The sequence below is a fragment of the Dipodomys spectabilis genome, unplaced genomic scaffold, assembly GCF_019054845.1.
Source record: "Dipodomys spectabilis isolate Male_0828 unplaced genomic scaffold, ASM1905484v1 ptg000081l, whole genome shotgun sequence".
Classification (NCBI taxonomy): domain Eukaryota; kingdom Metazoa; phylum Chordata; class Mammalia; order Rodentia; family Heteromyidae; genus Dipodomys; species Dipodomys spectabilis.
The window spans coordinates 13,926,163-14,047,205 of record NW_024870758.1 but is presented as its reverse complement, the minus strand read 5'-3'; the positions used below and the strand labels follow the sequence as shown (position 1 = coordinate 14,047,205).

The 121,043-nt window shown below is 35.3% G+C and overlaps 1 protein-coding gene across 1 annotated transcript; it reads right to left on the bottom strand.

The window, feature by feature from the left end:
- Positions 1-1,276: 1,276 nt before the first annotated feature.
- Positions 1,277-93,367, bottom strand: Acvr2a (activin A receptor type 2A). Its single transcript, XM_042683488.1, has 11 exons — positions 92,612-93,367; positions 38,414-38,621; positions 33,601-33,710; positions 33,258-33,412; positions 17,237-17,380; positions 16,023-16,166; positions 14,105-14,250; positions 12,155-12,269; positions 9,073-9,211; positions 6,016-6,146; positions 1,277-4,938 (listed from the first exon to the last, which is right to left on the bottom strand). Exons 1-11 carry the CDS (start codon positions 92,664-92,666, stop codon positions 4,744-4,746), a joined length of 1,542 nt encoding a protein of 513 aa, XP_042539422.1. The 5' UTR covers positions 92,667-93,367; the 3' UTR covers positions 1,277-4,743.
- Between the last annotated feature and the right edge of the window lie 27,676 nt (positions 93,368-121,043).

Here is a 121,043-nt window from a genome sequence, read left to right as displayed (position 1 = left end):
GAGGAACTGACAGATCCAGGAACTCAACTCAGGTTTGACTGACAGAAAAGCCCCTGCTATTAAAAACTTACCAAAGTTCTTAAAAAAATTACTTAATGAGAAAAGCATATGTTTATTTAAGTAAAAATAAAGTAAAAGTGAAGCTCTACAGCATGGGAGCAGGCCTAAGTTCAAGGCCCCAAGTATTGCTCCAAGGAACAATTTTGACTTTTAAAAATTTTTGGATATGGACTAGTATATAAAATTTATGGACATGTAGCATTTCTGTAACTATTCTTTGCGTAGTCTTTCCCACAAAAATGTTCAGCCCTCAAAGTCTGAGATCATTTATTGTTCAGCAATGTGTTTTAAGGGGAGAGCTTTTATTCTGGTTCTATGCCATAGTCCACACATTCATTTTAGCAGTTATTAAGCCACTTAATATGGTGATATTGCTATCATGTCTGAAATCAATTTTATACTCAAGGTGTAACTTTCCTTTAAGAACTAATGTTAAGGAAGTACCATCTGTCTTCAGTGGAAGGGCCTAATAAAATGATATAAATATTACAAATTATTACTAGGTTAAGATACTTACGAGCTGAGAAGAACATCACCAAACAAGTATGAAAAACTAAGAGGCAAGGTGAGTTTTCATTTTCAATGATGGAGGTAGACAGCAAGATAAAGCAAATCTGAAAAAAAAAAAAGTTAGCAAAGGTCATACAGGTGAAAATGTTATGCTTATATTTCAATGCAGTGTTAACTGATGTTTCCTCATGTAGCGCACCCACACAAATTTGCTTAAAGGCCTCTTGTTCACATGCATGCACATGGCTCTAAGAAATTAAAATGTGTTGACCAAACTTACTGTATCATAGTTATTCCTATTTTTGAAACAGGGAATCTATTAGCTTCTTTAAGAAGCTTTGAAGAACATGCTTCGGAAAATGATTTTCTGTAGAATTCATGTACATTCTGCTCAGTTTTGCTTTTTCACTTGTTTATAAGGCAGTGCATGTTCTTTAAAAAAAACTTTTGTTCACCTTTATCCTGAAAAAGAATCCATTGGCATGCACTATATGCCAATAATCTTCCCAATTTCTAATAGTAGCCAAGACCAACATAGGTGGGAATAAAATCTGCTAGACAACAAAGGATTGAAATAATGAACAGCCCAGGTTTTCACCAATATCCCCAATTTTTGTAAATCTCAAAGCAGAAGCTTCACTATAAATTATAACTCATATTCCTCTCTTAAAGAACATAGCTAAAGAAAAACTGCATATGCAAATCATATCTTTCATTGTTTTTTATTTAACTTGGGGATAGAATGGGGATAGCATACATTTTATTTGTACAATATTTAACAATCACTTTTCCAAGGTGGGGTTTGGGGAAAAAAATTTTTTTTTTTAATTTTTTAAGCTTTCTGTTAAATACTTGCAGGAAAAAAATAGCAAGTACAATTTGACAGTAGTACAACAATCTGTGCCCAAACACTGACAAGAAATACAGAGTAAAGCTAAAATAATTGCTTGCCTAAATTTTGAGAGGTAACAAATAGGATATGGGTTGAGACTGCATAAAAAACGCACTGCTGGTTGAATATCTGAGGTAAATAATGGTCAATCAAGATGCTACTTGTATCATTTTGCCCATAAATTTTAAATGATTTTGTGCACATTATACCAAATGCTCCAAAAATGTACTTCTTTTAAAGTAAAGAAGACCTATGATAAAAAGCTTTAAAAGAAAAATCACCTTTTCCACTAAATTACCATTTGGCCAGTGGTTTTTTTTCCCCAACATTTTACTTAATGGGGATGTTACTTAGGGGTGAGAGAGATTTTTTTTTCTTTTTCTTTTTTTTTGCATGGCATATGAGTCCATCTTTAAATTCCCAAGGTGATGGATTTTTTTTTTCCTGATTATATTTTCAAAACCACCATGAAAGAGTGGAAATTCATGGGACCAATCATTGTGAGGCACAGTCTCTGTTCTGGAATTCACAAGGTACCTGTAATAAACATTCAAACAAGAATCACAGATCACATGCTAAAAACTTCCTAGCATATAATACATACAAGATCTGTTCAGGGCATAGACTTCAAATAAAGCCAAACACTGGTTAACCATCAATCCTATGGCAGCTGACCTTAAAATATTTCTTACACGGGAGATTGGGCAAAGTAAAAACTATGAGTTAGAGCAGCAGTATCAGAAAGGCAAAGTATAAGACAAGTCATGAGGAGCACCATACACGAGGAAAAGTTATTGGGGTGTTTCATTTTGTCCCCAAAGAAATAACCGGGGTTTTTTTTTTCTCATTTTCTTTTTTCCAGTATCCTTAGCATAAATTTTTTGTTATCTTGCCCACTCTGCACTGACTGTAAACCAAACACTAAAATGCCCTGCAAAATAAAGTTTTAACAAGACTAAGTATAAGGACAAGTAGTCACTGGAACATTCTTATTTTACTGATTATAAAAGTTTTTCCACTAATGCAGTTCTCAAAAAGATACAAGTTTTAAAATTAGAATTAAGTACAATACCCAAGATTTCTAAAAACTTCCTCTATCACGAAGACAAAACATTGTATATTGTAAATAACTGATTTAATAAAATTTATCTGTAGTACTCTAAGCCAAACATTCATTATGATATTCCTTATCTTTTTAAAAAAGGGTTTTACAATGGACAGAAATTTATCTTTATACTGTTACTAATTTCTTTATATGCACATTATATTTTTTTCCCTCGATTAGTTTCTAAATGGAAGCAAACCCTTATCAAGAAATTGAGAGGCCAAGTACTTTCTGAACTAAAAGTAGTAAACATTGTAATGGAAAATCTTAATATAATGAGACCTTGGGTACATACACGAAGAACAAATGCTTTTGAATAGTGTGTGGCACACAGATAAATATATTCTCCTTTCCCTCCCTGCTTAGAGTCTGCTGACTTACATGTTGTTTATAAATAATGTCATTTTTCTTCCCAGAGATTTAAGTGCATGTAATATGTAAAATGGTAGTGTACTGGTTTTTAACCATTTGAAGACAACACATTCACAGTGAGCTCATAATAGTGACATGTAAAAAATTTATGAAAATTAATGTATGAATTTTATATTGATATGACAAAAAAGTACATAGCATAATACTGACTTGTTGATTATTCCAGATATTGAGGAAATTAATGTTTTTTTCTAGGACCTGTGTAAATTTGAGGAAGAACCCAATCATAATAGTTTTAAAAATCTGTTTTGGCACCTGCCTACCATCAATTCCATTTCTTAGCAAGGATAAGGCATGAACTATCCTAACTTAATGTCAGAATTAGTTGTGAAAGTAATTTTGGGGAGAATGCTAGGCTATGTTACCTATATCAACACCGATTACCTCTAAATGTCATTGCATATTTTAAGTCATAAGTTCAACTTGTTATCCCTGATTTATTTTAAAGCAGTAACATCTGAAATCTGTGCTTAAAGGTTAATATCTTTATCATAATTCCTTACGTATCACAGACATCAAATATTACTCCGACAAGATGGCACCAAGCAGAAGTATAATGATAAAGTTACAAATCTCAAAGCAGAATGAGAGATTCTGGGTAATGACACTTCCTGAGGTGTTCCTAAAACAGTGATAATGTCCCACACACTGTTTAATGAAAATAAAAACAGTACAATTTCACATATATAAATAGGGGGAAAAAAGTATCTTAAAAGGTAAAATGAAGAGCTTTCCAGTGTCACAGCTCACTTTAAAAAAACTTTTAAACATGCTTTAAATTTTCAAATATTCCCCAAACACAGCACACCTTTAAAAAAAAATTTTTTTTAAACCACTTAGGTAAGTATGCAATATTTTGGGACCTTGAACTGAATATAAGATGAAGCTTTAACATATGGGAAGAAAGAGGAAATTTCACCTTTTTGTTTTTCCATTTCAAAATACAGCACTTTTTTTCTCCTAAAGCCAGCACAAGAAAAGCTAAAACACTGCTTTACAAATGGCCACTTACTATTGGCACAAAGCATAGCTTACCTTTTTTTTTCTTAAATAACACAGTGAATTTGTAATAGCTTGTTATAAAACATGGATCAATTTATTCAAATTTTGTTAGTGTTTTCAATTTTATAATTTAGCAACCGTGGAACTGAGGTATACCTTGTTGAAAGGGAGGTTAAAAGTAATGCTTGGAAGCCTCTTTATGTACCCCACTTTGATGACTTTGTTTATGTACACAGAACAGCAGCACACTAAACATTCACAAGCTGTGTCATATTGGCATTACAATAGTCATTTATAGAAACAACAACAGCAAATGCAATAAAAACAAGTTACCCTTTTTTAAAATCTGAAATGAAAAGTTCTTGATTTAAAAAAAATAGCAGTAGTTCATTTAAGGAATTAGTGTCTTCTTCTGACAGACAAGAAATCTGATGTCAGTTTTCAAACACTTGATTAGCCAGGTCCAAAAGATCCTTGATTTGGAGAGGGCACATTCTTCATGTACATTTTTTTCAAAAGTTTCTTTATAGAGTTTACAACTTTTAATCTCATGTCCTTCACATCTGTGCTGCAAGCAATGCAGTGAGTCTCCCAGAGCCTTTTTCAACAAAGGGCTGCTTGGCTTAAGTTTCCAGGAGGCATCCTACTTGTTTCACACAGAAAATAAACTGTAAGCAGTTTTGTTAGCTTAGCAGCTCCAGTTCACAGTCCCACTTGTCAGTGTGTATGGATGGTGCAACCATCATAGACTAGATTCTTTGGGAGGAAAGTCAACGTTTGTCACCATTGTGACTACTGTTACAATGTCCTCTGTGGTAATGATATTTGTTAGTCTTTGCATCTGGGTAATTCTTTCACCTACACATCCAGCTGATAACCTGGCTTCTGCATCGTGATCCCAACATTCTTCTATTGTTTCACAAAGCATTGCCATTCCCTAAGAAGAGAAAAACATAGTCAAATGACAGTAATTTTGGTTTCCTATGATGAAAGAGTAAAAAAAATTCATTAAAAAAATTGCTACTTTTGTGGGCCAAAGAAGTTTCCAGATTATCAAAATTTGACATCATTTTACCACATTGACTTTTATTGATTATCAATATCATGAAGCACAGAAACTATTTAGTTGTACTATGTAAGATTTAATTGTGACATTTCCATACATACATACAAATGTATCCTGATCAAACTCTTCCCCTTCTATCATGTTCCCTTTAACCTTTATAAAGGAATTCAGGTTTCATTGTTACTTTTTCACATATATAAATAAATAAATTATTTTGACCATATTCATCCTCACTCACCCTCCTCTACAACAGAACCTATTTTAACTTTCTTCATAATAGTAATTTATTTCCAAAAATGCCTATCCACATTATTTATAAAGACTATTCCAGTATTATTTTTATGGATTCAAAACCAAAGCTAGTGGGGGTGATATCAAAATATTTATTATTTTCTTAGTTAATATTAGGATTTTTATCTTACAGTAATATACAAGATTTGGAAGGGCCATCCTTGAAAATTCTCTACCTAGCTTTACTCATTTTCTTGTTATATTTAGACCAAAACAGTAATAGTATACTACACAATTTTCTGCCTAAAGTATTCTAAAGAACTCCATAGTCTTCTAAGCTAAAACAAAATATTAAAAGCAAGCTCCCATGAAGAGGGGAAAATGTGGTGTTTAATAAAATAGTATCATGCTAGAAGCCTACCTAGCTGTCTACAGATTCGGGAGCCAGGCAGTCATTTTTCTAGGAAGATATCCAAATAGACTCATTTGCACTAAACCATTGAGGTAGATTTAAGAGCTGTATAAGGCCCCATAACTTCACAATCTCCCTAGTGAGTATATAGACAAAGCCCTAAGGCTGCTCTCTTTAAAACTTTAGCACAGAATATATGGTGTGAAGAGTACCTTCCTCTTAGAATAAAAATGTGCATAGAATAAATCATTCTCTGAAAGATATTTTATTGGAATTTCAAATGAAAAGTTAACTACATGACTTACAGCATGTTTCTGCCAATAATCTCTTAAAACAGGCCTCTTTTTTTTATGCACAACAACTTCCTGCATGTCTTCAAGTGATGGATGCTGGCCAATTTCCTCCTCAAATGGCAACATGTACTCATCTACAGGTCCTGAAATGTAAAACACAAAAACATTCATTTTTAATTAAAATCTTCCAACTGGTACAAGCTTTCTAAAATATATCTTCTATCACCTTTTTCCAACTCTACATGCTATAAGGATAGGAGAGAAATAAGACTCAATTGTACTTATACCACTGTATCCAAACTCATAAAATTTATAATAAAAAGTCCATGATTTGGCAGGTAGCTCTATTAAACATTATTTAGGTTTACTTGTTTTGGACGGGGTCTCGCTCTATAACCCCAGCTGGCCCTTTAACTCTCCATCCTCTTGCCTAGCCTTCCTTTTGAAATTACAGGTTTATAACACCAAACCTCGGTAAAAAATACTTTTTTACCTATTTCAAGAAAGTCTATATTCATCAAAGTATTCATCGGTGTACAAGACAGAGAACATACTTGCAAATCATATCCTTCTTTAAGGAACCTAGTCCTTGCAATCCAAAGCAGAATGTTAACAGCTGTGTTTCCATCTTGAAGACTTGGGTTTCAACCTGTTAAAACCATCTTTATTCTATAACACACTGAAACTCCAAACCTGCTCCCTTCAAAGAATTAGTCATACCTCTTCTCCATCCTCCCTAATAAGTGCTGAAAGATTTCCCATCAAGTAAGAATGTGTCCTCACAACATTTATTCAAAAACATAAATAATTCTATTTTACTCACACCTCAGGAAATATGGGGAAATACCTTTAAGAAATTAGCATTTAGTAAGTACTTAAGTCTCAGGAACTTTACATATTATCATTTATCTTCATAAAGGTGGTACTGCCTCCATTTTGAAAATAAGCTCATGAAATTACAAAATTGTGCACAAGGGCACACAGCCGTTACATAGTAGACATAAAATTTGAGCCCTTATCTCTCACTCTAAAGTCCATGTTTTTATTTACTATATTTTCTCCCTTTGAAAGAAAGTCCTGAGAAATTTTATTGAGCTCTGTGTATAGTCTTGTGTAAGATCTTGAACTTTCTGCACCAAACACTTCTGGGTAGAATATAATGAATCCGGAAGACTCATTAACTCACTCTATACAAATGTGGAAATCCTTGATAGCTGGGCAGTTTGCTCAGAGTACTAACATTCTAAAATATCTACTCAAACTATTTCACAAGTCAATGGCATTGATGCCAACTGGTAGTCTGTAAAAAGACAGTCTCTTGGGCCTCAACCCAGATCACTAAGTCAGAATTGGAGTTGTAACTAGGATTCCCAAGAGTATGATGAAACATTCAACTTCAAGAATCACTGAATTTAACCATCAGCAATTAGACATAAACAAATTCAAGAGTTCTCACTTTAACAGTATTGTCTACATTGACCCGTTGGCCCCAATTTCTACATAGCATATACCAGGCATTTAAGAAAAGTCTGCATCTGGGAAGGTGGCTCAGTGGTAGAGCGCTTGCCTTGCATGCTCAAGGCCCTGGGTTCGATTCCTCAGCACCACATAAGCAAAAAAAAAAGCCGGAAGCGGTGCTGTGGCTCAAGTGGTAGAGCGCTAGCCTTGAGCTGAAGAGCTGAGGGACAGTGCCCAGGCCCAGAGTTCAGGGTCCACGACTGGACCCAAAAAAGAAAAAAAAAAAGTCTGCATCTATTCCTTTTTCCAATTTCCCAAGTAATTCCTTTCCCAACGAAGCAATCTCTAGACTTCTCTAACACTCCTTTCCATTTATTTATCCAGAAACAGTTACTAATACCAGAAACAGTTACTAAGTACCAGGCATTGAGCCAGATAATTCACGTTCACCATCTGACCTACTGTTTCAATAAATGCACAAAATAAATTTAAAACTTCTTTACTTTTAAAGTTAATATGCATTGAACAGGTTACTCATCTTCCTCAAGACTTAAAAAATTCCCAGGCTGTTTCAACAATTCTTAGGCTTCCAACCTGGAAGAATGAATGGCTGCCTATTTCTGAACATTTACTAAATTCCATTTCAATTAAATTGAGCTTAAAATTAAATTGCATATTACAGAGGTAATCTGTCCTATAGGGAATCTTTTACAGTACTCAAAAAAAAGTAAGATTCTTAGCAGCATAGTTTAAATCCATATACTTTTTAAAATATTAAATATATTCTCTTACAGTCTATAATTGGAGGAAGCTTTTAGGCTATTATGAATTATAATAGAAAAACATGTAAAGATCATTTATATTTGTGTGAGAATTTAGTAGTCAGGATTTATTTGAATAAAACAAACATTTTAAAGAAGTTCTAAAGACAGAGTACCTAGACAACTATAGTTTTGTCGCACTGGGAATTTGGCATATAGTTACACAGTCATTCAATTATTTACATGATTTGGACAAGAACTTCAATAATAACATACTTTAACAACTTAATCATAATACAGTCAGACTTTAAAGAGCAGAATTTAACCTGTGATATATCCAAAAACACGTTCACAGTTCTGTGTCTTAGGGGACAAGATGAAGTTTAACCTGGTTATAAAGTACTTATGCTGGCAAGTGCCAGAATGTTCTGAGAATCAAAATCCCTCCTTCTCTACAGACATCTCTCACCAAAAGAGATGACTTGGGAATCTAGGTTGCAGGAAAATCCTAGTGAAGCAGTAGTCCTTTCCCTCCACACGGATCATAGGGACAAAATGTTGAGATAAGCTACTTAATTTCTCTTGAGTTTCAGTTTGTTCATCTATAAAACAAATACCTCCAAAATATCTCCAGAAAATAAGCTGAAGGAATATATAGTGTCCAATAAACCATCTAATGGTAAATTATCAACATATTTCTAGTTCCTTTCCTTTATGCTCCTCTATCTTGTGAATTTTCTAAAATCTCTTAATAGTCCATTAAAAAGAAATTGTACTTTATTACCATCTAAGTAATCATCCCTTTTCATAAATGTGGCATATGTATTCTAAAAAATACTTTTTCCCTTACCATCTGCAGCAGTACAGCGAGAAGCCAGTTCCCACAGAACTAATCCCATGGCGTACATATCTATCCTCAAAAATGCATCCCTTTGGAAGTTTATAGCACCCTCTAATACCTCTGGAGCCATATATCTCCGGGTACCAACCTGAAAAAAAGATTTTGAAAAAGCAAACAGTACTCATTTATTAATTTGATGAACTAAAACTTTATAATTTCATAAAAACAAAACTGTGGTCTAATCAAATCATGATGAACTGTGAGCCCGAGTTTATAGGGTGTGTATATACATATTTCTGGATATACTTAAAAATTTACATATCGCTGGGCGCTAGTGGTTAATGCTTGCAATCCTAACTTCTGAGGAGGCTGAGATCTGAGGATCACAGTTCAAAGCCAATTAGGGCAGGAAGGTCCATGAAATGTGTTCATCTCCAAAAACCACTCAAAAAAAAAAAAAAAAAAAGCCAGAACAGGAGCTGTGGCTCAAGTGGAGAGTGCTAGCCTTGAGCAAAAGAAGCTCAGGGACAGTGCCCAGATCTTGTGTTGAGCTACCTCTTTTGTATTCAAGTACAGCACACTACCACTTGAGCCACAGCTCCATTTCCAATATTTATCCCCCTTGGGTGATTAATTGTAGATAAGAGTCTGTAAACCCTGCCTGGGCTGGCTACAAACTGTGATCCTTAGATCTCAGCCTCCTGACCTCTAGGATCCTGAGCTAGGATTTCAGGTGTGGGCTACTAGCAACTGGACAGTTTTTCTCCTCTTTCTGGATATACTGCAAGAAACTTAAAAATGATTGCTTGCAAGGAAGAAACAACAGAGAAAACAACATACTATTTCGTTAGTTAGTTAGTTAGTTGGTGTCAGCACTGGGGCTTGAATTGAAGGTTAAGGCTAGCCCTTAGCATTTTTGCTCAAGGCCACTGCTCTACCACTTGACCCATGGTGATTAAATGGAGAAAATATTTTCACAGACTTTTCTGCCCAGGCTGGCTTTGACTCACAATCTTCTAATCTCAGCCTCCTAAGTAGCTAGAATTACAGGCATGAGCCATCACCACTTGCTGAAATGTGTATTTCTATAAAAAAAAATCTTCCGATGGTATTGTAAAAGAATTAGCAAAGAATAGATAAACAAAAAGTCTATTTGTGTAAAAATTTATGAATTTATGTATTCATGAATTCTTCTGTTTTGGATTCCTTTATATCTATCTTCATAATTTAGTATTTCTTAGTACTGTAACTATGGTTACTGAGCTAGTACAAACTAGTTTTGTTTGGAGCTTGACATTCTTATATGAATACTTAAAAGACAGTCAGGGACTGGGAATGTGGCTTAGTGGTAGAGTGCTTGCCTAGTATGTATGAAGCTCTGAGTTCATTTCCTCAGTACCACATAAACACAAAAAGCCAGAAGTGGCGCTGTGGCTCAAGTGGTAGAGTGCTAGCCTTGAGCAAAAGAAGCTCAGGGGCAGTGCCCAGGCCTGAGTTCAAGCCCCAGGACTGGCAAAAAAAAAAAAGATACTTTGGTAGGTAGACCACAATGTATTTGAGCAATAGTAGACCTACAGAGTAACATAGACACTGGTATTTTCAAAAACTCCATCCTTGGATGATTATAAGCTCTAGAAGTTAGGCAGTTACATACAAACATAACATGTTAAAAAATATTAGGACTTCAGAAATCAGTAAATCTCTGAAGTTCAAGTTTTAACTCATTTAATAAGAATACTTTACAGAAGAAAAAAATACCTTTTATTTTTCCTCCTATTTAACTGTATTATAAGTGATTCTCAAAAAAAAAAAACCCTCTCCCCACCTCCCCATCCCCGGAGGGTGCTAGTACTAGGGCTTGAATTCAGGACCTGGGTGTATCCCTAAGCTTTTTTGTTCAAGGCTGGCATCCTCCCACTTGAGCCACAGCTTTTTTTTTTTCCCTCATACTTGCCTGCCTGGGCTGCCTTTGAACCATGATCCTCATAGCTCAGCCTCCTGGGTAGCTGAGATTATAGGCATGAGCCACCAGGGCCCACCAGCAGCCTACTTTTCTCTTAAAAACAAATTTATATAATCCAAAGTATGTCTTTCATTATATTATGGTTTATTACTTTCCATCTAAAATGTTCTCCATGCAATTTTTACTTAATAATGTGACCCAACTGAAAAAAGAAGGGAGTTAAAATGTGGCATGAATGAATGAATATTCAGATGTTTTTATTTAAAAAAAAAAGTAATCAACTGGGTATCAATGGCTCACGTCTGCAATTCCTGTAATTCCAGCTACTCAGAGAGGCTGAAATCTGAAGATCACGGTTTGAAGCCAGCTTAGGTAATAAAGTCATGAGATTCTTATCTCTAATTAATCATCAAATAAAAACAAAATAAATACTGGAAGTGGAGCTGTGCCTCAGGTGGTAGAGCACTAGACTTTGATCAAAAAAGCTCAGGGACAGCTCAGGCTCCGAATTCAAGCCCCAAGACTAGCACCAAAAGGGGGAGGAGAAACTTGGTTTTGTTTTTTTTTTTAAATGACTTTTCCTAGCCTCACAGGTTTTAAGAATGAAATGTAAAGATAACCTTTGCCTTTTTAGCTTTATTAGAGGTTATCATTGCTAAGATCTACTTGTTCATACTATAGTTAACTATAGTTAAGACACCTCACACAGGCATTTGTAAGGCCTCTGAATTCTAGAGACAATCCAGAATAAAGCCATCAAGTTTATTGCAGAGTAAATAAAGCAATAAGAGAAAATGTGTGGAATAAAAGTAAGGAGATCTTAATATGTTGTACAGATAATGACTATTCTTCCACTCCTGTTCAGATGGTAAAAGTTAAAACTGGCCAGTTTCTGGTGTTGTTGTTTAAAAGAAGCCTATAGCATCCAAGAGTTCTTTTATGAAGTTTTTGCCTAAACCATCTAGTCCTCTACAGTATTGCTTTCCCCTGAAAGGTAGCATAGAACTCTTAATTAGATGCTGACTACATCACTATCACAAATTTTGGAACAATCAGTCCTTGCCATTTTACAAGAAAATATGCAACAAGTTTATTTTTTCTTCTATTTTGATCACAGTTCTCCCTTACCTGTCCGTGGGTATCACCTGCAGATTTTCCAGCCTCAAACTTTAATGCCAACCCAAAGTCAGCAATGCAAGCTGTCAGATTGTTTTTCAACAGCACATTTTTACTTTTAATGTCCCTTCAAATAGAAAGATAGACAGTATTGAAATTCAATTTCAACAAGTTACATTTTTAAAATTTTTTCTTGGAAGTGGGAAGGAGAATATACTATGAGAGAAGTTCTTTAAAAATATAAAATTCAAAGAAAGGGAAACAGAGTGCTTAAAAAGAGTGCCTATTTGCCCCAGCACAAGAATACAGTGAAGAATTTCTATTCATAGCACAAACTATAAAAAAGAATGTATAAAACAGTTCAGAACTACCATTTCACCTTCCATACATCTCTAAAACTGCTGTTTTAAGATAATATTTCAGTGTTTGTAGTTACCAATTTCCATAAAACAAATTTTAAAAACCAAAATGAGCAGCTTACAACTGTAATTCTAGTTACTCAAGAGGCTGAGATCTGAGGATCCTAGCTTGAAGCTATCTGGCACAGGAAATTCCATGAGACTTATCTCCAATGAACTATTCAGAAAAAGCCAGAAGTGGTGTTGTTGCTCAAGTGGTAGAGCACTAGCCTTGAGCACAGAGAGGCTTAGGAACAGAGCCCAGGCCCTTAGTTCAAGCCATAGGACCAGCAAAACAAAAAACAAAAACAAAACAAAACAAAACAAAAAAAAACAACAACAACAAAAACAATGAAATGAGGTTTTGGGGTTTTTTTGTTTTGTTTTGTTTAATTAGCTGAATTGAAGCCTATTGATAATGACTTACTTTATAGAATGGTCCTTACTATTGTGGTTCTTATATTCTTTCACCTGCTTTTAGAAAAGCAAAACAGAAACTTCCATCTACTTTTTTTGTGTTCTAAAAAGTATAACAATACTGAAGCCTAAGATATTCTCTACACACTTACTCAACTGGTTCATTCTAGCTTACTATACTCTAGCTAAGTATATCTCTACCATAATCAATGGTTACACTATATATACATCCAAGACTAGGATAGAGGATGAAGAATAGAAAAAAATACTCCAAAAAAAAAAAACAAACCAGTTTCAAGTTTCATAAGGTTTTTAGAGGCCCCCAATTCCTAATAACTAGAGGGCAGTGCAATGTGTGGATGGGTGGGGTCCCGGGAGCTCCAAAGGAATAATTCCCTATATGGAAGGCAGACTGCATACAGAAAGGTGAAAAGAAAGGGAGCAATTCCAAGTAGATGCCATTTAGTTTGTAATACCAGAATTTAACCATTTGAGGTGAATTTAAGTAATATTTGCCAGAAACCTAAGTAACTATCTGGTGCCACTCAACTAAATAAATATTTGCTGTGCTCAGTCAATGCCTCCTTTATATGGAATTCAAGGTGATAGATTAAATCCCAAATTCAAAGAAGGTAACTACAAGGCAAACTGAATCCCTGTTGAAGGAACAAACATTTTTCCTTCCCAGAATATGACAATTGTTAGGGCTAGGAACTATTTCTTTGCTAGACAATTGTCTGAATGATGTATGGTCATTTAGAAATAAGATTTTCAGCCTTAATATAATTAAGAAATTGAATAACTTGTAAAAATAGATATGCTGTACCTTTCATAATCACCTTTAAATTAAATCATGATTTGAGTTAAAACAAATACATTTTTCCTTTTAGAAAGAGACAATTTACTTTCATCCTCAAGCATGTTTCCCAAAATAAGACATATTATGCACAAGGAAATAATTAACTTTACTAATTATGTTCATTCTTGGCCAATTTCAAAGCTAACTTAAAAAAATTAAAATAATCTGCCTTCTAGAATACAATTTGGTAATTAGGGGAAAAATAAATTTTAGCCAGGGGGATAAAAACTCCAATTATGAACATATACTGAACTATCTGGGGGAAAAAAAATGGAAGTTTTTCTCTACCTGTGAGAGATTGCAGGTTTGTGACCATCTTTCAAGCCTGGAATATCCTCGTGTAAATATGCCAATCCTCTAGCCATAGTTTCTGCAATATGACATAGTTCATTCCAAGAAACCACATTAGCCTTAAGAAAGTCTGACAGTGAACCCTAAAGAGAAAAAGGGACAAAGCAAAAGCCTTAAGCTCTTGAACAACACATGTATATGGAGACTTTTTACTATAAGTTACAAAAGCAGTATATCTTTACTTGGTTTCTCTCTCTCCTCTCCTCTCTCTTGCTCTCTCCCTCTCTGTTTCCCCACACCGTGTGTGTGTGTGTGTGTGTGTGTGTGTGTGTGTGTGTGTGTTGCTGGCACGTGTGTGTGTGTGTGTGTGTGTGTGTGTGTGTGTGTGTGTGTGTGTGTGTGTGTGTGTGTGTGTGTGTGTGTGTGTGTGTGTGTGTGTGTGTGTGTGTGTGTGTGTGTGTGTGTGTGTGTGTGTGTGTGTGTGTGTGTGTTGCTGGCACTTGAATTCAGGGCCTAGGCACTGTCCCTAAGCATTTTGGTCAAGGCTAGCATTCTTCACATGAGCCATGGTTCCAAGGCTAGCATTCTTCACATGAGCCATGGTTCCATTCCCAGATATTTTTTTTTTTCTTTTAGTAGTTCAATGGACTTGTGGACTTTCCTGCCTGTGTTGGGTCTGAACTGTGATGCTCAGATCTCAGCTACCTGAGTAGCTAGGATTATATGTGTGAGCCATTGGCATCTGGCTTTTACTTTCAATGAATAATAATATTCTAAAAGCAATCTCTGGATAGGTCGAAAAATTTCTCCAAGTCACATTAATAAAGGAAGGAATACACTGACCTTTGAATGACTATTAAAAATCACCAAATTTCCCCCATTTGGAAAGCAAAGGTCTTAAAAAAAATAGTTGATAAATCTAGAATTCTGTTTTAAAAAGGGAAATATACTGACTATAAAGACTAGGATACCACAAAATTTCAACATATAAATAACCACTAATGTAAAGAATCTTCTCTAAAAACTTATGGTCAAAAATTAAGGGAAACAATAGCCACTTACATTTAACAATTATAAAATGTATTAAAAATATAATTTCTGTGGTTTAGAGATGTGACTCAAACAGATTATCTGCCTATCAAGTATGAAGCACTGAGTTCAAACCCCCACGAAAAAAAAGAACAATCCTACTTCATTGAAAATACTACTTTTAAAAACTAAAAGTTGAAAAAATACTATGTTTTACTGACAATTATTAATTAATTTTAGAACTCATAAAATTTCTAGCTCTGGCATTGTCACTAACCTAGACTTATTAAAGCATTTCAAAGCCAGGCACTGATGGCTCACACTTGTAATCTTAGCTACTCAGGAGGTTGAGATCTGAAGATCACAGTTCAAAGCCAGATGAGGGAGGAAAGTCCCTGAGATTCTTATCTCTAATTAACTACCAAAAAAGCAGGAAGTCGAGCTGTGGCTCAAATGGTAAAACACTAGTCCTAAACAAAAAAAGCTTAGGGACAGCACCAGGCCCTGAGCTCAAGCCCCATAACTGGCACCAAAAAAAAGTAAAAAAAAAAAACAAAACAAAAAAAAAACAGGCATTTCAAGGTACAAAGTTCAATCTGAAACAACTAATCATGAAGTTAAAATGGATTAAAATAATACTGAACACTGTATAAAAAATATTCATAAGAGAGGTAAATTATATCAGTGACAAAAACCTGAATGATTAGAAGGAAAAAAGCACTTTTATTAAAGTGAATTAAAACATTTTTATTTAAGCAATTTATATTTTATGTTAACTATTAATTATAATAGCCTCTTGAAAAAATAATACATGAGAGATTTATAGTCAACATTAGGTAAGTAAATCACTTCTAATTTACTAAATGTAAGTGTTAAGAAATTTCACCTTCTCATGAAATGCTGTGATTAGCCAAAGGTCCACATCAACACTGGTACCTCGTTTTTCTGCACCAATGAACTGTAATATGTTCTCATGCTTCATTCCAGGCAAACTGTAGACTTCATATTCATTTTGCCATGACTGTTTGTCCTAGATTTTAAAAGAAAGAATATTAAGAATATAGGTAAATCAATTACTCAAATAAGTTCTAGGTAAAATAAAACAAATACCTAAGTATAGAAGATTTTGTTAGGTCTTGTTGACAGTTCTACACTTTTCTTTGTTTCTAGTTTATGATCATAGAAAATTATAAAAAAAATGTTGCCCTTTTGTATAGTGGCAACATATTTTGCATACAAGTTACTGCAGGTGTATTACACTGTATTTTATCATAGGAGTGAAATGACTTGGGTTATTATTCACAATAATTATTCCTGAAAAATGAATTCAGATAAAAAGACTGTCAAAAACGAAAAAAATCTTTTTCAAAGATGAACATAGTATCTAAAATTTTTTTTTAAAACCACCATATATTCACTTGTGTTTGCCTACTATATGTGAACTTGTCAATTAGTTTCTTTTCACTGATAGAACAGTGAAAATGGGATGCAGTACAGCATAATGATTAGCAAGTCTCTGAACACAAAGTTCAAATTCTGGCTTTCCTTCTAATCTTTGGCAAGTTATATAATCATTCAGTTTCCTAGTTATGTAAACCAGTATTTGTACAGTTTAATTTGTAACATTACTGTTATTTCTGTACCTTGTCAATAGAAGCATTAACCAAAATGTTTGTGACTGTTAACTATGCTTAATATGCAAATGCCTTTTTCTAAGTTTTAAGATTCTTCACACAATTTAACTTTTTTAAATTGCTATTATAAAAGTAATGTACACAGGAGTTACCATGTCATAAATTATGTCTTACATTTCTTTTTGGACAATGTTCCCCCTTTTCCTTTGTTCTCTCCAAGTTTTTCCCTCCTGTCCTCACCCACAAGTTGAGGAGTTCATTTTCAACATAGTTTGTACTGAGTTCCACTACTATATTTGTTCACCCTATGTCCCTCCATTTTTATGCCACCTCTTACCACCACAAAGACAGAAAAATGAACAAACGAGACAAAAAAGCAAAGGAAAAGAACAACAACACTTTTGTCTCCATTTCCTGGAGTTCACGTTAACACACTGAAACTTTTAGAAAACTCCAATAAATGTACCTGTATTGGAAAGATTTTGACAGCCACGTATTCATTGAGTAACTGTGCTTTCCAGACACAACCAAACCTTCCCCTTGCTTTCACTTCTAATAACTGCAGTGGCTTCAAACCTAATAATGGAGAAGGCGGAGGTGGTCCTGGGTCCTATAGATAAATAATAATACTACAGGTAAGGAGAACATGAAACATATATCAATTGTAAAAATGAGGGGGGGAAAGTAAGTATACTGAAGAATCAACTGACAGAATTGGTAAACACATACTGATGACGTTACTTTCAGTCTTGGCAGAACTACATTTCTCAAGCATTACTAAATATCTGCAGTAATTACAAGGCAGGCAACTTAATTTAAAACAGTTTTCATACTAACATTCTTCACTACTGCCATTTATGCTCAGCAAGTAAAAAGCTCTAGTATCCTTTTAATTCATTCTCACTCATCTTCCTAAGATTTTCATGAACTGTAGAATATTCCTAACAGTATTTCACTTATCAGTTTATACATTCCTAGAAGACGAGAATTCACATGCCAGAAAGATCAAATAATGGCACTGCCTCAAAGAAAATTTCAAAATATACTTCTTTCTCTAATAATAATTTAGTTTTAAGAGTTTTTCCTACATTAATCTCAGAAATAACCTAGGCCACGAAATACAAAAATATATAAAGGAATTGTTATTTTTCTATAGCCAAGTTTTTGTTCACTTTTATTTGTCAAAGTATTAACAGATCATTTCTTTATTTTAAGTATTTTCCAAAACTGAGTGGTGTATAAAAGCTGTTTGTGTTCTGAGAATGACTACCAAAGGAAATACAAATGAAAATCCAGAAAAGTGATCATCATAGTAGATAAAAAGATAAGGTAATGAAAGAAGTATACAGCTATAATTCATTTTAAAAATAGAACATATGTAAAATATAAATAGAAAAACAGTAAAGGAATTTTCCTTGTACAAATAGGATAGCAACCTTTCATTGAAAGCACCCTGTATGTTCACTACAACTAAAGCAAGGTATAAGATGCTTTCTGGAAAGTTCACAGAAAAAAGCAACAGAAATCTTTCAAGTCTATACAACAAATATCATGAAGAGGAATTAAAATTTCTGTGGCAAAAGAAACCAACATGATAACACAACAGATAGTTGGTACCTCAAACACTTTCTATCATTTAGCCCACAGATACCATTCAAGAGTTTATAAAGTTTACATTAAACATCTGCTAGGTATCAGATCTAAAAGGCATGAAATTTCTTCTAAACTATACAATCTTTATAAAATGTCTAGAGAGTTCATGTGTCAAACTGTAAGACAAAACAGAAGACTTGTGACTCATTTCAAACTCCTATTTATTTAAAAATATCTATAAAAGTTGTTTTCCTTCCCATATTTAAAACATAAAATGTTAGTAAAGCTGGAGAGTTTTTCCAAATAGCACAGAGACAGATTAAGGAGGTAGTGTAACTCTTATTAGAAGACCACTCTCTCAACTATGATTCTGAGGGAAGGAACAAAAGGATCTCTGTTGAGGAGGTAGAGAGATGCGGCTCAAGTGCTAGAGTGACAGCCTTGAAGAAAAACGCCAAGCAAGCATTTGAGGCCCTGAGTGGAAGCCAAAATAACAGTTACCACCCCCCCCCAAAAAAAAAAAACAGGAAAAAAATCATCTTTGGTAAATTCCTATGAAAATTACACCCTTTGTATAAATAATTCTTCAATTAAATACTTCCACCTGTAATAAGAGTTCTACTCGGAAGAGTAAGCTGCTTATATTAACATGGAAATGGGGGAAGGGAGAGTGACTGAATACTGTTCTTCCTAAGGCAAGAAAATCACCCAGTCCTCAAGGTACAAGAATTACTTGCAAATGCATGAAAGAACAATTAACCTAAATAGAGAAAAGTTAGAAAGGTAGTTTTCAGTGCAAGAATGCCAAAAAGAAAATTAGGCATATAAGGGCTGAAAGCTGAAGAGGTAGAAAGTACTAAGGTTCTAAGTTGAAAGATTGTGTTTTAATAACTTTTAGATAAACTGACTATTGTTTCTGTAGATAAGCATTAAACTATACATTATCTATTGGTTCATAAAGGATGCCTACACATAGATAAGACTTATCTATTGAAATAAAATTTAATGATTCAATCCATATCACCTCTTCAAAATATGAATTATTTTGAAGTATATTATACTTTCCTATAACTTTAAATTTAGCAAGTATATAATTTTTTAATGTCTCTTTAAAAAACAAAATGACAAGCTGGGAAGTTGGCTCAGTGCTTGCCTTGCATGCATGAGGCCCTGGGTTCGATTCTTTAGCACCACATAAGCAAAAACAAAAAAGCCGGAAGTGGCACTGTGGCTCAAGTGGTAGAGCGCTAGCTTTGAGCTGAAGAGCTGAAGGACAGCGCCCAGGCCCAGAGTTCAGCCCCTACACCAACAAAAAAAAAAAAATTAGATGTTTTCCGAATGCACACATAAACTTCAAACTTCCTGTAAGTTAGTAAGATTCTGTTTAAAAATTTCTTAAGATGCTATTACTTCATAAGGAAATCTTAAGACCACTTTTCTAATATTATAATTATATTCAGTATTTTATCATAATGACCAGAAAAAAAGACTATAACAAAAATTACTTAAAATATAAAAATCTTAAAAAAGAACACTGCCAAATTTTCAAAGGTCTACAAAGGCACATTCTTGTTCAATTTCAAATGTGTTTTTAAGTATACTATAATATTAACACTTAAAAATTAGCTTAAAATGAATAACTCTATAGCAAAATTATAACTATATAAAATTTATAGTACTGATAAGTAACTATTTTAATTACTGGAAGTTTTAAATATATCTTTAACATCTACTTTTTTACTTGACCTATAAATTCAAGAATATTAGAAATTATTTTCAACCTATTAGTATCAACAAAAACTCAGTATTTTATTCTAGGAATACAGATTTATATCTTTAGAATGAACCCCTACAGAGATAAATGGAAACTTAAACTTCATAAATATCAGTAATATTCTGTTATCACCTATAAGACATGGCTTTGTTCTACTCCACAGTAAACATACATCTAGGGAAGCAAACAGAAGGCTTTCAGAATCTCTGAAAACCTCCCTCAGTCTCCAGCTTGCAATATTGTGCTATTTCTTCAAACCAAATGATAAGCATTAAAATATGTTTCTGGTTACATTTCTTCTAATGACATTAGAAGATAACATGAGAAGATATACTGAGATTACCAGAACTGGAAAAATATCCAATAGTGATCATTTTACTTATTTCTGAATCTTCCATGTGAAGAATGAATTCTAGTCTTTAATAGCATTAAACCTCTAGAAAGCACACGAAGAAGAAACCACACTCACGCAGCTAGTTCATTTGCTAGATAATCCAAAGATGAAATTATACTTGAAAATATATATTTCTCATTAAAAGATAATGGGCTATACTACAAAATTAGTTAAAACGAGTAGGTTAACAATTAAGTATAAGACACACAATAAAACTTGCAATACTAGGTCATTAAGGCAAATTGAATCATTATGTATTACATTGTAATCAGCGAAAGTATGTCTCTACCTTAGATAAATGTAAAGATTAATAATTCTTTAAAAACAAAAGCTAGTATTAGGTTAAATAAATCTTATTTTTATACTGAAAGTAGGGGAGGAATCTTTATAATATAAATGTATATAAACTATAAAGGATGCACAATAAAACAATAACAACAAAAATTTAAGGACAAAATGTTTAGTATGCATCCACAAAAAGTTCCACAACCATAAAACAAACATCAATGCGTCTTACCTCTATCATTATATGAAAGGCGTGCTTGTGAAGAAAAAACATAGGCAAAAGAAATTACGATTCATATTCAGAATGAAATGAAAAATGAACACATCAGTTACAAAAGTGAAGGGAAGAGAATAATGATTTATCTCTTAAAAAGTTGGCACTGATCCAATGTTCTGTGTTTTCTTTTTTTTAATTAACGATTAGGAACACTTTCCTTGTAAACAGAGGAAAGTGTTATATCACACACACACACACACACACACACACACACACACACACACAAACAGACAGCCCTTAGATACTATTACCTATCAAAAGACAGATAAGCAAACAAATTTCTGACTCTAATGCAACTCCATATTACTCGATCCAATGGGCTTCAAGCCAGAAAGTAAACTAAAGTAAATCAACTAATCACTTTCAAAAAGGGATCTAAAATCTAAAGTGATTCAACTGGGAAGTTAACTGGGAAAAATATGAGCTGAATTGGTTACTGAACACCAGAGGGCAGTATTGCCATTAATGAACACTAGCTAGTAGCTGAAGACATTTATATAAAGCTAGAATAAGTCTTTCCAGACAATAGTTTGACAGTTGTCTTAACATTTTCTAAAAACTCCTAGTGCTAGTAAGTGAAGTACCTCACTACCCTTTTATGGAAAAATAATAGTAGTGAAACAACAAAACAACAACAAAAATACTTGTTAATGGCTATGTGACTGTATGTGGCATGAATAATAAACTGGGTAGAAAATAAGAAAGATGATCATTATGATTAAGTAATACACAGTGACATAACAGGTCTATTGTTAACCTACTTGCCCAACCACACTGAAGTGAATAAAGTAAAACAAATTCTAATTAATAAAATAGGACTTAGATCATTTAATCTAAATCCCAAAGAATGTTAGCAGTTCAAAATATGATTTTAGTATAACCCAACTACAAATTAAGGAATTACACAATTGCTGGATAAGCACTGGTGCCCTGGGAATGAGTACCCATTCATATTTATCATAGTCTGAGGAAAATAAAATACTAACATGGAAGAAGAGTTTCATTTCCCAATCATCTCAAAGTAAGTAAGGACTTTAGAGAAATACTGTCACAAGAGTTAAGGAAACGAGAATTCCTCCAAATACATCATATACCCTAGTTTCCACTGTTTCTAAAATACTTCTACTGAAAACAATACTATGACCAAAAAGAAAAACTCATCTATACCAATTGTTGAACTAGTTTTTCTTCCTTCCTCATTTTCTCCTTATGATAATGATTTAAGATTATAACCCGTCCAAAAGATTGACAATTCTGTTAAATGTCAGTATTCCAGAGTACAATTCATCACTGGAAAGAAATGCATACCAACTCATAAACTAGACTATGGCATCCCTAGGTTCAGTGACCTTTGATCTTTTTCCCACACAGGTGCTTTGAAAGATAAAGATACCACTGTACCAACACATGCAAGTGTTAGTACCTTTAATCTTAAAAAAAAAAAAGAAGCATATCTCTGTTCCATATACTTCCATATAACAAACTGTAGAATAAGCTCTAAAATGACCCAAGCAAAACAGAGACAAAACTAAGACTAAATGTGACAAACAAGAAGGTCAAGATATACATAAATTAATTTGCTGAAAAGAACAAATATTTTGGAAAGTGTATCTTGGTGAATACACCTCTTAATTAATGAACATCAAAATAAGCAAAATGATGCAAGCTAAACAAGAGACACCTATAACAGGCCTCAATGTATAATTATTCAAGAAAAATGAATTACAATCGCCCCAAAAATAATTTCACTGAAATATACAAATTTAAACCAGTCTGGATTCACAAAATGAAAAGTAATTCTGAATATCATGTACCACAACTGTAACTAACAGTAGAAATCAAGTAAGTACATTAATGGCAAGTAATTAGTTTCTGGATAAGAGACTTGCTACATATCCCTTAAGTGAAAAAAAAATTACTGCTGAATATCAGTAAAGAATAAAAAGTATTTCTTCATTAATTCATTTATTCATTCAAAAAATGTTTACTGAATGTATTGTGTCAGGCACTTACTAACAAGGCTTTTGTGAAGCTCAAAGTTGAAAAATTTTGACTTGCTAATGAATGCATTAATTATAAACCAAGAGCAATAAAAAGAAATTCAGCACCTTCAACATTTATAGATACCTGTTAGATAAGAGAAATATTCCCTGAGAAGGATCCCATGTAAAAATAAGGTACATGAGGGAGACTAGTGAGATGAAAAACAGTATTGGAGTACATTTTAGATTTTCAATTTATTCAACCAAATGGATGGTTGTTTCATGTACTAAAAACTAGATTTGGGAGACACAATCATTACCTTTTACGTACTAAGTGCTTTTAGGTATCTATGTGGAGCTTGGTGGGCAGATGTGCAAATCTGAAATACACAGGAATCTATCTAGATTTTTGTTTATATATTATACATAAATGTTTACATAATATTACTATACATTTTCTTTACTAATATACTTGTATCTCAAAGATAGATAGATAGATAGACAGACAGACAGACAGACAGACAGACAGACAGACAGTCTCCCTACCCAGCAACTTCTCAGGAATACCAGGAAGGATTAAAACCCATTATCCGAAGTATATGCAAACTGAAAATTCAGACTCTATCTCCTCTTATTCATCTAATTACCTTACATTCTAAAAAAATATTATGTATTCGTTTTTAAATAATTGTCAAGAAAAACACAAATAAAATCTAGGAAGAAATAATATAGTGTGTCAAGACAGACATTTCAGAACTACATTAATATATTAACAATATTGAATACTGATATTGTCAAATGTATAGCTATGATTCTAATTAGATCTCCAAGATTCCTTTTGATGTGTCCTGATTCCTACTGTTTCTCTAATCTTACTCCTCCTAAAGATCACTATAGAAAAGCAAGATCACCATAGAAAAAATGAAAATTCTGGATAGATTCCCTAAGAAACAGCACCTCTGCATTAGTGGGGATTAAAGTCTGAAAGAGATGTAAACATGTCCATTATCCTTTTGGTTGCTATTGAAAAACATCAAATTTATGGCTAGCTACAGAAGAAATTTTTTTTGGCATTTGTATGTTATAAAAAAATTATCATGTTATATATAAATAAACTGATGTGATAAACTATATGATTTCTATCAGGCCACATATACTCAACTAAAAACTATTTAAAATATAAAATACATACTGAATCCTTTGTCCTACTTTAGCTTTTTATGGATTCAATCTAATTGTTTATTGAACTAAGCCTTTCAATCTTCGAAGAATAATGTAATCAAATGCCCTGACTTTGCCACTCAGTAGGGGGACTCTTGTCAAGTCCCTTCGTGGAGAAGTGTACCTCAATGTCATTGTCTATAAAATAGACCTGATAAACATAGCCTATTTCACGGGATATTAAGTGAACATGTGTAAAGTGCTCTGAAGAGTGTTTTATACAGACCTGAAAATGAAATACTATGCTATACTAATTTTAAAGCATAGCAACAAGTTCTAATAAAAAAAAATACTCCTTCTGAGTTCAATTTTGAATGTTATTCTGTTGACAATCACAGCTAACATTTCACTGTGCATTTACCATTAGCCAAACACCCAGAAAAAGTTCTCTCAAACAGTATAGAACAGCAATTAGGCATTTCTTCCTTTCTTTCACTCTTACTTAAATTATTGAAGCAACTCCAAAATACTCTTTATTATTCATTCTGAGCTGAAAAATAAAGCCAACTTATTTTGTTTACCTACATATTAACTGTGGGCTCCAAAAGGGCAAGCAGGGATTGTTCAAGTGCCACTTTTGCTATATATTCAACTAGAGTGCCTAGCACAAAATACACATTCAGCATTACATGAGGTTAAACAAAAACAGAAAAATAATCCATAGCATTCCCAAAGCACTATTTTTAACCTAATAAATAGACTTTTCCCATTTCTATTATTTCAAATTAATAGAAAAAAAGACAATGGTAAAATAACTAGGAGTGATGGGAAAGGCCTAGGACAAGACCCAGGAAATGCAGAAAATAGAGCAAAAGCAATTTACCTCCTCCTGACTACCACTTCTTTACCAGGTAAGAAAAGATGAAGTACTTTGGTTTATATACATCAATTCCATCTACAAAGTGGCAGATGAGGCCTGGCACAGGCCAAACAAAAACTAAACTCAGTATTCAAAATTTAAATTTACATCACTTTTAGAAATAAGGGGTTCTCATAGCTAAGATATGGAACTAACCCAGATGCCCCTCAGTAGATGAATGGATCAAGAAAATGTGGTATATATACACAATAGAATTCTATGCCTCCATCAGAAAGAATGACATTGCCCCATTTGTTAGGAAATGGAAAAACTTGGAAAAAATTATATTAAGTGAAGTAAGCCAGGCCCAAAGAAACATAGGTCCCATGGTTTCCCTTATTTGCAATATCTAGTATATGTATGAGTCAAGCGGAAAAGGTCAGATAATGTGATGTCAGGAAAATGAACCCTTAGATATGTATTTTAATGTTTTTTTCTTTCATGCATGTGTTTCTAATGCATTTATAAGATTATCTCTTTGTTGCTTTGTATGTCCCTCCCCCACAGTATAACCCCTGCTTTCACTATATTTGATGTCAGTATAACTTGTGGAGGAGATGGGGAAAAACCAGTTGTTTAAGGATACAGGTGGACCTGTTGCAACAATGAGAAGTACAAGTTGACATGTCCAAAACGAGCTTTACAACGTTGGTGGGGGGAGGGGGGAAGGAGAAGGATTGGGATTGGGGGGGAGGGGGGAGGCTGGGAAGGGATGTGAAAGGTAAACCAAAGGAGGAGGCTGCAATGCTTGGTAAGAAATGTACACATTATCCTGCCCATGTAATTGTAACCCCTCTGTACAGTATGTTCACAAATAAAATAAAATATAAAAAAAAAAAAAAAAGAAATAAGGGGTTCTGCTTAACTGTAATATAAAGCTTTAATATGTTTTAAACTGTTGATAAAACTACATTTTTTTTCACTTTCTCCCTTTTTGCTTTTGGACATGAAATTTTAGGTCATCTCCAACTAGCCCTGTCTGAGCATTTACAAGTAGAATAATTATATGGCTGACAAAAGTAACTTTTTTGTCAAGCTGCATGCATATAAATTTATCAAACTTCTTTCCACCATTACAAATATATTCTAAAGGATGTTATAATTTGGGGTATCAATACAAAACAATCATATACCATAGTGGAACACAAAGGAATAATATCTATAGCAGCTCTGCACTATTTCTTGGACACACACCCACTCAGTAAAAAAAAAAAGTAAACACACATGATTTCTTAAACAAAGAATTTTTTTTTTTTTTAAAGCAAAGGAGACCATAGGTCTTAGCCACTCAGGAGGTTGACATTTGAGGACCATAGTTCAAAGCCAGCCCGAGCAGGAAAGTCTATGAGATTCCAATCTTTAATTAACCAGCAAAATACTAAAAGTGGAAGTGTGGCTCAAATGGTGGAGTGCTAGTCCTGAGCAAAATATTCAAGAACATCACCCAGGCTATAAGTTCAAGCCCCAGGACCAGCCCGAGCAGGAAAGTCTATGAGATTCCAATCTTTAATTAACCAGCAAAATACTAAAAGTGGAAGTGTGGCTCAAATGGTGGAGTGCTAGTCCTGAGCAAAATATTCAAGAACATCACCCAGGCTATAAGTTCAAGCCCCAGGACCAGCCCGAGCAGGAAAGTCTATGAGATTCCAATCTTTAATTAACCAGCAAAATACTAAAAGTGGAAGTGTGGCTCAAATGGTGGAGTGCTAGTCCTGAGCAAAATATTCAAGAACATCACCCAGGCTATAAGTTCAAGCCCCAGGACCAGCAAAAAAGATTTTTACACCTAAGAAATAGATCATATTTTAAGCCTGCTAAAATAATATGGTTGAATATCTGTAAATGGGTTCTATTCCTAGCAGAAACCTGTACAAACTTGAAGTTGACAAAATAGCACTTTGTATTCCTTAAAAGAACATAATTTCTACCAAAACAATTTTAGTACTTCCCGAGTAAAACAATATTCATTCAACTGAATTTCACTTTCAAATATATTACTTAATGAAAGGAGATAAATTAAACATGTCAACATAGAAAGCTATCCTCTGTATACTGTTAACTTCAATTGTGGAACACTTCATAGTATATAAATGTGACAAAAGTAACTATTTGAACAAATGAGATAAAAGTATCTAAGGGTATACAACAAGCTATTAAAGCTTACTATTTCAGAAAAGTGAGAAAGAGAATGGAAATGTTTTTTCTATTATTTTTAACATAGTTTTTAAAATAGACATTTATAACTAGTGTTTTCTACTAGGTAGAGGAGTTTCAAAAAGAAAGAAGGGGGAGGGGGAGGGAGAGTAGCTGAGTACTGTGGATCATATCTGTAATCTTAGCTACGAGTCAAGGATCCTGAAGATCACAATTAATTCAGCCCAGACAGAAAAAGTCTGTGAGATTATCCCAAAAAGCACATAGGAGACATGGCTCAAATAGTAGAGCACTGGCCATGAGCAAGAAAGCTGCCAGAGAGTACCAAGGTTCTGACTTTGAGTGCTAGTACCAGCAAAAAAGAGAGGGAGGGGAGAGTAGCAAAAGAAGAGCTAGATGTATGTTAATAAACTCCAACCACTTTCTATCAACCTATTTCAAGATGTGCTTCTAAATTCATTTTGTAAATGTAATTTAGCATTCACATATTAAATACATCAATAAAATTTAGTGTATTTCCCATGTATTCTCCCCAAATAAGAAGCATACTTTCTTAAACTGAGTTGAATAGTGTTATATTAATCTTTCAGTGCCTTATTAACTTTAAATGGATGTGCAGATTCATGTTCAAATGGAAAATCCTGTAAAATATTTGCAAAGATGACTTGGTTTCTCAGTGAGTAGTAATTTGACATATCATGGAATGACAACATACTATTTTTTAATATTAATGCCTGCCATATTGTTTTATACATCCAACTCTGCCCAAACATTTGGAAGCCCTTAGTCCCTATCAAACCAATACCTACACAAAATTCAAGAACTAAAGAAGCTGGTGCCATTCTAGAAAACATTAATGCTGTAACACTAAAGTGCCATTTATACAACCTTTAAAACTGAAAAGAAACTACTTCATACCTTGTTGAAGGTAGGTCATTGGTAGCATCTAAAATTCACTTTTTTATAAGATGGTATTTTTATCAGCACAAATATAGATCTTACAAGCAGGAAATGTAAGCTCAAATACAGTTATGAAAGCAATGCAAACACTTATGGAAACCACATTAACTCTAACCACAGTTAAGACTTTCAATAATAGAATCCATCACTTCCCTCATATTCATGACTCACTGTCACTAGAAAAACCAGTTTGCATCTAGTTTACTTACTGTATATTATATGAGCATCTGCCTAGATTTTGGTAGTTTCAGCATTGGCAAAAGAAAAGTTACCTAGGTAATGTAAAGAGACAGAATGTGTCTTCAGTCTGTGATTACAAAAGGAATTTAACAATATCATTCTCTTATAAAAACCTGAAATATTCAACTGTGTATATGCTCAAAAAAATCAGCCTCAAGATTTATCTCAAAGTAAGGGCCTAAAGTACCTGAATGTTTATTAAAGGAATCCCTGGGAATAATGTTATTTCTAAGTCCACACGCAACCAACTCAGCTTGGCAATTCAGCACTTACAGGATAGTTACTATAGACAAACATTATATAAAATACAACACTGATTATATAGCATATACTTTCTCTTTCAGGGGCTTCTAATCAAGTGAGTGAATGGAATATATATACAAATTACTATGAACCTTTTCAGGTTATTCATTCAAATCACAAAATACAGAGAATACACACATCATGCTCTAAACTTAGTATCCCTTGCTATGGATGATTGGTATCCATGTATTTTTAAGCAGAAGCAACAAAATCATAGAAATAAAATGTTTTTCTAGCAATAATGCAGATGAAAAGGGACACATAAAAGCAGGAAAACCCACTCTGAAATTACAGGAATCACCTCAGCCTCATATATATAATAATGTTCTTAACTACAACAGGATCAGTAAAGATAAAAAGATGAGTCAACATGATAAATACCAGGGCTAAGAACAGAATGAGTGTCTTTTTTCTGTGTGTATCACTAAGGTTTGAACTCGGGTCCTGGTATTTGCTCAGCTTCCTTGGCTGGCAACTAGCATTCTATCACTTGAGCCATACCTCCAGCCTTGTCTCTAATGCTTTTCCCCTGAATGATTGGAAAAGAAGTGATATCATGAAACAATGATAGAAAGAGTAGTTAAAATGAGTTAGAAAGAAATACAAATGGCTTCAATTAAAAAAAACAAACAGCCAACTGCCTTTTTCGACACATTTGTGCTAGATTTTACAATAAACATTTGTATATTACTAAAAAAAAAAGCCATAATTAGAAGGCCAGATTTTAAAGTATTTATATCCCAAGATTAACTTTTAAAGTCAGAAATGCCCCTGAAATAAAAAAATACCCTAATTAACTGTTTAGTGATTAAAAATAACATCCCTCCCCCCCCCCCAAAAAAAAACCCACCATTTAATTTCCAGGATACGCTTATTGATCATGACATTTTAAAATAGACCAGATTTTTACAAATCAGCCTTTAACAAATGTCCTTAGGAGGGGACAAATATGTTTACATCCTAAAGCATTTAAGGGATGTGAAGAAAGAATGTTTCAAAAATCCATTGTAAGAATGCATGATCTTTATCTAGCTAGTCATGAAATTAAACTCAGAATATGGGGACATGAATATGAGATGCATATTATATCACCCATATCCAATATTCCTGGCTTTTCAAGGAAGTCTAAACCAACTAACAGGCACTGACAGAAAAAAAGCAGAAACCCAGGAATTTCAGTTTATAACACAATCACATATTTATAAACCTATTTGTAAAATGTGCTAAATCAAGTTTTTAAAGTAAAACACACCAATAAAATTTTCAATATGACCTAGATTACTTTTATTTTGTCCTTTGTAAGATGCTAATGTGAGACGATGTTACTGATCATTTTAGTAGTTACACAAACTATTCAATATCTAAAAGTAGAAAAATAAATTAGACTATACAATGTTCTTGAGGTGACAGTAAGTCTAAGTGAATTATCTGAAATACCAGAGGCATCTGTTTTCTGAGAAGACAGGGGAAGGACAGAATACGCACTTCAGGTAAACCTTCAGTGTCAGAGGGTTCTTGGTGACATTTGTGAGCTTTGCTACATCTTAATTTACAAATATCTGGACTATATACACAGTCCTGTAAGGTAAAATTAAACCAGTTCTTTCCACACCAGAATCAACTGAGACGCTTATTAAGAACACGTCATATGCACCATTCTGTAATTTATTGTAAACAAATCTCAAGGAATACCTTATATAACAGTCTCACAATTTAGAAGCTATTAATTTTTTTCTATATATTTATGTTTTTTATATTTTATATAATTTAGTTATTTATACATAACACCTTAGAACAGCATTTAAAGTCCATTACATGTTTATGTAATTATCATTATTTCTGAACAAAGGATAAAACTAAGCATTTGTAATATGATGGCTATTAAGCAGTCTTGAAGAACTCAGTTATAAGCTTCTGACCAAGAATAAGACTTACAGTATAAAAACTATAAAAACACATTGTTTCATAAACAGAAGTGAAAGTGAAGTTCCACATTGATGGCAATGTCTTTTGCCACATAGTTGTTTACCACAGAAGGAAAGCATAAAGTCAGCTTTGCTCTGTATTTTGCATAGCAAAGCTTGACTGTGGAAACTTACTCCATCAAAAAATTTAAATCTATTTTTAATTTTCAATTGTTCATATATTTCATGTAAATTCATGACAGAAATGCAAGTGCTAAATTATCATGTGCAATAGTATTAGCAATAGCAACGAACATCTAAAACTCAGATGAACACTCATCAAAGATCCCAGCTTATTGACAAATAGTAATGGCTTCTTTCCTTTTCAAAATTTGTTAAGGCCTTGAATTTGATATCATTTCTAAATAAAGTGGTCTGAAATATAAGCTATTAAGCTCTTTAAAAAATGTCTTACCTACACTTTTGTAACAATATGCACACAAATTAATGTTATAGCAATAAGCTTGATACTACTGTTTAAAGTTCCTTTTATGAAAATCTTAACAAATTTACTGAAATGTGTATTCCTGCTTGTTTCTATGAGATCACAAACCTAAGGGAAATTGAGGAAACTATCATAGCATTAAATATTTTTGCTTTATATCCTAAAACAAAATTTTAAAGTTAGTACTAAACAGAAGGTAAAGTGTATCATAGCCATTTGTAGGAAGCCACAAACAATTAGGCACTAAAACTTTTATTTGAAAATACTTTTTAAGCCGGGCGCTGGTGGCTCACGCCTGTAATCCTAGCTACTCAGGAGGCTGAGATCTGAGGATCGCGGTTCAAAGCCAGCCCGGGCAGGAAAGACCGTGAGACTCCTATCTCCAATAAAAAAACCACCAGAAAACCGGAAGTGGCGCTGTAGCTCAAGTGGTAGAGCGCTCGGCTTGAGCTGAAGAGCTGAGGGACAGTGCCCAGGCCCAGAGTTCAAGCCCCACAACCGACAAAAAAGAAAAAAAAGAAAATACTTTTTAAAATTATGTTTAATAAATCCAAATACAGAATAATGTTTAAGTTAAAATATTTAAGCTATATAAAATGCATTTATCTTATTCATTAAGCCAAGTATTTTAACATTGACTTCATTTCTCCATATATACAATCTTCCAAGGATTATGGAATTACATAATCTAATTCTTAACAGATTGCTGCAAATACTGAGAAAGAAATATGTTATGTAAATAAAGCTTAAAGGGAAAGAGCGGTCTTAATCATTAGGCCTTAATCATAGGACTTTTCCATTTTCTTTATCAAGTGTTAATCATTAATCCTATTATTAGAAAAATGAAGTTAATCTAAGAGATTCAGAGAGCAAGGTAACCTGATTTTAAGAGTTAAAAGAAACACAGCAAGGGGCTGGGAAGTTGGCTCAGTGGTAGAGTGCTTGACTTGCATGCATGAGGCCCTGGGTTCGATTCCTCAGCACCACATAAGCAGAAAAAAAAAAGCTGGAAGTGGCGCTGTGGCTCAAGTGGTAGAGTGCTAGCCTTGAGCTGAAGAGCTGAGGGACAGCACCCAGGCCCAGAGTTCAGGCCCCACGACCGGACCAAAAAAAAAAAGAAAAAAAGAAAAAAAAGAAACACAGCAAAAACTTAAGATTTAGAAATGTCTCATGTAAGTATTAGCAAAAGTTACCCGCTTTCCTTGACCTGTAGAATATTAACTACTTCCATGAAAGTCCCTGCAAAGAACTGGCCCAGTGCCAAGTATCCACATGACAGAGAATAAGGAAAATGTAGCAAGTTTAATTACCTATCACACCTCTGTTTTCAGAAATATTTAGGGCTGAGTAGATGAGAAGCTCAAGAACATTTTAAAAAAAAACATGTTTATATGTTGCAAACAAAAAAGCACCTCATTCTATGAACAACACATGATAAAACATGTTGCTCTATTCCTTTTCCCAAAAACATTTTTATGTATATATAAATATATGTATGTGTATATGTGTGTGTGTGTGTGTGTGTGTGTGTGTGTGTGTGTGTGTGTGTGTGTGTATTTATATTCTTGAAACCTAAACTTCTATTTTTCCTACTGTCCTAGTTACCTTCCTAGGCCCACCCTTATGACTAAAAAGACATGTTAGATATTTTGGCAATGAATCTTGAGAAAAGCACAGAAACTGAATAAAAAAGTAGGGAAAAGAAAATATTACTTTTTCCTTATAACTAATTGCTCCTCAAAAACCAAAGCAGGTACATCTCATACTTAAGATGTATTAGAAGGGAAATAAAACTCTCCAGAGAAGAATAGGAATGGTAATACTCTTCATTCTACTCTACCTCAACTTCGAAAAAAGTTCAATACATAGAAAATTAATATTTGGAAAGTATCTATAGTTCTCAATGCAATAATCACTCCAAAAGTAACTCCAAAGGAAAATAAGTTGTTACCAACCTACAGAGCTCCACTTAGAGAGTTCCACCTCTTTTAAAATGTAAAATGTAAAATGGTACAAACTATGAGACAATAACTTACTTGAGTTGGAACAAGCACAGGAGGGTAGGCCATCTTGTGATGCCTATACACCCAAAACGCACAAATGACAATTCCCGCAATTAACATAAGTGGCACCAGAGAATAGAGTAGGATGTTGTAATAGGGTGGCTTAGGAGTAACGGGATTTGAAGTGGCTGTGGAAAAGGAAAAACAACTCAGATTTGGTATATAAAAATTCTATTATTAACACTTACTACAGTGTCAAAGTTTTGAAAAAACAAACCCAGAATAAAGAAATATTAGTAAATTATTCCAACAACAGAATTATAATTTCCTTTCAATATACTACTTTAACCAACAACTATCTTCCTTGGGAACTTACGCTGTGTGATCTCCATCTCCGGAAAATAAGAAAACTTTTCATTACACATATTGCCTTCACAGCAACAAAAATATACTTCAGGGCTGTCTTTTTTCTCTATACAATCAGTCCTATAAACAAACAAGCAGAAAAAAAGTCAACATTATTATACTAACACTACAATAGGTCATTTTCTTCTCAGAGACAATAAGTTATTTGCATTTATTAGTTTATAATAATCACTCCTTAAAAGCCAAAATGATCCTACATTCTTATTACTAAGCTCTTCAGAAAACCAAAATAAACAGCTGAATTTATAGTAATCATTCCTTGGGATTATTACTCTAAGGCAACCATTTATTTATTTGTTTTTATTAGAAAAGCATGAAGAGTAACATAAAGTCAACGAGGTAATTTGGTTTAGGGGTGCTTTTGCTCACAGGAAGTATAGCTCTTTCATTTCATGAGAACTGAAAACTAAGGACTTGAGATATGGTTTAGTACCAGAGTGATCGCCTAGCATGTTTGAGGCCCTGGGTTCAATCTCTAGTACTGCAAAAACAAACAAATGAACGAACTGAAAACTATATAAACAAGCACACACACTCATACACATACACAGAGTAAGTGATCCAATATCATAAACATGTTTCAACATTGGAGACCCAAACTAGCCTGGAAAATTGATAGCAAATTTAAGTTTCCTGAACATAATGAACAAGGATGACATTTTTAAAAAATGGAACAAGAAACATACAGAACCTAGCAATTCAAATTGATTAGAGTAAGAGTGAACTTTAAAAATCCTTAAAAAAAAAAAAAAAAGCATTCCTCTATAAATGACCAAAGATAAGAATTTAACATTATAGTTCAACCTATAATCCTAGTTAATCAGAAAGCCGAGATCAGGAATACTGAGATTCAAAAGGCCAGTATGGGCAAGGACCCATTTCAACCAATGCACAAAAAACAAACAAACAAACAAAAACAACAGTCTGCAAGATCTCAATCATGAAAAGCTGATGTGGCTGTGTACAACTGTCAACCAGCTAGGCAGGTAGCATAAACAGTAAGACTGTAGTCTGCAGTCCAGACATAGCCAAGGCATAAACACAAGACCCTCTTTGAAAAAATAAAGTAAAAAGGGATGCAGATAATAAGCCATGAGTAGTTAAGTGTCTGCCTAGCAAGCTCAAGGCCCTGAATACAAATCCTAGTACTCCCACTCCCCACAATGAAACACTGATTTAACTTCTAGAAGAAAGCTTTATCAGCCACTAAGAAAGTTATACTTATATTTTAAGATCAATATTCTAAATACTGCTTATAAACATTAAGTAGATTTCAAAAGACTTACATTACTAAACTTTAGTGAAAATGTTGAACAATAATACAGCTCATTATAGTTACTGAGGAGGCTGAGATTGGAGAATCAAGATTTGAAGCCAGCACTGGTAGGAAAGTTCGTAGCTGAAAATAGTCGAAGAGCTCTGAGTTCAAGTCCCAGAACTGACACAAAAAGTAATAATAATAATAATAATAATAATAATATGGATCAGATTAACTCTGAAGTAAAAAGATGAAAAAATGTTAAAGAAATGAGTTTTAATCAAACTTTCAAACAGGATCTATACTAATATCTACTTAGGAAAATATAAACAGACAAATTCAAGTTTTCTTCCACATCTTATCATTTATTAATCTTCTTTTTCTTTCTTTCTCCTACTAACTTTACTATTTGTTTTTCAATCAAACTTAGAGCATTAAAATAAAATTCACATACTTTTTTATCAGCTGGTATACTAAAATATCACCCCAAAATTGAGCATTTACACTAAATAGTACACTCTATAGACCTCCAATGAAAGATTCACTACCTGTTTCAAGGAATACTTTGAGTCTCACAGAACTAAAATCCTAGCTAGGTAAGATCTTTTATAACCAAAAGTGAGGGAAAAAAGTGCCAGTAGGAATCACAAGTGTGATTCCTACTCAAGAGGTTAAGATCCAGAGAATTTCAGTTCAAACACAGCCCAGGCAAAAAATTCCAAGAGAATTCATCTCCAATAAAATAATATAAAATAAAATGCTGGGCATCTGTAATCCTAGCTACTCAAGAGGCTGTGATCCAAGAAAGCCAACGTGGGTAGGAAATTATATGAGACTCTTAACTCCAATTAACCACCAAAAAGGCTGGAAGTGGATCCATATCTCAAGTGGTAGGCACTAGCCTTGAACAAACAAAGCTCAGAGTCAGTTCCCAGGCCAGGATCAGCACCATATATATATATACACATATATATGTATATACATATATACATACATATATACACATATACGTATATATATTATATATATTTCAACTGATTAATAAAAGGTAGTTTTCAACAAAGATGATCCCCAAATCTATACACACACACACACACATACACATTTATTTATATATGAGTGGCTATGTTTAATATCTTATATGAAGTATATTAGCTAGCACTATTCACAACAGCCAAGTTAGAACAACAGCCCAGATGCTCTACAACAGGTGATTGGATCCAAAAAATGTGGTACCTATATACAATGGAATTTTACACAGACATTACAAAAAAATAATGTCAGTTGCAGGGATACGGATGGACCTAGAACAAATCATGTTAAGTGGGATAATTCAAGCTCAGAGAGACAAATGGCGCATGTTTTCTTTCATGCAGCAGCTAGATCTAAAATACTGGACATAATAAATTACACAAGTCTCGAGGCATTCATACACAGTGAGTCTCAAGGAAAATACCCTTAGGAGAGAACAGAAAGGTACAACGCCTATGTGCATCTGAATATTTATTGAAATGAACTCCAGGAAATGAAACCAAGGGTTTTTGGGGATTTTTTTTTTTTTTTGCTCTGTTATCTTCCCTTTTTGTTCCATATGTTCATTTATATGTCTTTGGGAATGTAAGGGGAGGTACAGAAATGGAGGGACAAAAGGTGAACAAATGCAGTAATGATACTCACTGGACACTATTTTGAAAATAAACTATACAACCTACAGGTGGGAATGGGAGGGAATAAGTAGGAGAGAGCAAGGGAAGGTGTGACACTGTCCAAAAAGAAATGTACTCTTTACGTGACTAATGTAACTATAACCCCTCTGTACATCACTTTTATAATAACAATATAAAATGTTTTAAAAAGAAGTAGCACCTAAAAAAAAGTGTTCATAATGCTATTTGCAGCACTTATTGAATTTATGTTTATATCAATCACCTATGTCTAAGAAATCAGATTCCAGGTAATCAACTGAGGCTCTAATCTAGTATTTGGTTGATATAGCACCACTTTTTGGCTATAAAATGCCTTGTTATCTGGGCCTTTGCAGGACTTTGCCAGTCTTCAGCTCCAACCCCTAGTGGAAATTCTATGGCCCAAGAAAATAATCGATCAGTTTCCATTTATGGAAATTCTTACTAAAAGATCTCAAGTAGTCAAAATAATATTACCACTTCATTTTACTCTGTGAAATAACTTAAACAAGACCCTTTAAATAAACTGTAGCTTCATAATGGCTGCTGCTTCTGATGTAATTCTTTCTTTGGTCAGTCATGGGGCATGAACTCTGGGCCCGGATGCTATTGCTCAGCTCTTCAGCTCAAGGTGAGGGCTCTACCACTTGAGCCATAGCACCACTTCTGGTTTTCTGGTGGCTGGCTTTGAACCACCATCCTCAGATCTCAGCCTCCTGAGTAGCTAAGATTACAGGTGTGAGTCACTGATTCCCAGCACCTGATGTAATTCTTAATGCCCAATTAAAATGTCTTGAGCTAGGTGCTAGTAGTTTGTACCTGTAATCCTAGCTACTCAGGATGCTGAGATCTGAGGATTGTGGTACAAAAAGCCAGCCTGGCAGGAAAGTCCATGAGACTTTTACCTCCAATAAACTAAATCTCCCTACTCCAAAAAAAAAAAAAGCCTGAAGTAGAGCGTGGCCCAAGTGGTTGAGTGTCAGCCTTGAGGAAAAGAAGCTCAAGGACAGCACTGAGGCCTTGGTTCAAGCCCCAGTACCGGCACATAAAAACACAAAAGTCTGTTCATGTAAAAAACAAAGGACTACTTCAAGGGAAAAAAGGGGAAGAAGGGCAAAATGTAATAAAATCAATTTCTCCTAGATATATAATGAAGGAACCTGAAAATAAATTATAACTACAATTAAGTTTTACTCTCTTTGAGGATAATTTTTTTTATCCAACAGGTATACTTTCTTGGAAAGCATTTTTTTAATCATTTTTTGAGATTAAATGACTACATAAATTTCACAGTATTGTAGATAGTGATACTTAGTTAAAATAACAAACACATTTTAACCTTCACAAGGCAAACTGTCATTATCTTGGTCTATAAAGTTTGTGAATTATACAAGCTTTAAAGGTACAACTAGCTGTTCCTTCTTTCCCCCTTCTTCCTTCCCTCCCATAGCTGCCTTTGAGTTGCTTAGTTCATTTTCATCAATGTCCAGTGCAGAAGAATCAGAGGGAAACGGGAAAAAAATACAACAGAAAGTATATTTTTAATTAGATAAAAGTTTATGATCCCAATAACATGGGAAAATAAGTCATTTTTATCCATGGTTCCACTACTTAGTAGATTATAACTATATCAAGAATAATACATAAACATACTATGTTTATTTTAAAATATATATCTATCACTTACATATGTTATAACTCATAATTCCATCTCTAAAAAAACATGAAATATTTGCATGAAAATCCATGTTTTGATCTTTCCCATTTCAAAAGGAGGGAAAAATAAAATTTAATGTCATCATATAAAATAATGTCCTTACCTGTCGTAACAGTTGATATCATCTAGCCAACAGCCTTGTTTCACTATTTCAATGGAACCAGAAATATTCTTCCACGTAGCAAAACAATGTCTCCTTTTATCTTTGTCACCATAACAAGGTTCAACACCAGTTTGATTGGTTCTGTCTCTTTCCCAATTAGCATTAAAAAAAAGACACTCCTGAGTTTCCGATCTACCAAGTATAGCACCTATAAAAGATAATAAAACAGCAACTTAATATAACTCAATTCTTAAAGAGATTATCTCCCAAGATAGCAATTTCAGGTAGTCCTAAAATATTAACAATTTACTGTTTCTGGGTGTTACAACTCTGGGTTTATGTTTCAGGTTAATAACTGTACTTTAAGTATAAAAGCAATCATAATAATCTGGCAACCACATCTTTATCACAATTTCTCTGGACAGTGTCAGCTTCATTTCACTTAAGAAAATCCTTGATGAAAGACAGCAGAAATTGTCAATTCTTAAAAACACAATTCTTTAATAAAACACCAAAATTTTATGTGACAAAATACAAACCAAGAAAACACATTTCTTCACTATCTACACAGTAAAGTAGAACAGTTGCCTCAAGAGAAAGCCCTTGTATGATTGAATTGTAGACTAAACAAACCATTGCTATTCAGACTTGGAAATCTGGCAGACATGGTGTCAAAAGTTTACTGCAAGAAAAACTATTGACAGTATACAGTGCCAATAATAAAATTTATGTTCTCAAAGCCAAGCCTCAGTGGCTCACATCTGTAATCTTAGCTATTCAAGAGGCTGAGATGTGAAGATCAAGACTCCAGGCAAACCCAAGCAAGATAGGTCTCTAAAACTTATCTCCAATAAACCACTATAAGCCAAAGTGGAGCTGTAGTTCAAGTAGGAGGGCTCCAGTCTTGAGCAAAAAAAACCTAAGGGAAATAGTACTAAGGCCCTGAATTCAAGCCCCAATATCTGAACCAAAAAAAAAAGAAAAACAAAAAAAGTTATCAGGTAAAATTTTAAAAATAATTTGGAAAAACAGTAAAAGGAAAGAATAATTTAGAGTTATGATAAAAGTGCTTTATATGTGTGTATGAAAACAGAATAATGAAACCCCTTTAAAATTATAAATGAAAGGGGAAATTAGAAATGATGGGGGGATAAAACTCAATCAAACCCTACTCTATTAACATAACATAAAGAAACTTTTGCACAATACATGTTAATGAAAATCCAAAAATGTAAGAATTTTGGAAAACCTTAATGGCAAGATTCCCCATATATAAAGAATTTTCTGATGAGATCAGTGATAATATTAGCAAATATGAGCTTTAAGTATTGAAATGAGTCAATATTTAGAAATAAAATTCAACAAATCAATACTATATGAATGAATTATGTGTGATGCTACAAAAGCATTTATGGACCAAAAAATGCATTCAATGTGCAAGAAAGTTCAATAGATTTTAATGTTACAAAAGACAAAAAGTTCATTAATAGTAGCAGATTCTATAATGCAACCAAATTTAAAGATATTATGCTTTTTTTGTTTGTTTGTTTTTTTGGTTCTGGTTGTGGTTCCTGAACTCTGGGCCTGGGCGCTATCCCTCAGCTCTTCAGCTCAAGGCTAGCGCTCTACCACTTGAGCCACAGCGCCACTTCTGGCTTTTTTCTTTTTGCTTATGTGGTACTGAGGAAACGAACCCAGGGCCTCATGCATGCAAGGCAAGCACTCTACCACTGAGCCACCTTCCCAGCCCCTGAAGATATTATGTTAAAGGAACTGAAGTACCCAAAATAATTCTGAAAAGAAGTGCAAATAAGAATTCATACCTCCTGGTTTTAAGGCTTCCTATAAAATTTCTGGCAACAAATAGAGTGGTTTCAGTGAAAAGGCAGAAATGTGCATCAAGAGGACAGAACAAGAACATCTAGAAATAGACTTACACATACATGATCAATTGATGCACAGTAAAGTTGCCAGGCAATTCAATACCATTAACAATTAATGTTGATATAAGTAAAAATTCATATGCCAAAAAAGTGATTTCAACTACTATCTCAGGCAGCATAAAGAAAATAAGTCTAAAAATAAAACCTAAAACTATTGAACTTCCAACAGGAAACATGAAAATCATTTTGACCTGGATTATGAAAATTTTCTTATAATACAAAATACATAAACTATAAAAGCACTGAAAAATTCAGCCTCATTAAAATAAAAACTTCTATTCTTCTCTGGGGCAAAGTTTTTTTTAAGCCACTGAGAGAGAATACTTGGAAAACAAATTTCTAAAAAGGGATTGAAGCCAGGCATGATGGAACATATTTTTAACAATAACAAAATTTGAATTTTCAAAGCTAGGCACTGGTGGCTCATGCCTGTAATTCTAGCTACTCAAAAGGTTGTGATCTGAAGGTTACAGTTCAAAGCCAGCCTAGGCAGAAGTCTCTGAAATTCTTATCTCCAATTAACCACCAAAATTCAGATGTACTGCTGAGGCAAAAGTGATAAGAGTGCCATCAAAAAAGCTAAAGAACAGTGCCCTGGCCATAAATTCAAGCCCCAGTATCAGCATGTGAGCAGGTATATACACGTGCATGCACACCAAACACACACACACACACACACAAAACCCTCCAGGAGAGTGGTCTGGATTATAATGTTCCCTAAAAAGCTTATGAGGGGACATGTTGAAGATTCATTCCCCATGGGATGACACTAATGAGAGGTGACTGGATCCTGAGGACTCTGATCAAATCAATTGATAAGTAGCTTACCAAGTGTATACCATGAGGAGATATATCTTGTCACTGGCCTTTCTACTTCCTGGCAACAATGAGGTGACTAATTTTGCTCCATCATATTCTCCCCATATTCTCCCCACGTGGTGCTCAGTCTTGCCTCAGGCCCACAGCACAGGAACCAGCCAACTAATTCAACTGAAACCTCCAGAATCTTGAGCAAACAAAACCAACAACAAAAATCCTTTGTAATTTGTTTGTGCTATGTATTCTGTCACAGCAAGAAGAACTGATGAACTAGGGATCTTATTATTTAAGAGCCAAAGTTAATCCTGAGACCAATATGTTGACAATGTACTTATCATAGAATATAATTATAAGCTGATAGTATCAGTTAACAATAGTGGTGTCATAAAGTTACCCTTAACTAGAGAAGAAATAAGCATGAACTGATGTAACACAAACTATGTTGATAACTATGTCAACTGTGCTCTATTAAAAAAACAGGATTTCTACTACTACTTATCTGTACAAAAACAGTAGCAATTTTTGAAATTATCCCTTTTCAGAAACTTCTTCAAAACATGAGCAAACTAACTTTCCTCCTTTACCAAAAAAAAAAAAAATCTAAAAGCATTTACGGCCCACACTGTTATCTTAAAACAGAGATGGCAAACTTTTTCTGTAAAGGTCCAGACAGTAAGTATTTTAGGCTTTGCAGGCCATATGGTCTGTCGCAACTACTCAACTCTGTTCAAGCACAAAAGCATCCATAGACAGTAAATGAATGAACATGGTTATGTTCCAATAAAACTTTATTTATGGACACTAAAAATTAAATTTCATGTATTTTTTAATCTCACAATTTTTTTTTAATTTCAAACCTTAAATGCAAAAACCATTAATAGTTCTATGTCACATTTGGCCCACAGGTGTTTGTTCTGCTATTCAATCTTTAAAAAAAATGTCATTACTAATTCCAACAGTCTAGCTAACTGTGTTTTATTTGTTTGGAGGCAAAAAGGTTCTTATATTATCAGCTATTTAATTCATGTTAAAAAAAAAAAGAATATATATATATTATATAATTTGCAATTTCCAAAAAAAAGAGCCATTGAAGCATAAAACAGCCCCTTAAACTAAAACTGACAAAAAGAAGGAAGGAAGGAAGGAAGGAAGGACGGACGGATGGATGGATGGATGGATACTGACTACTGCAGAAATATCAAACAAATTACACCTTTGTTTTCAATTCCAATTAATGAATAGCAATATACTGAGAAGGATTCTGAGAATTTTTCTTTTTTTATATCTTGAATATTTTTTTAATTGTGAAAATACTGTACAGAGGGATTACAATTACATGGGCAAGATAATGAGTACATTTCTTATCAAGCATTGTAGCCTCCTCTGAGAATTTTTCTTAAGAGGATTTTATAGTACTATATTTATAGTACTATTTATACTATTATTATGCTATAATAATACTATTTATAATATTATTGACTGTATTTGCACACCTTTCCTCACTTCATTCATTTGCCCCCTCCCCTTAAGTCTCATCTTCTCTCAGAAAAGACGTTTCAGCTTTCTTGTATTCATTTGTTAAACTATCTATTAAGGGAAAACAACATGGGAATATACTCCTGAGAATATCACATATTAGAAAATCTTACTATGGGGCTGGGAAGGTGGCTCAGTGGTAGAGCACTTGCCTTGCATGCCTCAGCACCACATAAGCAAAAAAAAAAGAAAAAAACCAGAAGTGGAGCTGTGGCTCCAGTGGTAGAACACTAGCCTTGAGCTGAAGAGCTGAAGGACAGTGTCCAGGCCCAGAGTTCAGGCCCCAGGACTGGACCAAAAAAAAAAAAAAAAGAAAGAAAAAAAATCTTACTATGTATACAGTCAATAATAAAATAACAATATGGGTAGGAAAAGTCGGAGACACTTTTATCTCCAATAAAACTGAGAAAACGCTGGACGTGGTGCTGTGGCTCAAGTGGTAGAACATTAACCTTGAGCAAAAAAGAAGCTCATGGGCACAGCCTAGGCCCAGAGTTGAAGCCCCAAGACCGGCTAAAATAAAACAAACAAAATTAAATGCATATTACATATACACATTTATTGTATATATATGCACATGTACATGTGTATTATGTGTTATCTGTATATGTATTTTTTTCTTTCGATCAAATGTTCTTCCCTAATAAGAATCATGAGCTTAATAGGCTAAGTCTGAAACAGGAAAGTAGTTTACAAACTATGACCTTGACCAAGCCAACAACTATCCTGTTTCTACATTTCTAAAATTAAGTGGACTAATTTCCAAATTCTTTTCCAGTTTCTTAATTCACATTTACTCAAAGAAAATCAGAAAGCTGTCATATAATTCATTAACTAAGTTAATTTAGATAATGACTTTATATTTGAAGTAATAGTTATATATTAATGACTTCATACTAACATCTTCATTTTTCCCAACAGTGTTAAGTCTCCCAGAGCAGTGTTTCACGCCTGTGACTCTTAACTACTCAAGAGACTGAGACCAGAGGATCATAGTTCAAAGGAAAGTCCTGAAAAGACAAGTCCAGGCACTGGTGGCTCATGCCTGTAATCTGTAATATAGCTATTCAGGAGGCTGAGATCTGAGGACTGCCTGGGCAGGAAAGTCCATGGGACCCTCACCTCCAATTAACCACCAAAAAACCCAGAAGCGGTGCTGTGGCTCAAGGTGGTAGAGTGCTAGCCTTGAGTTGAAGACCTTGAGGATAGCACCTAGGCCCAGAGTTCAAGCCCCACAACCAACAACAAAAACAGCCAACAGGGCAAGCCTCAAACAAACATAAGGCCAAGTTCAAATCCCAGTATGGACCTAGATAGATAGATAGATAGATAGATAGATAGATAGATAGATAGATAGATAGATAGACAGACAGACAGACAGACAGACAGACGGAGACAGACAGACAGACAGACAGACAGACAGACAGACAGACAGATAGATAGATAGATAGATAGATAGATAGATGATAAGCAAGGAAGCAAGAAGATCGGGTACTTGGTAGAATATTGGCCATAAAATAATCTTGCATAAGTCATTTTCAAATCGAAACTACTTTTTCATGTAAAAAAGGACATTTTGCTGAAAACAATTCCATGTAAGGACAATACAGTTTTTGTTTTGTAAAACAGGAAATATTTAAAGCTACTCCTCATCAATGGCTCATATCTATAATCCTAGCTACTACGGAATTTGGGACTCAAGGTTCCAGGACAGAACAGGAAGAAAAGTTGGAAACACCTTTGCAATAAAGAGCTGGATATAGTGGCATATGCCTGCTATCTTAGCTACCAGGAAGCCAACATAGTTGAGTTGTACCTGGATGTGCCTGAGGGTAGCAGCTCATTCAGCAGAAAACAAGGCTAGAGGCCTGGTTCAACAGCTAGAGCCCTTCCAGATACAGAAGATTGCTACCTAATTCATTTTATGGGGTCAGTATTACACTAATACACACAAAAACAAAAGGAAATAAAACACAAAAAGAAAAGTGAACACAATCATTTTCATTAGCTTAGATGCAAAAATTCACAATAAAATTTTAGCAAGCACAATCCAAGGACGTATTTTCAAGAAGTTTATCTATTTTGGGGAGGGTAAGAGGGAGCACAGAAAGTATGGGACAAAAGGTGAACAAATGCAGCAGTGATACACACTAGACACTATGTTGAAAATTATCTATACAACTTGTAGGGGAGGGGATTGTAAGGGAAAAAACTAGGAGAAATTTAGGAAGAGATGACACTGTTCAAAAAGAAATATATTCATTACCTGACTTATGTGACTGTAACCCCTCTGTACATCACCGTTACAATAACAATAAAGGAAAAAAGAAAAAACTACAAAACCATACAAGTTTTGCTTCAGCTATGTGAGAATACATCAACATTAAAAATTAATCATCCGGGTGCCAGTGGCTCATGCCTGTAATCCTAGCTGAGGAGGCTGAGATCTGAGGATCGTGGTTCAAAGCCAGCCTGGGCAGGAAAGTCCGTGAAACTCTTAACTCCAATAAACCACCAGAAAACCTGAAGTGGCGCTGTAGCTCAAGTGGTAGAGCGCTAGCCTTGAGCTGTAGAGCTGAGGGACAGCACTCAGGCCCAGAGTTCAAGCCCCACGACCGACCAAAAAAAAAAAAAATTACTCAATGCAGTCTATCAAATCTAGAAGCCAAAAACGAAAACTCATACAGTCATTATCAACAGATATAAAAAACAACTAAATTTAACACTCACATACAAAAAATTATCAATGAATTATGTGGGAGGCTTCCTTAATATCATTAAGAAGATCTGCCTATCATTGACATCATACCTAATGGCTTAATATCAGAAATAAGGCACTGGTATCTATCCTTACCAGTCTTATTTAAACAAAGTACTAAAAGTCCTAGCTACTGCAATTAGGCAAGAAAAAGGAAATAAGGGTATAGAAGCCAGGAAAGAAATAATGTATATGTAATGAAGCCGTATCTGCAGCTGACATTATTATCTAGAAAAATCCCAAGGATCTACCAAAATAATAAAAATTTCCCGAACTAGTAAATGAATTTGGCACGATCACAGGATGCATTACAAACAAAAATCAACTGCACTTCTACATAATGACAACAATCAGGTCTAAAGTATAAAAATGTAATACCAGTGTAAAATATTTAGACATAGCCTAAAAAGTATATGATTCTTAGATTAGAATTAGAAAATGCTAACAGAACAAATTGTATAGGACCTAAACACTTGTAGATACATACTAAGTTCATGTATTAGAAGGCTTGGAACAAAGATGTCAGCTCTCCCTAAAGATATGTAGCTTTAATGAAATTCACATGCAAATCTCAGCAAATTTCTCTGTACACACAAACAAGCTTAATCTAAACATTCTTGAAAAAGTATAATGGAGACATCATTCCCCGTTTTCCCAATGCTAAGGTTCACAATGTACCTACAATAAATCAAGCTTTCTTGACAATGTAGGAGGATTACAGTAATCTGTGGAGCAAACAGAGGACTGGAAATATATCCATACAATATGGCAAAGCAATTCACTAAAAGAGTAACTTTTTCAATAAATAGATCTAGAAGAAACAAATACATCTTGAATCTCCTCCAACTCACTATTATTATTCTAGTACTTCCTAAAAGGCCAGCTCTATGAGAAAAATGTCCCAGGCTAAGCCTCACATATGTGACAATCTTCAAGTTTTCTCCAAGTACAAATTCCTAAACCCTGAAAGTCTTATAATCAGCACTCCTACTTCATCCCAAGTCTTCATTAATGTACACTGCTCATTTTATATTGATTTTTTGTTTGTTTCTTAAATGTTAGATCAAATTTAGAATATGCTAAACAACTAGTCAATACCCTCCAGCCCGTATAGTCTTTAATCCCTTTTTGTTTTTTACTGTCAGAGTGAGAATGAAGGTCAGATTTCAAATCTACTGAGCAGAAAATAATAAGAATGCCAAGCCAATCTTGCCCATGTAATTGTAATTCCTTTGTACAGTATTCTCACAATAAAAAAAAAAAAAGAATGCCAAGCCAGGCTTTGGTGGTTCAAACCTGTAATCCCAGTTACTGGAGAAGCTGAGATCTTGAACAAGGTTCAAGGCAATCCTGGGCAAGGAAGTCTATGAGATGCTTATCTCCAACTAACCACACACAAAAAAAAAGCCCTAAGTGGAACTGTGGTTCACGTGGTAGAGCACTAGCCTTGAGCAAAAGCAGCTCAGGGACAGCACCTCTGCCCTGAGGTTCACATACAAGAACACACAAAAACTGTCAAGTAGTGCACGTGTTAAATGTACATAGTTTTTGTTAATGAAAAGTAAATTAATTTTTTAAAAAGAATATTTAGTTTAATGATAAAAGGTAGCACGGGCCAAACTGACATGTCTTCATTTAGACAGAAGATGAAAAGTGGTGACAGACTGACATGTCCTCTTACTAGACTACCAGTTGTTTAATCAGCAATTAATGTTGTATAAGAATGATCACACAAATCTAGCCTAACACAGGAAAAGGCACTCAATTAATATTTGGTGAATTAATAAATTAAGAAGTAAGCCGGACCAAGTGCCAGTGGCTCACACCTGTAATCCTAGCTACTAAGGAGACTGAGATCTGAGGATCAAAGTTCAAAGCCAGTCCAGGCAGAAAAGTCCATGAGACTCTTTAATAAACCACCAGAAAACCGGAAGTGGTGCTATAGCTCAAGTGGTACAGTAGACTAGTTCAAGCCCAATGACCAACCAAAAAAAAAAGAAGCCAGATACTGGTGGCTCATGCAAGTAATCCTAATTAACTCAGGAGGTGAAGATCTGAAGGATCACAGTTAAAAGCAATCCCATGAGGAAAAGTTTGCTTAACCCCATTCCCAACAACCACCAAAAGCAAGGCTAGAAGCATGGAACAGGAGTAGAATGCAAGTGTAAAGAAGCCCTGAGTTCAAATCTCAATTCTAGGGGGAAAAAATTATGAAACAATTAGAAATATTCCATCACAGCATATCCAGATGTAGCTTAAAATGAAATTCTTTCATTTTTTTTAACTCTTCTGTTACATTCTTTTTATTTATTACTTTTGGGCAGTAATGGAGTTTGAATTCTACTATTGTGTCTGTTTAGCAAGTACTTTACTACTGAGTCTCAAGCCCTTTTTGTACTGGTTATTTTTTAGTTCAGTTTTGCGTGGACCTATACCTAGACTGAGCGTCTCCAATCTGTTTCCTGCCTAAGAGCCTCCTATTTATGTTTCCTGCAGTAGCTGGGATCACAGGCATGTGCCATCATGCATGTGTTTGTTTCATTGCAATGGAGTCACACAAACGTTTTGCCTGGACTGTCCTGGAAAGGAAATCCTCCCAATTTCAACCTCCCAAATAGCTAGTATTATAATTGTGAGCCAGCCACAAGACCTGATTTGTTACACCCTTTACATTTTCAACAGTCTCCTTTGTTTAAGCTTTTGTCCTTTTGTGCAGTTATAAAGTCAGTTATTATGTGACATCTCAATGAAGAAATATCTAGCCATTGGCATTACAGTTTATGTGATCTGTAGTTTCCAAATCAAATAAATAAAATACATTTTTTAAAGTTTGGTCTAAGACTATCAATGTGATTTGACCTCCAAACAGTATTTAAGGAATAATAAAACACAAAACTACAACATAACGAAATAAAAATCCCCAAGCACTAAGCAGATGACAATGCCATTCATAGTCCTGTGACTAAGCCCAATTTGACTACATATGCAATCAACATGAAATAGGGAAGGAAAAAAGGTGTGGGTAAGGGGGTTGGGGGGTGTTAGAGAAGGAATAAGAAAGGACTTAAAGAACCACAGATCCTTTTGGCAATTTACACATCTGAGGCTTTCTTAAGGAAAAATCATATCGCCACCTGAAACTACATCATCACTGAGAATACAGAATAGGTATGTAACTGAATACCTCTGTAAACCTCTCCTCCCACAGAAAACTCAGCTCTCTAGGAAAGATTTAATAAAGTTTCAAAAATACAAAGATTTTTCCCTTTCACATGTTGTTGTTCCTGCCATTCCAGGGAAAGACAAGTCCAGAGAATTCACTGTGGAAAACTTGGCAAAATGAGTTATGTTTTTCATATAAAACACCTTTTAGTATAAATTAAAAATAAGCAATTACCAAAAAATACTATGCATGATTTTAGTCATAGGCAAATTCTAGTATTTTCCTTTACTACATTAAGAAGATCTATCAAATAAGTAAATGTACACAGAATTTTATTACTTCAAGCAGTATTTAGTAGTCCTTCATTATGTTAGTTTTAGTGTCAAATAACCCAGAAGCTTGCAAGCTATAATACATAAATGAGTATTAGGCAACTCTCAATATAAAGTAAATCATTTCTCGTGAGATTTGCCAATTTTGACCATCTTGAAACATATCTTTCATATTTAGTTTTAAAAATCACAAGCACACAAATTATATAATTTTATTCAAATTTTATATATCTCTCTAGCAAGTGCTATCATATGACCTCCTTTTGGAGTCATACAAAAGTATCCTAAAGGGAATAATCTTTCCTTCCATTAAAATAATTTAAGAAAAAATACATTTTAAAATTCATATATAAAACTAGAAATGTTTTCCAATTAAAAGGATCCATTCACATGAGACTAAAAGTTGTCTTTATAATTATTCTACAGGTATATATTATGATCTATAAAATAATTACAGTTTGAACATGTCTAATATGGAAAACTAAAATAAAAAATGCTCTAAAACTTTCTGGGTGCAAATATAATACCACAAGTGGGAATTCAACATTTGATACCTCATTTGACAGGTAACAGTGAAAACACAGGTATAGGACCAGATGTCCTAGATGCTATAATTTCAGAAATCCAAAGGCTAAGAAAGAAGATTACAAGTTCAAAGCCAATCAGTGATTCATAGTTAGAGTGTACACTGAAAATATTGTATAAGATTACTTTTTGGCTATTTATATAGGGTGTGTAGGAAACAAATGAATTGTTTTTAGACTAGGGTTGCTTCTCTAAGATATCTCTTTACATACATGCAAATACTATAGAAATTAACAATCCAGGGTCCTACAAAACATTTGGATAAGGAACATTCAACCTGTACAAAACATTTGGGATAAGGAACATTCAACCTGTACTTATGGTAAATAAAATAATTGGGAGAGAGCTTCAAAATATGACAGGCTCTAAAAAGACTAAAGTCTAAGATGGCTATTTTTGAGGAATAATATTTAGAGAAAGCTTTGATTTACATACACAGGTTAAAAATCTGATCATATGTTTATACTGTAAATTGAAACACCAAGATAGAGGGTGTAAATACAGTAGGAATGTGGAGATAGTAACTAGGACCTCTCTTAAACTATGAGATTTTGTAGAAGCTCAATCACCATCACTATATCATCAATAACTGCCACAATGTAGAAGCTCAATAAATGTGCACTAAACCAATCGATCACAAGCCTGGAAAAGTTAAAAAAGAGAAGATTTGTGAACTGCTAAGGTGGTTCAGAGAGAGCTAAGAAAAGAAAGGTGAGAAAATAAAGAACAAACAAAGAGGGCTATGAGAAATCAAGAGTGTTTCATAAGACTGCCCTAATGGACCGACAGTGCAGTCCACATACTTCCAGACTGGCTATATTAAAGATTAAGCAGATTTGGAAGACATTATAAGCATGAAAGTGTTATTTTAAATATTAATCTAAAATCTATAAGTACACTATATTGGAATGAGATGGAAAAACAAAACTCATGAAACCACACTAACCAACTAACAAACCAACTGCTTTCTTACAATGCCTCAACACAAAGTTTTAACGCTCCAAAGAAAATAGCAACTTTAAATGATAGAATTTTATTTTGTAAAACAGGCAAGCACCCATCTTTTCTTTACCATTTGCTTGTTTTTTAATTTATTTAAAAATGTAGATCTAGCTCAACACAAAAAGACACCTTTATTAACAAAAATTTTAGAGAAACCTAATTTTTTATACTCTTCCCCAAATATAGAAAATACTTTACACAGGATTGCTAAATAAGAGAGGCCAATGAGGGGGAATGGAGTACTTGTATATTCATGTATGAAGTTGGCATAATGAAACTATTTTGTATAATTAATATACGTTAATTTAAAAAACAAGAAAAAGTAATGCTAACATGCATTCAATTACTAAGCTACTAAATAACAAGACATCCATTATTTTCTCCATTTTTTTTCTCAAACAAGACCTAAAAGAAAAAATCAGAGACACGCTGATACATAGAGAAAATACAAGCATTAGTACTGATGTCTTTTATCTTTAAAGGTAACTATTCTCAAAGCTTAAGGAATGACTTGACATTTAATTGTAATAAAATATACTTCAAGTTGGTATTATTTGTTAGTACAAAACACAAATTTTATCATGAGCTACCAAAGAACTTCACTTTCCTGAATACAGGAGAAAGAAATGGAAAAGAGAAGGTAAGGGAAGAGGGAAAGGAAGGGAAAGACCACCAGAGGAAAAGGGGTGGAAAGGAAGTGGAAGGGAAAAGGAAAAGAGTGAAGGGGAAAGGAGAAAGAGGAAAAAGGGAAAGGATACGTAGAGGAAAGAGGATGAAGTGGGAAGGGAGATGGGAAGGTGAGAGAAGTAGGAAAGGAGGGAGGGGGAGGAGGAAGGGAATGAAGGCAAAGAGCAAGGGGGCAGAGGAAAGGGAAGGGGAAAGGGAAAGGGAAAAGAAAAGACAAGGAGAAAGGGAAATCACAAAACTCCATATTTATCATCAAACAAAACAGTACCTGGGTTTACACTTAAGTGTGTCCTTTTCTAAAACAAACCAAGAAAAGTCTAGCAAATTCCCATACCCCAACTTTTCCATTCCTTTTTAATATTTAAAAAGGGGAATGGCTAAAACTCTTATACACTGTTGGTGGGAATGAAAATTAATGCTTCCATTATGGAAATCAGTATGGAGGGTTTCAGTATAAAACTAAAAATAGGCCAGAATCCTAGCTAGTCATCTGAAGATCGCAGATCCTCAGCGGGGGCTGATAAACCACCAGAAAACCAGAAGTGGCACTGTGGCTCAAGTGATAGAGCTCTAGCCTTAAGCTGAAGAACACAAGGACAATGCCCAGGCCCAGAGTTCAAGCCCCATGACCAACCAAAAATAAATAAATAAACTAAAAATAGATTTACCATATATCTGAAGAAATGTAAGTCAGCATATAAACCAAATGACTGTAAATCTCTATATTTACAGTAGCCCTAGTCACAAATGCTTATCTATGGAATCAGCCTACATGTCCATCAACCAATAAATGGATAAAGAAAATATGACATCTATACACAACAGAGCATTTTTGTAGCCATTAGGAAGGATAAAATCCTGTTATTTGCAAGAAGACAAATGGAACTAGAGATCAGCATGTTAAGTGAAATAAGCCTGACTGAGAAACACAAAAGAAGGGGAATGAATTCCATCAAAGTACTTTATATGCTTATATGGAAATACCATTATGAAACTCCTCTGTACAATTAGTGTATCCATTAAACTGTAAAGGGGGACAGAATATAGTTAAGATCTGTTTGGCTTTTTAACCATGTTAGGAAAAAGAGGTTTCTATTAAACACAGAACAAGAATATATAAGAGCCTTCCCTCCAGTACAAAAAGAGTCTACTCTTACAGATCCTCCACTAGTAGCAAGAAGCTTTCAAGTCCATTTTGTGACTTGCCACATGAAATCTTAAGAGAACATTCCATCTTTCATAAGCTTAGAGCTATCTTCTACCATTGAAATATATTGAGTTGGCTTATTATTTTGCTAATTTCTTTGATACTTGGGTATCAAACAGACATATAGAAAAAGAAAGTAATTTCAAATTTTAGAACCTACTAACCTCATTCTGAAGGACACATAAAATGGGGATGCTTCATTTTCAAAACAAGACACAGAAACTAGAAAGTAAAAAACAGTCATAGCCGGGCGCTGGTGGCTCACGCCTGTAATCCTAGCTACTCAGGAGGCTGAGATCTGAGGATTGCGGTTCAAAGCCAACCCGGGCAGGAGAGACCGTGAGACTCCTATCTCCAATAAACCACCAGAAAACCGGAAGTGGCGCTGTAGCTCAAGTGGTAGAGCGCTCGCCTTGAGCTGGAGAGCTGAGAGACAGCGCCCAGGCCCAGAGTTCAAGCCCCACGACCGACAAAAAAAAAAAAGTCATAAATCTTTAGAAACTTATGAAGCTCCACTGAAGACTACTCTAATTTTTCCAGTAAGGTAAGAAAAGAAACCTGTTGGGGAAGCTTTTTCTTAGAGGGAATGTGATTTTTTTAGGGGGGGGGGGTGCAGTGGTGGGGAAGAGTATGTGAAATTGTTTGAAATACACTGTAAATGTGTGGAGATGTAACAATGAAACCCTCTATGTGTAAGTGATATTGATATAAGCCAATAAAAATTATTAAAACAGGCACGCACGCACACGCACACACACACACACACACACACACACACACACACAGAAAGGTTAGTAAAAAGGAAGGAATAAATTTTTTTAAAGAAAATACAGAATCAAAGGGACCAGTACATTTCCAAATTTCCATACTTCTAATGTAATCTAAAAGAAGAAATATTTAAAAACTATTTAATGACTCTCTAAAAGAAGATTTTATTTTTCCTTGGAATACAACTAAGGAAATCAAAAGTAACAGAATACTGCCAGGTACCAGCAGCTCACATCTGTAACCCAATTACTAAGGTGGCTGAGATATGATGATCACAGTTCAAAGCTTATACAAGCAGACAAATCCGTGACTCTTATCTCCAATTAAATAGCAAAAAAAAACCCTATAACTAGGGATGTGATTCAATTGGTAAAGTAACAGCCTTAAGTAAGAAAACTAAGCAAGTGCAAGGCCCTGAATTCAAGCCCCAGTACCAGCACATACATACAGACAGACACAGGTACAAACAAACATACAAAATAAAACTGAATGATATATTAATGAGAAATGTTTCTTTCTCATTATTGCTATATCAATTTCTTATTGACAGGTAATAAGATATTCTAGAAAGTAAGCAAACCTTTTATGAAAAGCATTCACACTAGCTATCCATTTATGTTTGCATTGTTACTAAAACAATAAAATTATGAATATTATCTAACTTGTCAAGAATTTATAATTAAAGCCAAAACAGCACACTCAAGTCGAAGATTTAATTTATATGTAATAAAAACAGAACAATCTAAGCCTTTTTTATTTTTCCTTTTAAAGATGGTTATTGGAGTAATGAGTAACGTTACTGCAAGTCATCAGTTTCCCTCCTTGGACTATCTATATGCAATACATAACATTTTAAATTGATTTCCATTTTATCCCATTCACCCAATTTATCATCCAGAAGTGAGACAAATACTTTAATAAACCAAACAAAATTAAACCACTCCCACAACTCAAAGGCACTCAATGGCTTCCCACTGCCCTTGTCCTTAAAATCAAAATCATCCTGCCTCAGCAGTAATTGAATTACAGGTTTTTCCAACTATGGCAAGAAAAACAAAATCTTTAACAAATCTCATAAAATCTTTCACAATTTGGCTCTTCAGGATAAATTTATACCAGATAAATCAACTTCTTTAGTTATTAGACTCTTCAGACTAGGACATATTCTTCTACTCTTTATCCTTAATGATTTTTAACATATACAAAAAGGAAATGGAGTAAAATGCTAGGAAAATGCTTGAAAAAGTTTGCTATGTTTAGAATGTTTGCCCTTCCAAAGCTTCTGTTGGAATTTAATTGCCAATGTAAAGTGTTAGGAAGTGAAGCTTAATGGATGATGTGTAGGCCATAATTGATGCTATTTTTTTTAAAAAAAGGGGCTTTCATGAGTGGGCTCTTTCTCTTGACTTTGTGCTTTGTGAGAATATAATAAGAAAGTACACAGTAGATTCTGAAAGGTTGATTTTGGACTTTCCAGGTTCCAAAACTATGAAAGAATGAAGTTATTTCCTTTTATCAATGACTTAATCCCAGATATTATTATAGCAGCACAAAGTGGGCCAAGACAATATTGAAGAAAAGCTACTAATTCATAAAATTAAACAACAAAAATATCACCTAGCCGAGGGCCAGTGGCTCACGCCTGTAATCCTAGCTACTCAGGAGGCTGAGATCTGAGGATCACGGTTCAAAGCCAGCTCAGGCAGGAAAGTCTGTGAGACTCTATCTCCAATAAAAACCACTAGAAAACCAGAGATGGCTCTGTGGCTCAAGCGGTAGAGCGCTCGCCTTGAGATGAAGAGCACAGGGACAGCGCCCAAGCCCAGAGTTCAAGCCCCACGACCAACAAAAAAAAAAACTAATCAACTCAAATCTGCAGAGTTCTTAAACCACTGAGACCTGACTTCACTAGTAAGTTCAAATATATTTACTATCTACTCCACTACCACAAAAGCAACTGTATTCATCCTCTCACACAAATCCTCTCCCTTAATCATCTCCCATTCTTTCTAGTACAAACATGGGAAAGAGAAAGTGTTTTATATTTCCATCCTTCACTTTTGAGGTCTAGATTCCACATGTGAGAAAACATACAATAGTTCTCTTCTTTTTCCGTCTACTTCATTTGCTTAACATGCTGATCTCCAGTGTCATCTGTTTTCCTGAAATGACACAATTTCTTTCTCGCTTTTCTTATTTTGCCAGATTTAGGGCTTGAACTCAGGGCTTGGGTGCTGTCACTGAGACTCTTTGTGTTGAAGGCTCTACCACTTGAACCACAGCACTACTTCCTTTTACTGAGTAGTATACTGTAAATAAGAGTCTCACAGACTTTTCTGCCTGGGGTGGCTTCATACAGTGATCCTCAGCCACCTAAGTAACTAGGATTATAGGCATGAACCACCAGTACGTGGCTATAATTGCTTTTCTTAATGGATATAATAATACTCCTTTGTGTATATATGCCACTTTTCTTTATCCAGTCAGCAACTGATAAGCACCTACTTGATCCTATGTTTTAGTTATCATGAATAGTGCTGCTATAAACAGCAGCATGGATGTGCAGCAATCTTAATTGTATGTTAACTTACATTTCCTCAGATGTATATTCAGGAGTAGTACAACAGGATCATATGGATCCTTTGCTCTTAAAAGGAACCTCCATACTGATCTCCCTAAATCACAGCAAAAATCCAAAAGCAAAACAACAAAACAAAACAAAACAAACACATATCCTTTGCCCAAATCACAGATTAAGTTAGCCAAAAATTTCTGAGTATTTGAATCTAGTATATGGTTTCTGGCCTCTTTATTGCTTGTTAAAAAAGTTACATGTAACACCTGACTTTTGTAAATGTTATCTGACACCTTTCAAAAATTACCAAAATTGCCTTAGATACTGTCTTATTGAAATACTATAAAAAAAAAAAAAACAAGAAAAAAAAATCAGATGAATATATGATTCTTACTTGTTATTTATTCAAGGTATGTTTATTAGAAATCTTTCCTGTTTGTAACTTTAAGACATTTCCTCCGAATCTAGCTTTTATTTTTTGCCTTTTAAATCAAAAGAAAATTCTGCCCAATACTTTGTGTTGCTGCATTAATACTGTCCAAAATAGGCAATTTTTTCTGTGCTAATTACTGCAAAATCATTATTTTAATAATATCTCAAGACTTTTCTTTCCACAATTTGAGCAAAATGTGTTATTTTTCTGTATAATCAGTAAATAATTATTTTTAATTCAGACCATAAAAAAGCAGCATGATAAATAGTTTGGTTTTAATCTCTTATTCTGCCAAGAACATCATTCACGGGCCATACAAAATTTTCAATATACTCAGATGGGCAACAGGTAGCTGATTAGAAGCACATGAGAAACACATGGCCTATGGCTGGACAATCCCTACTCCTGCTTCAATTATAATCAATGACTGATCAGTTTTACTATCTAGGTGAACAAATAAGTTATTTTCTAACATGTTACCAACTATAAAATATTAAAGCCATTAAAACACCTATTTACTGAGAGTAACAGAAATATTTATGTTCAGGAATAACAGAAAACAAGGAAATGTAGAACTAAAGAACAATGAATAAGTTACTCATTCTTAAATAGGAAATATAAATCTTTGCTTCTGTTTCTCATAAATTTGCATACCATTCTTCACCAGGAGGCATGCTAAATCTTTCCTGTACCATTTCATATTAATACATGTGCTCCCTAAACAAATACCTTGTTTACATAACTGTCTATAAAGAATCTTGCAACTTTTGTTTGCCACCTTAACTGTACCTTCCACCATTTCTTCTATATCCTCTGACACAGAAATGGTTTTGGGTTTTTTTGTTTTGTTTTGTTTATTGGTCGTGGGAGCTGCACTCTGGGCCTGGTCGCTGTCCCTCAACTCTTCATCTCAAGACTGGTGGCTTACCACTTGAGCCACAGCGCCAATTCCGGCTTTTTTCTGCTTATGTGGTACTGAGGAATGGAACCCAGAGCCTCATGCACGCAAGGCAAGCACTCTACCACTGAGCCAACTTCCCAGCCCACAGAAATGTTTTATCTAACACTTTCTTAAAAAAACAGATTCCCAAGACTACAATAATTATTTGAGCTCTTGTCAATTTCCTATTTGTGAAACACTTTAATATGGACCAAAATATTTGGACTGGACCACTGAAAGACCAGGAGAAGTACAAATGATAAGATGAACTTGTCATTTAACATTAAATGCTACTTTTGTGATACCACAGCTGGCCAATTTCTTGGTTCAGATCTAACCTCAGCACGGAAGCCTGAGATCAAGATGTGAGTAGGAAAAAAACTAAAAGAAATCAGAGATAGTAGCTTTGATAATTATATTCCTTAATAGTGATATATTCATGTGCTAGAAAAATGGGGAAGGAACAGGAGCAAAAAAAAGAAAAAGGACTAAAGACCAAAGGGAAGCGGAAAGGACTAGAAACAACTGCATCGGGAGTCATTCTCAGTTAAACAACTGACTGGTGGGCGAGTTAGGGGTTAACAATTCCAATCCCTGGCCCTGTACCAAATCTGAAAATCAATTCCTAATGGAATTCACACACACTCTTCCCAATTTATCACTTACACCCACCTGCCCTAATTTCCACTGAAGAAGAGTTTTGCTTTTTTAAAAAAATTAAGCAGAGGAAACAACTGCAATAAAAGTTGGAACCCAACAGAAACGTATATATCTACAGGTATTAAAAGCACAAAAGAGGGCTGGGACAGTGGCTCAGTGGTAGAGTGCTTGTCTTGCATGCATGAGGCCCTGGGTTCGATTCCTCAGCACCACATAAGCAGAAAAAGCCAGAAGTGGAGCTGTGGCTCAAGTGGTAGAGTGAGCCTTGGGCTGAAGAGCTGAGGGGCAGCACCCAGGCCCAGAGTTCAAGCCCCACGACTAGCAAAAAAAAAAAAAAAAAAAACCACAAAAGCTGAGGGACAAGATCCAGGCACTGCATTCAAGACCCAGGGCAAGGAAAAAGAAAAAAAAAAAAAGCTTCATAAATATAAAGAAAAGGATAATAATAGGCTGATGAGAATTGTACTTACATGTCACACTGTCAGAGTTAAACATTTAGTATTACCATTTTTAAATTATATTTTCATTATCTTTAAGTAGTTGAACAAAAAAGTTACCATTCAACAAATCAGTTTAGAAGTACAATGCATCTGAATCAATATTACCCCTTTCATTAGTCTCCTCTCCCCCTCCCATCTAATACCCTCCTCTCAATTTTCATAGGCTAAGCATTGACTATTATGATTGGATATTATACATACAAATAAGCAACTACAGTATGTACCTGATATCATAGTAGGTAAGTAATAGGTTAAGTGCCTAAGAGAAAAGGCAAAGGCACTTGGCATAAAATGCGTTTTACCTAATCAATTTCTTTTCTTACTTTAGTACTTTTTTTTTGGGGGGGGGGGCTGGGTTACTGTGGGGCTTGAACTCAGGGCCTGGACGCTGTCCCTGAGCCTGGTTGTGCTCAAGACTAGGGATCTATCACTCAAGCTCATGCCACTTCTGGGTTTTTCTTAGTGGTTTATTGGAGATAAGAATCTCATGGACTTTTCTGCCTGGGCTGGCTTTGAACCTTGATCCTCAGATCTCAGCCACCTTAGTAGCTAGGATTACAAGCATGAGCCACTGGTACCTGGCTCAGCTTACTTCTTAATTTATTAATTTACCCAATATTAATTGAGTGCCTTTTCCTGTGTTAGGCTAGATTTGTGTGATCATTCTTATACAAACATTAATTGCTGATTAAACAACTGGTAGTCTAGTAAGAGGACATGTCAGTCTGTCACCACTTTTCATCTTCTGTCTAAATGAAGACGTCAGTTTGGCCCGTGCTACCTTTTATCATTAAACTAAATATTCTTTTTAAAAAATTAATTTACTTTTCATTAACAAAAACTATGTACATTTAACATGTGCACTACTTGACAGTTTTTGTGTGTTCTTGTATGTGAACCTCAGGGCTGAGGTGTTGTCCCTGAGCTGCTTTTGCTCAAGGCTAGTGCTCTACCACTTGAACTACAGATCCTCAGATCTCTTAGGTATGAGCCATTAGTGCCTGGCTTTAATTTTCTTTTATAAGCTTACAAAAGTAAAGATAAGATAAGGTAAACAATTAGGAGAAGAGTAAGAAATAAGAGTGAATGAATGAAATATTCAAATGAAAAACAGAAGAAAGTACTAAAACCTGAAAATTGTGTAAGGAATGAAGTTCAACCAAGGGTCATGTAATCCTTTTAAGAGGTGAACACTGGTGCTATAGAAGATGCTTGCAAGGGCTGGGAAGGTGGCTCAGTGGTAGAGAGCTTGCCTTGCATGCCTGAGGCCCTGGGTTCAATTCCTCAGCATCACATAAGCAAAAAGAAAAAAGCCAGAAGTGACGCTGTGGCTCAAGGGGTAGAGCGCTAGCCTTGAACTGAAGAGCTGAGGGATAGCACGCCCAGGCCCAGAGTTCAGGCCCCACAACCGACACCCCCCCCCCCAAAAAGAAAAAGAAGATGCTTGCAGGAGTACAGAACTAAGTACACAATAAATCACAATAGTTTTCCTCAACAGAAGTCCTAGATACTGCCAGTCCATTCTATTTCTGCTTCTCTATTTTGCAACAGAATCTTAGCAGTTTTCTTAATGAGTGTCACATTCCTTGATCCTTGAAGCTAACCTAAAAGGAGAGGCTGAGAAGAAAAGACTCCTTCAAGAGTCAGCTGTCTTGTGATTCTCCCTTTTATAAAAATATTTTCTGTCAGCTGTGATCTTCAGGTGGTGAATCCATGCCTTCATCTGTGTTAAGCCAGGTACCAATGGCTTTTGCCTATAATGCTAGCTACTCAGTAGACTAAGGTCTAAGGATGCAAGTTAAAAGCCAGCCCAGGGAGTAAAGTCTTTAACACTATTATCTCCAATTAATCACCAAAAATCTGGAAGTGGAGTGTGGCTCAAGTGGTAGAATGCTAGCCTTGAGCAAGATGCTCACAGACAGCATCCAGGCCCTGAATTCAAGTCCTAGGATGTGAACAAAAAAGAAAAAAGAAAAAAAAAAGTTAAGCTTGGGACAAGGCTCAGGTACCATAAACATACAAAAGAGCAAAATCTGTGTAATATCATCTTGAGTTCTCATGGAAAATATACAAATAGACATAAAAAGTTGGGCCACTCAACATTTAAATGTCCAATGTCAAGTTGAAAGTACGTAATTTCTAATTATGATACAGCCAGTACCCACAATCTGTCTCTGAAGGAAACAAGAAACAGAGTGATGTTCTTCAGAGTTTGGACCTTCTACAACCTCCACCAAAAATAACCAAAATGTTGATTTCTGAGCCCATTCCAGACCCACTAAACCAAATTTCCTAAATGTGTTGTTCATTTAGAACATTGCAGTGTTAATAACCTGTTATCTTTTTTCATATCCAGAGAGAAATAAAAATGGATTCTATTAATTTACATAAGAAGCAAATAAAATTTAAGCATGAAACAGTAATCAATACAAAGATGTTCAATAATATTCATTTTTGGGGGAATGGAGAATATGAGGATGTTTTATCCCCAGAAAGAATACTCTTTGTAGGGTAGCTTTTTGTTCTAAATTGGTACTTCCACTTATTGAGGGCAGAAGGAATTAGTTGATAGAAAAAAAGAAGTTATTAAAGGTACACGGTTATAACTTGTCAAAAAATACAAAGTTAAGTGATCAGGCCAGCCCTAAAGTTAAGAGCTGAGCTCTTAACCAGCTTTACACTATGGCCAATGGTCCAATCACTGCCTCTTATGTCACCAACTTAAACTATAAATTTTGATAAAATATTGCTCTTAAGACACCAAGAGCTTTGTCCAATTTTTATTTCACAAAAATCAAGCATTTACCTCATTCTTCCTCTCTACTATATTAGAGCAAATCATACTCCCTGCCTCCCTCCTACCTACATTATGGTATCAATGATGTCTCTCAGGTTTCATTTAAACAACTAACTTTTGCCTACATATATAACTAGATAGCCTTGGCTAAATAGCCCCCAGTTGTAAATGAAGCTTTCTAAAAATGATAACCAATTATTTCTTTTTCTAGAATATTAGCAACTGTCAAATTTGGTCATTTCCTATTCTTATGACATGTTTTTAATTTCTCTTGGTCTTAACTTTTGGGTAATTTTGGCATCATCTATCAAAGCTCTACTCTATTCATACAGATGTTTAATTCTCTTCATATAGAATTCCCTTCACAAAGTATATCTATAGACTAGTATTTGCTCTACTGCTATCTTTAATAATTTTCTGAGTCATTACAGTTTCACTAAATGCTATCTATCTATCTACTTGAGCTAAACACAGTGGCTACTAGCCACATGTTTACCGATCCTTAGAAATGTGGTGAGTCTAAATCAAAATGTGCTTAGAACAAAAAGTTCTCAACAATAATTTTTATATTGATTACAAGTTGAAATTATATTCTATATGTTAAATAAAACACATTATTAATTTGACCATGGTGGTACATGCCTGTAATCCTACTTACTCTGAAGGCAGAGACAAGTTAAGATTCTCAGTTGAGTCTAGCCTAAGCAAACAGAAAAAAAAAAACCAACAACAACAAAACTCATCTCAACCAACAAGCTGAGGATAGTGGCTCACATCTGCAATCCTAGCTATGCAAGATACAGATAGGAGATCTGAGGTCAGCCTTGGCAAAACAACAGACACTATCCCAAAAATAATTTAAGCAAAAAAGAAAAAAGCTGAGGAATTCATGTACCTACAACTATCTAATTTTAGATAAGAGAGCCCCTCCAACAAACAGTCTTGAAAAACTGGATATTCCCATGCAGATGCTGAAGCCAGACCCCTAACTCTCACCCCATAATAATGTCAAATCAAAGAAGATCGGGATTTAAGTGTAAAACCTGAAACTTTGAAACTACTACAGGAAATAAAATGAGAACACTAGAAGTTAGAACAGGGAGTTTGAATAGAATCTAGTAGCTCAACAAATAAGAGCATCAAGAGCATTAGACTGCACCAAGAGCATAAGATTACATCAAGCTTTTTAGGCTAAAGAAAAGTTTTCAGGAAGCTCAAAAAAATCTCCCAAAGTATTAACAACCCAGTTAAGAAATGGGCAAATAAACTGAAGAGATGCTTCAGTCCTGTAAAGAAGTCATGTAGACAGGTATCAGTGGTTTATGCCTATAATTCTAGCTATTCAGAAGGCTGAGATCTGAGGATCGTGGTTCAAAGCTAGTCTCGGCAGGAAGTCCATGAGACTCTTATCTCCATAGATCTCCAAGAAGCCAGAAGTAGAGATGTGTCTCAAGTGGTAGAACTAGCCTAGAGCACAAAAGCTCAAGTACAGCTCTAAGATCCTGAGTTCAAACTCCAGGCCAGAAAAAAAAAAGCACAAACAACTAATAAATACAAGAAGAAATGCTCAACATTCCTGGTCAAACAAGAAGAGCAAATTAAAAGAACACTGAGATTCTATCATACTCCAGACAGAATGGCCAAAACCATGAACACAAACAACAACTAATGCTAGCAGGAACACGAGAAAAAAGGAATTCTCATAAACCACTGGTTGGAATATGAACTAGTACAACTACTATGGCAATCAGTATGGAGGTTCCTCAAAACACTAAAAGTCAAACAAGAAACAGTGATACCACTCTTGGTATCACTGGTATTTAGCTTAAGGAATTTAACTCAAGATATATTGGAGGAACCTGCACACCCATATTCACCCAACACTATTTACAATAGCCAATCTATGGAACAGCCTTATAATTGGTGAAGAAAATATATTAATGTAATATATAAATAATATAAGTGTATATTTCTAAGCCATAAAGAAATTATATTGCTTGCACAGAAATTGATGGATCTGTAAACATATGAAGTAAAATAAATCAGGTTCAGAAAGACAAGGTCACATGTTTTTTCTCATATGTGGATGTTATATCTAAAAGACAAGCATAAATAGAAGCACATACAAAATCATAAACACATATACATATATATATGATATGCATATAAGAGATATCATGCTGAAGTTCCTTTGAACAATTAATGAGCATGAAGTATTGGTTTTAGTAGGAGGAGGCAGGTAAACAGAGCTGGTGAAAGAGAACAAATACAGTAAAACTATGTATGTACATGCATGAACATGGAATAAAGCTTGTTGAAACATGTTTGGGAAAGGGGTAGGCAGGAGGAAGAATGATGAGGGTTACTCACAATCCATGTATACACAAATGAACATGTTAAAAGTGAACAACTTTTTTTGTACAACTAATTGATGCTAATTTAAAATATTAATTTTTCTAAAGGGCTGGAGGCACGGCTCAAGTGATAGAGTGACTGTCTAGAATGACCAGATCCAAGTCTAAACTGTTAAGATTGCCAAAAATATCACCTAAATTAATGTCACCTTTTAAAAAATTAATATGAAAGAGTTAAATATTCATTTTGTGGCTCACATTTGTACAGAACATTGTGGCTGCATTGTACAGTACTGCTCTAAACACTCCATCATTCTAAGCATTACTGGCCTAATTTCCTCATTACCACACACATTCTTAGAATGTACCCATTTCTATGCTTTCCAACTCCTCACAGCTATATTATTTAGTTCATCCAACTAAAAATATTCCCAAAAAATATCTCATTGCAAATAACATATGTATGCATTTGAAAGAATATACCTAGTAATTAAGTTAATATGAGTGCTTCCTAAGTAGGAACTACAGATTAGGTATCAAAGATACATAAACTACTCTGCCTACTCTACTCTTGTATTTGCAAACTATTCTCTGATACTTACTGCTTTCTGTCCCATGTACTGAGAAGCTTCCTCTAACAAGGCATGGTTATAGTTATTTCTAACAAAGGATAAATAGAAATAGACAGTTTTCCCCCATATTGGGGTTTGAAATCAAGAGCTCACACTTTCTCAACTTATTTGCTTGGCTGGTATTCCAACACCTGAGCTACACCTCCAACAAGAAGGACTTCTGTTACTAAAATATTTATATGCAAAGCTAACATACAAGTTAATTGACTCATTATTGAGGAAAAAAGCATTCATAATTATTAGGAAGGATACATTTAGTCTGCCACAAACCCTGCTCAACCAGGTGACCCAGGGACAATAGTGGGTGACTCAGACTCCTTTCATGATCACCAGATAGCATTTCTATCAAAGTAAGAGGTCAAACCAATACAACTAATTTTATTGCCAAGAAATACAATAGGAAAGTCCATGAGACTCTTATCTCCATTAAACCACTAGAAAACCAGAAGTGGCACTGTGGCTCAAGCGGTAGAGCGCTTGCCTTGAGCTGAAGAGCAGCGCAGGGACAGCCCTCAGGCCCAGAGTTCAAACACCACGACCAACAACAACAACAAAAAAAGTGTTTGAGGAAGTAACAGTGATAAACCAAAAAACGTCAGATGAAAAAGCATGGCAGTATGTTTCTGTCAGGTTTGAATAATACTCTGAAAATGTAAATAACAGTAAAGTGTATGTTACTAGAGATTTAAATCGGCTACACAATCTGTTAAATATCTATGCAATCAGCTTTCCATTAATACATAAGATGTGTTCATCAAGACTTTTTTCCACTTTAATTGGGCTTTACAACATATGTTTCATATGGAAAAAGTACTTTATAGCAGTTCTGGGGGACAGGATCCCACCAAAGGGCCCAGGATGGAGTCAACACTGAGATCTTCCTGTGACTTAGTGGTGAGGTTACTGATGTCCACCTTTGTTTTTTACTTCTTTTGTAGATACAAAATGAGTAAGTGGATGTTTTTAAAATTAACTACTTAGTAATTGTTAAGTTTTACTACAGTAGAATATATGACTACAGTAGAATATATGCATACCAAACTATGCCATGCATGTTTTTAAGCTAATTCAGAGATGCCATTGATAAGTAGAATGTGATCAAGTTCATCACTATGTTGGGTGAAATAACCTAGACAGCAAGCAATCTTCACAAATAAGAATCCCTAATGCAGTAGACACAATAAATTGTTCTTCTCCTACTCATACCAAAAACAGTAGAAAAAATGGAATACAAATAGGAAACAGAAATAAGAGGAGCTAAAATAAATGTCACTTCAGAAAAACAAAAAAAGCAAGATAACAATTTAAACAGTTCTATAGGAGACCCCAAAAGGAAGAGGTAAGTTTGTCTTTAAAATGAAATCTTATTTAAAATAAGACTATATGCCCTACCAGGCCCTGTATTCAGATTACACTTTGTGTCTTTGCCTCCATAATGTCTGGGCCCTAAGCCCCCAACTAGAATCTGGTAAAAACTATCACCAAATCATATTGCTCTTTCTGTTTCTCATGAATCTCTTAATAAACTCAGGTCTTAATATACAGGTCTTTAGTATATATAGAAGGAGGATTTGCTACAGAAAATAGTTATGGTCAGAAACTCATGTTGTCTTGTTTTTTTTTCTTTTATTTTTTGTCAGTCATGGGGCTTGAACTCTGGGCCTAAGTAAGCACTGTCCCTGAGCTCTTCAGCTAAAGGCAAGCACCCCTTGAGTCACAGTGTCATTTCCAGTTTTCCAGTGGTTAATTAGAGATAAGAGTGTCACAAACTTTCCTGTCCCAGCTGCTTTTGAACCAATCCTCAGATCTCAGTCTCCTGAGTGCTAGGATTACAGGCATAAGCCACTGGTCAAAGGCTTTTGTTTTGTTTGTTTGTTTTTCTTTTTTCCAAGGCTGAGGACCGAACCCAGGGGCTAAACCCCCAGCCCAAGACTTTTGTTTTTTGTTGTTGTTGTTTTGTTTTGCCAGTCCTAGGGCTTGAACTCAGAGCCCGAATAATGTCTCTGAGCTTCTTTTGCTCAAGGCTAGCACTCTACCACATGAGCCACATTGCTTTTTCTTTTTATGTGGTACTGAGGAATCAAACTCAGGGCTTCATGCAAAGGCAGGCACTCTACCACTAAGCTACATTCCCAGGCTTGTTTTGTTTTTGTTTTTTAATAGGTGATGTTGAAAGAAAAGAAAGAGAAAGAAAGAAAGAAAGAAAGAAAGAAAGAAAGAAAGAAAGAAAGAAAGAAAGAAAGAAAGAAAGAAAGAAAGAAAGAAAGAAAGAAAGAAGGAAAGAAGGAAAGAAGGAAAGAAGGAAAGAAAGGAAAGAAGGAAAGAAGGAAAGAAGGAAAGAAAGAAAGAAAGAAAGAAAGAAAGAAAGAAAGAAAGAAAGAAAGAAAGAAAGAAAGAAAGAAGGAAAGAAAGAAAGAAGGAAAGAAAGAAATCTTACCAGATGGCTAAGAAGACTTAGGCCTCAGAATATTTATAAAATGAGTTTTTTAATATACATCTGCTCAAGTCCACTAAAACTGAAAAGTCAGTAGAAGGCCTAAGAGCATCTGTTCTACACTTTTGCTTGCTAAGATTTACTCACAGCAGAGAACATGAGCTTCCTTCCCTTCCTTCATAAAACATCTTACATTAAAAAAAAACTATTTACAATTACATATACATACATACATATAAAAGACAAAGGTACTTAGATATTTTCTTATTTAAATAAAACCCTGAAGGATAAAACATGCCAAAATAAGCTTTTTAAAATATTCTTTGAAGTCTTTAAAATTTAGGCATTAAAGTACAAAGAAAATGATAAGCTGAAGGTAAGTGTAAATACTGTTTAACAATTACTTAATTAATGTTTATGCCCTAAGTTGCCTGGATTTATTCAACACTGAAGATAAAGAGAGAAAAGGGTAGGAATGTAACAGGAGAGAAGAGGAGGAAGATGAAGGGAGAAATTATGTCTTCACAGCAACTAATAACATAAAAATCAGCAAATATTCAACACAGCAAGGCAAGCACTTTTCTACACATGAGCTCTAGGCCCAGGTGAGAAAACTGAGCTTTACACTCTAACCACACATCTAAATGCTTAGAGTGTGCCAAACATGGAAATACACCAATAGAAATAGAAGAGTTGTTTTCTGCCTTAGGAAATCTACAATCCATTATGAATATCCAAAGGTATCAAAATTTTAAAATTATTTTTAAAAAGTTGTATGCTTACTGGCAAAAAAATGAGGAATGTGAATACTAAAATGGATTTTTTATAAAAAGATTAATTAGAAAAGCCTTCATAGAGGCAGAATATGAAAAAGATTTTAGCTATATTTAGAAAGTATAAAAAGAAATATATAAAGAAGGAAAAGGGTAGTCAGGGAAAAGAATGGCACATATGCAGAAAGCAGTCTGTACTGAGAAGTAATGAAAAAAGAAACTAATTAGAAGGGAAGAAGAAAAAATGGGGTCTTCATGATATAGTCAGTGGATAACATGATAATTACCTACTCATGATAATTATCTATGGTATTTATATTCACTATAATAACTTTATAGGTTATCATATCCAAAGTTGTAAGAGTTGAAGTATAAATCTCCAATTTTAATGCCAACTTCATCTGGGCAGTCTAACAAGATACTAAATAGTCCAAAGACTATTGTATAAAATGTGACATCTGCTCTCTCAACAAAAAAAGAAGAAATAACATGTTAAATTTGCCATTCTGTTAAAGGTATACTTTACACAAAGACTAATTCAAGAAAGAGAAAGATATGTACACTGAGATTAAAAATAACCCTTCATTCTTATTCAATAACGAACGCAGAGTGATGACCAAGTAAAATGTTAAAGGGAGAAAGAAATAAACAACACTTAATGTGATGCTATTTAAAATGAAAGTATCACAATGACCAATACGTTTTTCTGAATACTTACTGTTTTTAATGCTACTAAAAAAAGTTTTACTTCGACAAAATACACTTAGTCTCTCCCTCACACTGTACTCCAATACTCTACTTTAAAACACCCTACATACCTTCACATTTCCCCACATCCTTGTGTGTACCTCCTCAAGGTCTTACCATTACTTTAACATTCAAAGCACTACATAAACAACATGAAATAAATACTATTTCAAACTTATCTCCCACATGAGTTCTAATCCTACATCATAAATATACTATTCTCAATAAAATAAATATACCATTCTCATTTCCCCCATCATAGTTCATGTCCCATTTTCACAATCACCTGATCTTCATTCTTGACCTACAAACATGTTCCCACTCATGTAAATTTTAACTCAGCTTTCAAGGTTTACTAATATCTCATATTCTCCTTGAAGCTTTGTAAAGATTATTTTGCCTCTTGATTTTTCATTGTTCTGGATTTCCCAGAACTCAGCTAGTATTCAGATGGTTTTTCTTACAATATAGTTTAAGTATAAACTATATTGTAACATTTACTGTTGGTTATATAGAACTCTCTCTTCAACTAGCATAAGCAGAGGCCACCACTTTTTGGTTTCCTTACAACTCAACTTTTGAATGTTTAACTTTATACATCATTTCCCTCTTTCACATAGTCTTTTCTAATAGTTTCTCAAACCCATTCATCCCTGGATTTCCTTCTGTATTTCTTCTAAATATCACATTTAAACACACCCACATATAGCTGAGTCATAAACTGAATACTAGCTTAAGAAAGTAAAAGGCAAGCTGGGTACTAATGGCTCATGCCGATAATCCTATCTACTAAGGAAGGTATCTGAGGATCAAGGTTCAAAGTCAGCCCAGGCATAAAAATCCCTAAACCTCTTAATTAATTAACCAGCGAAGTGTGCTCAACTGTTAGAGCATCAGCCTTAAGCAAAAAAGCCAATCACCAACTCTCGTTCTTGAGAGTTTGAGGACAAACACTCAGTGTGTGCCAAGGTACTAGCACACATACACACAAAAAGCAAAAGCCAAGGATGCACAGCCACTCTCCTCCTTGAATGATGCAAAATCCATTTTAACATTTTTTTATTAAGAATCTAGCCAAACACAAGATAGCAAAACATTCAGGTTTCAAGATTTTCACAAGCAATTCTAAGCAATTCACCAACACAAAAGGAATCAACTTTAGAAAGTTCTCTACAAGCCCGAAAAGAAATTATTATAGTATCTTCGAATGCTGAAGAAAAATAATGCTAAATGCCATATTATACGATTGTATCTGGAAAAACAAGTCATCGGGACTATAAGGATATAAAATACAATGGACAGCACTTATATACTCAAAAAGGGCAGTTATCTTTAGGAAAAAAGAAAGATTGCCATGCAAGCCTCCATTTCATTTGTAACCAACTTGTTTTTCTAACCTTATCTCCCACTATTTTTTCCCTCTCTCTCCAATCTAAAAGAATCACCATACTGTAAGTATTACCACATTAACACCTCACTGTTCATACATATGCCAGCTCCTCTACCTGCAATTTTTCTTCCTATAAAAGGATTGATAAAATTCTATAATCCACACTCCTCCACCCCCCATCCAGCTGTCTTGGGTCCAATCAAATGCCACAACTTTCATTTATTATTTTTCTTCACATTTCAGTGGACATGATGTGAGCACTAACTCTACTGGCACTCAGCTAAGATACCAAAAATAGAAATTTTTAGCAATAATTCCTATAGATCTAATGTGATAAGGAAGAGAAAACTAGAAAATCACATGTGCAACAGTAAGTGGTTAAGATGCTACAGGAATACAGACAGGAGCACCTAGCAACTTGCACAAATAAGAGCTGAATGTGGTTGGGTTCCACAGAAATTGTAACAAACACAAAATAATGGAGTACAAATGAAAAAAATAAAAAAGAGATTAGAAGATTATGTAGTATTAAACTAGGATTATAGTGAAAGGCAGTGAGTGGCAGGAAATCAGGTAGGAAAAAAAACAGTATCTGAGGTACTATGTATCATATGAACAAACTTGACCATTATTTGTAGGTGCATGAGAGTTCAAGATGGGTCTTGAACTCAGGGCCTTAGGACTCTCACTTGGCTTTGTCACTTAAGGTAGACACTTTTCCTCTGAAGCCACAGCTCCACTTCCAGCCTTTCTGCTGGTTAATTGGAGTCTCATGAACTTTTCTACATGTGCTGGCTCTAAACAGCAATTCTCAAGATCTCAGCCTCCTGAATTGCTAAGATTATAGTTGTGAGCTAGCAAAAAAAGAATGTTAAGAAAATGGGTGTCAGTTGGACATGCCTGTGTATTTTAGCTACTCAAGAATCAAGAGACAAGAAGCCAGACCAGTCAATTTTTTTAACCGTCGACGTCTGTCTGTCTGTCTGTGTCTGTCTGTCTGTCTGTCTGTCTCTCTCTCTCTCTCTCTCTTTTTAAAGAAAGCATGGTAGTGAGTGCCTATAATTCCAGCTAATCTGAAGGTTGATATAAGAACCATGGCCCCAGGCCATCCTGAGGAAGTTATAAAACATATCTGAAAAACAAACTTAAAGAACTGTAATTAATTAACTAAAAAAGTGCTGAAGGCATAGCTAAATGGTAGACACAGAAAAAGAAGAATGTCAAAGAATAATTTCTACATGCATGATGGCTCTCTTAAGTTTTCCATGGTTTCTAACAAAGAATATCAAAAGACAGGGTTTCTTTTCCCAATTTTCTTTGTGTTTGCTTTGCTTTATGTGTGGAATAGGAAGAAAAGGGTCTATTTATGACTTGAGACAAGAGATATAAAAGTAGGAATGGAGAAGCAGGAATAGACTGCAGAAACAAAAGGTCAAACTCTCAGTATACAGCTATGCTTTATTCGAAAGAACAACGAAAATAAAATTCTGAAGATGGCAGTCAAGTTCTGGCTCTAATTTTAATTGCCCCTATCTGTAAGCTCTCACCTGAGCTCACCTCTCAAGTAAATATTTCTACCTCAGTTTTCTTCTTTATTTCTTTACATCCTTTCTCAGCCAACATTTCTTGAAAAATGATATTCCTCAGGTGAATCCATTTCCACATTTACATCTCATTCTTCATCTTCTATGATGTGGTTTTTGTCTCCATCATTCAACTGAAACATCCTTGCTAAAATTATCTCCAAAGTTATAAATAACCCAAAGTTATAGATCAATTGATTAATCTAGTGATGACTTTTCAGGCTCTATCTTATTTGATTTGACATTGTTGAATACTCCCTCTATGTAGATTTCCTTCTTTTCTTTTCTTTTTTTTTGGGGGGGGGAGGGGTCCAGTCGTGGGGCCTGAACTCTGGGCCTGGGCACTGTCCCTCAGCTCTTCAGCTCAAGGCTAGCACTCTACCACTTGAGCCACAGTGCCACTTTCGGCATTTTTTTTCTTTTTGCTTATGTGGTGCTGAGGAATCGAACCCAGGGCCTCAGGCATGCAAGGCAAGCGCTCTACCACTGAGCCACCTTCCCAGCCCCCCTCTATGTAGATTTCTTACACTGGAATTCTACGTTTCTTTCCATATGACTAGCCCATTTTAGTCTTTTCTACAAGCTCTTCTTTTTATTCCTCCCTGTCCTCCTAATGTTTATATTACCTGAGTTTGGTCTCTGGCTCTCTTTTCCTTCAGCACTATGCTTGTACATCTATTTATTGCTGGATACTCATCTACTAATCCTTATCAGGAAGGTTACAAATACTCAACTTAATGTAAACATAATTCATCTCTTCATTCTCAAACATTAATCTGATGACAGCATTCAACTACCTAACTGGTTCCAAAGCCTTTAGCATAAATAAAGTTAATCTATTAGTAAATCAAGGGCTTCATGATCTGATCCCCCAAACCACTAATGTCAAACAGCCTGCTACAATACTATTTCATGCCTTATACATTTTTTTTATATAGGTTCTTGAACTAATTCCAGTTTTACAAACATGTAGTGATTACTCATATGGCTCTTATAATCTCTTTCTACCCAACTATATTCCCTAAACAGACCTCATTAACATCATTGGGAGCTTGTTAGAAATGGAGACTGAGGGACCCTATTCCAACCATATCAAATCAAAATCTGTATTTTAACAGTATTTCCAGATAATTCTTGTTCATGATAAAATGTGAGAAACAATCTATCATGACTACCACTACAATATACAACCATTATCAGAGAAAGGGACAAACTTAAAACCCATCACCTCTAGAAACTTAGTCTGGATTAATTTCACTACATACATTTGTAATAGTATATGAAAATGTTAATTTTCCTGTTTTCACAGTCACCTTACTCCCTCAAAATTTAGTATCTGCTACATTGGCATGACACTGACATACAATTCTCACTCTCTGCCTGAGGTATATGTCTTATAACATGGAAAACTTGTCCACACTGACTTGTTTCACTATCTAGAAGTATGATCAACAGGCTTGTCATGGATAGCAAAAGATATATAATGTATATTATATAATTGTATGATTATATATGTACACATTTATATTCTTCCCAGTTTATTCACCTTCATGGTCACTTCTAGTATTATGAAAAAAAATTAACCTGATCTCTTCCAAATTGGCCATCTCTTCTGTTATCCAAAGGTACGCCAATATAGATATGATACATTACACAACTGCCAATTTACTATTCTGCCTCCTCCAAATGAAAATGTGAATCCTCAAGGGAAAAGACTGTGTCTTCTTCATTTTCATAGTCCCAGATCTGACACATACACAGTGTTTACTAAACAACTAATACATAAGTGGAAGATTAAAAGTTAGCATTTAATTCTGACAACTACATTTAGTTAAAACTAAAGATGAGAGATGGGATTTCTTCAGCAGGTATAGAGTAAAAAAGAAACCACACAAAGACTTAATTCTGAAAAGAAAAACATCAAAAAGATGGTCAGAATGAACATTAAGGTGATAAGGGATTGTAGTCAGAAAAGGAAGAGTTAAAGACAAAGAAATGTCAAGAGGAAACAGGAAGAGCCAGATGCTAATGGCTTATGAATATAGTCCTAGCTACTCAAAAGGCTGAGATCTGGAGATGGCAGTTTGAAGCCAGTCCAGGCTTAAGAACCCACAAAACTGTTATCTATAACGAAAGAGCAAAAAGTTGGAACTGAGTCTTGGTTTCCTCATCTGTAAAATGAGAATGTTTTGCACTCAGGAGGTTGATCTGAGGATCGCAGTTCAAAGCCAGCCTTGTCAAGAAAGACTGTGACGCGCAGGGCCAGCCGGCTGAGCAGGGGCCGCACGCGCAGCTCCATCAGCTACTGGCCAGCGCGGCCTGGGCTCAGGCCCTGGCTCTGGCGCAGGCTCACCTCGCACTCGCCTCGCACTCGCCTCGCACTCGCCTCGCACTCGCCTCGCACTCGCCTCGCACTCGCAGCTGCGGCAGATCTCTCGCACGATGGGCATCCATGGGCGGCGCCGCGGAGCCCGGGGCGCAGGCCGGGGGCACCTAGCCAAGCCTCGGCCCGGCCCCACCGCGTCCTGCCCAGAGCCTCTGCTCTTCTGCCTCGGGGTTCATTGGAGATCAATGTCTCATGGATTTCCAGCCATGGAACACACTTCCATCTTCAGATCTCAGCCTCCTGAGTAACTAAATGACAGGTGAAGCTCCAGGCATCAGCTTTGCAGTGGAATTACACGAGATGTGAGACACAGAGTCTTTGCACTCCCCAAACTCAGCTCACCGCATATCCCCATGCTTGAAGATGGAAGCCCCCTTGGTGACCAAAGTCCACTCACTTCTTTATTTGCTCATCCTCTTCACAACTAGGGCAGAGGTATCCATGTCTAGAGAAGTCCGGGATGGTTTCACCTCTAATGTTCTCTGCCCTGGGCAGATATAGAGATACTCTGACGGACTCCTAGATTGGAATATTCACCCAGCAGAAGAGGAAGTCTGTCTCTGCTGCTCCCTGAATCCTATGCTGCATGGAATAGCCCCTCACAGTCTACAATTCCTGAACACACCTACACTGTCAATGTGACCAGCTGCTTCCCAGACCTGTCAGGAAGCACAGGGCCTCTCACATTTACACACAGTGTCTGCTTCTGGCTACCAGGTGAGTTCTAGAACATCTGCTTTCTTTTTTTTTTTTTTAATTATTGTGAGAATACCATACAGAGGAGTTACAATTAAATGGGCAAGATAAGGAGTACATTTCTTATCAAGCATTGTTGCCTCCTCTTTGTTTCCCCTTCCCATCCCTTCCCATACTCCCCCCATTTCCCCCCACCATATTCCTCCCCCCCACCCACCAAAGTTGTAAAGTTCGTTTTTCAACATAACGACTTGTACATCTCATTGTTGCAATGGGTCCACCTCTATCCCTAGTTAAACGATTTGTTTTTGCCCTTCCCCTCCACAAATTATACCAACATCAAATACAGTGAAAGCAGGGGTTATACCGTGGAGGAGGGACATACAAAGCACATAGAAATCATCTTATATACTAGTTGTTGCAAATAAGGGAAACTATAGGACCTATGTTTCTTTGGGCCTGGCTTACTTCACTTAATATAATTTTTTCCAAGTCTTTCCATTTCCTAACAAATGGGGCAATGCCATTCTTTCTGATGGGGACATAGAATTCCATTGTGTATATATACCACAATTTCTTGATCCATTCATCTACTGGGTGGCATCTGGGTTGGTTCCATATCTTAGCTATGGTAAATAATGCTGCAATAAACATAGTTGTGCTGGTAAAAAATAAATTAAAAAAAAAAAGAAAGTCTGTGAGACACTCATCTCTAATGAACCACCAAAAAAGCTCAAGTGGTAGAGCACCAATCTTGAGGAAAGAAGTTCAGGAACAGCACCCAGATCCTGAGTTTAAGACCCAGGATTGGCACAAAAAATAAAAATATAAATACATAAATACATAAATAAAACAAAGGGAATATTATCCTGTAGGGTAACACATGCATGTTATCATTAAAACTTAAAAGCACTTAGCCCAGAACATATTATTATAAGTAACGGTTGTTAATACTGAGTTTTAACAAATTATAATCACTAGTAAATATTCTTGTTATATATAACAATATGGCTGGGCTGTGGTGTTAACTTGCCAGTTCCAATTTCAACCAAAGAAAAGGAATATAAAATTCTGGCCCATGAGGAAAACAACTTTAAATATTCCTAATCCAAAAGCAAAAGTGATTGAGAAATGCACTGGTGCAGCAATCATTTCCTTCAGGCAACAATTAGCACACATACGTCTATGGTTGTCATCAAGCTAGCTAAGCAACAGCAAAACAGTATATGCCCTAAAATTAAAGTCACTTTTGTATTTCCTATTACTGTATTGCTATTTCCAACTCCCTAGGTAATAGAGTTTTGTCAAAATTTGGTACAAAGATTATCTGCAATCACTTTAGGAATTACTTAAGAAAATTCTTCCACCAAGGATGCAAGATAGCAGAAGAGGACTGTCACAAAGCTGGTAAGGCACTCTTTATGCATAACTCAAATTTAAAAGTCAGGGGTTTTATCTCTAACTCCACCAATTAGACAAATTATCTCAGGATCTGAATTAAACAACATAGAAACTATTTAAAATAAAAATTGCAATGAAATCACTTAGAAAGCATAAATAAATAGAAGAAATATTCCCAGTATGTTGATGCTCACATACTGAGAAAACAGAACAAGATAGGCTTTGGTACATTTCAGTTATTTCCTTAATAGCACTCCTATATCTTTACCTCCTTTGAAAAAGGTTTTAAGCAGCTCTCATTTGAGAACATACTACTGAATGACACAATACTCCATTCTATTATTATCTGAAAAGATTCCCCAATCTTTATATAAACAATAGCACTAAATTACATGATTTAAAAATGTTAATATTTTTCCCTAAAAATCAGTAAGGTATTCTAATCAGATGGATGCACTACAATTAATCAGTCAAATAAATAAATTAATGGTTTTAATTTAAAAATACACAATACTTGCATCCTAAACCAACAACATGGCCAAGTTTCTCACTAAATACACTGGAATGCTTTCAGTTTTAAATTCAGTACATTTTAACTTATTTATATTTAATAAATTGTTTAGAGCTAGGACTTGCTAAGCAATGACAAGAACAGTACCAGCAATTAGCTTATTCAGTTATTTAGAATGCTGTATATAAGAAATCATTCAAAGCACTTTAAAGTAATTTAACACGTTATAACAACTATATAAAGTAGGTGCCATTATTATCTTCATTTCCAAATGGCACCAGGCAATCTGCTTCCAATGCTCTAAACAACGCTCTGAAAGTGAAACTTTACACTGAATGAATTTTAAGGAACTTAGGGTCAGCTGATAGACAAAAACATTAACAGCAATTATAACACAGAAAGGTAAGCAATAAATTTCATATAAAGTAGTAATTTCTACTGCAAAATCAAGAATCTCAAATTAACCTAGGAAAAATATAGTTTTTAATGGTCTGTCATTTTCTCATTCAATTAACCAGATCTCTAGTATGTTTTTGTTACTTTTGTAGTAAAGAATGATGCCTTCTCATCTGATCTTTTACTTCCCCAAACAATTCCAAATCAAGTTAAAGAAGCAGCATAAATTAGTTTTCACCATATTAGCTAACTCAACCAATAATGGAGACAGAAATATCCCAAAAATATATGATTTGTAAGTACTAAAAAATGGGTAATTGACTCTAACCAAGTGTTGATTCAAAGAGTTTTTTCCTTAATATAACTTACAAAACCTCTTCAATTAGCATATCAAAGCTACCAATCTCCAAAGCTTACTTCTATTCTAACACAATTTAATAACAAGCAATGGTTTACCTTCACCCACTTGTAAATTGCCACCAAGGAACAGCCTCCCCATCTGGGTGGCCAGGTGGTCCTGTTACTTGAATTTCCTTCTTTATTCCCTTTTAACTAAAGACATGCTTATATTACTCTTCCTCACTAAAGCCCCATCCTCAATTCCCAGGTATTTTGGTAATAAAATGTAATAGGGAAGAGAAAGAAGCACAGAACAAAGAAGAAAAATAAACATGAAATTTCTCCTCTTACATTGTGCCATTCATATAGAGTTCACAACTATTTTTCTTGCACCTTTTCAGTGACTCTGCCTATCACTGAAGCCAATGCCTTCTCTCAAGAAATCTGGCCAGAACTGGCATGTATTTTGCCCTCAAAAACACAATTAAGGGTCATAGATACATTTTATTTCATCTATACTATAATGGATGAAGCACATATTTTAATCAAGTAAGCCTCTGTTTGAATATAAGTTGTAAAGATTCTTAGCTCTATGATCTCGTCTTTATTATCACTAAAACAGGCGACTACCTCATAACAAAGTTTAGTACCAGAAACTAACTATAATAAGCAATCAAAAGGCTTCCTTTATATATTTTTCTTTATATAGTTTGACTCTCAGATACAAAAAAAGAAAAACCAACCTCACAATCAGGAATTCCAAACACAGACAAACTTTGTGACCACAAACTATAATAAGAAATACATTTTTCATTGTCAGTATATACACACATAAAATCATACAACACATAACTGAAATTTCACAAAACAATACTATCTTTTACTATATATGCTTCATTCTGATATTTTCTATTCCCTTTTTCTATTAACACTGATGCACTACATTGATTTCATGACCCTTTCATGGCCTAGGACCTGCAATTTGAAACTAAGTCATATTCTGCTCTCCCTGACTTTCTCCTGTTCTCTTCTCCCTAACTCATATATATTAAGTTGTTTTTAGTCTTACCATATACCCTATAGGTGCCCTAGAAGTAGGATACTCCTAAGATGCAAAGCCCAAGAGACAGAAGAGAGATATGAAAGAAGGAAATTCATTCTGACAATATCGGAGAGATACTCTATATCTGGCTCAAGAAGGAATACTAAAATCACTTTCTCTAAAAGACAACACTACTTATGGGGATAAAGTTGTGTAGAGTATTGCTGGAATATAACACAGAAAGTAAAACAGTCTTATGGACTGGACTGGACTGAGACCTTAACTAAGACATACAACAATGATTTTAAAAGAAAAATGTTTCCAAGGTTTCAAGGTCTATTAAATTAATAGTTTTTCTAAATTAAGGTAAGATACCACCTATATAGTACCAAAGAGATTGGCAATTTATGGCTCACAAGTAAAATCTTTATGGCTCACAAGTAAAATCTTGTCTATGATGTTCCTGAAAATGTTTTTTACATTTTTTTTTCTAAACAGAGCAATTATATTTTTTGCTTACATAATGTCTACTAAAGATCCTGGCAATTCTAGATCTTTAGTGGTACTATTTCTTAATCAGTGCTTGGCATTTCTTGGTCAATGAAGCAAAGGAAGATGATAGGAAACCCAGCCCTACCTCTTCTCATATAGGAAATGACACCCATCGCCGCTATTCAAATTCTGTTGATCACTATTAGTTGCACAGCCACAAATATTATTATTATTATTACTATTGTTGTTATTATTACTTTGTCAGTAGTGGGGCTTGAAATCATGGCCTAGGGGCCCGTCCTTAGCTTTTTCACTTAAGGCTATCACTCTACCACTTTGAATCACAGCTCCACTTTCAGTTTTCTGGTAGTTAATTAGAAGTAAGAGTCTCATGGACTTTCCTGATCAGGATGACTTTGAACCACGATCCTTAGATCTCAGCATCCTGAGTAGCTACAAATATAATTTTATTATTAGTAAAGTGTTGTGTGGAGGGGTTGCCATTTCATAAGTCGGAAAATGAGAACATTTCTTAATGGAAAATGTCACCCTTTCCTTCAATTGGTTTTGACATTTTTAAATATTTTTTAAAAGTATATGACAGGTGATTGCTGAGTGGCTCACACTTGTAATTCTAGCTGGTCAGGAAGTTTAGATAATAGATTAAACTTCTAAGCCAGTCCTAGCCGTAAAGTCCATGAGATTTTTTACTCTAACTACCAAAAAGTCAGAAGCAGAGCTGTGGCTTGAGGGGTAAAGTGCTAGCCTTAAGTACAAAAGCTCAGGGACAGAGCCCATGTCCTGAATCAAGCCCCACAATAAATATCTGTGAAAAAAAAAAAAACATATGAAATTCAAGTTCACAGTACATAAATAAAATTTTACTAGAATATAGTAACATTGATTCATTCATGTATTGTCTAGGATTACATTTCTGTGTTAAAACTGGCAGAGTTAAGTAAATACAAGAGACTACTTGGGCTGGGAAGGTGGCTCAGTGGTAGAGTGCTTGCCTTGCATGTATGAGGCCCTGGGTTCGATTCCTCAGCACCACATAAGCAAAAAGAAAAAAGCCAGAAGTGGCACTGTGGTTCAAGTGGTAGAGCGCTAGCCTTGAGGTGAAGAGCTGAAGGACAGCGCCCAGGCCCAGAGTTCAGGCCCCATGACTGGACTCAAAAAAAAAAAAAAAAAGAGAGACTAATTAAAATATTTACTAGGTAGTCCTTTACAAAGCTGTTCATACTCTTGAAAGCATTCATACATAAGTGTTTTTGAAACATCTATTAACTGCCAAACATTGGAAAAACCAGTTATGTCCACTCTCATAAACATCGACGGAAGACACCACAGAGCCAAATGGCAAAAGATATGGTTGGACAATGGTCACGCTTGCCAATGTCTTGAAGGTCACCATAGGAATAAGCATTCCTCTAATAGTTTATATTAAGGTGTTTATGGAATTAACACCTTTATTCATTGACAGCTTAAGAATAAATGTCTACCCATTAAGAATTACAAATTCTGGGGGCTGGGAAAAGGTGGCTCAGTGGTAGAGCGCTTGCCTTGCATGCCTGAGGCCCTGGGTTCAATTCCTCAGCACCACATACGCAAAAAGAAAAAAGCCGGAAGTGGCGCTATGGCTCAAGTGGTAGAGCTAGCCTTGAGCTGAAGAGCTGAGGGACAGCGCTCAGGCCCAGAGTTCAGGCCCCACAACCGGACCCAAAAAAAAAAAAAAAAGAAAAGAATTACAAATTCTGAATTAAATGTCTTGTCATAATTCACAAAACTTTCCCATTGCTCACATTACCTGAAAATCATCACATTGATTACAAATTTGATATAAGAGTTAAAAGGTTTAAAAGTTTCAGGTACAAATGAGTATTTTTGGGCTTGGATGTAGCCTTGAACCTTGTAAGCTGAGCATTATAAACTCTACAGATGAAAAAAAATTCTACAATTATGGAAATTCCCCCATGTTCACATAGTATATATCACACCAGAATAGAGAAAGACCCTCCTCAAAGCTCAAACTTTCTCCCTACAGAATGTTTACTCTTTCTAATATAAGAGCCTATAAACTGATCACTTGTTACTTTCATTGCATTTGAAGATACAGGAAAATCTTGTGGCTGTTGTTGAAAACTATTTGTACCAGCAAACAGTTATATTTATGCTAACATTGGTTCTTATATCTATTAACTATCACTTATTAGTATACTTTATGTTCCAATGTAGAAAATTCAATAATCTATAACAGATTAGGGTCATATACTCTTCTGTATTTGGATTAATTGATTTCCTTTCATACCATGAATACAAGGCTATTAATTATTTTAAAATGTCGCTTAAATCAGGGCTGTTAAATAAACATATTATTAAACTACAATTCTTAATATGAGGATGTTTGGGGCTATAGTAGTAAAAGATCAAAACTATGTTTCACTGGTCTCCAAAAGAGAAACAAAGCCTTCTACAGTCCTCAGATCCTAACCTGTACTTTTATTCCATCCTTCCTAAGTGAGGATCAAAGTATTATTTCTAAGATTATTCTTAACACTCATTCTGATAAAAGTTACTTGAAAAAATAGTACCTGACCCTCTCAACATTCAAAACCTCCTAATTTAATTGGTCCTATTATTTCAAGCCCTTTCAACTAATAAGCAATCTATTTATAGTTGATTAAAAAAAAGTTTACATAGAAGAAAATAAGAAAAAGTTGAAAGATAATGTGTTGTATTTGTATGTTTGTGTATATGTTGTATATGTTTATATGTTTGTGTATATGTTGTATATATTTATATATAATATGTGATAATATTTGTATATAATAAAAGAGGCTTTTTAACTCTTTTGTTCAGTCTCTTAGAAAGATGTTTCATTCTACTTCTGACTATTTGCTAGACAAAGTGCTTTTCTATTACCTTGCCCATCATGAAATATATTTCTTCTCTCTCTTGACTTTTCATTTCTCCTCATATCACTTTAAAACGCTAGTTTGTTTCAAGTTTTAGCCTTGAAAAAATTAGAAAAATTTTATTGATTATTCCTACAATATAAAACTCTACTACCAGTTCTAGAACTGCTTTAATGAAATAACAAAATATCCTCTAATATTTACAGGGTAAAATTATACTTCTTTACAGAAGGTGGCTTACCAAAGATAGCTTAACTTGCTTTCAAAATAAAAGGAATCAAGAGGCAGCCACCATTATATTCTCTTAATTCCACAAAATTTAGAACCTTCTTTATTTTCACTTTTGTGAGTAGTGCAGTAATGCAGCAAATATACTGCTGCTAAACTTGTGCTAAAATAAAGAGCTGATTTCCCTGTTTCAAGTAAGACCTCTAGCAGTAGAACTTAGCAGAACCACCCTCTATCAGTAGAAATTTAAAATCGTCCTAAATAAAAATATTCATGTGAAGTACCTACAGGTAGAGGTTATATGTAGCCTTAAAGTTATCCTTTCAACCTTTAAGATTTTGGTAATCCTAAAAATCCTAAATTCCTAAAAATTAAGATATAAAATATCCAGGCAGTGGTGACTCATGCCAGTAATCCTACCTACTTAAGAGGCTGAGATCTGAGGATCACAGTTCAAAGTCAGTGCAGGAGAAAAGCCAAAAGTGGAGCTATGGCTCAAGAGCATTAGCCTTGAGCACAAAAGCTCAGGGACAGCTCTCAGGCGCCCAAGGTACACCCAGAATGAGTACACACACACAAAAAGGTATACAATATGCTGATCTGTTACTTACCTTCAGACATATCAACAACAGAGTATGTGTTTGAAACAATAAAGAGTTGGTGATCTTATGAAAAATAAGCATTTGAAACACTTTCAGAGAAGAATGTTTATAAAATCTAAAATATAAATTAGCAAATGCACAAAAATTAAACACAGAAACATCACAAAAACTCAATAACCTCTATCCAAGGTTTTACTATCTCTTTTCTATTTTTTATTTGTTTGTACATAGTGTGTTTAAAATACTTGTGTGGCCAGATGGTGGCAGCTCACACTTATAATCCTAGCTACTGAACAGGCTGAGATCTGAGGACCAAGGTTCCAAGCCAGCCCTGACACAAAAGTCCCTGAGGCTCTTATCTCCAATTAATCAGCAAAAAGCTGGAAGTAGAGGTATAGCTCATGTTATAGAATACCAATCTTAAGCAAAAAAGACAAGTGAGTGTCTGGCCCTGTGTTCAAACCCCAAAACTGGCAAACACAAAAAATAAATCAATCAACAAATAAACAATAAAATACTTGGATGCGTAAGAAATCTACCTGTGTGTGTGTTTAGATAACAAAAAAAAATAGTAGAGAATTGGCTAAGTGTTAGCAAGCTTTAGAACACCATCAAATTGTTCAAAACTAGAAGGAGTTTTGAATAATCTCTAGCTGTACTTTAATAAAACAGGCTAACATTGTTTAGATAGCTGCCTAAAGCCATCCTAACACATATAAACTAGACCTAGTTCCTCCTTAAAACTGTTACAGCTGCCCTTTGTATTTTATTCTAACTCCTCCTTCTGTAGATCAAAGTCCTGTATGATCTTGTCCCTATCGCTGAGATCCCACTCCTACATTCGGTTCTTCTAGCAATCAGTTAAATATTGATTAAGCTTCTACTTTCAGGCTAGAAACTACTGTGTCCTAGAGTATTATAATGAACAAGCCACAGACTCCAGGGTGCACACTCTAGTAGTGGAAAAGACAAATAATAGTAGTTAGATAAATAAGGTCTATAACGAGAGACTGACATATGATGCAAAGTGGCAGTTGGTTTCTGTGGCAGCACATGTGACAATGTATAATTATTATTTGATATTTGATGCATCTGACCACTATGACATAATCATGTCTACTTTGTTCTTTGCTACATCCTAAGTGCTTAGCACAATGTCCAGTGTTTAGCCTAACATTTATCTGTTAAGTGAACACCTATTTTATTCTCTTTAATTTGGTGATGTGTAAAGTAAGGCCTTAATGGTTGTTAAAGATGAAAGTGGTAGGAAGAAATTACAAACTGGAACAGCAACTTCTTAAGTTTTAATCCAAAATACAGTATATCATACTCAAATGGTTGTTTTTTAAAGGTCAACTAATTGTGTTCTTAAACCTTGAGTAGATAACCACAAAAATATACTTAGGAATCTCAAAACTTTGCTTCTAAACTTTTAAAACATGTAATATTTAAATGAAGATGTTTAAGAAAAATATTTTAAGTTCCATCAAATAGAGATGATGATTTAATACAATGTGTCTTTTTACATATGCTAGAATGAAACCTTAACTTTTTGTAAAGAACTATATACCTCATGTCCTATTTCCTGGCAGGTACCAGACACTCTATACTGGTATAATTTTTTGGCTATATCAGTTATAGATACTATGTCACAATATCTAGAAATATGCTTGAAAACTTCAAAATATCTCTTCAAAACTAAATGTTTGTTTTGCCAGTACAGGGGTTTGGACTCAGTGTCTCTCTTGCTTGGCTTTTTCACTCACAGCTGGCACTCTACCGCTGGCACTCTACTACTTGAGCCACCCTTACAGCTGCTGGCTAAAGGAAAGTCTTTCTTCTCTGCTTGGGCTGGCTTTGAATAGAGATCCTCAGACCTCAGCCTCCTAAGTAGCTAGGATTGCAGTTATAAGCCACCAGCACAAAGCAAAATCTGTATTTTAAAATTTTACATACCATGTTTTTTAAACTTAAAAGGAAGATTGAGTATATATAGATAGATAGATAGATATAGATATGAGAGCTAACCTGAAGCAGCTACTGTGTTGTGTAGCATATTATTTTGTTTCATATATCTTGGTTTAAAAAATTAGCCTCAGAGTTTTAGAAACTTATTAAGATCTCATAATTTGTCATGCCCTTTCCTTTTGAATCAGTGCCTTGAAACAAGCTTGATTTATCACAGTCAGTCATAAAGATGTGAACAAGAGATCTGGTCTCATTTCTACTAAATATAAATTTTAAAGTCAGTGATTATAACTAGGGAAAAATCTTCCTTCCAAGCTTAGAAATAGGCTTGTTTTTGTTATAATATGCAAAGACATGATTACTTTAAGAAAGCTTTTAATCTAGTAACTATCTTCTTGCTTTACATTTTCTTGCTTCAGCAAAATTATAGAATAAAGTGATTCCAAGTATGACTACACACAATCAGACCAAAAAAAAAAAAAGAACAAAAAAACACAACACACACACACACACACACACACACACACACACACACACACACACACCCTGCTTCTATCTAGTTGCAAAAGAACGGATATTGAAGTGGGGTACCAGTGGCTCACACTTATAATCCTAGCTACTCAGGAGGTTGAGATCTGAGGATTGTAGCTTGAAGCCCAGGCAGGAAAGTCAGTGAGACTTTTATTTCTAATAAACTACAACCCCCCCACCCCCCCGCAAAACACACACACACACACACACACACACACACACACACACCAGAAGTGGAGCTCTGGCTCAAGTGGTAAAGTGCTATCCCTGAGTGAAACAACATGAACAGTGCCCAGACTCAGAGTTCAAGCCCTAGGAAAGAATGGAGATTGAAAGGTTCAGGCTTCAGGCATGAGGTCTGAAAAGTTTCTAAATCTATTTCTACATAATAGTATAGTTTCTTTAAAGAAAAATGCCTCACCTAAATTTAAAAGAATATAGTCTACATGACCAAATGACCAAATGTATTAGAATTTATTATTTAAGCACAAACAATATATTGAGCAATTAATATTCAGAATTATTTAACTGGATATCACACTGGAGACATATATCACATAATATCTGCCCCTGTTAGAGACTATCACATGTACTCATAGTCTCATAATTTTATGGACTCTCATTTTTCCACATCTATGTGTATATTTTCATTCTCATTTAACATCTATATCCATATCAGCACTTAACTATGCACGTAATTTCTATTTCCTTCTAACTTGCTATTTCTTTACCCATTTTATTTAGTAGTGCTACCATCTGCCTTAATCCTCAAATTGTTTTCTGCCCTATATTCTACATATATTTCTCTGAACCCTACAAGTGGAACTGTATCATCTACTACTTGTTTTCAGTTTTCATTACTTTCATCTGAATTTACTTCAACTGAGACTATACTACCTTCTATAAACATCTCTTCATTACAAACCTTCCCTCAAGTTAGGTAAAACTCCTACATCCTACCTTGCCTTCTTATCTTGGTCAAGTTCACTCTCAAATGCCGTATTTATCCTTTTGTCCTTTTTTTCCCCTCATGTGAAGATGATTATCCTGTTAACCTCCACTAAGACATTTTTGTCCCAGTGTCAGGAGCTATATACTCTATAAGTCCTAAATGAAAAACTCAGAACTCCCCAAAATAACAATCTAATTTTATTTCAGAATCTTCTGTGAGCTTAATTTATCCAAATAGCCTGAAAGAGAAGAGTGCTAACAAGGCAAGTCCAAGTTCTCCCTTGGAATCAGTTTTCTCTACATTTTCTTCCCTGGGCACATATTCTCTCTTGTATGTTATTTTTTAGTGCATGGTTCATTCAATGTATATATATTTTCATGGTACCTGTTTATATTTCACCCTTCACAGAGTGCAGGATAGAAAAGATAAAGCATTGTTGAACTAGGTTGGTGTTTTTAAAAGTTTATAATCTACTAGTTGGTCACTGAATCAATTAATGGATATAATGAACATTGTTAAGATAAAATTGAATAAAAGACAAATGGCATACACAATAAGAGTAAACCATTGAAGAAACACTGTTTTGATACAAACACACACACACACACACACACACACACACACACACACACACACAGAACATGGGAATTAAGTCATAATGCAATGCATATTTTTTATTGTTGGTTATGATAAAAATTTATGAATGTCACTTAGCCTGAAACATATAAGAATCCTTTCTAAATGTTTACAATCTGAATTACATTGAAGATTTAGTTTAAATGCAAACTACATTAAAACATTTAGTTGAAATACTTTAGAGATAAAACATCTATTAAAATAAACTATTACTTAGCTATTCAGGAGGCTGAGATCTGAGGATCACAGTTCAAAGCCAGTCTGGGCAAGAAAATCTGTGACAGGCTCTTATCTCCAATAAACCACCAGAAAACTGGAATTGGTGCTGTGGCTCAAGTGGTAGAGAGCCAGTCTTGAGCTTAAGAGCTCAGGGACAGTGCCCAGGCCCAAAGTTCAAGCCCCACAACTGACAAAAATTTTTAAAAAATTAAAAAATTAAAGATATCAAAACACCACCAAAATATTTTTTCTTAAGTGTTAGTACTGAAATGAAAATTACAGACAAAGGCTTTAGAGTAAGAAAAAATTCAGAGATCATCTAATCCAAATATATATCACTTATTAACATTATAAAAAATATCTGGTCCACAGAAATGAAATAATTTCATTTTATCCAATTAATATGCATTTACTAAGCATCTACTGTATGCCAGCTTCTAGGAAAAGATCTGTAGACATAAAAGGAAGGTGCCTTCAAAGATTGGGAACATGAAAGAAACATCTCTTCTAATTTAAGGTGGAAATAGACAAGGAAAATATTTATAGCAACTACTGAAATCAATATTATTTGCCAAGTGTTAGGTTACAAGAAAACAACTAACTCAATATGGGTCAGGTGGCAGAGATGATACTTCTTAGTCTTAAAAAAAAGAGAAGTTACCCAGGTAAAGAAGGAAGAAACAAAATATACAAAGACACCATATTCATATACCATAAAATGTAACACATTCAGGAAAGTACGGTTTGAGTTTGTATGACTAGAATACAGAAATCATTCTGATAAGGAACAGTGGCAAAATACCTAGCATTTATATTTCTCTTAATCTTCAACCCATCTCTAAGGGTAGGCACTATTAATGTACCCATTTTGTAGAAGAGAAAACAGAGGCACGTGAGGATTAAATGAGTTCAATGAAGTTTAAGTTGTGAAGCTAAGATGTAAATCAACAAAGCCTAACTGAAGCAGATAGTCAATACCAAGAAAATAGGCAAGAACCAAATGATGAAGAACCACTCTAAGACATTAGATGGTAAGCTAAAGGTAATTCACAGTCAGTAAAACATTTTAAGCAAGAGTAACATTCAGATTTCTTTTCTGGCAGCTAAGAGGATGGATTGAAAGGATAAGGAAGTAGTGAGAACTAGTTTTACAATAATCCAGGTAAGAAAAAAATAACAGATGAGCTGGACAGGTCAATATTGGCACTAGAACTCACGAATCTACGAATCACCATGGTCACATTCTTGTTTCATTATCTCTAAGAACCTCCCATTTTTCCTCCTAAGCCCACCATTCTAACAGCTGATTAAATGCAACCTCAAAGACAACAACCTAATTCCTTTAAGTCCTTTTATTAAACAAAACCTAATCACTACATGCACTGAGTACATGATAGTGACTAACAGAAATCTAGTCAAAAGACAGTGGAAAAGTCAATTGCTACTTACAGCACTTGTCTTATATTTTTCCTCTATACTTTATTCCTGGAACTTTCATGTTCAATAGTCAATTTGAAATCAATATTCTGTCTAGACATAACTGTTACAACCTAATAGAATAAAATATATGCAAAGGAAGACTAATGTGGGCCCATAGTACCAGTAAATATGTTCTCAGGTGGTCAAAGTTTGGTTTCAACAGAGATGATGAATGAATAATAATATGAGGCACAGACTTTTGAAAAGCATTAAAGAGTTAAGGAAAACCCTGAATACATAAAAAAAGAAAAGTTCAATAGAAGTTCACTGATTTCCAAAGAACACTACTCCCTCCCCCCTACCCCAAATGTTTATGTTTGGTAGTCTAGAAACCAGCAAGCAAAACAACAGTAGAAAAAGATAGTGTGCTCAGATTCCACTTTCAGTCTTTTTTCACTTAAACCTTGAGTAAATCTTCTTAAGGTACCTTTGATGTTTACCAATAAACTGGGTCCCACAATCAAGTCATTCTACAGTAAAGCATAAAAAGAAGGAAGGAGTAAACAAAGGAGAAAAAAAATGAAAAAGGTCTATAATGAAAGAAAACAGAAGAAACAATGAGTTTGACAACATAAAGAGTAATGGTGTGCCAGGCACTGATGGCTTACACCTATAATCCTAGCCAAGGATGATGGTTCAAACCCAGCATGGACAAGAAAGTCTATTGTGATACTCTTATCTCTAATTAACCACCAAAAGCCAGAAGTGGAGCTGTGGGTCAAGTGGTAAAGTACTAGCTTTGAACAAAAAAGCTCAGGGACAGTGCCAGGCCTTGAGTTCAAGCCAGCCACACAACCAGCACCAAAACAAAACCAAACCAAAAACAGAATGATGATATATCAATGATCCCAATATCAAATGCAATGATCTGGAATCATTTGATATTTGTTATTAAATGCTGTCAACCTTACCTAACTAGAACCTGAGGTAACACTAGGAAAGACAAGTGTCAATATAAGCAAGCATGAAAGAATAAATTCATCCGCTGATTTATAAAAAAAAACAAAGATGAGGAAAAAAAGAGTACTTATAAGAATAAAAATGCAATAAAGTAGTCTTAAAATAGACATAGAACTCAAACAGTTTTGAGATTATTGGGATTTCATTTGGTGAGTTTTGCTACATTCTTAAAAACAATGAGTTTACTCACTGATTATTTCAAAATAAAGAGTTTAAAACCAGGGAAAGGAAGGGATAGGAGAAAAAAAATGGAGAGGGTAACAATGTTCAACAAGAAAGGTACTCATTACCACACTCATGTAACTGTAATCCCTCTGTACAGCACCTTTACAATAAAATAAAAAATTTTAAAAAAGAGGTTAAAACAGGGTTTATCAATCTCAACAGTATTGACATGTTGAGCCAGATACTACTTTTATGTGGAAAGCTGTCCTGCGTACTGCAGAATAGTTATCACCTTATCAGATGTCAGTAGCAATTTCCTTGCCCTCTCTCTCCAAGTTGGGACTAACAAAAGATGTCTCCAAATGTCCCCTGAAAAGTAATGGCAAAAATCACCCTAGCTTGTGAACTACTGGGTTGGATCATAAACAGAAGAAATTTTAAAAATAAAGTGGGGGAGGGGAGGTTGTTTTGTTTTTCTCTGGTATGCACATTTCAACATATTACATTTGGATTTGATCACAGGCATTTAAGAGACTTTGCCTTTTAGAAAACAAAGCAATTAATATCTATCACTTGTTAGCCAAAGTTCAGGAGTCCCAGAAGATTCTTTGCACTCCCAACTCTCCCTCCACTACCAACACATACACACACACACACACACACACACACACACACACACACACACACACACACACACACACACACACACACACACACACACACACACACAGAGTATTGTCTAAATTAAAGAAAAAGTAACACAGTTACTATATCTCCACTTCTTCTTTCAACAATATAGTAACCACACAAGGACTTTTCACCTACTTCAGTACAATTCAAATACCACAATAGATGCATCACTCAAGCAGGCTAAAACTTAATAGTAGGAGCAAGTATTAAATTCATACTATTTTAACAAATTGTGAGAAAAAATACAAATTAACTATGTTTAAAAAAAATAATTGAGAAGCAGAACTATGTTTTGAAACAGAATCTGAGAAGGGATAAAAGAATTTTAAAAAATTCAAAATCAAAAGGAATCTGAAGGTATTCCAGGATGACAGCAAAACTGAAACCTTTTCCCCTAGAATGAGCTCCAGGAGCAAATTATATACTGACTATATCTGACAGGAATAGTATGTATAACTGGTCTCCGGAATATATAGCATGGGATGGAAACTGGAATCCAAGTCCACAATATACTAAAGGAAACAGTAAACATCCATCCTGTACATCCACAATAAAACTCTTCCTTTCTGTTTCCAATTTAATATTTTAAAAGTCAAATATTCACAAACTTATAAAAAAAATCTGATAACTTGCTAAATGTCTTAAATTCTCATTCTAAAAAAAAAATCCATCCTTATGCTTCTACTGTCAAATTACATATTACAAGAAAAATCAATTAATAGGAGGAGTACATTAATCCATTTTTAGAGTGCATTTGATCCATAACAAAGCCCTTTTTAAAATCAGACATTTTAAATACTAAAAACCTTCATGCACAAATATAGAATAAGGCTTTTACAATTATTTCAATTATTTTCAGTAGAATCATACATTTTTGTTAAATAAGGAATGATCATTAAAAAAAAACTATGCAATAATACTTAATTTTCACTTAGTTTAAATGGACTAACTCTATATGATATGTAACAACAAAATTTCAAATTTTCGCTATTAACCTCCTGGCCCAATGAAAATAATCCTCAAGAAAGTAATGTTCAATTCTTTTTACACCCAAGACAAGCAGAGGAAGTTGTAAGATATGTATTGACAGCCTGCTTCTTCAGAAGTAATACCTTCAAACTGTTCAGGAATAATCTCCTTCACCAATTAATGTGACACAAGTAGGTTGAGGAGGCAATAATGGCCAGAATCTCTTGGTCTATGGCCATGATGCCCCTCCTCCTCAAGGACAGAACAGAAAAGAAATTTGTACAGGACTAGTGCAACAGCCAGAACATACAGGGACAGAGGAGAAAGAGTACTACAGGAAAGATTAGAAACTACATGGTTAAGTAATTCCACCAAACCAAGATGTTTAATGTTATTAAGGCCTTCATTCATTTCAGACACACCATTGTTTAGCTTCTTCTCCAAACGTGCATAAAAAGAACTGTCAGCAAGCCTTAAGCATGTTCCTTCTTCCATTTATACAGACATGATTCTTTTGGTTAATCTCTGGCAATGATCGCCATTTCACAACACATTCAGCCCACCCGGAACTGATCAATACCACTACAGACATAAGACTAGACTTTATCCATTTATTAACCACAAGGAAATGTACCATTCAGCAAAATTCTATACATTACCAAAGATTCTATTAAAAGGTGGGGGGATGGGCAAGCTGGACACACACACACACACACACACACACACACACATACACACACACCAGAGGTACACAAAGAAAAGACTACCACCCTCTAATTTCCCTGTGGCAAATGAGATAAAGACATGGAACCTGTCCATTTGTTTTCGCCTCTATAATTCTATATCACAACCTAGTAGCTAGATATTGGATATTTAAAATAAACACACCTATTGTGATTTCTAAACTGTTTCTTCTATCAGATCAACTCTCCAATTACGTACATTTGCCCACCGTTCAGCTAGATGTAGGCATTTACAGAATTTCAAATACAAAGGACTAGTTTTTCCAACCACTGGTTGCAACCATAGAACGTCCTCACAAAAATCAAAATTTTAAACATAAAATGGCCAGACCTTGGGTTAAAATATGGCTCATAAGAATATCAAATTCCAACCTTGGGTTAAAATATGGCTCATAAGAATATCAAATTTAACAGTAAGAACAGTTTCACTTGGGCTGTTCTAAACTGAAAACAATGCTTCAATACAAAGCCTATGAAATAAGTATTCCGTAGGTAAGCAAAATCTATGCCTGAAAAGAGCACATAAATGGTGGTTGAAAGCCAGCACAGAACCGACCCACAGTGACATACCTCTTCTGCACTGGGTTATAGTTAATACTCCAACAACACCTACAACTATTTTTAACATTGCCGGACAATGAAGTTGAAAAAAAGGGGGGGGGGGGGGGAGGAGGAGGGACCCAGATTAAATTGCTGATAGGATGCATTGTTTCTCACGGTCAAAATTAAGTAGCAACTAACTTGATCGGCTGCCGAGATATTCACCAGGGAAGCACTAATTAGAAGGCGACCAAAACCCGCCCTTGTTTTTGAAGGAGCTGAGAGCTCCCTGACATTTCGGAACACTCCTTTTTTTGGGTCTCAACCTTTGCATAAATTGTCACTTGTGGTATTTGCGGCTCCGCCGCAACCCCACCGGCGCTGTCATCGAGTTGTGAGGGCCACAAACCATGACTTTCTCACTTCCACAACAACACAGCGCTCACTCACGCTCAGTTCGTCAACCTAACTCAAAACAAGAAAGAGAAAAAAAAATTCATGGAGGCTTCCAGATCACCATCGAAAACTGGGGGGGGGGGGGGGGGGGGGTCGATGGAGGGGAGGGAGGGAGGGGAGCGGTGGGTAGCAGCAGCAGCAGCAGCAGCAGAGGGGCTGCTCCGGGCGCGCGGACACCTCCCCGGGCCGCCCGGGAGCTCGCCCCGCCGCGCCGACCACCCCTCCGCCGCAGCCCCGCCGCGCCGCCGCGCTCCCGGCACCTACCTGAAGAACAAGAGATAAGAAAGACGGCAAACGCCAACTTTGCAGCAGCTCCCATTTTCCCGAGGCGCCGGGGAAAGCCGTAGGAAGTTCTCGCTAGATATCCAGTTCCCTAGGTCTTCCTTGGAAACAAACCTCCTGGTGTAAAATCAACCGTCATAAAACATATTCGGAAGCCCCGAGGGGGGGAAAAAGGAAAAAAATTAAAAAAAAAAAACAAAACAAAACGTTCGCGGGTTTAAAGAGGGGGGAAAAAAAACCACAACAATAAAAAGGTACCACGGAGGAAACCCGCCACACACACGCACCACACACGGAACCGAACAACGAAAGCCAACAACAACAAAAGCGGGTTTAAATCACTGTCAGAAGCACTGTCAGCTCCGCTCGCCTCCCGGTTCTCCGGGAACAAAACGCCTGGCCGAGGCGACCCCGAGGCGGCGGCGGCGGCGTCCGCTGCCGCCCGGACAGTCCGGGAACCGAGCTGGGTCCGACGTCCGGACCGACCTTCAACCCGGACGCCCAAAGTCCGCGGACCACTGGCAACCGAGCTCGCGACGGCGGCGGCCGAAGCGGCAGTGGCGCGGGGAAAAGGGCGGCGGGCGGCAGCGGCGATGGCAACTGCAGGCGGCGGCCAAGTTCTGGTCCAGGCTCTGGCTCCAGCTCCGGGGCTCCGGGCTCGGCCGCGTTTTCGGTCTCCTGGCCTCCGCCGGCCCCGCCCCCTTCACTTCCGGTTCCGGCCCGAAACTGGAAGCCAGGCACAGCGGAGGAACGCTCGGCGGCGACGGCGGTGGCGGTGGCGGTGGCGGCGGCGGCGGCAGTGGCGGCGGCGGCCTGGCGCAGCGCGCGTGCCGGGCCCGGAGCGCGAGGAGATAGTCGGGGTAGCGAGGCAGGAGCGGGGGAGGGGCAAGAGAGAGGGCGGGGCCGACAGGAGGCTGAAGAGGCGGGGCGGACGGTGGCTCGATACCGCGAGGCCTGGGCGTCCGGCCTGCTGGGGCGGGAGATCCCGCGACAAAGGGGCGCGGGCGCCTCAAAGTCCCTGCGCCGAGGCCGGGCTGTGAGTGGGCGGCTGAGTCGACTGGAGACCCGGTGCGCCTGGCGTCCGGCTCGCGCCCTCTTCCACCGCCTTTCTAGAGTGGCCGCCCAAATGGTCAGGGGGAACCTCAGGAGAAACAGGACCCCGCGGGGTGGCGGGAGTCCAGTGACCCCCACCCCACCAGGGGCGTCTGCGGCGCCTGGTCTTCCTCGGGAGCGGGGGGGAGCCTAGTCGGCTCTTAGACTGGGCGCCGGGTGGGTGGCGCGGCGCGGGGCGGGGCGGGGAGTGGGGCGGGGGCGGGGGGGGGGAGAGGAGCCGCGCCCGCCGGGCTGCCCAGTCGAGCTCGGTGCACGCGAACCGGCATAGGCGCCCCAGCCCTGGGGATGCCTCCTCCCGCCTCACTGGGGCTTCTGCCTAAGCGTTTTTGTCTTTCTGCTAAAATAAATAAATAACTCATCATCATCAACTACAAATTCACAAGGGAAGGAAAGGCCTTCCTGCCTTTCGGGTTTGGTTTTCTTCACTCCAATTATGATGTGCAATTTGAATCCTTCTCCACCATACCTTTTTTTTTTTTAACACAAAGCATTGTTTAGAAAGCTGCTCTGCACGTAATAGGTTCGCAAATATTTACTTAAGCTTGGAAGGGAAAAACCCTGCAGATTTCGATCCATGTATTTGGTGGCCACAGACACATGAGTTATCCTTTCAAAATTTATCATTTGGGGGGGGGGGCTGTTTTTACCCCCCCCCCCCCTTAATCCGTGTTGATTGCTTACAAGGTGCTGTGTGCTAGGCGCTGAATGGGATCCAAAATGTAAAAATAGGATCTCTACCTCAAGAAGCTCAGGATATCTGCTATATTTGAAATTGGCTACGGAATACAAACTAAAGGCTATTCAAAGTCACTAGCTCTGTCGTTTACCACACTTCGGTGAGCTCAAGGAAGCTGGTCTTTTCCCCTATTTTATCGCAGCATCCAGAAGTGTCTAGCATATAATTGTTTGGTAAATAATTGCAGAAATTACTAAAGGATGGCTGTCTTTTTTCTTAAATGCAATGGGGTTATAGACACTTTACTTTTTTTGATGTTTTCTTAAGAAAAATGAAGCAAATACGTGCTAATTCGTGTTGTCCTGAAAGAGTTTCAGATTCCCACATTTTTCCATAAAGTCAAGCCTCCTCCCTTGTACTTAAGTGTTTTCTTTTTCTCTTCCCCTAAATTACTCTGTATTTCTGTCTATTAAATTCATCCTGTAATTATCTACAACTTGTCAGGGTTATTAATAATCATTGTGGCTCTTTTAAACTCTCTCCAAGATTTCTAGTTCTCAAGTTGTGCTCAGAATATGACCAGTATTGTGCAACAAAGTCCCAACTTGGTCTTCCAGATGTCTGAGTGATCTTATATAGTTTATGAGAACATGTATAAACCTTCCATTCTCTGAATTAAAAGACATAACAGACTCCGGAATAGGAAAGGGTATTTTCATTTAGAATCACTTTCAGCCTAGGAATTTGGTGTCAGTTATAACCTGAATTAGGCCCCATGTTGTCTTATCACTCTACTTCAATATTTCTTGCATTGTGAAACCACAGCATGTGGAATAACTGGAATAACAAGTAGAGAACTGAAACTGGAAAATACAGTTCTTATCTTACCACCTAAACTTGCCAATATAAGAGAACATGAAAATTATTTTTATGTAGTATTAAAGATCAACAAGTCAAAGTCTTAGCTAGAATATTAACAGAATCAAACATTTTGAAGTTGTTAGCATCCAGTAACAGTAGCTATCTATTTCTAAATCTGTGTTTATCTCACCCTCTGAATTAAAATAATAAAAATACAAAACAAAGCAAAAAGAACCAAAGACAATTTGTGACTAATTCTCACTGGAGTTCCAAAACTTGAAAAGAAGATGGAGGTAGCAACAGCTAATCATACTGTTTCTAGAATCTGTTTTAGTTTGGTTTGATTTTGCATTTTAAGATGAGGTCTGGTTAAGTAGTCAGGTTATCCTCAAACTTTCAATTTTCCCGCCTCATCATCCCAAGTGGCTAGAATTAAAGGCACAACCAAGGTAGCTAGCTTTAGAATTACCTTTTTTATACAGGTCCTTTTAGTGGAAACATTCCAGTCTGGCTTTGGGAAGGAAAGTAAAAGGGGGGTGGGGGGGCAGGTAATGAAAGAAATTGTAGTGTGCCAGAATATTTGACATTATGAGGTAAATAGCTCTAGCTAAGGTAAATAGCTCTAGCTAAGGTCAATCACTCAAACTCAGGATCTAGTGTGGTGGCTGGTTCAGTGCTAGAATTTCAAGTCTAAAGACCTACCAAGAAATTCATGTGAATAACAAATTATTTACAGTAGGAAGATTCTTGAGAAGCCAGTTTAATCTAGTGCTTCCAAAATAGAAAATGGCCCTTTTTTTCAGTGCTGGTCCTGGGACAAGCTCAGGGCTTGGGCACTGTCCCTGAGCTATTTTGCTCAAGGGACCCCAGCTCTACTGGCTGTACTTCCAGTTTTTTGGAGGGGTTTTGGTAGTTAATTGAAGAGTCTCATAGACTTTACAGCACAGAGTAGCTTTGAACTGTGATCCTTAGATCTCAGCTTCTTGAGTGGCTAAGATTAGTGAGCCACTAGCGCAGAGCTAAAATGACTAGTTATGTTAGAAAAATACATAGCCCAAAATATACACAAAGTTTACATTTTCAACTGTGAAGTAGGTCTGGAGTTAAACTGGACTAAAATTGAAATTGCCTTTGATGTTGTGTGGGATCTCATATTTGAAGAAATTTTCCTTAAGGCATTCACTTGCTTTTGGAGACACCCAACTGTCATGTCGAATTTCATCATGTTCAGATAATTGAAAACCTTTTAGGTAGGATGTTAAGTTACCTCTCAATGAAGGTCTTAAAAGTCTTTCTTTTTTTTCCTTTCTATTATAAAATTTTATACTAATGTCAGAAAACATGAGCACTCCTGAAGTGCACAAATAACAAATTTGATTTTTGTTTTGTGTTTTTGTTGTGGTGGTCCTGGGGCTTGAACTGAGGGGCTGGGCACTGTTCCTAGTCTTCTTTTGCTCAAGGCTAATAGCATTCTACCATTTGAGCTACAGCAACATACCTTTTTCTGAGTAGTTTTTTTCTAGATGAGAGTTTCACAGACTTTTCTGCCCAGGCTGGCTTCAAACCACAATCCTCAGTTTTCAGCCTCATGAGTAGCTAGGGTTACAGACTTAGGCTGGATTATTTGTTTTGTTTTGTGGACAGAATCTCAGGCTATGTAAGAGAACTTGTGATCCTCCTTTCTTTCTAATGTATTAGAGTTATAGGCATGCATCACAAACAAAATTTTAACATACCTATGCACTAAGGTATAACAAATGAATATATTTATAAAAAAAGGAATTATCAACATATCTGTGGCCAAGATGGATAGAAAACTTCCCACATCCAAGCTCTGGTTGCTGTTGAGACAAAGGAATGAACAAAACACATTTCTGAGAAGGAGGAGGATGTTGGAATGGATGAGAATAAAAGCAAGGCAAAATATTTTAAGACAAACTAGAGCAGTTAAACTAGCTGTGATGGAAGTGATGTGTCCAGCACTTTGATAAAAGACTAACCCAGCTAGCTAGAAATTAAAATCTCAGCATCCGATTGATTTCTCTCTAACATCCCAGAGGCAACATTTGACTTTTTCTCCACACTATCAGCAACCCCTACAAACCCCAGCAAATGTGCTGGAAACAAAAAAAGAAAAAAAGATTTAATTGGGAAAGAACATTTTCTCATCCTCCAGTTTCTATTCATAACCATGGCTACTTAGTTTTCCTGATCAGGTACTAAGACTCAAGTCCTCACCAGTCTGATAACTAAAAATGCTGAGCAGCTAGAAGAATCCTGAACCCTGAATTGTTCTTAATTAAGGCTCTATTGACCCTTTCTCCAGCAGAGATATGCAGGGGTGGAGATAGGAGATGGATAGGCAGTTAGTTTAGGTAATATCTGGTATTATTAGTCACATTGGTTTTTAGTGTCTTAGAAATGGAAATAACCATTGAACAGGTTAATCCTGTCCAATAAAGAATAGTATATTTCTTTGAGGTAAAGTACCTTAAACCAATTCCAAATTAAAAGGATGACAATAATCATTATTGTTCAAAGTGCAGTTTTCAGAGCAAAGCTGGTCTCAAACTTTGATAATGTTACCAATGAGATCAGAATGGACTATTGATGACAAGTATTTATAAACATTTTTTAGAAACTTGACAATAATTTATTTAAGTTGAAACTAGTACAATACTTAGGTTTGTATTTTGTTGTTTTTATTTAAAAATTTTGGTAATTTGATTTTATTCCATCCTTTTTTTTGACAAAAAACTAAAATCTTGAATGTTATATTTCTGAAATATTCTATAAAGTAAGACTGCATAAGGGCAAGCATTTTCATTACATTATCTATATCTATAATATTTGTCCAGTAAATCTTCTTATTGCAAAAAGACAATTATCTACAGAAGAATTCAGAGTGGTGAGATTGAAAAAAAATAAGAGTGGTGTATGGAAAGAGAGAACCTATTTAGAGAGGATGGTCAAGAAGTATTCATTAAAGGAAGTGACATTTAAGCTAAAACCTGAAATATAAAAAAGAGATATCCCAGAATGAAGCTAATGAAGAAGGGACAGTGTTATATAGACAGGGGTCTATTTAAGAGTTAATAGAGTTTATCCCAGAGAGAAGGAAAGTAGTAAGATAAGGAGAGAGTAAAGAGGTCCTGGATCATGTGAGATCTTAGAGGCCCAATAAGGGGATAAAATTTGATTCAAACAAGCATCAAGCAACTGGAGAGGTTTGGTTTGGTTTTTAGGGAGTGGGATTTGGAGTATATTTAAAAGATCATTCTGTCTGTTATATGGTGAATAGGTTTGAAAGTGATTGCCGAAGAAAGCAGAGAGTAGCTAGAATTGGGGAAGAGATGATAATACTATGAACTAATGTGAAAAGAAGGGGCCAGTTCAAGATATATTCTGGAATTGAAATTGACAAGACTTGCTGATGCATTGGATGTCTCTTACTTTTTTCTTAAGCAACTCAGTGTAGGTAGCATCATTTATTGAGATGGGGAAGACTTAGGAAAGGTATGTGATGAGTCAGGGATTGGAGAGATGAATAGTGAAAAGAAAATCAGTTTTGAAAGTATTAAATCTGAAGTGCCAATGAGATACCCTAGTAGAGAGGTAATATAAACAAATGATGTATGTGACTAAAGTTTGGAGGAACATGTAGTGCCACAGAATTGTCATGTGACAATTATAATTGGTAGAACTCAAAATAAAGGATGATGGTGATCCCAGCTGAGAACTCTTAATGGCTCTGAAATGTAAAGTTAGCAGTTGAAAGTGAATGAGACATGCTGAAAAGTTATAAACAATCCTAACTGAAACTGGAGAGAGCAGGATTAAAGAACAATCAGGGTTAAGTATTCATTTGAGGGCAGAGACCATGTGTTTATACTGACTCTTCAGCTGTATATTGTTTATTTCCTGTAAATAGATGGCAAATGATTGAGTTCTCTCTTTTGAGTAAAAGAGAGATAAGGATGCTATGGGAATTATACAAGAGGCATTGGAACAATGGCTCCTGAAATTTGATTTGAATAGGAAAAGGAATAGGAATAGAAAGAAAGTGTAGAAGAAGCTATTGTGGGTGGAAAACACTGATGGGAGCAGTTGTTTAGAGGATTGACACCATTAGGAGACCCCATTGTTTTTTGGCAGATACTCAAGCAATTTAGCAAGAAGGATAAGAACCACAATCAGAAAATAAGAATTATCAAAATGTTAGGGAGTAGTTGTATGGGGGACATAGTGGAAGACCTAAAATTGTAGTGAGGGGGGAAGAAAGTTTATTGGTAAAAAGGATAATACAAACATTGGGTGCAAAAGCAACCAAGGAATTGGATGGGTCATTTTCAAGAATGGTGAAAAACAATGGGCTGGTGAGTAAAAAAAATTAACAGTTCAATAATCTGGGAGAGAATGAGGATACAGAAGACACTGTACTCTGTGTGTGTGTGTGTTCATGGGAACTGAACTAAGAACATGGTATTTGATAGGCAAATCTGCCATTGAGCTTTTTATCCCCATGCCTTCACATATCGTTTTTAAAATGTCTTCTCTTTGTGAGAATCTAATATATCATTATATAAACCTTTCATTGTGATAAATGTATCCTATTTTTCATGTTTTTAACTCAAACTGGCCTAGAACTTGCTGTGTAGTATAGTCTGGCTTTAAACTCACCTTTCTTGCCTTGTTTCCTGAGTGTTAGATTTACAGACATTGTACCAACATGTCTGGAAATACACATTTCACCCATATTTTCATCTGTCTTTTCCTACAACTTTGTTAGTTAGGAAGCCTGGGAATGCTATTGAGATAATGCTATATGAGAAGGAAAAACTCTGAATGTCAGAGAAACTAAATGTAATGCATTAGAAGTAAATGTTCTAAGAAGACACGTGGCAACAAGTCAATTTATTGTCCTGTACTTTAAACTCTTTCATGTTAAATAAATTGATATTTATTATTTATTGAATATTTAAAAGAATTCTCTTTTAAGGCCTTTTAATGGTATCTTTATATTTTTCAGAAGCATATATTGTGCAAATCAAGACAAAGTGCTTTGCATAGAAATTATCTGAATATTTTCTTTTTATATACCATGAAGGAAACAGTTTTATAGCCTGTGTTGAGGTAAAACTATCATAAAATTTGGAATAATTGTTTAAACTACTTTTCTTTATTTTAATCTTTTTTTTTTTTGCCAGTCCTGGGACTTGAACTCAGGGCCTGGGCTCTGTCCCTGAGCCTCTCTATGCTCAAGGTTAGTGCTCTACCACTTGAGCCACAGCACCTTTCTGGGTACTTTATTGAAGATAAGAGTCTCACAGACTTTCCTGCAGGGCTGGCTTTGAACCATGATCTTCAGCCTCCTAAGTAGCTAGAATTATAGGCGTGAGCCACTGCACCTGGCTTAAACTCTTCTTAAAGAATTGTGAATAAGAAAAGGAAAATGTGTTTGTGGTTATTTTATATAAAGCTGTACTTCTATATTTTAGTCATAGAAATAGAATATATATATATATGTGTATGTGTGTGTGTATATATATATATATATATTAGATTCTGTTCCTGTGGGAAGAAGATTCTCTCCCCCACCCCCAGCTCCCTGGGTCCCTTTCTTTCCCTCTTCCTTTTCTTTTCTTTAAATTTTTGTCTTTCAGGCAAACTATGTACTGGATTTTCCCACTTGTTTAAGAATGCAATTAAATAAAACCCTTAATTGTACTTTATTGTGCATTTTAAGTTAAATCTGAAAATTTTCAACCAAAGCAGTTCTGAGGCTTGAGGGGAAATTGAATTGTAAGAGTGCTTATTGTAACTTTAGCCAGAATATATTGTGTGCATTTCTTTATATTCAAAACCAGTTATTACTAGCTACTCTTGCAAGTAAGTGATCATTTTATCCCATTTTTCAGGTGAACAAATACAAAGGTTAAGTGGCTTGCCTAGGGGCACAGCAAAAGCAGTAGCAGAAGTAGGATTATAACTCCAAACTACTGACTCAAAACTTAGCCCAATGAGCCATAGTGTTTCTCAAGTAGTAAGCATATTAATTGTCCCTCCAAGCAGGAAACAGAGGTCTAAATGGAGCATGTCCCATCCAGAAGACCCATGCAACATAGGAGAGAGACCTACTTCTTTGAGAGAGAATGTGTAACACACAAAATCACCAAACTCAGCTTTTTATTACAGAACAAATGCATGTTAGAAGTTCAAAAAGTATGACTAAATATAAATTACAAAAGGCACTATGGAAATTTTCCTATCCTAAACCCATTAGGATGCTTTGGTTTTGTTTTTCAGTTGTGATATAAGACCCAGGATACACAAAATAGTGATTTGCTATATGAAATAAACAACTAGAAAATCCAGAAATTCATTTACCCTTTGTTATCTAGGCTAATCATAGAAAAATAGAAATTGAACAATTATTAATACTTGAATAAATGCTCTCTTATCTCTCTTATTTCAAGTTCTCTCAGGCATATATTCTTTATTACTCAATTTTAACTCTGTCCTTTTAAAGTCACAAATAAATTATATTGAGAATAGAGATTAAAGAAAATTGCAAATTAAATATAAATTGTTCCATTTCTAACTATGATAGACTAGGTTATGTTACATTAACTTTTCTACTAAGAACAATTTAAAAATAATATATTTAACAACTGTTTGAAGCCACTAGAGAGAAGCCAAAAAACCAGTACTGAAGGGACAAAGATTTAGAACAGAAATTTAGTTTGCTGATGCCCATATTTACCTGTTTTTCATTTTTATGTTTGTTGATTCATACATCGGTAATACAGGATAAGAACTCAGTGGCATTAGAGCTTATGGGTTAGAGAGATAGAGAGGTTGGAGGAAAGTAAGAATGGAAGAGTTTAAAAGTTCAGACATACCTGTAATTAGACTCCTAGAAGGATATGCCATGAATTAAACAAAAGTAGCATTCAAAAACTTACTGGTAACTAATTTTACAAAATGGTTGAAAGCAATTCATAAATTCAAAAAGTCCTACAAACTACATAGTTTAAATATAATAAAAAAGCACACCCAGATAATTATACTCAAACATATGTAAAACAATGATAAAAATATTGAAAGTAGAAAAAATGCATGACACTTTCAAAAGTATAAAAATGAGACTAAATGTTGACTTTCCAATACTATTTCTCTCTCGCTTTTTTTAATGGCCATGGTGTTTATTTTTTAAGTATTTTTATCTTTAAGTAGTTGTACAAAGGAGTTGCCATTCAACAAGCCATTTATAAATATAATATCTTTATAGTTCTGGACAAATGTAGCTATTTCAAACAAAAATTCTATGCTCATGAAAAAATCCATCTAAAAGGAATATTAATTAAATACATTTTCAGAGAAACAGAAGTAGAGAGAATTTGTTATTAACGAACTTACCCTAGACAAGAGTCTAAAGGACTTTTTTCCTATGTTTAAATATAGAACTGCAGGGAAAAACTGAAAACACAGAAAGGACAAATATCTGTACCATATTTTAGGATTTCAAAATACATGTAGGACTAAAATATACTACAATAATAGGACACAAAGTAAAAAAGAGAGTATCTTAGTTTAAGCTGCTATTGCAAAATAGCTTAAAGAAACAATTACTCCTCACAGTTTTGGAGATTAAGAAGTCTAAGACAAAGGTGCCAGAAAATTCAGTTCCTGGTGAGGAGCTCCTTTCAACTTGGAAATGGTTAGCTTTTTGCTTTGTCTTCACATCATGGACAGCAAAAGAGAGAATCCTAGTCTTTTTCCTGTTTTTATAAGAGCACTAATGCTATCTCAGGGCCTTTCTTCAAGCGTACACCTAAATCTCATTATCACTCAAAGAACCTACCTTTTAATACTATCACATTTCACATTAGAGTTCAGTATATAAACTTGAGGGGAGGGAGACTCAATTCAGTCCCAACAGAGAGCAGATAAAATTATTCTAAGGTCTTTGCACTATTTAAGAAGCAGTAAACCATATTGACTTAAGGTAGATTGTAATAAGGAAAGGATGATATTGGAAACTATTTTTTATGGCAAGCAGTAAAGTAAATGTATAGCTAGCAATTGAATAGATATCACAAATAAACTAATGAACACTTGATTAATTGAATAGAGAAATAGAGAACAGATAGTAAAATAGAAAACAGGATGAAAGGTAAATTTGAATCCAAACAGCAATAATTATATTAAAGTAGTTGAACTAACCTCTAATTAAATGACAATGATTGTCAGAATCAATAAGAAAAACATTACCAAATCATAGCCTTTTACATGAGATGCACTTTAAATATAAGGAGTATAAAAAGCTTAAATACAAGTTGTATTTAAATATAAGGTATATTTCATAGGTTGAAAGTAATAAAATGAGAGAGATAAATAATGTGAAGTATAACCAAACTTAACATGTACTATATCCTGGAGAATTATGTGCACTTGAAAAAAATATGCGTTCTGCTGTTTCAGATGAAGTATTCTACTGAAGTCTGTCCTAGCTAGTTAGCTTCTAGTCTTCTTTTACCTTGTTAACCATCTGTCTTTTTTCTTTATTTTAAGTGGGTAAGTGATTCCTTAAACCCTTTTTGTTTTCTTTTCTAAGTGTCTGTCCAGGGGCTTGTACTCTGGACCTAAGCTTCTTTTTGCTCAAGGCTAGCTTCCTACCACTTGAGGCACATATCCATTTCTGGCTTTTTTTGTATGTGATTAATTGGATATAAGAGTCACATAGACTTTCTTGCCCGGGAGGGCAAGATCTCAACCTCTTGTGTAGCTAGGATTACAGGCTTTAGCCATCAGTGCCAGGCTTAAATAATTCTTTTTAAATTGTCCATTTTTTTTCAATTCCATAAGTTTTTACCTTATGTAGTCTGGCTTTTCTGCAAAGTATATATATATGCTTATAATTATTTGGCCATATTAATTAATTCAACCATTTGTAGTTATAAAAACTCCCTTTTATCTCCAGTAGCCATGTTTGTCTTAAATTCTAGTTTGTCTGATATTAATTTAGCCAATCTTGGTCTCTTTTGGTTACTAAGTCTGTTTGGTTACAGTAACCAAAAAGTTTTTTAAAATTATTATTATTATACTTTCAGCCTTTTTTTCTTTGAATATAAAGTGGGTCTTTTATAGATGGTATATAGTTGGATCATATTATTCAAAACCCATTTTGCCAACCTCTATCTTTTGATTCGAGTCCTTAATCCATTCACATTTAGTGGAATATTGTCAAGGTATGATTTATGTCTGCCACTTTGCTACTTGTGATCTGTATGTCTTCTGTTTATTTGTCCCTTAGTTCTGTGAATCCTTTTGTATTAGATCTTTTCAGTGTACCATTTGAATTCCCTTGTTGTTTCTTCTATTATACTATTTTGAGGAGTTTTCTTAGTGGTTGCTGTGGAGATTGCAATTAACATGTTAACTTAAAACAGTCTGCTTCAGATTTATACTAACTTAATTTCAATAATGTACAAACACTTTGCTTCACTATAGCTCCTTCACTCTCCATTTTTGTGCTATTATTACCATTAGAATGGTATTTTTATCTGTGGAAGCCCATCAACAGATTTTTATGATTATTGTTTTATGTACTTGTCTATTAAATCATATAGAAGAAAATGTTAACAAACAAAAATCCATTTTTACTCTGTCTTTTTACAGTTACACTATTATTGTCTATGAATGAATATCTTTATACTTGGGTTTCCTATATCAATAGATTAATGTTCTGGTCAAAGGTAGAAAATGCTTGGCCATTGCTGCTGCTGCTGCTGCTGCTGCTGCTGCTGCTGCTTCTTCTTCTTCTTCTTTTTCTCTGGCTTGCTTTATTTCTCTCCCTTTTGCTTCCTCCTTTTGCGATTTCCATAATGCATATACTCAAAGAGATATTCCACAAGTTACTAAATTTCAGTTGATCTTCTAGTTTGACATATTCTGCCAGAACAAATCTGGTCTTCATCCTTTCTAAATTTTTCACTTCAGTTTTTACCTGTAAATTAAAATTTTTGTATTTGGTATAAGAAATTACTTTCTAAGCAGGGTAGAGCAGTTCATGTCTAATTGTAGCTACTCAAGAGGCAGAAATTAGGAGGATCATGGTTTAAGGTAAACCTGGGGATTTTTTTTTTTTTTTTTTTTGGGGGTCCGGTCGTGGGGCCTGAACTCTGGGCCTGGGCGCTGTCCCTCAGCTCTTCAGCTCAAGGCTAGCACTCTACTTGAGCCACAGCCATACTTCCGGCTTTTTTCTTTTTGCTTATGTGATGCTGAGGAGTTGAACCCAGGGCCTCAGGCATGCAAGGCAAGCGCTCTACCACTGAGCCACCTTCCCAGCCCTAAACCTGGGTTTAAATTAACTGAAAACCCCATCTCAACAAAGAAGCCAAATGTAGTTAAGCAAGACATCTTGGTAGGATGATCACCATCTAAGGACAACCCTAAGCAAAAGCAAAATCTTATCTGGAAACACCTAAAGCAAAAGGACTAAGTATATGGCTCAAGCAGTGGAGTGTTTGTCTAGCAAACTCAAGGCGCTGGGTTCAAACCCCAGTAGTATCAAAAAGGAAAGAAAAGAAAAGGAAAGAAGAAAGTAAAGAAGGGAGGAAGAATAAAGACAGTGAGAGAAAAAGATGAGCCTCCTGAGTAAACCATAGGAGCCCAGTTCGTATTTTTTATATTAATTTTATATTAATATTTAATATTTAATTATATGCAAGAAATTTATGATTCCAGGGACAGAAAAGTCTAAAGATTCTCTTTTCCTTAACTCGCTTTGATATTTAATCTATCCTGAGACTTTTCCTGAAAAACAGTACGGGTTAAACACCTCTAATCTAAAATTCAATATCTGAAATGCTCCAAAATCCCCAACTTTTTGAATGCCACCTTGATACCACAAGTAAAAAATTTCCACACCTGACCTCTGTTACAGGTTGCAATTAAAACACAACTATACTAAAATTACTATAAAACTTTTTTCTTGGTATGTATATAGATATCAAGTGAACTTCACATTTAGACTTGAGTCTAAGCTATCTTATGTCTTGGCAAATATTCCAAAATCTAAAAAACATAAAAAAATTGAAACACTGATCTCATGTTCCAGATAAAGGATATTTAACATATATTAAGTCCTGATACATCAGGACTGCTACATAATATTCTTCAATGATTATGTTTATATACATTTCTAGCTTTAATTCTTTGCATTTTTGAGACAGAGTCTTCTCATTTACCTCAGGTAGTCTTATACTCATGATTCTTCTACCTTAGTCTTTCAAATACTAGAATTATAGGCATGTACCACCACCTGATGTATTAGTTAGACTTCACAGAGCTGTGAGAAAATACCTCATGTAAGCAACTTTAAAAGAATTATTTTTTTAAACTCATAGTTTCAAGGGGTTCAATCCACAGCTCTGGGCCTGAGGGAAAGTAGAACATCATGGGAAGCAGAGATAGAAGAGACTTGGAACAAATAATAGCCCTGTAGGCCACACCACCAGTGTCCAACTAGTCTCCATTCATAAGTTTTCCAGAACCTTCCAAAATAGAACTCACCAAATAGGGACCAAGTCTTCAATAATAAACCTATGTGGGCTGTTCATGTTCAAACAATACAATTTAATCTGATTTTGTCTCCATTAAAACCTATCACATTTGCAATAACATTGAATTCAATTATATTTTCCTAATAAGCTTGACAGAAAACTTTGCATATTTGACTAGTAAGTATATTCTCTACATGATTCTGAAACCACAGATGAAAATAGTGAATAAGGCAAGACCCATAAAGTTGTTATTTGTGGGAAGCTACTAGAAAGCCTTAGTTTGCTTTTCAGGCAAATGAAGAGCAGCACACAAGTGAGAAAATGCTATTTATAAAGAGAATGAGGGACTTGGAAAGTTTGTTTATGCTTTTTAAATTAAGTTCTAAATGGTTGATGAAAAACTACTCTCAGATCAGAGAAAACAACCTTTACTGGGTTTTCATTTTGAGCAAAAACTTACCTTCTCAACCACTTCTCAACACAAGGGATGAAGAGCCTCTCTTCTGAATATCTCTCTATAGCCTGACACACTTCTCTTTTTGGAGATCATCCTTGCCATTATAGTCACCAAAATATAGTTCATACACTCTAGTCAACCCACAAAAGATAGTACAATCCTTCTGTGCAACTTCAGAAGCAGACTGTGGCTAGATGAGTTACTGTTTTATATTGCTGCATTAGGTCAAGACAGCCAGGAAGCTGTGTAGCATTTCTCCTAAGCTATTTCAGTTCTTTTGTTAGCTGTTATTTCCTTGATCCCAAATTCTTAAAATCATTCTTTCTTCTTCCTTGTCCACTCTACTTCCATTCTTTCTTTTCTTTAAAAAATATTATCATTGAATAGTTGTGCAAGGAGTTCAACATGTCAGTTTATAAGTACAATGCATCAGTACAAGACAATCAGTGTCATATCTTCCGTTGTTCTACTTTTTATCTCTATCTACCTAACAGTTTCCCTTTCTTTTTCTAATTTCCTTGCTTGCGTAGAAATCTAACTGCTATTAATGTGGTAATGACCATTCCAAGCTACTTCTTGCTTAGTTGGGTATGACAGTCAGGGATCCTCTGGGTAGGGTCTTTTAGGCAAATGTTGCTTTGTGCACTATTCCAGTAGACCATGGTAAATTTCTGGAGGACAGTATATGATGAGGCTTCTTTAAGGTGTAGCTCTTGATTTAGAGCCATCTTAAAAGGCTGAGACCAAGAATAATTAAGAAGATACCTGGTAGCATCTGCGTAAAAAGGAATTTAAAATTTCTTTTTCAGTTGGTCCTTTGATATGGTAGCCCATAATGACAGGAAGAATATGATAAAGCCAGCTGCTCATCTTATGATGGCCAGGGAGGGAAGAGTTGGGGACAATTTCCACTAAGTCCTTCAAGGATGTGTATCCAATGACCTAACAACTTCTTCTTTCCTCCTCCTCCTCCTCCTCCTCCTCCTCCCCCCTCCTCCCCCTCCTCCCCCTCCTCCTCCTCCTCCTCCTCCTCTTCCTCCTCCCCCCTTCCCCCCCCCTTTTTAATTTACCAGTCCTGGGGCTTGAACTCAGGGCCTAGGCACTGTCCCTGAGCATCTTTCATTCAAGGCTAGCAACTCTACCACTTGAACCACAGTGCCACTTCCACGTTTCTCTGTTTATGTGGTCCCTAAGAATCGAACCTTGGGCTTCAGGCATGGTAGGGAAGCATTCTACCACTAAGACATATTCCCAGCCACCTATCACCTTCTTTTTTTTTAAGTATGCTTTTTATTGTAAAAATACTGTACAGAGGGGTTACAGTTACATGAGCAAGGTAATTAGTACATTTCCTATCAAGCATTGTTACCTCCTCCTTTGTTTCCCCCTACCATCCCTTCCCACCCCACATCCCCAATTCCTCCCCCCATCCACTCCACAAGTTGTAAAGTTCGTTTTCCACCTAGTGTCTTGTACATCTCACTGTTACAATGGGTCAACCTGTATCCTTATTTCCGCATTTTGTTATTTCCCTTCCCCTCCCCAAATTAGAAAAATGTATATATAAGATGCAGGGCACTGGAATCAAATATAGTGAAAACAGGGGTTATACCATGGGGGAAGAACGTACAAGAGAAACAAAAATAAATTACATTTTAAAATAGTACATTTTAAACACATTAACAACAATAGCAAGCAAGAAAAAAACCACTCGTGTCCCTATCTTGGGGTTCATTTTGCTTAACATCATCTTATATGATCATATGTCCATAGATTTTGATCTTTTGTGCTTGTCCTAGGCTTATACTAGTTATTGCAAGTAAGGGAAACCATGGGACCTATGTGTAAGCATTATGCCCACCTTTGGTCCTCAGCTCTAGGCAGACCTGAGCTCCTCCCCGCCCTGTAGTTCCTGTCATACAGCTGGTCCCTCCCTCTCTCCGCCCAGACCCACCTGAACTCCCATCTACCTAACTTCCTATCCCCCAGACTCTGCTGCTATGTAGAGAGTGGAAGTTGCCAGGTGCTCTCTCTCCAGGAGAAATATGGCTCCTCTAATAAACCTTGTAATAATCTTTCTCCTGTGCCTGCCTGCCTCTGAGTGGTCCCTTGGGATGGATGTGATAAATCCTTTCCCTATATTCCTGGCTTATTTCACTTAATATGATTTTTTCCAAGTCTTTCCATTTCCTAACAAATAGGGCGATGTCATTCTTTCTGATGGAGGCATAGAATATAAATAAATAAATATATATATATAATATATAGAATATATGGAATATAAAATATAGAATATATATATCACATTTTCTTGATCCATTCATCTACTGAGGAGCATCTGGGTTGGTTCCTTATCTATGGGGGAGGGACATACAAAGCAACAAAGAAATAATCTTATAAATGTGTTAGAAACAATCACATGAAAGAAAAAAAAATTTGAATACCTATCTTTGGGTTCATTTCCCTAACATCAACTTATCTGACCTTTTCTGCTTGACTCAGAGAACTGAATCTTTAACACATGAGCCTTTGGAGGACATTCACCAAACCCATAGAAAAAACATATTAAATATAAATACTATATTATTATTTTAATCTCAGTCATCATACTGGCCTTATTTTATACTTATATAAAAATCTTTATTTTTAAAAATAATAAAATGTTATCTATCTGGTACCTCCACAATTACTACCAAAACTTTCAAAATTATCTCTAGTATACTCATGTAAATCACTGGAGCTTAACTTTAGTACAGTATAGTGAAGAAAAAATTTCAATTGCATGAAACCAACTTCCTATGGGTATTTAAGGAGCTTAAGTAAGTTGCTTTGTGTTTGTGATGGGCACAGCAAATCCTCCTTGCTGAAGTTTCTAAACCCTCTTCACCTAACAGGGATATCTTTTGTTGATCTTTAGGGCATGGCATCTCATCTGTTTAGACTGGCTTTTTATTTTACTCTAGTTGACTTTGAGACCAAGCCTGTTTCTTTGTTTGGCATGTTAGCTCCAATATATAGGTGAACTCAACCAATTATTGATGGGCATGTAATTTTTTAAAAAATCTATACTGGATTTGATGAGAGAATATAATTTTTCTTAGTAAATGGAAAATCAAATGTTTGGTCTTTTGAGTAATACCTTGCTTTTCTTTTAACAGAATTGCCCAGTTGTCTTTTGCTAAGAGACAGACTTTTGTTTGCTAGATTTCTGTCAGTTGTTTTTCCTGTAATACAATGCTGTGTTTTAACTTAGATGGGGACAACTTGTTTCATTTAGGTACTTCCTAGAGTACCTTTCAGTGCTGGTTTCTAGAAACCGTTACCTAACTCTTAGCACTGAGCTAGCCATTATCACATGACATCTAATATGTTGAAAGACTTTTTTATCTGATGTATGTCACAAATTGTTCCATGTTTCTAACATACATATTAGTCAGTGGTGTTGAACATAAAAAGATGGTGAACATATGGATTTGTACTTTTTGGTATTAAAATCCTGATTTTGCTCTAGTAAATTTAACTTCAATGCCTTGTTTCAAGTATCATAAAATTTCTATATTTTACCACTCTTCTACAAAATTATCTTTAAAAAGCCAAAATATAAAATGCTTTTAAAAGCCTAAAACTTTATGTAAATTTTAGTTTTCTCTGAGATTTTCAGTGTAAAATGAAACCATATCAAACATGAAGAATTAAAATCTTAAGGGACTTAGTATTCTCTGTGTATTATTGGAGAGAGACTGATGATTGTAATAACTTCACCAGTGGACAGCTTTTTTTGGCCTCAAATAGAAATTATTTATATAAGATTTCCTTTAGAATCTCTGTTTATGGGATAGTGACTTTAGGGGATGTTAGAAAAGGTGTTATCTTATTTTGTATGCCTTCTTGTTTGCCAACATATACTTGAAGTTTCAATATTCAAAAGTCACTCATGTAATCTCTTCTTTTATTGATGTGTTTTTGAAAGTTTCAGGTATTTACTTGCAAAAGTTTCCCAAGAGCATTTCATTGTATCTAGGGTGTGCTATGATTTTTGTTCTCTTTTGTTTAGTCCTTCGGATTAATTTTATAAATGGTTTTTAAATAAGGTGTATCTTTCAAAGAAAAGATTTGGAGAATTGAGGTAAAACCAAGCCTAGGTTTTTTCATGTGGCCAATAGAAAGGCAATGATAGGAAAATTCTGTAAGTGTGATTCTGTAAGTATGAGATTATTTTTGCTCTTTTTTCCAATTATTTTGACAGTTTTAAATGAAAGGCATGTATGATAACATTATTCGTGTTTCTCATGAATTATTTCTTCTTATATTTTTCCCTTTTCCTTTTTAACTTGGTGATATTTGGTTTTACATTGTCGTCTTTGTCCAGTTTTAGCCAGTGATAACCACTCTGCTGGGGTGAGTGCCCATATGGACCATTATGCCATGAACCTTTCCCAGCTGCACCATCCAGAGGAGATGACATATTTCTTCCTGTAAACAACGACTATTTTGCCAGCTTGCTGGCCTTTCCAGTGTCCTCATACAACCTGTAAATATAATTCTTTTGGATGGATGTAGATCAAACATTGTGTTTCTTTCTAAGATATTTGGAAAATGGTGAAGATGTAATCTTCCTGTGAAAGTTGGAAGATGCAATGAAATATATGCCTTTTATGATTCTTAACTGTGTTCAGAAGCTACAAAGGGGCTCCCCTTCACTTTGGCCTTTGCTGCTCCAATAATGACTACAAAGAGGAAGGAAAGATGGAATTTTCAGAGAAGTTTCTCTAGCTGTATGAGTGTATAGATCTGGGTGAAGGTATAAATTTGCCTTTCTAATCTGACAGCCTTTGTCCTGGCCTTCTCAATGTTTTTTCTTGAAAGGTAGGAATCCTTATTTGCACAAACTTGAAATCCTACTCAGGCATTTGCCTGTATTATTTTAAACAAAGGTTAGATTCCATCTTTTTAAATTGTTATTAGTGATTTTTTTTCACATTAAGAAGAAAATGTACTCTTGACTCAGACATGTCAGAGTTTTACCCATATTCTCCATGAACCAACTTTTCACATTTTAAAATAGTTCTATAACACCTAATTTGTAAGTTGGTTATAATAAAACAAACCACCACAAACCCAACTTCTTTTTTTTTTTTTTGGGTCCGGTTGTGGGGCCTGAACTCTGGTCCTGGGCGCTGTCCCTCAGCTCTTCAGCTCAAGGCTAGCACTCTACCACTTGAGCCACAGCGCCACTTCCGGTTTTTTTCTTTTTGCTTATGTGGTGCTGAGGAATCAAACCCAGGGCCTCAGGCATGCAAGGCAAGCGCTCTACCACTGAGCCAACTTCCCAGCCCCAAACCCAACTTCTTTATCCAGCATTGTTTTAAAGAAAAGAGCTGAGATTAAGTAGTGAGTAAAACGAAGAACATTTAACAAAAATTTTATGCAAAAATTTGCATTCTTATGAAGAATACAAATAATGTACAACATAAATATGAATAATTTAGTTTGTCAAATAGTGATCACCATTATAAAGAAATGAGATGTGCTAAGAGTGATAATGTTTGAGTAGAAACTTGAACCAGATGAGGAAATGAATGATTTGAAAGTCTGCAGAAAGAAGGAACAACAGGTACGCATATTCTGAAGCACTGAGGCTAGTTTGTCTGGGATGGAATAGGAGGTGCAGCCAGATAAACAGCAGAGCCCATGTCATGTGGGACCTTATAAACATGTAAAGACTTTGTGTTTCTTTTGAGTAAAAGTCAAACTAGTGGAGAGGTTTAATCAGAGCAATGACATTTTCTGACTATTGTGTAAAAAAAATACCAATTCTGGCTGATCTGTTGAAGAAAGATATTTAGAAGGACTAGTACATGGATAGAGAAGTCTAGTGGTTCAAGTCTTAGTTTGAACAGAATATATAGCAGAAAAAATGTTAAAAAGTAGTTGGAAACGATATATGCTTGAAAGCAAGGTTGGAAAATTTATGTAGGGAGAGGAGGAAGAGTTTTTGGTCCAAGGAACTAGACTTGCTAGTAACCAAAAGAGGAAAACTGAAACATTAACACATTTGGAGTAGGAGTGAGGGGGAGACAGAGGGAGTAGATCAGAAGTTTGAATTTGGATATGTTAAACATGAGATTAAAATGCCCGTTAGACAGAGAAGTGGAAATGTTCTTTAGCTTTTTTTTTTTTTTTTGTCGGTCATGGGGCTTGAACTCAGGCCTGGGAGCGGACCCTAAGCTTTTTCATTCCAGGATAGCATTCTATCACTTTGAGCCACAGTACCACTTCTAGTTATCTGATGGTTAATTGGAGATATGACTCTCATGGACTTTCCTGCCTGGGCTGGGTTTGAACTACAACCCTAAAATCTCAGCTCCCTGAGTAGCTACGATTACAGAAGCCAGACTCTTTAGACTTTTTAAGCCATAAAAGTAAGTGAGGATTACCAGGGGAAGTTTTGATAAGCTATCTCGGACCAGATAGCTTTCAGAAGTCCTGAAATAAAGAACTATCTTGATTTGCAAAATAGTTTGGGGAATACATTTTGAGGAAATTCATTTAGATATATCATGATTTCCAGTCAAACTCTCAGGAGTGTCATATTTGCTTTATTGAAATAAATATTGTATATCTATTGGTTAATAAGTTTTAAACTATAGAATGATTCAGGGAATTTCTACAGAAAGTAAAGAAAAAAAAATCTCTGTATTGGAGATAATGAAAGCCCCCTTTAAAAAAGGGCTCTAGCAAACAGCAGTAAATTAAAAAATGGCTTACAAATATATCAGAAGTAGGAAAGTGGAATAATGGACTTGGTTAGAAGTGATAGGGTTTTTTTTTTTTTTTCTTGTCAGTCATGGGGGCTGAACTCTGGGCCTAGTCACTGTCCCTCAGCTCTTCAGTTCAAGGCTAGCATCCTACCACTTGAGCCACAGTGCCACTTCTAGTTTTTTTTTCTGCTTATGCGGAACTGAGGAATCGAACCCAGGGCCTCATGCATGCAAGGCAAACACTACCACTGAGCCAACTTCCCAGCCTCTATGGTCAGGGTTTTTACTAAGTAGAGCTACATGGCTGGCTTCAAAATATCTTATGGAAGAGATGATCATCAATTCAGGTTTATGAAGAAGAGAACATAGGTTGGTAGAAAGGAGAACATTTTCAAAATGAGAATAGTCTATTAGCCACCAAACACACAAGACTAGTTTTTTGGTGATTGAGTCATTTCCTCCTTATAATATCATTCAGGATCTCTGAAGGAAACAGATGGTTCACTCAAAAGGGGCAATTGAGGAGATGAAGGAACTATTTATAAAAGTGTAGGTAGGATTAAACCATTGTCTAGTACTTTGTTGTCACCACTCATTGGTAGAATACAGCAGGAAGCTACAGGATAACCAAGTCTACCAGCCAGCCTCCTGGAACATTGAGCAGGCAGGAAGGAAAATGGATCAGAGGGTTATACTGAGACTTTTTAGCTTCATTTCTCAATTGAAGTTTTTTAAATGAGTTCTGTGAACAGTTGGAAAATTATGAGAATTTATTGACCAGTAATAACTTTTAATGATGATAAATTATATATTATGCTACTAGTCTCCCAAGAAAGTTTCATTTGCCTCCATTTTTTCCTTGAAAGTATTGTTTTATTTGTCTTGTTTTATTTCTGCTGCAATGTTCTGCTCAAGTTTTTATTGAATATTTTTAAAGACCTTGATAGATATCTTCCAATTTGAGAAGAATCTACTTTGAAGCAGGATACTAGTTTTCAAGCTATATAAGAATCTCATTTTGCTACAGTACTGTTCAGATAGTTTGTAAGTCTTAGCAATATTGAGACTCTAGTTTGAATTTTTATCGTATTTATTGTAACTGGAAAACTTGTCATCAAAGATAGGGAACTGAAATATCTTCCTTGTAAAATAGTTTCTCTCCAAATTGTATTTTTTTTACCTGTATTTGTTGTTAAAGTTTCCTGTTGGTTGCAAGTAGCCATTCTCCTTCTGATTCTAGACATTTCTTATTGTAGACATCTAGTGAGTCGATTTTGGCCAATTATGTAATAAGAATTAATAAGATGAGGTAGAGTCTAAAGAAAACAAATTGGAAAGTTAATAATATTAAACATGTAAAATCTTACCATGAAAAATTATCTGGCTCCAAATATCATAAAAAATCTGTTAAAAATCTAGAATCAGGCTGGGAATGTGGCTTAGTGGTAGAGTGCTTGCCTAGCATATTTGAAGCCCTAGGTTCAATTCCTCAGTACCACATAAACAGAAAAAGCCTGAAGTGGTGCTGTGACTCAAGTAGTAGAGTGCTAGCCTTGAGCACAGAAAGGCTCAGGGACAGTGAGTTCAAGCCCTAAGACAGGAAATATATATATATGTATATATATATAGAGAGAGAGAGAGAGAGAGAGTCATTTGCAAATGTACATTCTTTCTCAAGAATTCTTTGCTTTTGTCCAGACCTATTACTTATCATTACACTTTAATTAAACTTGAGTTCCAATTTATTCATGAACATTTTAAAATTCAATTATACTTGTAGGTTATTGTTTGTTGATAGAGAAAACACCTTGTGACAAACATGTATGTATAGGTTATGGATGGATTTTTTTTGTAACTAATCACACCGGAATACATTTGAAAAGTAACAGGACTTACATTGATTGGTTATATTGCCTATTCACTGTATTGATAGTACTCAAATTAGCTTATGAATTTAAGGACTCTGCCAGGTCCCTTTTCCCAAACATCCCCATATGTCAGTGGACTTATGGCTAACCATAGGGGATTTAGCTCAGAAGATGGAAATAAAACCTGAAATATGTGTTGACTATCAACAGGTAAATGAAGAGAGATAAGGCTCAGCAGGGCTAGTACATGTAATGTACATTGTGGTTACCTCCCTAATGATCACTTTTCCACTTCACCATTATATGGCAGATATTCTACTTGTATAAATGATTATTTGCACCTGACTTTCTCTTATCTTTTGGACTGTTAGATACATGAGCCAGTCATTGTCTATATGGTGTAGGCAAGATGTTTTTGTTGTTTGTAACTAGAAATGTTCTAACTGACACTATTGCTGTGATTTTCTTAGAAGGTATTTATTAGGCACTTTTCTTTGAAACATTTTATTTTGATGTCTTCTAGGGTAATTGTTTGGTAACTACCTTTACCACTGAAAAATAGGACAAAAGAGTACTAGGCATCAACATTATAGGAAACTCTTAGAATACAACTGAAAAGAAAATAAACATGCACATAAATGCATATACACATATCTGCAATTTTTACTATACATGAGAACTAGCTTTGTATTATGAATGCAACAGATAAGAAGAGTGCTGTGCACAAGTGAAAGAGGATCTGTAATCTATGGCAGATAGTAGAAAAATGAAGTTATTAATTCAAAGGAAAATGGGCTTATAAGTGCAATTCTTTTTTGTAACTATAACAAAAAATAAAGACCATTGATGAATAGAGGGAAGCATGAAAAATTCACGAAGTTAAACTACTTTCATGTGTCTCAATATACAAAATAAATCTTTCTTTTGAAGTTGGGGAGATGGTTTACAAAACAGAGTTAAAGGAGGTCAGAAAAAAATTACCAATATTCTCTGTGCTCCATCAAAACAGAAATTTGAGTTGAATCAATTGATTTAGATTATTTTGAACTACTATTCATTTATTTACATACAGAGCTGAGGTCCCTGCAATTTACTCCTATGGCAGTTATTGACTATGCATTATTAACAATAAATATGAGAAAGTAATTCCAAATTTAGACAATAGTTCAATTCCTTTCGATCAGTTTTGAAATCAATATATTGCTTTCAATGATAGAAAAAATAATTTCAGAAAAGAAACTTTTGAAATGATGAACTAGTCTTTCCCAGTATGCAATTCATGTTGTCAATGTTTTTTTTTTTAAAGAATACTGTACTAAGATTTTATCAACATATGTACTACCGCACATTTCCTATTTTAGTTGCTAGTTAGTATTCAGGTATGAAGGAAAATATATGAAATTAAATGCTAATGCTGTTTTATTTGTGATTTAACATGTACAAGTTGTTACTCTATGCAGCAATTTCCTGTCACATGTATAATTGTTTTTTTTCTTCTTTGCAATCATAATATCTTCATGCATTCACTTTATTCAATCTTCAAAGGACATGGTATGAATAAATCATCTTAGTTTTAAAAATCATTACCTTCTTTAGTTTAGAAATAAATATATCCAAAAGTCATTTTTAAAAGGCTACAATTGAGAACTTAGTTTAATTGATCCAGTAGTGAAGAAATTTTAGTTTTTTTTCCCACTATTTTCTTTCACTTAATTTATGATTAATGACTACATAAAATTGTGAGCCACCTAATGGAGGTAGTTTTATAAATATTGCATGCCATTTTATGTTCTTCAATTTGTACTTCCTTTACCAAGAATTTTTATGTAAAAAAATTCTCAAAGATAATGTGTGAGGAAGTAACTAGCTACTTTAGTTAGTTAGATTTCTCTTCCCTGAAGAAAATTACTATAATGGTTACTTTTGCTAAAATGCAATTACTGTCACTGTAACAATCAATCATATTTTATATAAGAAACTTTAACAACCTTTGAATGCATTAGAGAAGTAAATGAAAAAGACTCAGTGTGAAATAAGACTAGACATTTAACCCCCCTCTTATCTAGGGAGAAAAACCTCAGCTACCTCTCTTATAATATACTTTAATGCCTTATCTAAATCACTATGAAGGTTAAGCAACATATTCAATAACTAGCAGCTGTTATTGTTTCTGGTAGATGATAGTTCAATCCTAACCCAACATAATCTGTAGACTTGGAGTTTCACAAATTAAACCAAGAGATATCATTCAAAAAGATTTAACAATTTATTATAGTTGTACAGATGAAAACATACCCATATGAATGATATCTGTTCTCAGCTTAAATAAAAAGCTCACTAGTTGAAGTCAGAAAAAATTCTCTCAAAGTAATGTGCAGTCATATACCTTAAAGACAATTTTTTCCCCTCAAAAAAGCATTTATCATGAACCTTTCTCACATGAAGGTAGATTACTAAAATATGAGATTACTATTACTCAAAATGTTATACTCCATATTTAGTAACAATTCCAATATAGAAATGGATGACTTGTTCCATACAGCCATTTAATAATATGTGTATTGACACAATGAATACATTTATAAGTAACATTAATCAAAATATATCAAAGAATAAAATATTATAAGTAAAACTGATTATTTCATATAGTGATTTGCACTATAACACCGAATTAACATCTAGCAGCAAAGGCAATCAGTCTTTTCTTTCTCCAAATGCTTCCCTGTCTTGTCCTCTGCCCCTGTGTTAGTTTCTTCTAATTTTCTCTAATGGCTTTAATGCTAACTCAATCCAATTAGTCTTCTACACTGCGCAATGACACATATTTTTATTCCTTCTTCTCTTTAGCATTTTCTTACCTATTACTTAATTTCCATTCTACCTTTTGAGAAATCTCTGTGGATTTTCTCAGTCTCAGTCAACCCCTTGATGGCCTTTTCTATAACCTCCATAAGGTATCAGTATTTATTATTTTCTCTCCTGTTTGTTACTCATCCTTTTCCTTACTTCTAGACTAAATTCCCAACCCCTTTGACATGATATACTATTCCACCCCATCCTACCTTCTCTTGCTTCTGTTATCTTCTTGATCATGCCTACCTACTGCTCCTTGTCCACATCTCTGATAAGAAAACTCCTCTGTTTCTATCAAGAACTTCCATCTAACAGGCCTTCTCTGACACTCCTCCTCTCTATGCTGCCACAGCAGTTTGGATATTAAGTGGTTCAATAGCACTTTCTGTGTTTGTTAAATTTTTCATTGTGAGATTATCCAAGGTGAAGATGCATTTCACTAATTCTTTATATCCCAGGCACTAAACTCAGTGAAAGAAATACAGTAGCTCCTCTATACAAAACAGAAGAATAAACTTTTTAGTACTTTTGGTTGTGAACTATTTTTTATTGTTTTTTTTTAAAAAATTTTATTGTAAAGATACTATACAGAGGGGTTACAGTTACATAAAGTAATGAGTACATTTCCTATCTAGCATTGTTATCCCTCCTTTGTTTTTCCCCTACTATCCCTTCCCTACCCACTTCCCCACTTCCTCCCTTTCCTCTCCCCTGAAGTTCTAAAGTTCATTTTCAACATAGTGTCTTGTCTGTCTCATTGTTACAATGGGTCAACCTGTATCCTTATATCAGCATTTTGTTATTTCCCTCTCCCTCCCCAAAGTAGAAATATATATATATATATATATATATATATATATATATATATATACACAAATGCAGGGCAGCAGAATCAAATACAGTTTCAATAGGGGTTATACCACAGGGGGAAGAACATACAAAAAAACAAAAAAAAATCACATAGCATTAAAAATAACAGCAACAAAGAAAAAAAAACTTCTTGTGTCCATAGCTTGGGGTTCATTTAGCTTAGCATCAGAACTATTTTTATTGTTATTGCTCATAGATTCACATTCTACCTGGCATAGGCCATTGAGAAAAAGAATTAAGAAAACAAATTTTAACCATGTTGTAAAAATGAGCACTTATCAATTTATCTGAAAGTAAAAATCTATTATAGTTAAAAGGTATTTTTCACTATTAAGAAGTCCTACTTTCTCATATGTGTGTACTATATATGTATATGTGTAGGTGTTTACACATGTACATATACATTTTCTATATATATAGAGAGAATTAAAAATATGACCTATGGATGGCCAATGTATAACAGATGCATGATTATTTGTTAATAAAAAATTCTTAAGACCCCGGCATGGTAGGTCAAACTAGTAATCCTAGCTAGTTGGAAAGCAGGATCATGCAATTGTGGGCCAACTGGAGCATTGAAGTTTTTGAGATTCCCCCTCTTAACCAATGATGCTTCATGCCTGTATCCAATGATATGTGGAAGCCCAAGTAAAAAGGATCACAACCTTGGCCAGCCTAGGTATTGAAATAGACCCTACCTCAAAAATAACTAATACAAAATGGAGCCAGAGGTATGACTGAAATGGTAGCACACTTGCCTAACAAATGTGAGTCCCTAAATTCAGTCCCCAATAATGAAAAACAATAAAAATAAAAATCCCAAGCTAAAAACAAACCATTACAGGATATCTGTTGAATCATAGATTTATTTCCCTCAAAGCTAGATCTGGCTATAAAGCTTATCAGGTGGCATTTTTTTAGTGTTTTAAATTGTTACAGCAGCAGGACAGTGCTATCTATAGAAAACAGCATTCGATTCTATAACCAATATTCACCCCCCACACTGTTATCAGAAACATCATAAAAGTGATTCTTTAGGACCCTGCCATGCCTAGAAAATGGGAAAATTATAACAACATAGCTTTAACATTTTCCCTCAATTAATTATTTGATTTTAAAGTCACTTGAGTTAATTCCTAGTCATTTTAACTGGTCAGAACACGTTTTTGAGGAGTTGCTCCTTTACTATGTCAAATTGCCAGCCTCAGCTGCAGGAGTGGGCAGAGAACCAAGTCTGTCCAATTGTGGTATGGCCTCCTTCTCTTTATCCACAATGAGCAATGTTGTGGGCATATGACTAGGCAGCACAACATGTAGTCCTTAGATGTGGCATCTGTAGTGTCTAGATGTGTAGATGCTCGTGTGTATGTATGTGTACATGCACTGAA

Bases quoted from the DNA above. Each gene is read 5' to 3' on its own strand.
- Acvr2a (XM_042683488.1), bottom strand. From the start codon at position 92,666: ATGGGAGCTGCTGCAAAGTTGGCGTTTGCCGTCTTTCTTATCTCTTGT. The intron at 33,711-38,413 runs GTAAGGACATTA...GTTTGTTTATAG, and splicing joins GATATCAACTGTTACGACAG to GACTGATTGTATAGAGAAAA. The intron at 9,212-12,154 runs GTAAGGGAGAAC...TCTTTTTTTCAG, and splicing joins CAGGTGATACCCACGGACAG to GTTGGTACCCGGAGATATAT.